We start from the raw sequence: 139,701 nt of genomic DNA on the forward strand, positions 1-139,701 counted from the left end.
AAGCAATGGATACCTTAGCTCGTGAAGCTTGTAGGGATTGGTCTTTGCAATATATTTATAGGTTACTTTCTTCTTCTCTCATTCAGGCGGATACCCCATTCAAGCCTTGTGTCTTTTGCTTTTACCGTTATATTTACAATTTTAGAGTTTTTTCTTCATTTCTTGACATTTTTAGACAGAGAATCCAAAACGTGTCCCCGTAGGATAGCTCAAGTGGTAGGAGCTGAGGGACATATGGGTTGGGTAGGGGGAGATCCAGGGATCGATTCCTGACGAATGCAATTTATCTTTCCGATTTAAAAAAATAAAAAAGAATCGAAAACGTGTTGCCAGATACCACAATGGGGAATATCAGAATTGTTTTTTCATCGTTTTGTCTTTTTCAAACAATACCGAAAAAACTTGTAACTCTTTTATAACTTGCGTTAGCATAGAAAAGAAAAGCATTTTTTTTATAACAGAATGATCTTTATTAATTAAATAAATAAATACAAGAAGGCCATCTTTGTCAAAATATTTTTTATAATTTCGCATTATATTATTTATTTCTTTCATTAGTTAACTTTTAAATATGCAATTAATTGGATGATTGTTTCGAAAAAATTTGAAAGATAAAGACGATGAACTAATTAGTACTATTACACCTAATTTCTTTTTTTAGGTGTATGTCTTAACTTTTTCCCCTAAAAAAAGAAAATCTTAAGTTCTAACATTAAAAATGTTACTACTAATTACTAAATAAATACAGAAGTCTTCTGCAAAATACAAATGGAAATAAATAAATAAAAGTAAATACGATTTAATTTATATACACAAATAAAAGAATTCGTCTTTTAGATAAATAAATAAATAAAAGCTGAAATTTCTAGTAAAAAAAAATCATGTGATGATAAATCAATCAACTTTTCACAATAAGTGCATAATAATTAAATTCAAATAAATAGAAAATACTCAGATAAAAAATGTACTAGTCAAAATTGAGGAACATGAAGCAGCATTCCCAAAGTGGTGGAAGAAGACACAAGTTTGGTACTTTTGATTCACCATTTACCGTTTCCAATGTCTTCATCAGTTCAGACAAATTAAAACAACTACTACCGTTTTGTTTTGTAACAACAACAAAGAGTTTCAGTTTCTCATCACCATTCAACTCAGCTGACTTTTCCCCTTCTCTCTCTATAACCTTCTCAGCTTCCATTGACACCCTTCAAGATTTGTCAACTCCCTAAACATTCATTTTCTTAACTCTTCCTTCCATTTTCCATTTGCTGCCAATTTCCCTGGTTTTTCCATTTTCTCTATTTTTTTCCATTCAAACAGAAGCTTCATACCCTTTGAATCATTGACCTTGGTCTTTTTTTATACCCTTACTACCCCTTGTTTGTTTTTTCTTCTCTGAATTTCTCTTGTGGCTGCTATGGATTGTGGATTGAATCAAGAGAACCAACTGGGTCTCAAGTCCTTTAAATTCTAAAAAGTTTCATTTTTTATTGTTTTTTTCTCTCCTCTATTTGCTCCTTGCTTTAAGGGGTTGTTGTTGGGTGTTAAGGAAACAAGGCAGGCAATGAGTAGCAAGAAAAGGGTGATTTCCTTTGTGAGTAGTATTGAAGATGCTGCTGTGGACTTCTTCAATCATCTCTTGCAGGAGAAGCCTCAGATTTCATTCTTCATTCCACTGATTCTGATTGCTTGGGTTGTTGAGAGATGGGTCTTCCCTTTCTCCACTTGGGTTCCTATTGCACTTGCTGTGTGGACAACAATACAGGTAAATTACCTTACCCTCTTTCCCCTTGCTCTGTTATCTTCTTATCTTCACCATAGTTTATCCCAAAATTGTTCCTCAAATTTTTATTTGGTGAGGATGTTCTTCCCTGATCAATTTAGTTTCAAATTTAAATGCATAAATTATGTATGGATGTTGTTGTTGGAGATAATTTTATATAATGTTCCCATTGCTTATGTAATTTGTTAGTATAAAATGTTACCTGTAGATATCTTTCTTTGTCAGATCTCTAAGTTGGTTGTGATCATGTGATTTTGGAACTCTTAATTACCAATTGAAAGCATGAGTGTTTAATTGAATAAAATAAGACCAGATCAGTGGTATTTGAGCTTGAGCTCCCTATGCTTATATGTGTACAATTTTAATAAATATGTGTACTTTACTTCACATTCTGAGTTAATGGTTTTTGGTAGTTGCGTATGATATAAGCTGTTAGTGTGAGATACTGCTTTTTCTTTTTCAGTATGGGAGATATCAACGCAAGCTACTAGTGGAGGATTTGGATAAGAAATGGAAGCGAATCATACTGAATGTCTCGGTACATTCCTTATCTTTTCTCCCTTTACATTCCTAATGTGCTTTATGATGTTGACTTCAACTTTGTGTTCAAATAATATAGCCCATCACACCATTGGAGCACTGTGAGTGGCTTAATAAGTTGTTGACAGAAATCTGGTCCAACTATTTTAACCAGAAGCTCTCAAACAGGTTATCAGATATAGTTGAGGTGAAATTTCACAGACTTTCGCAGTTACTACATTGATTTTTTGTTTTGTTTTACATTTTCATTCCAATCTGAAATTGGAATTTGGCTTCTATTTATTGTTGGACTGAAATAAATCACTTAGGTTATACTTCTTCGTTGTTTCCACTTCTTTTTTGCAACTTTCAAAATGTTTTTCCAAAAATAGGCATACAAAATTCGTCACTTACATTCATCTATTTCTTAATTATTTTACGTACTTCCAAGGAAATTAATTAATAACCGAGGCAAATGACATAACAAGAAATTAGACGAAATTTTCAATAAAAATGAGAACATTAGTTCTAATTCTTAATTTGTGTCAAGTTTAAGGAATAGAGGGAGTATTTTGATAGATGAACTAATTAAACTTTTCTTTCTTTTGTGTCTCTAGAAACGTTTAAAGCTCCGGAAACCAAGATTTCTAGTAAGTAACTCTTATTTTCTTCCTTGACAGAGTTGATAGTTTCAAATATTTGTTCGATGTGTAATGAACTAGAATCCTTCTGTAGGATAGAGTTGAGCTGCAGGGGTTTTCACTTGGATCATGCCCTCCAAGCTTGGCTTTGCAAGGGATGCGGTGGTCAACTATCGGTGATCAGGTATTAGTTTTCTCCACATTTCAAACATCACTAGTAAATAGATTTTCTAGATTTTTAATTAGGAAGATTCATTCTCCCCTTCATTTGTACTGTTTTTTATGAGCAATACAGGAAACAGATTCCGGTCTAAATCTGCAATTTTTTTTTTGTTGCTTGATGTGATGTTAATACCAATACTACAGCCACTATGAGCTTTGGCACTTCCACTATTTTTATTGCCTTTTTCTCTTCCACTGTCAAGGCTTCTTCTATTGTGTGATCTTTATGTTGCTGACATCAGCAAGTGCACAGGAAAATTATATGCACAGTTTGAAAACTAAATTTCAATTTTATTTAGAAGTAAATTGTTAAAGATCATAATAATAGGAGTCTATGAATCTTCTTTACATCTCACTCAATGCCACCTAGGTAGTACATTTGACTTTCATATTTCTATTACGCCTGCCTCTATCCTTTTAGCATTGACATATTAACAAATATCTGAGGTTTTGATAAAGCACTCTGATGGTATCTTACAGCGAGTCATGCAACTGGGTTTTGATTGGGACACAAATGAAATGAGCATTTTGTTGCTTGCTAAGCTTGCGAAGCCATTGATTGGAACTGCTCGGATTGTGATCAACAGTCTTCATATCAAGGGTGATGTATGTAACACAACTTTTTTTGTTCATTTTTTTAACATAAAAAAGCTTTATAAACTAGAAAGTAGGATATAATATGAGAACAAAGTTGGTTTGGTTTTTGAAGCTTACATATAATTATGACTTTCTTCTTTGAGAAGTATCAAACATGATAACCAGCTCACCACATTTTTTCTTTTAAACAATGTCTCCATTAGATTCTACTGTCATTGGGTCTCGGGCCAGTCCATTGCTTTTCATGCATTATTGCGAAACTGGTTTGGTGTTTTTCTTTATATTAATCTAATCATCTTTCATATTCATTTTTGCAGCTCCTTATTACACCGATTCTAGATGGAAAAGCACTCCTATATTCATTTGTATCAACACCTGAGGTGCGAGTAGGAATTGCCTTTGGAAGCGGTGGGAGCCAGTCACTTCCTGCCACTGAGTGGCCTGGTGTTTCTTCTTGGCTGGTGGGTTCCCACTAAGTTTAATGTTATGTTTGTAGAAAAGTAACCAAATTGCATTTGTTTGTGATGAGCGGCATAGCTATCTTACATTTATGGTACTGTTGGAAAAAGATACATACACTTTTGGCTCAGCTACAACTTTGGAAATCACATTATGCACTGCAGATATCTTGCTTATGCAGCGTTAACTGATTTCAGTCTGATATTAAGATTTATTTCCAGATGCATATAGGTTCGGTATAAGGACAGTTCATATAACTCTATGTAAGAACAGAACATGAACTAGAAAATTCTTTGTATTTTCAGTTAATTTGATTTTTAGGAATTCATAATATAAAGGTAGTTTGACTCTCTATTTTCAGATGAAAAGAAGTCTCTCAGAATTTTGGCTAACTTTCTATTTATTTTTCCTGAGCACTTCCTATTTTTCATATTAATTGAAAGTTTACATATTATGCAGGAAAAACTTTTTGCTGACACCTTGGTTAAAACCATGGTGGAACCTCGCCGTCGTTGTTTCACTTTGCCTGCAGTTGATTTAAGGAAAAAGGCTGTTGGAGGAGTTATATATATTAGAGTGATTTCAGCAAATAAACTTTCTAGGAGTTCCTTCAAAGCACTGAGATATTCAGAAGACAATTTTGATGACAAGGACCTACAGACATTTGTAGAAGTAGAAATTGAGGAATTAACCAGAAGAACAGATGTCAGACTTGGTTCAACCCCTAGATGGGACGCACCGTTTAATATGGTTTTGCATGATAATACAGGAACTCTTCGCTTCAATCTTTATGAGAGTCTTCCTAACAGTGTGAAGTGTGACTATCTAGCAAGCTGTGAAGTCAAGGTAAGGCCGTCAATGCTCTCCTTTGCAACCTTTCTTTTTTGGAAGTACTATGCTAAGATAATGTTATGTCTTTGCTCAGTTGAGGCATGTTGAAGACGATTCGACAATAATGTGGGCAGTTGGACCTGATTCTGGGGTCATAGCAAAGCAAGCTCTGTTTTGTGGAGATGAAATTGAAATGGTTGTCCCATTTGAGGGGGCCAACTCTGGAGAGGTACAGTATTTTATGATTATGTAATAATTAGTCCCTCCTGCTTTTCTTGCTTGTAAATCATGATACACAGTTGACACTTTGGTTATCTTACCGTGGCATTATTTTATCCTCAACGAAGATAACATGGTTGTTCTTCATTCCTTATCTTAACAAGCAACTTGGTTAAAATATGATGAAGCATGAGTCTGAATATTATTGCATAACTTCAATATTTATTCTTGATGTATGTCAAAAGGAACATGCTCATATCCTGAATCATGTTCGTTGATTTCTGAAGCTGAAACATTGGATGATATAATTTGAAATGAGGTTATAGTTTCATATCAATTGTCTCTTTCTGGTTTGATGCTCTTAACTGCACTAGCACTCTTTCATTCTCTGCTTGTTGAGTTTGTTTGGTCAAAATTGTTCTTCGTTCTTTACTAAAAATCTAAAACTACATTTCAATATACCATAATTCTTATAATGGCATAGTTTTCTGTTTTTATCTTCTGACTTGTTTTTAATCTCTAGTCATGACTTGAAAGTTGAAAATGGATGCATGATTTACCTTTCTGAATGAAAAAAAATTAGTGTTGAATCTGACATATTGACCATTTATTCATTCTACCTCTTGTCTTCATTTTATAGTTGAAGGTGAGCGTCGTAGTAAAAGAATGGCAATTTTCTGATGGTTCACATACCATGAACAATCTCCGAGCTAGCTCTCAGCAGTCACTTAATGGATCATCAAATCTTCCATTAAGAACTGGACGGAAACTTTACGTAACTGTTGTGGAAGGCAAGGATCTTGCTGCAAAAGAAAAATCTGGAAAATTTGATCCATACTTTAAATTGCAGTATGGAAAGGTGAGTGACACTGAGTGTGTGTGAGATTCTGACTGTACTAAGGTTGTGAATTGGAAATTATGCTTTATCTAATTCTAATTCTGGTTTAAATAATCTTTTCAGGTTGTCCAGAGGACAAAGACTTCTCATACTCCAAATCCTTCCTGGAATCAAATGTTTGAATTTGATGAGATTGGTGGCGGTGAATACTTAAAAGTTAAAGGCTTTAGTGAAGAAACTTTTGGAGATGAGAACATTGGCAGTGCACAAGTAAATTTGGAAGGGCTGGTTGATGGCTCGGCCAGGGACGTGTGGATCCCTCTTGAAAGAGTGCGTTCTGGAGAATTAAGACTTCAAGTAGAAGCAGTTAGGGTGGATGATCAAGAAGGATCAACGGTGCGTATTTGCAGTAGGAAATAAGTGGTTCTTTCAATCATTTAGCTACAAGATGTAAAATTGGATACGAAAGGCTAAGACACATTGTATTTGCATATCATCACTTACGTTATTCATTGCTGATTTTAACCTCTTGGATATTCATTCTGACGCGCTTCACACCTTTGAAATGGCCAGGGTTCAGGTAATGGTTGGATAGAACTTGTTTTGATTGAAGGAAGGGATCTTGTTGCCGCCGATCTCAGAGGCACGAGTGATCCATATGTGAGGGTACACTATGGAAACATAAAGAAAAAGACAAAGGTTGGAATACTTCATCCTTGAATCAAGTGATCCATATAACCGACGTAACTTTGTTGGAAAGACTTTTGTTATTGTCGTTGTTGTAAGCTAATTTACTTATTTTCTGAAGGGAACTCTCTAGACTTTTCATTATACCCATTTTTGTTCTTCACAATTACATATTTCCTGTACAACGCCATGTTGTCATTGTTTCAATCTTGCAAAAGTCAAGTACTTAATTTTAAGTGTGGCTTTGTCTGGCAGATTATACATAAAACACTTAACCCTCAATGGAACCAGACCCTTGAGTTCCCTGATGATGGAAGTCCCCTGGTACTTTATGTCAAGGACCACAACGCGTTACTACCGACATCAAGTATAGGGGAATGCGTTGTAGAATATCAAAGGTTGCCCCCGAACCAGATGGCTGACAAGTGGATACCTCTCCAGGGGGTGAAAAAGGGTGAGATTCACATCCAAATTACTAGAAAAGTTCCAGAGGTGCAGAAGAGGAAGAGTATAGACTCTGAACCTTCCTTGGGTAAATTACACCAAATTCCTAGCCAGGTGAGATCTTCATAGATGTTTCACAACACCTCTCTTTGTTATATCGTATGAAGTAATGATTATGTTAATTAATTGCAGTGCACATACTTTTTTTATTTGATGTTAATACCATTCTCATTTTCATTTTGTGCTGTTGTTCTAACATGGTGCAAATTGAACTTTATCAGATAAAAGAGATGATGATCAAGTTCAGGTCATTAATAGAGGATGAAAATCTTGAAGGACTTTCTACAACATTGAGTGAGCTAGAAACTCTAGAGGATACACAGGAAGGGTACATTGTCCAGTTGGAGACTGAACAAATGCTTCTTCTCAGCAAAATAAAGGAACTTGGCAAAGAGATCATTAATTCTTCTCCTTCTCAGAGCAGAAGATCTTCTGAAAGCCCTTAGTATTTAATATTTTCCATGCAAATTTTTGCTTGGGAATCATCAGGGACAGATTTTGTACATGTTTGTCAGACTAGCTTGTATTCATATACTGCCATGGATAGCTTGTAAATGGTTATTTGATAACTAATGCCATCCCCACACATCTTAATACCATCCCCATTGAATTCCACGGAAAAAAAAATGCATACCTCACTTTAAAGTGCCGTATGAAAAAAATGGAAAATGCATACTGCACTTTAAAGTGCGGTACACATAGGGATGGTATTAAAATGTGTGGGGATGGTATTAATAACAACAATGCCTTTTTTCTTTCTATTGTGAAGTTGCTTTCTGGGAGGGGGATTGCATAATTAAAGGAAAGATTTGCTGTATTTACACTTGTAGTGGAAATCAGGTTCACTCTGGACTCTCAATGTGGAAAAAAGATAAAGTTAATATTATAGGGTTGAAATGAAGATGAATTGGTTACTGTTATCCTTTCATTATTTTTTATATTTAGAGATTTCTTATCTACTGTTATCTCGCCTTAATGCCAAAGGAATATCAATGCAAGTCCAACTATTAAGTGGGATTCTCATTTGTCAGTCAGGTTGCATACATTATATAATTTTGTTTCAAAAATTCCAATTTAATTTATAGCATGACTAATACTCAAACGGCAACGGTCACAATGGTTAAAAGTGATTGTTTGAATTTTTAAATCAAAATTTAGATCCTTAAATGTTATACTCTTGAGGAGATCTTCGGTGTTGACCACAATAGATCTTTACAACGAATAACAACAACAAAAGTAATTTTGTTTTAAAATCCATTACCTCCCCTCATGAATCAAGGGAACATCAACGCACAAACACCAAATGAAGTAATGGTATAAGGACCGAGTTTCAATTAAACAAAGAGGACTAAGTTTTTAAACTTCTTGTAGGTAAACTAAACTTGCTCTAGGTCGACATGAATGCATGTTTGGTTTGGCATTGGACCAAACGTGATTTCACATATCTCACCACACCAACAAAGAAGCTAGAATTTGCCACGTTAAGTTTAATATGGATTAGAGAAGCATGATTTCGACATGTTGTCAATGTGAATTGCTTTGATAGAGAGTCACTTTCGGGTTGTGGGGCGAAAGAGGATCTTGAATAAATTCCCTCTTTGCCCGCAGCTAGTTTAGATATGGCAAGCGGTTCGACTCAAGTGTCTGTTAAAGAACCAAATGGGTAAAGCACCGGATCCATACAACCATTTACCACCTACGCTCCGCCATCCATTCCATGTTCAGGAGCCTAGGGAAGGGGATACCGATCAAACATTTGACGAAGGGGATTAGCAAAAGAGAGTCTACCGGACGGGTTCCACTAGAATAAAGGATGCTTGTGTCATTTAGCCAAACTCTAAGGGTGTGAGTGCAATTTTCCTGATAAACAAACACTCACTAAAAAGAACTAAAAAATCTCAGTTTCCCCAGGAAAAACAACCTTATCATATCTTGTCTCTGTTCCACTGTGTCTTCCCCTTCAACTCTCCTCTATTCCATTCATCTCTGCAACATTCTCATCATCCAAACAAACACAGCACCCAAAATGCACCACCACTGAACAACAACAACCTCAAAACAATGGCGTTCACCAACACCACTGGTAAACTCTCAGAATTATCTTTCAGTTCATCACCATCATCACTCTCACTCTCACTCAACCTTCCTCGCTTTTTCACTCTCACCCATCTCTTCCTCCCTCATTCCAAACCCTCTTTTCGCACTCTCACCTTCTCTTCTCTCCGAACCAGCCACCACCACAATTCCTCCCCAAAACCCAACCCCACCGCGCCCTGGCTCGCCAAAACCGCCTCACCTCCCAAAAGGGTCTCCGAATCTGCCACCGAAGAAGACCCATCGAACCGTCAACCGGGTATTCGACAAAACCCGGTTGAAAGGATTGTTCTCCGGTTGCGGAACCTGGGGTTGGTTTCTGATGAAGATGAGGAAGCAGCAGCAGCAGGAGGAGAAGAAGAAGGAGAAGATAGGGTCAGTCCATTGCCGGTGACCGGCGAGGAGAAGCTGGGGGAGTTGCTGAGGCGGGAATGGGTTCGTCCTGATGCCGGGTTGCTGGAGGATGATGATGAGGGTGAGGAGGGGGTGTTGCCGTGGCAGAAAGAGGAAGAGGGGTTTGTGGGTAGTGGGGTTGAGGAGGGGTTGAGGAGGAGGATGTTAAGGGCTCCAAGTTTGGCTGAGTTGACACTTGAGGATGAGTTGTTGAGGAGGTTGAGGAGAGAGGGGATGCGTGTGAGGGAGAGGATTAGTATCCCCAAAGCTGGTCTCACAAAAGATGTGATGGATAAGATTCACGAGAAGTGGAGGAAGGAGGAGTTGGTGAGGCTCAAGTTTCATGAGGAGCTTGCGCGGAACATGAAGATTGCTCATGAGATTGTTGAGGTTTCTTTACTTGCCTTGCCTTTGTTTTGCTTCCATTGCATTCCTTCCTTTCACTTGGAAAATGAATGTATGTGTGGCATCAATAAATTGCTCATCAATGTATGTATGTTTGTTTTGTTCTTGTTTTGGTGGATTTTCGGAGTTGCATTCAAAACAAGGAAAGCATACACCCTTCAAATAGTAGCGATCTTGAGTAGTATTAACTTCATGTGTTCTGTTAGTAGTAGTAATAGTCTCTTTTTAATTTAAGATGTATTTTTTTGTTTATGTATTCTGTTATAGTCGTGTCATGTCTCACTTTAAAAATTTGCCATAGCTTTGTGTCTGTGTCCTGTGTCGTGTCATATGTGTGTTCGTGTCGTATTCATCCTTCTTAGATTTGGAATTGGCACGTGTCTTACTTGTCAGTCAAGTCAGTTGTCATTGCTGCTATGTGAGAGTGAAAGAGACCATTGTGCAGAGTGTGTATACAACTTCATGCTTGCTTGTATGTTAAATGTTAGTGGTTGTTATTGTGTTGAAGAACATATCAACTGACCTGTTGTAGTGTGCAGCGTCGAACGGGAGGATTGGTTACATGGAGATCGGGAAGTATTATGATGGTGTATCGTGGTATTAATTATCAAGGGCCTCCCTCCACGAAGGAACTTGATGAAAAAGAAGGTGATGGCTTTTTTATCCCGGATGTCTCATCAGGAAGCTTGCCAAGCACTAAAGACAGTAATGCAATTGCAAACTCATCCCTGGAGAAGAGTGAGCTAGCTGCAAGGAATCAGGAACAGCCTAAGAACATGACGGAAGAGGAAGCAGAGTACAATGCGCTGCTTGATGGTTTGGGTCCTCGTTTTGTTGAATGGTGGGGTACAGGAGTACTTCCTGTCGATGCTGATTTACTTCCCCGTACAGTTCCTGGTTACAAAACACCTTTTAGGCTTCTTCCTGCAGGGATGCGTTCTCGACTAACAAATGCAGAGATGACCAATTTAAGAAAACTTGCAAAATCACTTCCTTGCCATTTTTCCTTGGGTAAAATTTTCATCCACTACAGTATTTTATAAATTTATTTTCATTTTATTTATAGAAATCTTTCTTTGGACTTCATGAAGGGAGAAATAGAAATCACCAAGGTCTGGCATGTGCTATTCTTAAGCTTTGGGAAAAAAGTTTACTTGCAAAGATTGCTATCAAACGTGGTATCCAGAACACAAACAATAAATTAATGGCTGATGAGCTCAAGGTATTTGTAATTTTGCAACGAAATGCTTGTGCAACATGTTTGTATCTAGTTTAACGCATCAATTCTAAAAGTGCTGATTGTTGAAGCTGCAAAGCTGATACAATCAATTAGGGTAGTTGAGTGATTGAGATTATTATGTTAATAGATCAGTTACTAATATGTCTAAGGCCCTGTAATTGATGATCTCATCAAGACAATTCTGTTGTATTCTAAATACTTTTTTTTGGTTATAATTCAATTATCCTCTGAAGATGTTGGCTATACTTATATTGAGTAACACTAAGGTGTCACCGACCAAAACCAGTTGTTTTCAGCTTTTCCAATAATTTTAGCCGCTAGCAAATAATTACAGTTTGGAACAATAAAAAGGAATGATATGCTCAAAGAACTAACATGCTCTTTCCATCTATGCCCAAAATATCACTTTTGTTAAAACAATTATTTTATTTTGAACATATTAATACTCATTCTCTTGTCTGATGCAATGTGGCTGAAGCTATGTTTTTAACATTGTCATTTCTTTTGTTGATAAGGCTTCATGAGCTAAGAATATGGAACAAGGCATTAGTTCTGTTAATTTGAATTTCAGAAAAGTGATTTTTCCCCTGTTATGGTGCAGACATTAACAGGAGGCACCTTGCTGCTAAGGAATAAATATTACATTGTTATATATCGTGGGAAGGACTTTGTTCCAACAGATGTGGCTGCAGTTTTAGCTGAAAGACAGGAATTGACAAAACAGGTACAAGATGTTGAAGAGAAGGTGCGTTGCAGAGCTGTTGATGCAACATCAGGACAAGGTGAAGCAACAACACCGGCAGGCGCTGCAGTTTTAGCTGAAAGACAGGAGTTGACAGAACAGGTACAAGATGTTGAAGAGAAGGTGCATTGCAGAGCTGTTGATGCAACATCAGGACAAGGTGAATCAACAACACCGGCAGGCTCATTAGCAGAGTTTTATGAGGCCAAGGCTCGTTGGGGAAGGGACATATCTACGGAAGAACGTGAGAAGATGAAGGAAGAAGTTGCCAATGCCAAGACTGTGAAGCTTGTCAGGCATACTGAGCATAAGCTATCTCTTGTAAGCATCTACATATTTTATGAAGATATGCTTGAGATAGTTCTTGGTTTATATGAACAGAAAGTCAGACTTGGTTTATAATGCTTTAGTGGAAATCAGTGTTATTATAAAGAGTATTCCTCAGATTAGAAGAAAATATAAATCCAGTCAGCTTTTTTCTCCCCTTATTTTTTATTGCTGTATGTTTGCTAATGCCTACTTACAGTTTTATTGTAAATTTCACTTTAGATTTTAAATTAATCTGAATGAGATAGTAATTAATTTCAACTGCATATGGTTATAACGCTCAATTGTATACTATATATATTTGTCTGCTTGCAGCTGGCTATTACTTATTTGAACAAAATCTACAATGCAGCATAATTAGCTGGGTCCTGGTTAACATAATATGTCTTGTATCTGTTTGTCATGGTCTTCTTAACAACATTTAACTTTCTTTCCATATTTGCGACTCTTATGCATGAATAGGCCCAGGCCAAAAAGCTTAGAGCAGAAAAGCTGTTAGCCAAAATAGAAGCAGCTATGGTTCCAGGTGGTCCTGATTATGACCAGGAAACCATCACAGAGGAAGAGCGTGTCGTGTTCCGTAGGATTGGTTTGAGAATGAAGGCATACTTACCACTTGGTGAGTAAATGCTTAACTGCACAAAAGTTGCCCGATTGTAACTATGCAATACTGACACCTTTTGATGAAAATGTCCAGGTATACGTGGTGTTTTTGATGGTGTCATTGAAAATATGCATTTGCATTGGAAACACAGGGAACTTGTAAAATTGATATCAAAACAAAAGACTCTGGCTTTTGTTGAAGACACAGCAAGGTTACTGGAATATGAGAGTGGTGGAATACTAGTGGCAATAGAAAGAGTTTCTAAAGGATTTGCTCTTATTTATTATCGTGGAAAGAATTATAAACGGCCCATTACTCTCAGGCCTAGAAACCTTCTAACAAAGCAAAAGGCATTGAAGCGTTCCATAGCCATGCAACGCCATGAGGTTCCTGTTTCTAAATGACAATTACTAATCTAGTTATCTCTTACAGCCTTACTCTGTAATTTTACCTTTGATTTTTCTTGAACTGTGCAGGCTCTGAGTCAGCATATTACAGAACTGGAAAAAAATATAGACGAAATGAACAAAGAACTTGTAAGTATTAACTTATCAGTTATCATAATTTATTTAGTTACAATTTTATAAAGAGGAGATGTTACTCCAAAAATTTAGGCAATTAAATGATTTGACTGGTTGTAGTCTCTGAGTAGATTTTTACTTCATTATCACCAATTGAAAGGACTGGGATAACCCTCTTCAAAAGTATCTTGGTTTTGCATAATCTTCAATCAATATTAGCAATTGAAGCCCTTCTGCCTTCTGAGCTTAAACTGAGGTTATGTTATAGGGTCTACTTTAGTTATTCAACTTCAACACATGGGATCGGTCATTTACTGAAATCAGCACATGACTCCAAAATATGTTTTTGTATGATTTTATATATGCACATCATACATCCTATGCCCTAACTCCTGCTTTGTCCCAATGTTGGCATTTACATAAAGTATTTTTGGAATTTTACTCTACTCAAACATATTTGAAAATAGTATCAACACATGACCTACTAACAGGTCAGCACTGTGGTTTGTCTAAGGTCCCCTGTTAGGAAATAACACAGCTGAAGAAGTAAAATAAACCAGGAGCGCAATCAACAACACAAGAATATAACGTGGAAACTCCAAAACCGGAGAAAAAACCACGGCCGTTGTCAAAACCGACAACCAGAAAATAAACACTATGTGAAAATTGTTACAACACATAGACTTCACTCTCAACCACCCCATAACCCCAGTACACCCACACTCTCCAAAGTAAATATTTGAACTACATCTCACAATACTCTAAAACAAGAGCATAAGAGAAAAAGAAAACACAAATATAAACTTAAAGTGTTTTCAGGTGCTACATCTTTGGTGTTTTTGGTGTGTTGAAACAAGGAGCCTGAGATCCCTATATATAGTCTTGAACCCTCCCACGCCTCACTAATCTAAGCGATGTGGGACTTCTCCAAGATGCATAACTTGATCTTTTTTCTCCTTCATTAGCAATGTGGGACTTACATTGCAATCAACCCCAACAGTCCCTACATCAGCTTGTCTAATTTATTCTTTTATCAGGGCGTGTCTCAAGATTTGGAGGTTCAAGACAAGTGGAGCATGGAGGAAGAGGACAAAAAACAACTAGACCCCATCTCAGAACTCACCCAAGTGAGATACCGCTCCCCTCTCCTTATTTTCTTATCTGCTTTACTTTGGGATTGCTATCAATGGTTTTTATAATTTCCTCATACTTATAGAGTGTAGTTCTCATATATAACTTAGGCTGTAAGATTTGAAATCTAATATAGGAAGGTTATATTAACAACCCTTCCTTCTAATTTTATAAATTAAACTTCCTTCTCCATTTCATAGACAGGAAGGGAAACTACTTTTGAACATTTACCATTCACTTGGTGTGAGTACTTTAGAAGGTGAAATGAACATTTTGGGTGAAGTTCCAAAGTCGATATTAAGGGTATCTAAAACTCTTTTTCATCTTTTAAGTTCAAATTCAATGATATAGAGTTCAAAATTAGTTGCTAGAACCACTGAAAGTTTAAGAGAAGAACGATGCTTGTTTGTATTTGCTAACCTATAATAAGGTTCATTTATATCAAAATGGACCGATATGGAGGGGAGTGTAGTTTACCCATGTAGAAGTGACTATTATGGAGTATGAAAATGTATAACATTAATTTACTCATCAGCTGAAAAAGGGAAAGGAGCAAAAAAATCGATAGAAAGAAAATACGAATGGAATAGTTTTTCTTTTCAATAACCATTAACTTTTGCAGTTGTTATTTGCAGAGTGAGGATGAGGATTCTGATGGTTTTGATGATGAGGAAGACTCCGATTGGGATGAAGATGAGGACGCTGAGTTTCCAGAATTCAACATTGATGGGCATCCTTGAAGGCAGGTTGACAGATATGCATTGGAGTTTCTCTATGACATCTGTCATTGCCTTCGGCGAGATAGGTATCTACTTTGCTATTTGCTATTTGGTCACATAGCTGATAAGTTCACAACCACAATCTTCGTAGACTGCATTTTAGGAAATAATTAAATATGGATATAATACTTTAGCTCTGTGATTCTTGCACTGTTATTGCCAAAAGTAGATGAAACTTGAAATAACAGGCTGATTGTAGTAGTGTTTGTTCGATAGGTTTGGGGTATGAATTTGGTCTTGTATGCTATGCACAACTTAATAAACTTTGTTGATAGATGGGGCAATTTTTTCCCTTTAAAAAGGATTAATTGCATTGAATTTAGTAATATTAAGAATAATTCTAAATCCTCTGACTTGTCTCCTAATAATCCCCTCCTAATTACTAAATAAAGAAAGAATTTAATGATTTTTATGTTTTCAGAATATTAAGTACCCTTATTTTTTTCATTTATTATTTTCTTTATGAAGTATTAGATGATTTGTAGGAGGATATAACATTGCTTATTTATAGTTCTCCCTCATGTAGGGCAATGAAGAGACAGGCTGACATCAACATGAATGGTTTTTCCTCAATTTGTACATTCTTAGAGCTGATAATGTGGGAGTGGGAGTTTGATTTATACAAAGTTCTACACGTATGTGCCTGCATATCATTCGCAGTCCTGCAGTGGCTAAAATCCGTCAGTATTTGCCTGTTTGCCTCAGGTTTTTCATTTGAGTGGCACTTAATCTTTCACTGTTCTTTGAGATGGTATCTTTTAGAATGCTAGCTGACTTCTGAGTAGCATGGACAAACACTCATCTGTATACTGTAGTCTGCCTTACATTGTAGTTCACCTGATTACTGTAAATCCTTCATCATATTGTAACAGGAATAACTCCTTTCTTGTATTCACTATTGTGATATTGTTCCTTCCCGTGATTTTAATTTTGTTGCCTTCAATGCTGTGGGGGTAAACAGTAAATGTACCATGTTGATGTGATTATGATATGATAAGAAGCACAATTTTGGTTATAACTTTCAAACTCGATCAGCTGTTATTTTCACCTTGTTCACTTCTCTCTTTTGTAAAAAAGTAGTAAATTGCTATGCCTGTTTATTTTGATTATACATCCTAGAGTTGTATCCCCTTCAAATTCATAACATCATTATTTTGATAAATGTACTGGAGCGAAAGCATTGCATCGTTCTAAGATCAGGGCATATTGCAAGTCTTAATAAAAATATATAACGAAGAAAATCATGATCATCAACAGAAGTTGAATCTGCAATAATCTTCCCGGGCAGGATTGAGCAGGTTCAATCATCACCTTGCAAGTTTGAAAAACCTACAATTGATTCTAAAATCAGAAATAAATTTAGGGAGAAGCTTTTGTGAATAGCTTCTAGTTGTCTACTAATTATGAAGAAAGAGAATGAATTAGGATTTGCAGTTATATTTTCTTAAATTTTTCAAGATCAAACGACTTATATTTAAAGAGACTGATTATACATATGAAATCTGATTTTAAATCTGAACCATCCATCTTGATCCGATGGCTACAGACCTATGGGCAAGACAGCCAGCGAGAGGTCTTGTCTTCGCCTTTCATGGAGAGCTAACTCTCTTTTCTTTCGTTTCCGTATTTCTCTTCTATCACCAGCAGTCATTGCAGTGAATTTAGGAAAATGTCATTGCAAGGGAGCAGAATCCAAAGAGTTGATCCAAACAAGCATAAGCATAAGTATGCAGAAAACAAAAGGTTTTTATGTGAATGTGATCAGCAACATTGAATAGTAGTGCAGAATAGAAGCTTTGTTTTTTCCACAAAAAAAAAAGCAATCAAACACCTGTAAATTGCTGCTTTCAAGCATGAACATTAAGTAAAAATTTGATTGATTCGTTTAACATCATATACCATACAGTTCCGGCAATAAAACACGAATTTATAAAGCTGAGTTAATGGCTTGGTTTGCTTCAAACAAGTATTACAAGATGTTTAATATTTGTTTTTTCTGCTGCTGTGGTTGTCAAGCCAAGATATGAGATCACCAAGCACGTGGAATATAGTTTCATCAGGCTCACCTTCAAGCAGAGTGTGGAAAGCATCCTTATAGAGGCAGAGTTTCTTGTCCTTCACTTTAGCTTTCTCATACAAAGCCTTGCTAGCTGATGGGTCAGTTATTATATCTGCCTCTCCATGCATGATCAACAGTGGCAGAGAAACCTGAAAATTATAATTCTTTAGTGGGTTTCATTCACAGACAAAAAAATTCAACTAGAAACTTATGCAATAGCTGAAGAATATTGTTAAATAGGACATGCCATGGCTCATCATGCAGTTTTCAAAGAAGTTTAAACATAGTGCATGTTTGAATCTGATGGAAACCCAAAACAGAAAATAGAACTGAAGGAATGAAACAGTAATCAGGATTGTTTATTGATGAATTGGAAATCGTTACAGAGAAGGAAAAGCCTTTCCTAAACTGACCAGAGCCAAGCTCCTATAGGAAGCTATTGCTTCCTACTCATTACTACACGCTCAATGATTTCAGAATGCCCTCCCTACCTCTCACTACCTTCCTTATATTATGGAATGGATTACAATCCTACCTCCCCTCTCTCTCGCCAGCTCACCAGCTGTGCTGTTAGTTAGTTACTACTCCCTTTGTCCCTTTTGCCCCTTCTAGAGTATACCTTCCACTCTTTGGGCTTCGACCCCACATGGGCTAATGACTCACTTGGGCCAGCTGCTGGATCATAGTTCCTAATAATGCCGCCGTCTGAACTCACAACCTTGTCCCCAAGGTTGAAGTTTGGGTATAAACTCATGATGGTGAGGGCATCCTCCCAGGTAGCCTCCTCAGCAGTTTTGCCTTGCCATTTAATTAGTAGCTGCTGAATGGTGTCACCCTGCAACTTCACCAGGCGAGTGGCTAAAACAGTGTCGGGTGTGTCCTTGTCATCACACTCGCCCTCCAATTGATCTGGCAAATCTGCTTCTGCAGAGTAGTCCCCAATCGCCTTCTTGAGCAATGACACATGAAACACAGGATGAACTCGCGATCCTTCTGGTAAACGTAACCTGTAAGCCACCGCACCCACACGAGCCACGATAGGATAAGGCCCATAGTATCGGGCTGCCAGCTTTGCATGAACCCGGGTTACTACAGATTGTTGACGATGTGCGCGAAGCTTCACAAAGACCCATTCCCCGACAGTAAATGATTTTTCAACCCGCTTAGTGTCAGCTTGTGACTTCATTCGACCCTGGGCTCGCAAGAGTTGTGCCTTCAACTGGCGCAGAACCTCATCTCGATCAACCAATTCACGTTGCACTGCGTCAACCCTGGTCTCCCCGAGTCCCCAACGTGTGATTGCTGGGGGTTTGCGTCCATAAACAACCTCGAACGGGGTCATATGTGTGGCTGAGTGGTAAGATGTATTGAACCAATACTCAGCCCAATGGATCCAAGTTGCCCACGTTTTAGGTTGATCAGCCGAAAAACAACGCAAATACGTTTCCAAACAGCGATTTACGACTTCCGTTTGTCCATCCGATTCGGGGTGGTACGCGGAACTCATATTCAACTGTGTGCCCTGCAACCGGAAAAGCTCTTTCCAGAAATGACTCATAAATACTGGGTCCCGGTCGCTCACAATGGTTGAGGGAACTCCATGCAAACGTATGACTTCCTTGGCAAACAATTCAGCGATGCTCTTCGCAGTATAGGGGTGCTTCAGCGGAATGAAGTGACAGAATTTGGATAGGCGATCCACGACCACTAGCACTGCCTCGTATCCCCTGGATTTAGGTAGGCCAGTTATGAAATCAATCGAGAGATCTTCCCACACCTGATTTGGGATGGGTAGAGGCTGCAGCAAGCCTGCGGGCGATGAGGCCATGTACTTTTGTCTTTGGCATGTATCACAGCTACGAACAAACTCTTGCACCGTGTTCTTCATGCCTACCCAATAGATGTTGGCCGCGAGCCGCCGATAGGTGCGGAGAAATCCGGAGTGCCCGCCATGTGGGGTGGCATGAAATTCCTTTAACATCTGTGGAATTAGAGAGGAAGTATGTGACAAAACCAGCCTCCCTTTGTACAACAGAATCCCCTGCTGTAGACTGAATTCCGGATGAGTTGATGGGTCATTTTGTAACTCCATGATCACATGCTTAAGTTTTGCATCCTGCTGAACCTCTGTTGCTATCAACTGGTGATCTTCCCAGCGCGGGTACGTGCACACGGTCCTGATCTCACCATATTCCCCAACGCGCGATAGCGCATCTGCTCCCTTATTTAACTTCCCAGGTTTATAAACGATATCAAAGTCATACCCCAATAGCTTCGCGGCCCAATTCTGTTGTTCCCCAGTAATAATCTTTTGATGGAGCAACTCTTTAAGACTCTTCTGATCAGTAGACACAAGAAATTTCCGTCCCAATAAGTAAGGACGCCAATGCTGTATCGCCAAAGCTACTGCCATAAGCTCTTTCTCATAGGCGGACTTAGCGAGGTTCCGTGGTCCTAAGGCCTTGCTATAGTATGCTATGGGTTTCTTGTCTTGCATCAAAATCGCCCCGAGGCCACACCCTGACGCATCACACTCAATTAGGAATTCTTTCTCAAAATCTGGAAGTGCCAAAACAGGGGCCGTTGTGAGCTTCCCTTTTAGAGTTTCAAATGCATTTTGTGCTGCAGCTCCCCACTGAAAAGCATCTTTCTTTGTCAAATCTGTGAGTGGCCTTGCTATTTTCCCATAATCCCGAATAAATTTCCTGTAGTAACCGGTTAATCCAAGAAAACCTCTCACCCCTTTTACATTCTTGGGCACGGGCCAACTCTTGACACTCGCCACCTTGCTAGGATCAACCGCCACTCCCTGTGCTGAAATCAGGTGCCCCAAGTATTCAACTGAGTCTTGCGCAAACTGACATTTCTTCTTGTTTGCTGTCAAGTGTTGCTGTTGGAGGAGTTGTAAGACCTTCTCAAGATGCAATAGGTGCTTTTCCCAATCGCTGCTATACACTAGAATATCATCAAAAAATACAAGCACTCCCTTCCGGAGCATGGGACGAAAAACTGCGTTCATCAAACTCTGAAACGTCGATGGTGCGTTCATGAGACCGAACGGCATTACGAGGAATTCGTAGTGCCCTTCATGGGTACGAAATGCCGTTTTATGCACATCCTCTGCCCTTACGCGAACCTGATGATACCCCGACTTGAGATCAAGCTTTGAGAAAAATTTAGCACCATTCAACTCATCGAGCAGCTCTTCAATTACAGGAATGGGAAACTTGTCAGGGACTGTTACCTTATTGAGTGCGCGGTAATCCACGCACATACGCCATGACTGGTCCTTCTTCTTGACCAAGAGCACTGGACTGGAGTAAGCGCTTGAGCTATGTCGTATGATGCCGGCTGACAACATCTCCTGAACCTGCCTTTCAATTTCATTTTTATGGGTATGGGGATAACGATATGGTCTGACGTTGACTGGTCCCTGCCCTTCCTTTATGTTGATACAATGCTCTTTGCCTCGACTCGGGGGTAGCCCCTCCTGAGCTTCAAACACACTGTCATACTCTTGCAACAACTTCTGCAAGCTTTCCTGTTGCGCTGCCTCTAGATGCTGACCTTTGGGAACCTCATGCCGGTGCTCCAAGAGTCCAAACGCTAGCTTGCTGTCAAGGTCAGACCTTCTCAGGATGCTTTGCAACGCCCCCATGGAACTTCCGCCAGCACTAAGACCCTGTAGCCTTACCCACTGTGTGCCGTGCCAGAAACTCATAGTATGCTTTCCCCAATTAGCAATTGTATCTCCCAACGTCTTGAGCCATTCAATTCCTAGCACAATATCAGGGCCTCCCAGATCAAACAAATGGGGTGTGCACGAGAACTTGTAATCCCCAATCTCCAGGTCAAGCTCCTTACACTTACCTCTGGTGTGAGTCTGGAAACCATCTCCCAACTTGATGGACATCCGTGGAGTGTCTTCCACTTCCCAGCTCATTCGTTGCACAACCTTGTGGTCAACGAAATTATGAGTGGCTCCGCTGTCGACTAACACGAGCACGGGCACCCCTCGCACTTTTCCTTGTAGCCTCATGGTTTGTGGCGGCTCACCATGGTCGACGAGATTGCACAAACTCATTATACTTAGCTCACCATCGACCTCGTCTTCCATCTCGTTCATCTCTACGGCGAGAATGTTCCCATCGCCGGCGTCGTCGTCGCCGTCTTCGACGAGCAGCACTCGGAGTTGGCGATCGGGGCATTTGTGCATTGGGTGGAAAGGGCCTCCACATTTGAAGCACTGACCCTTTTGTTTCCGCTCCAATAATTCATGATAAGTGAGATGGGAGAATCCCCTGTCACGTGGACCGGCCCTCCTAGCTTCTGTTGTTGCCTTGGGGTCTCCTTTTGGGCCACCAAAAACTGGTTTATTAGTAGTCGCGGGCCCATTATCCTTAGCGCCTTTGACCCAGACCCAATCGGTGCTTCCCGGGCGACCCGGCCCCGGGCGATCGCCAGTCCGAAAACCCGCTCCACCAATCCTCGAACTACGGTTATAACCCGACCCGGCTTCACCCCTTACTTCCTTCTCCACCGCCCGGGCGATCAAGAGCAATCTTGAGCGGTTCACTCCGCCCATCGCCACCAAGCTCCTCGCCTTTCCCCGTATCTCTTCTTTCAGACCATGCAAGAAGTATCCCTGGTATTGCTTCTCAGGTAATTTTGGGATTTGGGCCGTCAAATATTCGAACTCGGTAATGTACTCCTCCACCGTACCTTTCTGACGCAACTCAGTCAATTGCTCGTACACGTCACCGTCGCCGTGACCGCCATAACGCTCCAGAAGAGCTTGACGCAACTTCTCCCACGTCAGGGGAGCTTCTGATTCGAGCAAAGAGTTGTAAAAATGGATGGTGGGTCCATCCATGCTGAGCTGAGCGAGGCTCACCTTGACCTCCGGTGAAGTCTCTTGCACACGGAAATACACCTCCGCGCGTGAGATCCAGCCCGCCGGGTCTCTCCCGTCGAAGATCGGCAACTCTACCTTCTTTACTGACTGGCGAAACTCCGCCAACGCATCGCCGTGTAGAGGTTGCGTTCGTGGTCCTCCTTCGTTCGCTTCAGGTTGCTCAGGAACCTCAGCGCTTGAGCTTTCTCCCTTGTCTCGGTTTGCACTTGCATCTTCCCTGTGTGACATTTTTCCTAACGATCGTTCCATCATCGCAATCAACGATGCAGGAAGATCCTTCATCGCCGTCGTAACAGCTACCAGCGACGTTCGCATCTCAGCGAGCTCGCCTTCAAGAGCATCAAGCTTTGCTTCCATCGAGTTTGTCGTGTGTTTGGATTTTCTGGGTGGCATTCACTGGTTCCGGCGAATCAATCCGGCAGGTCGGACCAATTTGATGGAAACCCAAAACAGAAAATAGAACTGAAGGAATGAAACAGTAATCAGGATTGTTTATTGATGAATTGGAAATCGTTACAGAGAAGGAAAAGCCTTTCCTAAACTGACCAGAGCCAAGCTCCTATAGGAAGCTATTGCTTCCTACTCATTACTACACGCTCAATGATTTCAGAATGCCCTCCCTACCTCTCACTACCTTCCTTATATTATGGAATGGATTACAATCCTACCTCCCCTCTCTCTCGCCAGCTCACCAGCTGTGCTGTTAGTTAGTTACTACTCCCTTTGTCCCTTTTGCCCCTTCTAGAGTATACCTTCCACTCTTTGGGCTTCGACCCCACATGGGCTAATGACTCACTTGGGCCAGCTGCTGGATCATAGTTCCTAATAGAATCCACATTGGAAAACCCCAATGAAGTCAAAATCACAGTGGACATAATCAATTTCTCTCAACTTTTACGACTACCCACCATGATTTTGACCTCACCGTGGTTTTTCACCGTATATCCAGACATGCAAATAGTAGAATTTAGGAACAGGAAAGGCACTGTGATCAGAAATTTGGGATATTTACGCTCAAAAACCTAATTCAATTTTTTTTTATCCTACGCAAAAGCACACAACTCTGATATGTCAAGGAATTTACTTACCATTGACAAAATTGTCAATGAAAATGAGGTTGGTTCAAATTCATGGCTACTTTCATGGTTTTAAGAAACTCTATGCATGGCATCAAGTTCCAAATCTCATGATAAGAGTGCTTAGGCAAGAGTTTATGAGAAACTTGGGAAGGAGTACTTTAAAATTCCTATACAAGATTATTACTTAAAAGAGTTATCGCAATTATGCTTTTAAGTTTGAGTTATGACTGCAATCATCACAATATAAATAAAACTGAGACCAATTTGATATTCAGCATTTCATATTTCTTCATATTAAGGAATAAAGGAGATTAAACAGTGTTAAAAGCTAGCTGATAGGGTTTACTTCTTCCAATCGCTGTTCTAGTTTCTGGGTGGCCTTAAGCAATTCCAATGCAGTTCCCAGTCTTGGTTTATCCTTGTAGAGCAACACATTATAGGGTGCCTGTGGAAAATTACTCAGAGAAGTCATTGGTAGAAGACAAACATGGATTATTATGTCTTGCATTTAACTTCAATCTAATTCAAGCATGTGGTAATAATCTAATATGTTTATGTAGATGCATTAGCATCAATACTCACCAATTGTCTCTTTTTCGCATCTCTATATATATTCTCCTTCACCTCGTCTTTTTGTGGAACCAGCTTAGTCTTGGGGAAAACCTTAGCTATACCAATTAGTATCTGCTTCACCAGCCAATGTGGAATCATATCATCTGCAAACTACTCAAGAAAACTGGTTAGCTTAATAGTATAGAGATTAAGCAACATGGATCCTCTACAGCCATATTCTATGAAACTCCCTGCTACAAATTCTTGGTCCTTGATTTTTATATTAGATGGTTCAAATTGATTAGTAAAAATTATAATTGGTCAAAAGTTTCATACACTTATCATTTTGATGCTGCAGAGGCAGTAGAGGGTCCAGATTCGAGATTAAGCAATAAATCAATTTTACTTGTATCTAAAATTGAAGGGATACCTTGCACAAAGGTGCAATAAGAGCAGCACCATCCCATGCAGTTGGTTGTTTGAAGTGAATTTTCAAAGCAATGGCTCCTCCCATAGACTCCCCTAACAAGAAGCTTGGTAAATGTTGGTACTCCCTTTGTTCTGTCATCCAAACCCACTAGGATTAATTGCAAACAATGAAATTGAGAAACCAACTTATGGATTTGTTGAAGTAGAGTATTTAACACATGCAAACATTTGAAAAATAAAACAAACAAAAAAATGGTATCATAAAAAATGAGATCAAGGAAACATAGTTACTTGTGACCTGAACAACAACAACAACAACAAATGTCTTATCCCAGTAAGAGAGGGCACTGTGTGACTTTAAATCAAGGAAAATTTGATCTTACCCTTAATTTTTGAGAAATGCTCGACGACATCATTAACTAGATTTTCAAAGCAAGGAATGTAACCATGAAGACCATCTGAAAGGCCAAATCCAGGGTAATCCATTGAAAATACTCCATATCCAGATGATGCTAACTTCCTTGCAACACCTAATATAAAATGCATGATAAAATGACATCCAATTATCTATCAATTTTCTGCATACATTAATAAAACAAAATCTTATTTATCATAGATATTTTCATGCCTTCAAAGTAAAATGTGCAAGTGTCTGCGTAACCATGACAGTAACAAACAACTGCTTTCAAAGGAGATCTTTCTGGTAGCCAGCTTTTAGTGAATATTTTTAATCCTCTGGAGTTCACTTCATAAACCTGCATAAATATATTTGAAATTATTCACTAAACTAATTCCAAGTCCTTCTGTGATACTACAAACTGGAGAAATTCATAAAGAATGTTAATTAATGGGTAATTACACTAGCCACTCATGAGATCAGTCCTTATTTACATAAGCTTTGCCTAATCTGATTTGAAAAACTTTAATCACCTTTTCATAAACTGATTTGAAAAATTCTATTCCCTTTTTTATTTGACATACACTTATGGAAAGATGAACTACATAAGGGACATGATGTAGATATCATCAAAGCTCAAGATAACCAAACAATTTATACAGGAAATGTTAAAGAGTACTTTACCTCTTTCATCTTCACCCCATCTGCTGGTAACTGTGGCAAAGCACAAAATCAGAAATGAGCTACAATTCTTTCTGTTTTGCCATTTTATTATATGAAATAAAAATTCGTGAACTAAGTAGTCAATGCAAGGACAGTTAACCTTAACTAACAAGCTTAAGACTTTGAATTTCAGTGATCAGTAGAAACCTTAGAGTACTGTATAAGGCATTGATTTCTTTATATTGGAACTCTAAACCCAGGAACATAGATCCTTTTTTGTGATTTTGTTGGTGTAAAATTGAACTTTTAATTAAAGTAAATTAAATTAAACTGAAGTTACAGACACAGATACACAGGGGGTAAAGGAGAGCTAAATTTCATCTTACTAATGATTTTATGAAAGGATTAACTTATTTTTTATTTCAATTATCTTACTGGATCATGAAAAGAGAAAAGTCAGTTATTTATTTTAAAAGTTTTGTTTTTCACTCTGGTTTTATTGTTGTTGAAGTAAGTGTTTTCAGAAAAGAGAGAAAAAAAAATTGAGCAAAAATATAAATAGGCAGTGATCAATGGCAAGCTGAATGTGCTGAGAAAAAGGATCCATTACCCGGAATAGGCAGTGATCAATGGCAAGCTGAATGTGCTTAAAAGCTTCACGAGCACGGCGCCTAGCAGGTGCTTCATCCATGTTGGACATGTAAATATCTTGCAACTCTTCAAAATCTTGCATTTCTCCCTTACTGATTTCAGCCATTTTTCTCCTTACTGTCACTTTTTCTACCTTGCTACAAAATGTGACATTATATATGTATGCATATTAGAGATAGAGACATAATGAAAAATAATGGGATTCAAAATCATGAAACAAAATAGCAAGAGAGTGTGAGTAATGTGCCAAGTTGAGTACTGGAAATGTGTCCCCCTCTCACAGGTTAGCAGCCAGCAGTAGTAGGAGAGGAAGTGTAAGTAATGAGCAGCTTGAGAGAAGTTCCTAAAGAAAAGGAAGTGACAGGTGACCAATGGGTAGAGAGCAATACAACACAAGAGTTTGGTTTCAGAATTAAATTAGGAGTGGCTGGGGAGTCAATAATTTCTCACCTTATACATTTATGATTGCCATCTACTTCGACTTCTCACTTTCCTTATATATTACACTGTAAATGCATCTCTAATTTCCAGCCTATGTTATGTGATATTAATTAATTACCTGCAATAAGTAATCTATTAATATTTCAAAAATATAGAACTTAAAATATAATTTGTAACTTCAATGAAAAAAATTATGCTCTAACAATACAAGTTCAATTAGATTTCAATTTCATCTTTATACATTATTCTTGTGAAAATGAGATTGCTCGGTTCTCCTTGCCTTTAGTGTTGGTGCGTGGTCTTGTTTGGCTTTGCTTGCGCGACAGAGCTGCGTTGACACAGTGGGCGATGTACCTGTAAAAACACTTTGACGCTCAAGTTAGTAAGAGAGTAAAGAAAGATTCTCAGGATCTAAGAAGAACTCAGAGTATTGCATAATGAGCAAAGTTTTGGGTAAATGAACGACTACACCTGTATTTATAGGCTTAGAGTCTATCGTGGTTGTCTCTGCAAGTCGTTTGGAAGCCTTTTAGATGGTCTTCCGGGAGTTATTAAATGGGTCATCATGTGTCGGTTCGCATTAGCTGGCACGAGAAGTTGCTTAATTGAATAATCTATTTCGTCCGTGTGTACGGTGCTCACTTAATTGTGAGACTTTTGGGCCAGCTGAAATGCCACTATGTCTCACGACTTTCTGGGCCGGCCGGAACACACATAATAATTCAAATTAAGAAAGAGAAAACAAAATGAGAAAAATGTACATGTAAATTATATTATTATAAGCAAAGATATCCCAGAGAGTGGGGGTATTAACAAACCATTAATAAAGCAGTCAAGTTGATGACTGAACAATGAGAAGTAGTGATCAGTAGCAAGCATTTGAGAGTGGTATGAAAAATGGGAAGCATTATATACAAATCTTGATGTCTTTCTCTTAGAACCAAATATGGAGTCATAGTATTGATTATGGGATGGGGGCACATGCATAGTTAGACCAAAATCAGCAATAGGAGCAGATTCAGAACTGATGAAATATCATATGCAAATACAAATAAGAAAGAAATTTTTTGGCTCAGGAATGGAGTTACTCATTAAATGAATTCGTTTCTACTTTAGGAAGGTGGGTGTGGTCATGTTCCATGTTTTCAATGTTTTTTTTTGAAATTGTTTTCAATGTTCAAACAAAACAACTAGGATATCTGGACCAGATTGCAGCCCCGGTTTTTGTACCTTTTTAATCAGATTTACATTTTTTTACAGAAATAGCAGGTACATGCATAAATTTTCTTAGGGTTAAATTATTTCATGACCACTTTAAAATGAACTCAGCTTTAGTCCATTGTTGAAGAAACCTTGGGAAAAAACTGGTTTTGGTCATTGCCCTGAGTCTAGTACATTGCTTATGTGTCCGGCAGATGTCAATGTGGCAGTGCCATATCATCTTCTTTGTCATGTGGAAAATGACATGTCAGATGATATGATGGATGACTTAAACCAAATTAAATATCACTAATTTTAATTTTAGAGGGACAAAAACTTTCTTAACTCATAGCATTTTATGCAAATTGTGAAGGTAATTTAACAACCACTAGAGAAGAAAATTTGGCTTTATAAGGGTTATACTCAAATATCATAATCATACACCTTGCGGACAAAGTTACTCGTGGAAATGAGCTTTTAGCCCTCCACATTAGCAAAAAAAAAAAAAAAGTTACTCGTGGAAATGACAATTTATCTTAAATTTTTCACAATAATGGTTGTCACTACCAAACTCCAAATTGCGACTTCTATGGGTACTAGGGTTTAGGATTTAGTTGAATACGTATATGTTGCTTGTTTTGACTCAAATTGGAAATCAACCAAAAGATCATTATTGAGATTCTCACTGCAATTTCCTCTTCTATGTTCATAACCATAGTAAAAATTTGGATCTTTCGGTGTTTGAGTATTAATATTAGTAAAAAAATAGTGATGGTGTGTACAATTGTTTTATTGACAAGTTCTTCAACACCTTTGTTTCTTATCCACCCTTCTTCATCACTAAATGCAGTAGTGATACATCTTACTTTTGGAGTTGAATCAGAAAGGTTTGAACAACTAAATAAATTATATGAAAGATACCTGCAATTTTAAATAGATAAAATATAAATATTTATAAAAACAACAAATATACATTAACAGTTGCGATAAGAAGTTGGCCCCACGATTGGTTCCTGTTGCTGCAAGTGCTTTTTGCTTCTAGCTCTCCATAATGTTTTCTTAAAAAACATTCAGCTGCTCTATCATAGCATATGGCTCCACTGAAACTTGCATTTCTTTGTTAATTTCCATGCAATGTCTCTCACTATTTTATCCTATAAAACATTTCACGATAAGTAGTAGTAGAATCAAAATATTAAGAGACCAAATGAGAAGTTAGCTCGAGGAAATGCTAAAAGAACTGGACAATTCTATTATAAATGTGGACAATTTCATGTACTGGACATAGAAGTTTTGACAACTAGCAACATATTATTATAGCCTTACATCTAAAATTGGAATGTAGATGACAACACTTTTGCAAGCATAAAGTTATAAAGTAGCTCAATGTGGATGACAAGCATCATAGATATTAAGCAATTGACTTAATTGCACTTTTGATCCCTCACTTACATGATGGTAGAGGGTAAACTTGGCTCTATGGTATTCAAGATCCATGCGACCAGCATGGAGTGCGTTTCGTATTGTTCTTGCCCATTCTTCATAATTATCACTTTTCAGTTCGGTGAAATCAACATCCCTGGATTGGTCGAAGGATGCAGATAGTAAGAAGAGACGGAGGCTGATTCTTTTCCATTCATCTCACCACTCATCTTTTCCTCGCCATTCTTCTTTTTGCTATCTTCTCCACCTGACATGGCGGTCGTTTGTTTCTAGAGCCTTTCTCACGTTTAGTGAGTCGAGACTCTGGATACCATGAACAAATATTGCTTGACAGAGGAGTTCTCTGTTGTGTTTTATCCACAATCAAATCACACACTTAAAAAAGAATTGTTTACATAATCTTTTCTTTCCTCATTAATCGCTGGCCTCTTAAAAAACAAAGTAAAGAAGATACACTTTCAATTTGATAATTCCTCAAATTGGAGACTGAAAAATAATTAATTTTTTTGGTCCAGGTTCACCAAATACAACTCATAAAACTGATGGGGAAGTGGAATAGCAAGTTTTCTTGATCGAGTAACTCATGGCGAACCATTCTCAGCAGAACCAAATTGTGAGGCAGAAGACCGCTTTCATATAGCAAGGTTGAGATTGAAGTGGCAGGCTCACCAATTAATGAGATGTTATGAGCCATAACATTGACCTGAACATCAAAGTGGTAACTTGTAAGAGACTGCAACAACAAGCAGATTGAGGAAAAGAGTGGATAAGTTCAAAATAGACAAATTGAGTAGTGTGAGCTGCGAAGCTGGAACAAAATCATGTAAGCTCACATATAAAGTTTGGTGATGTTCAGTTCTTGTGTGTGACTATATATCATAGTTAAAATAAATAAATGTGATAGATCAAGTTTTTTGTATGTGTTTAATATTTTATGGAATAAACTTACTTTCTAAGACTCTTTAATTGAACACTTGAGTTACTTAATGAAATACCAACGAGTTTTGAGTACACTAAGCTTTCTTTCCTAAATTCTTACAAGGCTACAACCAATTATCAAGTGTTCAAAATTAGCTGCCTTAAAATTGAAACATACAGAGAAAGGAAATTGTAGACACCTATATTGGCATAAGCAGCTAAACAAAATCTAGACACCTGAACCAGATTTGCTAAAAAACACCACACCAAATTATGCTTAAAAAAAAACCGAATATGGAACAACTCTGGTACAGAGTAAACCAGACTAAATCTGCAAACTATTCATAAACCACTAACTGACATAGTGAAGACCGGAAGAAATATGCAAATATCAAAGATTTCCCCATTTTGTCTGTATAATTTGTATCAAGAACCATTATTTTTCCCTGATTCCCCCCTTTTTCACAAACAAATGAAGCTTCAGCACAAAACATCCTTTAAATATACCACCATATGGCTCTACATGAATAAGATTCCTAATAATATCACTATTGATACACCAATCAATACCTTTACCTACAACAATACAACATCAAAACAGCATCTATACAACTAAACAGTACCAAACCAGTGTCACCAGTTATGATAATATTAAGTTCATCTTTTTATGAGGACTGAGGTATTATGACAATATTAAGTTCATCCTTTTAAGTTTCTATCAGTGATGAGACTACTACTTAAGTTGTTATATGCTAACTGCTATATATAGAGACATTAGCACATGATTCCACATTAACTAGGCACACTATAAATCAGCAGTTAGACAACAACTACAAACAAAATCAGAACTAAACCATAATCTGATCAGACAAACCAAAGATCCAAATTTCTAAAATAAGACTATATTATATTAATAAAGTGCATAAGAAAGCTAGCAAAATCTAAAGTAACAAAAGTAATGTCACCTTGTTTCTACCAAGGACTAGGAATGAACCACAAACATCGACAAGAGACGCGTAAAGAGGGACAGAGAGGTAAAGCTCCAAAGCTCTTATCCTTCAAAGCGAAGACCCCAAGATCATTCTTCACCAATGGATCAAACACATGATATTTGCTTCTAGCGCAGAAGAAAACCCGATTGCCTCCATGAAGGTTAATTTCCTTAGCAGAGATAACTTGAATTCGAGCGCAATCTATCAACAAAACACGATCACCCAAGTCATCAACCTCTATCCATGTAGGGCGAGGGCCACACATGTTTACAAACATGAAATCCTCTAGTCCGCGAGCATGCTTTACTTCTGGGATTCATAAAATGAGCAACAAACAACATCTCATCCCCATCTCTTGCCAACCTACACTAATAGTAACCTAATTCGTTTCGAATTGACTTTGGTTCCAGTCTTTCAAATGCAGCTGAATTTCTAAGATTGAAAATTGTCAAAGAAGATGACGTATATGAATTCATAGCATATAATTTCCAATCAACAATTACAAACTCGTCAAAAGGAAGTGGATGATATTGTTTTGGAATTAGAGTCCATGGCTTGTCAGTGACCTTGTGAAAAAGCTAACTGCTGCATCCATCGACGTAGTTTCCTTCTATCGGTTATATTGGAAATTAGAGGGAGATAAGGAAGGGTCGCACAAGCCACCACAAGAATTTCTTCTGATGCAGAATCTAAGAACGTGAGTTTAACAGAAACCTCCCTTGAAACATCACCATCACGAAACCTTGGAAACAATGGCAAATGTGGGAGCTCAAACTCTTCACCAGACAATGGATTGGAAAAGAGAGCCAAATTATAAGTCTGGTTTTCGCTATAATAGACTTTTTGGAACACCAACCATCCTTGCACGGAAAAGACCCTATCAAACTCGAAATTAGCCTTCAAAGTTTGCGTTGGGATGGTGTAAAAGGTGTCTTCTTGTGTGATGTCTAAAAGAGTTGCGGGTTTGTTGATGAGAAATTTAGGAGGAAGAGACATGAGGAACGGGAATTGAGGAGCAGGGGGACATGTTCCCTTGGTTGCGACAGCTTCATCAACTGTGTGTCGCCAAGACCGACATGCTCCTCGACACTTGAGGTAATCCACCAAGGTTAGCTTTCGTAGACTCTTCCAACAGTTCCGGTTGGATATCTGACCAACCACCGTTTCTCTGTTTTCGAAGAGATTCTCCAACCAAGGTTAGCTTTCGTAGAATCTCTTCCAAAGTCAAAGTCAAGTGTGCTAATGGCTATATATATATATATATATAGACATTAGCACACATGACTTTGACATTAGTCAGACCAAATCTGTAAACCAACTTTGATCTGAACCATAAGCTGATCAGGTCATCATATGCGGCAAACCAAAGATAATTAAAGCTTCATCAAAACAAAAGTTGCATCTAAACAAGATACCTAAACCAAGCACAAGCACTTAAACAAAATCTAGACACCGGAACTACATATGTGAAAAAGCGCCACCAAATAACACAACAAATCTGGTACAATCCAATAGTGATCATTTGATAATGTCTATATCACTGTATTGCATGAACTAGAGCTTTAGATAGGACATACATACATACATTGGAAGTAAATATCACCCTCGCTTTTCTACCACGGACTAGGCATGAACCACCCACAGTGTAAGGATTCCTGTAAAGAGGGATGGAGAGTAGAAGGTTTTAAGCTCTTATCCTTCAAAGAGAAGACCCCAAGATCAGGTTTGAGTGTGTATGTGTTTAAAATAGAGAACAAAACATAATTGCCTCCACTATGTTTAAAGCAGGAGTCTCTGTGCCACAATGTAATAAAACCAGAATTTAAGAAGACATTTATTGCAGTTGTACACTATACAAAGTAACAAAAGTGAATTTGTTTTGCTCTTGATCTCTTAGTTCCAAAAGATTATTCTTTGGGTGCTCTAGTGCAAATACTTAGTATCTGTTCTGATATTGCATATACATCAGTCCTGAATATCATGGATATTTGGATCTTCTTCGAAGCTTAAGAACTGGAGATTGCTCCTGATATAGAAAGCATCATGACTATTTCCTGAATCAAGCATTCCTATGTTATTTAGTTTCTTGGTTATTGTCCTGCATAGTCCAATAGAAGGTTCAAAGGGCTTATTTTCATAGTGAGCCATAATAAGTTGTTAATTCAATGGGGTTATTTCTTTAATTGAGTGATGAAAAATGATCTTATATATGGCAAACAAACCAAAACACATCTAAACCATAGTCTGATAAGACCAGAAACCAAAGATCCAAAATTTTAAAATAAGATTATATTAAATAAGAGTATCTTAATAGAGTGCAAAAGAAAGCTAACAAAATCTAAAATAACAAAAAAAGAAAAAGAAATGCATTGGAAGTAAATATCACCCTTGTTTTTCTACCAAAGACTAGGGATGAACCACAAACAGTTCTTTGAAGAGGGATGGAGAGATAAAGGTTTCATGCTCTTATCCTTTAGAGAGAAGACCCCAAGATCACATTCGCGCGTGTAGATGTTGAGACTAGAGAAGAAAACACAATTGCCTTGGCTCAACTTTATAGGAAGGCTAATTTCGTTGGCAGAAATAACTTGAATTCCAATCTCATCAATCAACAAAACACGATCACTCAAATCATCAATCTCTATCCATCGAGGGCCACATATATCAAGTTTAAAGATGCGAAATCCTTTGGTCCGAAAGTATAATGTATCCCAAAAGGATGTATCCATAACATGTTCAGTAAGATGAAGAACTAACAACAACTCATCCCCATCTCTTGTCATACACACCTCACTTTTAGTATAATACTGAACCCCATCCTTGACCTCAACGTGACTTTCCTTTGGAATTGCATTTGGATTGAGCATAACCAACCTTTCAGATGTAATGATATTGGAATCTCTGAGATTAAAAACAGTCACAGAATTATCTGATACACGTGACGTCATAGCATATAATTTCCAATCAAGAATTACAAACTGATTAAAATAAGTTGGTCCATATTCATCTGTTAGAATTATAGTCCATGACTTGTCAGCGACCTTGCAAAAAGCTAACTGTTGTTTCCTTCTGTTGTTTGGATGATAAGAAAGGATGCGAGCACAAGCCACCACAAGAAAGTCAGAAGAATCTGGCGTAGACGAGAACACGAGTTTAACAGAAACATCAGTAACAATCTGACCTGAAAAGAGTGGCAAATGTGGGAGTTCAAACTCTTCACCAGAAACTGGATTGGAAAACCAAACCAAATCATAACACTGATTTTTGTGATAATAGAATTTTCGGAACGCCATACACCCTTGAACCAAAAATACTCCATCAATGTAACCATGTTTCCAAGTTCCAGGTGGTGCAATGGTGTAAGAAGTGTCTTCTTGTGTGATGTCTATAAGAGTGGCGGATCCAAGAGATTTAGGAAGCAACATGAGGAATGGAAATTGAGGAGCAGGGGGACATGTTCCCTTGGTTGCGACAGCATCATCAACTATGCGTCGCCATGATCGACATACTCGTCGACACTTGAGGTAATCCACCAATGTTAACTTTCGTAGAATCTCTTCCAACAATTCTTGTTGGATATCTGACCAACCACCGTTTCTCTCTTCTCCTCCCACCATGGAGGATCAAACAAAACCCCCTTATTGCTTTGTGAATGCCTAAAAACCCCTCCTTTTTTTTGAACGTAAACCCCTGCTTTAACCCTAGACGAAGTATATTATCCTAGTTTTTCTTATTTACTCATTGCATATTTTTGATTTGATACAAATCTATGAAAATATTGTTTTGATTTTTTTTTTTAATATCAATTAAGATTATCATGAAATGATGCGACAGCTTAAAATTAAATATTTGTTCTAATCTTTTATATTTTTCAATTTTTTATCCTTTTTCATCATTTTACTGTGATTTATGAGACATTTCAATTAAGAAAAAGCTTGGAAAGCAATAATTATTTATTCACACCTCAAAATGAGGTGGAATGAGGTGGATGAAGAGAGAGATATGAAGAAAAGAAAAAGTAAGAGTGAGAAAGTATAAGATGTGATAAATGATAAGAGGAGAGAGATAGAAATAAAAATAGGTGAAAATGAAGTGTATAAAAAAGAGGTGTGTATATATCATTACCCCTTGGAAAGTGTTTGCAACTATTGTTTCAGGCCTATATCCTCAGTTGGGAGCTTGTACAAAATATTGTCAAAGAGACTATGGGCTATTTTGGGGGAAGTTATTGATGAGAGACAATCACCATTCATCGGGGGACGATTCATGCTGGATAGTGTTGTGATTACTAATGAGATTGTTGAGGAAGTTTTTTTTTTAGATAAGCAGATTGTTGAGGAAGTAAAGCGGAGAAAGAAAGAGTGTATTGTGTTTACAATTTTTTTTTGGAAAGTCATATGACTTGGTAAGTTGAGACTTCCTTTATTACATGATGGGAAGGTTGAAATTCTGCTAGAAATAGATCAACTAGATTAAAGGTGCACTCAGTTGGCCCTGGTGTCCTTATTGGTGAATGGTAGCCCCACATAGGAGTTTATCCTTGAGAGAGGATTGTGCCAAGGTGATCCGATCCGCTAGCTTCCTTTCTTTTTCTAATTGTGGTAGAAAGGCTGAGTGGGCTAATGAGGCAGGCCCAATACATGAATTTATTCTGTGGATACAATGTAGGAGATGAGGAGGTGGAATTAGCGCTGCTACAATTTGTGGACGATACGCTATTCTTTGGTTAGACAACAAATCAGAATATCTGGTATTGAAAAGCATGCTGGGGTATTTTGAGCTCATGCGGGGCTTAACAGTAAATTTTTCTAAAAGCAAGTTGGCTAGGATACAAGTGAATGGAAGAGAAACTTAGGAATTTGCTGCTATGTTAAATTGTAAGGTCATGAAGATTCTATTTGTGTAATTGGGGATTCCCGTGGGTGCCAATCCGAAGAAGGTAGCAACTTAGGAGCCAGTAATCAGGAAATTCAAGAGGAAACTTGGATCATGATAATATTTCCATAATATTTTCTAACCCAGCTCATCATGAAAGATCAAAACACATACATGTGGATTGTTGCTATATCCGAGAATTGGTTCAAAGTGGAAAAATCAAGCTTGTTCTTGTACAAAGCAAACATCAGCTAGCATATTGTTTCACAAGTTGGGAATTTTAGATATATACCATCCAACTTGAGGGGATATTAGCTCATATACACATTCATTTGCTAGTTAGAGGTTCATTAGTTAGTTACTTTACCTTTGTATAAAACACTTGTAACTCTCTTTTTTTTGACAGGAAGAACGAACTAGAGATTTTCCTCCTTAATTAAGATTGGCAAAGAAAGGACACCTAATTACAACAATTGACGAGCTATGTTTACAACATCAACGGTTGAGTTTATTTTGCATGTAAGAAAATGAAAATAACAACTTAATTAACAAAGTCCCAAAATCCCAATATTTACTTTATCTATAGGTTCTGTTGGAGGGTTTTGGGATTAATTTACACAATGTTAGCTTCATGCTTTAATCAACAACTTCACCAAATGGAGTCCGAATTGAATGGTTGCTCCTGCTGATGTTGCTGCTGTGGCATACACTCTAAAACTCTTGAAGAAGAAGCACTGAGATTATTTGAGCTCAGGTCAGTTCCAAGGTGGTGGGAAACTCCTTGAGGCATCATGTATGATGTTGCAAAATGTTCTGCAGCTGCAGCTTCTTTTTGCTGATTATAACTTCTAAATTGCAAGGCCTTGAGAAGCAAAGAATTTACAGAATTAATGTTTGGATTCAGCAACCCAGAAGGCCATGGAAGTGAGGAAACACCAGTTGCAGGTGGCCAGTTCATGGTCAAGTTCATGTTTGTGTTAACATTATTGTTACTCATGAGATCATAGTTGAAAGTTTGTGCTGAATTAATGTTAGTGAGTCCATGACCAGATGAACTTGCAATGTTGTTTAGATTTGGCAGCTCAACATCACCAAATTCATTGACCATTGAGGTTGTGTCACATGGGGATTCTGGTTGGGAAGATGAAGTTTGTTGTAGTTTTTTGGCTGCTGTGGTCTTCTGAAAAACCCTACAAACAACCCATTCGTCCTATAAAAGTAAAGATTACAGAATGTGATTATTCTCACCAATGAAACCAAAGCATGGTGATGAACTTAATTACATATTGACATTCTTGTACAAAATAGTGTAAACTTATTTGTAGACATCTAAATAGTGTAAACATCCAATAAACACCTTAAAGTAGGAAAATTAGAGAAGAGAGAAATAATTAATATATGTAAGAAGATAAGACTAGCGACATGGTTGTCAATCTGAGATTACCTAATCTCGTGGAGAGAAGGTAATCTCGTAACGTAATCTCGTAACGTAGTCTCGTAAGAGATTACCTCGTGCAAAAATGATATTTTTAAACTATAATAATGATTAAGTCACACTAATACTACTAAAAATTATCCAAATTATCTAACAATGAAAATTAAAATCAAGCATAAAATTACCAAATATCCAAATCTAAGGTACATAAGTCATAACAAGTTAACAAAATATCAATGCAAGTTAGGATAAACTTAAACAAATAAGTCAATAGTCATCCAAATTTAAAATCCTACAACACCATCGAATTTAGAACCACTAGAATCATCATCTCCATCATCACCATCAAGTTATTTCTCATATGAGATAGACATAGACCCTCCAACATTAAGATCAAGGACCAAATTCTCACTGTTGTCTAGAACTAGTTCAATGACATCCACAATATCATCATCACTATCAATCTCATTCTCCTCTAGATCTACCTCTTAAGTTATCCATTCATCATCAGATTGAAGTGGAAAGAACGACAAAGTTTAGTGGAAATAACGGCAGAGAGGAGTGAAGACCCTAAAATTTGTGGGTTAAATGACTGAAATAGCCCTGGACATAACAATTTTTGATATTTTTGACAAAACAAGCTAATCTCGTAATCTCTTGTAATATCGCGGTAATCTCGCGATATTACAAGAGATTAAGAGATATCTCGAGATATCAGCTGAGATTTGAAAAAACAGTTATTACCCCCCGTTAGTCTCGTTTTTGGTACGTGATATCGTAATCTCGTAAGAAATTAAGAGATATCTCTAGAGATTGACAACACTGGCTAGCGATAAAAATAAGTGTCGGTTGCATGTCTACATTTTTTGTATGTTCAAGTATCATTATAGAAATTAAATACACAAAAGTGTAACTAAGCTGATTAATCATATTGACATATCTTTATAAATTAAGGATAATTTTTAAGATTCGAAATATGTGTATCACAAAATAGCAACAACATTCATATACATCTTTTTTTCTCCTCATCTCTTCTATTCTGTCACATCACATTTATTATTTTTCTCTTTTCACTTCAAATATATTTTGGTTTCTAAACCAAAAAATAATCTGCCAATCTTTATTAAATTCTTAGGATAATATCTATTAATGAGCTGAGCTAAATATAGCCCGAAAAGATTTTGTGCAAACCTAAGAACCACTTTTAACCCAATTAAGCTTTTGATAACAAATAAATGAATTCAAAATGTGCAACCGAATGTTGTATTCTTCATTGGAATCCATCATATTAGAGTTGGAAACATCTATATTCTTCCACGAGTTTTTTCTTTTCTTTTCATATGATCAAATTTCATGTAATTATATAGGAAAGTTTGAGTCAATTGTGATGCATTTAATTATACTAACCTTTGAAGTTCTGAAGTGATGCTTGTTTTCCAGCCTGTACTCATGCATGACCCAATTGCTTTTCTCACCCCTTGGAGCCCTACCCTTATAGAAAACTAGGGTTTTCTTCATTCCCACCAAAACCCCAGCTCGAAAAATTTCCTTGTCTTTCCCTGTAGTTTTCCAGTACCCTGATTCAGTGGCTCGGTTAGTTCTAAGCCCTGTTGGATATTTCCTGTCTCTCAAGCTGAAGAAATACCATTCCTTCTCCCCCATTGAAGCCTTACCTGTAAATTAATTACCACACAGAAACAACTAATTAATGACCCTTTATTAATTTATCTAATTTCCCTGTTCATAAAAGACTAGGCAACAGTAATACCATTAAATTTGTCAACTACTGTCACTATTCAAAATTTCAATTACACCATAAAAGATTAATAGAGAGTTGAAATGCTATGTGCATTTCCATTTTATTCATTTTTAAACTAGGAAAGCACAGCACTGGGATATTGTATTTAATAGATGCATGGATTTATAAACAACCACCACATTGCAAAACTAGATTTGGTCAAACTATTAAATATATAGTGTGAAGACGAATAAGCAAAATAACAAAAGACTTCGTTGATTTGCTTGGTTGTTAGAACTGAAAAAGCTGTAAATGATCAAATTGCGGACTTCAGAATGAATAAATTAAGTTTTCTGTACATTCCTCATCAGCTAAGGAACTTAAGCTTCTGAAATTTAATAAATAAATAAATAAACTGAAAAATTCTTAGGGCTAAAGGATGTTAGAGAAAGCATGAAATTCGGTGTCCCATTTCCCGTCTCATGATGAAACAAATTGTGTCATATAAATATGACAATTATAAGATTATACATCTCGTAAATTTAATTGGTAGGACATGAAAATTTTGAAGACACTAGAAGATTTCAGCCCCTTAGGAAAAGTATCCCTATGTATTTTTCCTTCAATTTGACAATTAATCAGCTTTAATATATATATTATATTTTTTTGCAGTAATTCCTGAAAGGATCAATGTCAAATAGGTTGTGTCAAGGAACAAAAAGCCTTTGTAAAAATCAATAAAAATCAAACTTGAGAACAAAACAAAGGTAGTTTTATAAGAGAGAAACATGATCATAGGAAGATATATGCTTATATGATAAAAGGTCATGTTGAAATTAAGAAACTCTAAGAATTAACTACCTGGGAGGTCCCAAGGTTCAGACTTGTTGAGATCAACAACTGCCACAGCTTTGGATGTGAAGTTAGTGTCAGAAACTTTACTTGTAAGATAATATGTGATGAGCTCTTCATCTGTAGGATGGAACCTGAATCCAGGAGGTAGATTTTCCTCCATTTCCTATGCAGCCTTCTGAATATGATCCCTTGAAGAAGTTTACCAAAAATTTAAGAGGGTGCACCACAAATATATATATGATGAAGATGAGTGGTGTTCAAAAGTAAGCTCAATAACATCACCAAGATGATCCTCTTAAAGGCCTCTCCACTTTATGAATTTATAGCTCACCCTTCAACAAGAAGCTTCCTTCATATCTTTGTTAAATACATACATCTAACCCTTTGACTAATATGATATATCCTCCATAAGTTAGAATATAATTACATTTTTTTTTAAATTACTAGATTTCCCTAATTGCCACTAGGGTTTTAGAATATTTACCAAATAAACCAAGAGAAGCTGCGACCTTGACTCTGTCAATGAGGTGTGTTATGTGTCATATTCAATATAATTGTATGAAAATTATGATTTTTTGAAATTTATTATGATGACTAAAGTTGTCATTAATTTGTGCACGAGGGGGTTGAGTCTCTGTTACACCATTTCCATTTAGATTTTAGTTTCCATGTTTTGTTTTCTATGATCGATCCTGTCCAACCACCTCCACCCATTTCTACCCACCCAAAAAATTAAACCCTATGCAAGCTAGTCCAATGGGAACATGGAACTAATTAACTATATTCTCTCTGTCTATACCCACACAGTCATCTCTCCCTCTTTCTCTCAAATTGTTGGAAAAGTATACATATGTAAAATAAAATATATCTTGTATATAAATTTGACTAAAGAGATGTTTTCGTAATATATTTAGTGAAACAAGTAAGGTGGCCGTTATATATAGAGATTACATATATAGAGCAAATTCATCACTTACTGTTGTTCATTTTCAATAGCAAATTGTCTTATTAAATACTAAAATAATTAGACACATCCCTCTCATATAAGACTACATATATAGAGAATGAACTTATGGATGAATTTGTTGAGATTCATTGAAATGTAAATTTCATATTGTTGTGTGTTATAATAATTTTGACATCATAATTATTCTCTAGTTATCGATTTTAACTATAACCGTAATTTTTCTAGATTATATTCTTGTATCATGCTTTCAATTTATCTATGGTTTTACAAATTAAATGACAGTCAATGTACTCAAGATTAAAAAAAATATTGCATAGCCAGTATCGAAGAGAAGCATGCTGATTCTGTAAATCTCAAATAATGTTGGTATTACTATTACCTGGGAGAACTTTGCTTTCATTACTGTTCATGTATACACAACACTTTTTTTGATGTGGAGGTGACTAATATTACTAAGTGGTTAAAATGGTTACCAACCCGCAAGACTGTATTAATCTAAGGTAAGCATTTCTGTTTGACGTTTGTTTCCTGTGTTATATGATCTTCCCTTAAAGCATGCTTAATGTCAATCCTAACAGGAACTTTGTGAATCCTACAAATTATAGTACTCATCATAGGGTTTAATTTCTAGAAGCACACCATATATCTTATATGTCTTCTCTCTCCCACTCTTTCTCTAAATAAAGCTAACTACCAACAATAATAGCCTTTTTAATTTGGCGACTGGGTGGGAACTGATCAATGTAGGAATTGGAGAATATTTGGGAGAGTCAAGTTTTTCTTTTTGAGGCAAAGAGAGTGAAGTAGAATCAAACAATTATTTTTTAACTACTCTGAGTGTTGTTAATTGGGTCAGGCCCATCATCGGCCCAATTTAAGATTTAACAAAGATGGCTGCCAGTTCTAATAAATAAAAAAATGAACCGTCTCTTCTTTTCTTTCTTTCAAAGTTCTAATGAATGTTGAACAAAAAAGAAGTTCTAATAAGACATCTGAAGTCTGTTAATGTAGTGTGAACAAAAAAAAGCCTGTTAATGTAGAACTTGGACGAGATGATTCCACCAATAGTGCTTTGGGGGAGTGAACCCTTCATCTTCTTCCTCCTCACTTGCTCACTACCTCACTCTCTCTTCTCCAGTCCTCCGCTTATTGAGCTTCATCTTTGGTAAGCTCCCTTCAACTCTCTTCATTTTCTTTCTTTCCTTGGTTAGATTTCTTCCCTGCATTTCTTCATTTGCGACAAAGCTTTCGCCATTGCAGCGAGACCTCATTGCATCGGGTTTTAGAACCCATTAGTTGTAGAAGAGTGACGTATTTTATTACTCCCATTCAAGGGAGTGCATATCGAGTTTTAGGGCTCGTTTGGTACACCGTATTAGACATGATAGTATAAGCTTATACAATACATTAAGTACTTATTTATTGTTTGGTGGTCACATTGTATTGTATAAGTTTATACATCAATCTTCTCTTATACATCAAAATGATGATTATTTAATCCACCATATATATGATGGATAAGGCATGATAAGAATGCAATGTATAAGCTACTTGAATATATTTAATCAACCGTCACCACAATCACCCTCCACCACCACAACCTCCACCACCACCGTCACCGCCACCACAACCACCTCCACCACTACCACCACCATTGCAGCCACCGCCACAACTGTCGTCACCGCCACCACCACTGCAACCACCGTTGGTCCGTCGCCGCACCATTGTCGCCACCACCACCACCACGACCGTCACCACCACCACACTCTAGTCATCGTTATCGCCATTACTACCCCTACCACCACCACCCTCCACCACCACCGCCACCGCTGTCGCCACCACGACCATTGTTGCCGTCGCCACCACCATGCTCCACTATTACCACCATCGTTGATACCTTTATACCACCACTGTCACCGCTGCCACCAACACCACCCTCCACCACCACTGTCACCACCACCATCCACCACTGCCGCCATTGCCACTACTACCACTACTACCAGCATCGCCGCTACCTTCACCATCCACCACCAATGCCACCATCATCACCTTCCAATACCACCACTACCACACCACCAGTGTCGCCACCAAATTATACAATGCAAGACCAAACGTTATATAGTATTAAAATTTTATCAGACCTTATCATATCAGGTCTAATACAATCAGGTCTTATATTATACAGCGTACCAAACATGCTCTTAGAAAATGAATGTTTTTAGTTTAGTGTCGCGTTCTAAAACCCGATTGTTTGGGCTGCCAATAAGTGTTAAAAGATGGCCAAAAAAAGGCATAGGTCAACCCCATTTCTTCTTAATTTGGGGAGGTTGTAAAAAGGTGGTGGGGTCCACCTCTACAAGTCCTCCTCTCTCCATCATCCTTAATTACTACTACTAAATAAGGGTGGTTAGCCTCTCTCTCTTCAGATAAACATGTTAATTACCGTAAAATTATTGGTGAAAATTAATTCTTTCTTGAAATTTGTGGTGTGAAATTTGCTGGAAAAATTCGCAAAAAAAAAATTATCAGCTGAGGTATTAGTTGGTTATTAGCAATTCACAAAGGTAATTGATAAATTTCTATTAGTGAGGGTAATCAGGTTGTAGAGGCATGATAATTGAGATGTAAACACTAAATTTATAAGAAGAAATGGTCAAATACTAAGAACTAAAAAATTAAAGAACAAAAAGCAAAATAGCTTGGCAAAGCTTAATTTTGTGGGTATTTTCATTCATCATCATCAGATATTACAATTTATTGTTAGGGATAGATATAAATCGATCGATAGAAGGTCATTGAATAAATAGGTGTAACATGTATTTTTATTTTTATTTTGAAAAGAATGTAACATGTAACTAATAAGAAAATATCTATATGTATATTTAGAATTAATAGACGATATGTAGATTACAAATTCTGACAACATACGTGTGGGTGGAATCTTATGGGAATTTTTATTTAGACCCCTTACAGCTATTCAGATTCTGAAAAAGTGCAAAAATACTTAAATATCTTTAATGAAAAAAAATATAAAAAAAACCCACCCCTCCTCACATTCTTTCTCCTCTCTCCTTACCTCTTTCCTCTTACCCTCACCCCCACCACCACACACCACCACCCACAACCACCGCCACCCCTATGGCCGCCGCCACCATTGCCGCTGCCACTGCCACCACCACCACAAGCTCCATTTTATGTCGTTTTTGAAAATTTTCAATTGTAGGGAGTTGTTATTGTCGTTTTTAATTTTTTTCTGCAAATAAACGCACTTTAGAAGTGCGTGCGTTACGCACTTTAAAAGTGCGTCGTTAACGCACGTATAACCTGCGAAGTTAACACACTTTTAAAGGGCGAATTGCTGTAAATTTGTACAGAACTGATGTCAGATGATTTTTAAAAATTATGAGACTCCACAGTAAATCAAGTTAGAATATTTGGAGATTTATGGTGGAATAAAAAATGTTTGAAATTCAAAATAAAATACCAGATGAAGGAATTTGGCTAAATTACAAAAATCTTAGGACCTTCATAAAAGGTGCTAAGTTATGATCGTTTGATTTTTCTCTTCAACTTTGCAGTTGGTTGACTTCGCATCCGAGATAAAAAATTGTCCAATTTTCCAAACCGCTCCGCTCCTGATTCTAAAGCGACTACTACAAGGTGTCGGAATTTGGAGATTCTTACTGCATATTTGAGCTCATAATGGTCATATTACCTTAATCAAGAAGTGTCAGTCCCAAATTTCTTCCATAAATTAAACAGGAAAAAAAAAAGAAATCAGTGCGTTCCGCTCGCACTATGAAAGTGCGACCAAAACGCACGTTGAAAGTGCGTGATGGACGCACCTTCCAAGTGCGTGATGGACGCACTTTCCAAGTGTGTTTTGGTCGCACTTTCACAGTGCGAGCGAAATTTTTTTCATAAAGGGTTTTTTCGGATTTTACGAATTTAACAGGGTCTGAATAGATGTGAGGGGGGTCTGAATAACAATTCCCGAATCTTATGAGCCAAGTTCAAGACAAGGAACAATTAAGAGAATTGCTGCTGAAAGCATTCCCAAGTGACACTACCAACATCATCTTTTTAAAAAAGCCTTTTTATTCCTTAGGTTGGTAACAAATACACTCAAAGCCTCCATTAAACAGAGAAAAATCTTCCCTGTTTAAGGCAGAAAGCAAACCTTGAAATGCATTTTAATTTGGTAGAAGAAACCTTTAAATACATTATTATGCATGCATAATGTTGAAGTACAATGATTATATGATTAAAAATTATACCTGTATTGATTGAACTTTGTTTCTGAAAAATATCATATCATTCTTTCTATAAAGTGAAGTTGATATCTGTCTACCAATGCGTGTGGCCTGGTTTTGGTCTCTTTCTTTTTTTCTTTTCCTGTTTCAGTACAATATTTCACATAGGTACATATATACATGGGAAAATAAAAGCGCACTGTTGTAGACCAGGATTTGGTGTGTTACAAATACACTATAAAACAAGATTTACACGCTTTTGATGAAAAGCATTGTAGACAAAGTTGGGGGAGAAATTAACTTACAGTAAGTTTGGATTAATATCTTTCACTGATCATAATCAATTTTGAAATACAGAAGTCCTTACAAGAGCTTTTCCTCAAAATTAACTTTGCATTTAGAAGTAGAAATTTTTTAACACCAACACTCTACACTTAGTGCGCGGATGGTTAGAAATTAATCTCACGGCTATTAATCATATGAATTAATATCTTGGTTGTTAAAAAAAACACTCATTTTAAAAGAAGGATAAACACTCGTTTTTGTTGTAACCATAAGTATCATTCACGTGAGACAATTTTATTTGAACTGAAAAGGTTAATATTTTGTTAGGATTAAAACTCTTCTCATTAGTGTTTTTTTCTATACGAAGACTCGAGTTTGAGAACTTGAATAAGAAAAATGAAGCATGTATTTATTGAATCCCTACCCAATTATGTGACTCAACTTTGAATCATCAAGAAATAAAGGAGAATTAAACAAATATGTCTGTGACAACTGAAAGCTCATTACTGAACTTTGAAAATTGTTATTATATACATGGGATGATGGGAATATCCCTCTATAATCTTTCTAATTAAAAAGTTACTATAATACTATCCCAAGTCCTCATATATCTGAGTCTAGAAGGGGCCAATATAGATCATATTGTAAGATAGAAGCCACACTTGTCCAATATTACAAACTTTTATGACGGATTTACCCTTGTTGCTTAAGGCTTATCATTTGGGATGTGAAGTGGGTAAATAGTAAAAACAATTTTGGGGATATATTAGAGATTGTGATTTGTGAGTAATTTTTGGAGTATGTTGATAGAGAATGATAGATGTTAAGTTAGTGTGCTATGAAAGTAACCAAGCCTGCTTTTTCTAGGACTTTGCTTTGGTCATTGGTGGAGTTCCTTTGGAACACAATTTGAAGGAGCAAAGCAACCACTAAGGAAAAAAATGCCATGTTCAAAAGAAGAAGCTCTTGTTAGACTCTTCTACAATGCCTCAAGCACTTTCCAGCTTCTCTTTCTCTTCCTCTTCTCCTCTGCCAATTTGCTTCTCAAGCTCTCAAACTTCATCACCAGCTACTCCATATTCCAAAGGTCCTAATTCTGCTGCTCTTAATTTCTCATTTTCTCTTGTTCTTCTCCCCCCTCAAATACAAAAATTTCCTCCACCATCTAACTCACAATTAAGTTAATTTCTTTTTATTTGTTGCAGAGATCAGCAATATGACTATGTGTCCTCTGAATGTGATGAAGAAGAAGAAGAAGAAGAAGAAGAAGAAGAAATTCATGAAAGCTATTCTTATGCTGGTTCTATTGACAGAGAAGATCATTTAGTAGCTGACATAGTTTGTGGTGGAGAAACTCTTTTGTTTCTGCATAAAAACCACCCTCAGGGGAATAATTCTTCTTCTGAAGAATTCATTAGTCCTCGAGATAGTTTGATTGAAGAAGATTCAGAAGAAAACAATTCCACAGAAACTTTATCTATTCATAATTCCCCTCTTGTTTCAGAGTTTGAAAATGAAGTGACAGAAGAAGTTGAAGAAGAAGAAGAATTTCCAGCAGAAGATGCTGATTCTGTTCCAAATTCTGTCCCAATTGAAAGCAGGCCCACTTCTCCCATCACCCTGAACATACACAAAAGTGACATAGTGGACAGTGACAAAAACTGTGACGGTATTTCACATCATAGCTAGAATCTAGTTTGTTACATTATTCACATGCACCACTTATAATTTGGCACTAAACTACTTCACTTCTGCAGAAAATCATGTTCATATTGGAATTATAAGAAACAAGAAGGTGCAAGAAGAAAATCTCACAAGAGATGAGAGATTCTTTGTCATTGGTCCTACACAATTAGAGACTAAGAAGCTGATTGTTGATGAAAAAGATGAGGAAGAAATATATGGTGATTCCTGCACTGTTGGGTCCACATCTAAGAGCTCCTCTGATTGGAGGAGCTCCATTAATTGCAGGGACTCTGGAACTGATGACCCTTTTTCTTCTTCATCAAGAAGAAGCTGCCCCAAGTGGGAATCATACACAGTTTTCCAGAAATATGATGAAGAAATGTCATTCCTAGACAGGATTAGTGCACAGAAACTTCATGAAACTGGTAACTTCAACATATCCTTTTGTGTAATTTTTAGTCCATGATTGCAAGTTTAAGTCCATGTTTTGAAATTTTTTCTAACAAGTGATTTTGAAACCAAAATCAATTCTAGATAGAAATTTAATTGAGTAGCTTCTGCTACTAGAATTGATTCTGTCTTTTGAGAAAAGAAGCACATTCAAGCGAATTTGGATCATCTCCTGCCTTGAAGCCTCAGTAATAGCAAAATGATAACTACATAAAAGTTTTGACAAAATTAATATTTTACAAATCAATCTGAACCATTTAATATAAATCAAGAGCTAAGAATTTGCAGTAGAGAGTTGTAGAGAATATGATTGCACATGATTCATGTTAAATCCGAGCATGATATAAATTAGTGTATGTTGAGGATTGATTTTATTGCATATTGTTAATTATTAACACCTTAATTATTTCAGAGTCTTTAAGATCTATCAAAGTAGCTCCAAGATCAATATCAGGGCGAATTGTGCACAAAATTTCAACTATGAACAAGAAACCAGATGATACCCGTCACAACCCGTACCACGAACTAGAGGCCGCATATGTGGCGCAAATTTGCATAACATGGGAGGCTCTTAATTGGAACTACAAAAATTTCCAATCCAAAAGAGCTTCAAGGCAAGATGGTGATGTAGGTTGTCCTGAAACCATTGCACAGCAGTTCCAACAGTTTCAGGTTTTGCTGCAGAGGTATGTGGAGAATGAACCTTATGAGCATGGTAGGAGACCAGAGATCTACGCTAGAATGAGGCATATGGCTCCCAAATTGCTCTTGGTTCCCGAATATCGAGGTATCATTTGCTTATGTGATAAAATTAATTTGTAGAAATATTTATTTAATTTGCTTGTGAACCAGATTTTTTTTTAATCAACAGTAGTCTAATCCTAATAATAATGTTCCATACTCATTTTTATAGCACTACAATTTCACCTCAAAATCCAAGTTTGATGAGAAATGATGAAGTGATAGGAAATGAGATGAAATAAACAGAAACTTAGTGTAAAATAAATGTAAAAAATTGGGGAAAAAATCCCTGCTCATTTTAAACTTTTTATAAATACAAGTTTTACATCTTTATTTATCCCTTTCTTCTCCTGTTAATATGTCATGTGTCATCCTTACAAAGGAGGTAAATGAAGTGTAACTCCAAACTAAAGCATTTAATACTATTTATTCAAGATGTGTAAAAAAGTAATGCTAACTAATAGGTTCGTTACCACATCTAAAAATTAGATTTTCACGTAAAGGTAGGGTCAAGTATGTCTTTGTTCATTAACTTTTTTTTATTTTGAAAATTTGTTCATTAACTTTACAACCCTCATTGATTGGTGTACACCAGTTTTTTCTTACATTGACACCACCTGTAATTAATGGTTCTAATCGTCGCAAATTGTAGGTGCGGTATAAAATAAAAGTTATATATCAATCATTTTTGTTAACTTTAACATATCTTAATTTCTTAATTAATTAACGTTAATATAATTATTGTATTGCCAAGATTATGATGACTTTTCTTTTTGGTGTGTTAAAGAATCAGATGATGATCACAAGGAGAATTCCTTAAAAATATCGTCAGGTTCATTTCTTGTGATAATGGAAGATGGAATCAGAACATTCATGAATTTCCTCAAGGCTGATAAAGAGAAGCCATGTCAGGTCCTTGCAGCCTACTTTAGGAGAAACCGAAGAGGCTTGATTGATCCAACACTACTCCGGCTTATCAAGAAAGTTAATCAAAAGGTAAGTCATGCATGAAATTTTATATTCCTCGTATTAATAAGTTATTTTCTACTTATTCACATAGATTAAGAAAATTAATTCCTAACAAGTTGAGTTGTTACTAGTAAACAAGTTAGACATTTATATGAGTGTGAACATGTTCAAACTTCATAAAAATCATTTGTTATGAGAGACAGTAATAATTTCCTGAATAAGTGAGGACATCTGAGTAAAATTAAAAAAAAAAAGCAATTACTCCAAACTTATCAAAATTATGTTAATTTTTTTAAAGAATTCATTGGTAAGGTTAGATAATTGATTAATTGAATATATATGTGTGTGTGGAGCATTAAAAGATAATGGCTTTTTTTATAATATATTTAATGTTTTATTGAAATTTTAAAGTGAGATATGTTAGGACATATAAAGCTTCTAAATTGTGATTAGGGATATAATTAAGTAGGATAAATTTTTCTTCAGTGCATTCCACATCACTTTCATATTTTATATTTCTTTCTAACATTTTGTGTCTCCACAACTCTACCTAAAATTTGCAGAAGAAGATCAAAGTTAAAGATCTTCGCCGTTCCCACAAATGCTTGAGGAAGAAAAAGTTGAAGGAGGAAGAAGAGATGGAGATTTTGATGGCACTCATAGACCTAAAAGTGGTGTCCAGGGTTTTGAGAATGAGTGACTTGAGTGAAGAGCAGTTGCACTGGTGTGAAGAGAAGATGAGCAAAGTAAGAGTCATGGATGGGAAACTTCAAAGAGATTCCACTCCACTTTTCTTCCCTGCACATTGACCCACAAAAAAAGATGACTATATTGCTTGATGACTGGATGTTGAATGTGCATGAGTGCATCAAAAAGAATATCCACGACATACTTTTTTGTAAATATACTCCTATATATGGTTAAAGAAAAAGGAGATAGGGGCAAAGTGAAATTAAAGATGTGGGCTGGCATGGAATTTGGAGCCTAAAATCCATGGAAAGGTGGGTAGGATATTGAATGGAAATGCTATTGATGAATATTGAAAGGGAAAGACCAGAATGAAAGCAAGGTACAAGATAGAGACAAGAATAGCTTTAGTTTGCTTTAGCTTTTTAATTAGGGTTTATCTACAAGGGTTTTGAGCTGAATATCAAAAGAAGAATGAGCAAGCACATGCACTTGTAATAAAGTTAGTCTTAACTCTTAAGCACTTGGAAAAAAGTAGATCACACTGATAAAAGAATGGTAGGCTTAGTATTTTTTTATTTTTTACGTACTTTCATTTTTCCAAATAAGACAATAAGGACCTCATTTACTTTTTTGATTGAGAAAAGAAAAATAAAGGAATAAAATCTCAAAGGAGCACCTAGAACTTCTTGCAGGTATGAGTACTATTATCTTGGAAGGCAATTTACATAAAATTATATCCTTTATATAAAAAAATGTTGATGAAAAAAATGTTGTCTTTCAGCTATCTACATTTCTTTCTACATATGCAAATCCTTTCATTTTAGTCTATAGGTTGGCACACTGGTAGGCGTGCAGGACCGGGGTTTGAGTCTCATCCCCTAAGGGTATGAGTTTGACTTCCCCTGCAAACAAAAATATTAAGTTGGTGCACATTCTTACTTGGGAGATTCTTAGCGTTCAAACATGTAATTGGAGTAGGCCTTTCCTAATCTCTACAGAGTTAAAAGAGGAGACAATCCTCGTTTACTAGAGATCCTCGTGTATCATTAGCATTTTGTCCGGTTGGCATGGAGGTCCATGTAATTTTTTTTGGTAATATTGACCAAATTGCTGACCTATGCGATATTGGGGCTCATTGTAAATGAGCTATGAAAAATGTAATTGGTGCATTGTTGTTGTTACAGGAAGGGAAATTGGGGAAAAATTATATATTGCTAGGATGAATATGGTCCCAAGGGATTCACATTTTCAATTTAGATTTCAAATACTACAATTTCCATTTAGACTTCACCTTGTGCATGCCATAGGTTGGAACCAAACCATTGGTGCCTAAAAAATGTTATCGATCAATTATCCTGAAAAAGATTATTTGGGCTTGAAGCGTGAACGATGTATATGCCCACGTATAATGTGTTGATTTTTTTTATTTCATTCGAAGAATTGTGGGCGGCAATTATCGAACATAAACCTTATAGAGACTCTAATACCATGCCATGAACCAATTTTCTCAAAAACTTAAACAATTGGATAAATGACTCTCAATAATCTTACAGTATACTTCTAATACTAGAAATTAAACCCGTGCGTTGCACGGGTTCGTTTTTAATTTGTATTTTTTAATTGTAATATTTAAATTTGCAGAAAGGTAAGAAAGCTATTATTTAGAAGAATATTTAGAATATATATATAATTAAATATAATTGAGTTATGATATTCTCACACTTTCTTTCTCTAATAAGGGAAAAAAGGATCAAACAGGTAGATTTTTTTTTTTTGCTTCATCGGAAGAAAAAATAGGTAGATTTCTATTGAGATTGAAATGAGAGTAATTTTTTTTTATATAAAAGAAATTTAATTACTTAATTAGATTAGTATTGAAATGAACGTGGTAGTCTACTATTTTTTTTTTCTAATATTGATTTAGTCGTTGCAGTGATGTTATCAGTTGTGCTAATTTTTTTTTATCAAGATTGATGTGGTTGTTTACCATTGTTGGTGGCATAGAAGTTCTTTTAAAATCACTTTCACGAACATAAAAATAGATTCTATCTAACTGCAGGATGGACGTCATTTGTTCCCTTTGAATGATTAAGTTGCTATTTTTTTTCCATAATATGACAATATTGAGGAGTGAAAGATTCTTATTTCTTATCAAGAATATAGTGAGTACTACATTTTACACTTATCTTTCTAGTGCAGTATATAAATTTATGTGGCTCACACTTTGTTACTGATTTGTGTCATATAAATTTAGAAATGATGATATATTTGTATGATTTCAATTGAATGAGAAGAATTGTTTAGTAAATTACCATATATGTGAAACTCACAATTTTATTTTCCAATCATCTGCAACGGGGATATATCACTAAGTAATGTGTGTTTCTTGTTGTTGTTGATGATCTTTCTCCTGCAATAAAGAAATAAGAATGAGTAATTTAAAAAAGGAATTTTAAAATTAACTAAAATAATTAAAAATGACATACTTGTTGAAGTAGTTAGAGACAATTGTCATTTTTTTCTCACCAGCAGCTGAAGTCTAAGAAATATGAATAATTTGAGTTTGTGAGTGATTTCACTGGTTTGTTTATATAGAGATATAATAGATGCATGGTTCAATATAATACATTTCATTTTTTATTTATTTAATGTAGATAGTTGAATAGCCTCCTGACATTAACAATTTTATTCAGTTTTTGACACTGGTATTGCCATCATGCCACTATTTTTAATTTAATGTTAGTTTTTCTTCGGAGTTACTATGTTAAGGAATTCTAAGAGTTTGTGAGTTTAAGAAAAATAGACATATATTCGTGCAGAAAATTGGACAGCAAACTAAGACCATTGCATATCAATATTAATTTTGGCGGAAGTATGCTTTATTGTTAATAGTTTTTTTTTTCTTGGACTAAATTGATATTAGTTTAAAATTAACATTAAATTTGATTTTAATTTAAGGTACTGTGCTAAAACCATTTGCAGATATAACTTTGTGGTCTGTTACACTTTTAGCATGGATGTTACTCTTTTGCTTATACATTTGATATTTATTAAGTTTAAAACTGAAATCATTAGTGCACAAGTTTCCACTACCCGTTCATTCACTCACTAAGCTATATCATTAAAACACCAATTTTTTTACTAATGTATGTAGGTTCTTACGTGTATTTGTACTTAATACTTAGCTCAAGTGAGCTTTACTAATATATAATATATATAGAAAGATAGATATTTTTTTTTTGGAAAAACCAAATATATATATATATATATAAATAATTACTTTGGGAAATAAGAGCCCCAAGTACAATATAGCTATATATATATTGATAGAAATTTTTTATTTTAAAAGTATTTTATCTAAATTATTTATTAATAAATATTATTTTGTTTTTTATTTTGATTTTTTAAATTTGTCAAATGCAAAGCTCAAGTCAATTTTAAGTCTATGAATGTTGTTATTTAATATAAGTAGTTGAATAGTTTTTATAATACAATTTTTTTTCAGTTTTTAGTTTATTAAATTTTTTATTTTTTAATGTATTTAATATAAAGGTATGTGAGCTTTTATGGTTTAATACATATATGTATTTGTACTTAATACTTAGCTCAAGTGAGCTTTACTAATATATATAGATTATTTTTTTTTTGGCATAAACCTACTTTTTCAATACTCTATGTGGGTGATTCAATTTCTCACCCCACTAACATTTTTTGGCACCCTTTTAACATTCCAAGATTTAGATCTCGGAATTAAAAAAATTCGGGATTTAAATCTCGAAAGGTAAAAGTGGGGGTTGGAATTTAAGTTGGTGCGGTGGGAAATTTAACACTCCTTTGTCTTTTTTTTTTGGTCAATGACTAATGGTTTTAACACCCCTTTGTCTTTTTTTTTTGGTCAAACACCCCTTTGTCTATGTCGTGTTTTTTCCCTCTTTTTTTATTGGTCCAACCTTCCCTCTAATGAAGTTTTTTCTCTTGGGCCTTATAGCCCGTCACATGTACAAAATATTGTGGTTTTTGTAAAATGTTCTTCCTCCCTTTCAAATTTTGTAGTCCCTTCTCTTTTCCATATCTTTTCCCAAATTGCTCTTTGTAAAATAGGACAGAGAAAAAGACACTGAGAAGAAAAAGACAATTCAGGCCCACCTTCAGTGTTTTTTTTTCAAATAGTTTCTTGTAAAATAACCTGTCTCTTTTTATCCAAAAAAAATTAATTTCTCTGTTAGAAGGAGGAGAAAACGCTGACGAAAAAAAAGACAAAATACATTTCAGTTCAAATTGGGTTAATCCATTTAGGCCCATCTTCTTTTACCAAAACAAACAATTTGTCCCATCTTTTGTATGTGGCTTTGTTTCTTGTCAATTCAAACCCATTGACAAAAAAAAAATCAGACCCTACTATAGAATTTCCAGCCCACAGATTTAGGACATGTGACAGGCGATACATAGTTGTAAGGTATCTATTTCCTATTACTAACTAATGATAATCGAATAATCAAGTGCGATATAGTGGTAGCTAACTTCGTCAATTAGTAATGAGGCTGAGGGTTTAATCATCACTTATGAGAATGAGTTATATTTTGTTATTAATTGTTTACTGCTTAATACGAGCACTAACGACAAGAGAATTAGTCATTATCGTCGGTAATGAATACCTTAAACTCAACATAATAATAATCCCACAAAGAAACAATAGATTTTAATTTGAGAGTCAATAACCTCCTTCTATCCCAAACCCTAAAATAAAAATGACACTCATGTTTGTCCGTGGCTTTAAATCACTTCTGTTTGTGCAAAAAATAATGAGGAATGCCGTACATTATATTTATATGATTAGCAACCAAACCATGTATACTTTATGAAAAATATTCGTCAACCACGCATTTTCACTGACGTTAGCAATTAGTGGTTGATTTAGAACTTTGGAGTTGTGATGAAAACTTTTTCTTAACAAAGGTATTTTATAGCTGATAATTATGATTTGTGAGACTAATTCATTATCTTACAATCAACGCGACTAAGCAGTAGAGGGTTGACCAAAGAATTTTTTACATTTACAAGAGTTGAAATCGAACTCCCATGAATTATTGGATCACATGTCAACCTACTGGGTTTCATGGGGCAAGCAATTTACATACTTATGTTTATTGATAGAATACTCTCTTACATTTATAAGTAACAAAATATACATACACATAACTATTTGAATCACATGTCATAATGGAATATATAAGGTTCATTTTAGACCTTGGACAACATGACACATCATACACGTAACGTCCTGCTTGGACTTGGGAGTTTCAAAATGGAAGTTTAACTGCGTGTTTGAATACTTATTCATCCTAACATAAAAGTCGTTTTGTCCCAATTTTATTTAATAAGGTGAACAATCTAACATGTGTCATTATGTTGCTTAAACTAGAAGGGTGCAGTGCAGTAATTTGAGCAGTACCTGCAAGAAACATGCACCTTAAATCACGCACCTAACACGCCCAATTTCATTTCTCAGCGTATGCAAGTTAGGCATAGTTGTGTACCATCACAGCTGTGTCACATTATACATTTAATTAGAGCAAGTCCAACCCTTGGTTCCTTATCTGGTTTCTTAATACACTATTCTGCACTATTCTTGTGGGCCTGTACTGCCACATCAGACTTAAGAAACTCCTAAGGAACTGAACCAGATTTTGCTCCAACCCATGGTTTCTTAAATTACTATTTGAAGGGTCCCACTCGTGTCCCACCATACAACATAAATTAATAATATTTATTTTCACACAATTTAGATTTAAAATTTAATACTAAATCAATTAAAAAATAATTTAATTAATATTTAAACGAATTTAATTTAAATTTAATTAATATTTAAGCTCAAAAAAATTAAAAAAAAAAACCCAAACGGGCAGATAACCGGGTCCAACCGGTCTGGACCGGTCCCAAACGGTTGGATGACCGGCTAACCCGGTCATCCACTATAAATACTTCCTTATCACTCCCTCCCTCATAACCCTAGCTGTTTCCCCTTTCTTCTTCCTCTTCTCTTCTTTTCTTCTTCCTCTTCTCTTCTTCCTCACCGGCTCCTCACCGCCTCCTCACCACCACCTCACCGCCTCCTCACTGCCACCAAACCCTCCTCACCGCCACCAAACACCCACAACCTCAAACAAAACCCACCTCTCCGCCACCAAACACCCACAACCACAACCAAAACCACCTCACCGCCACTGACCCGCCACCAAACAACCTTCACCGCCACCAAACCCGCCTCACCGCCTCCTCATCGCCACCAAACACCCACCACCGCAACCAAAACTTACCCCAGCCGCCACCAAACCTTCAATCTGGACCCAAATCGCCCCTCAAGCACTGGATCAGAGACATGCAGGCCTTCTTCAAGCGCCACCCTCCGCCACCGCCACAAGATCGCCCCTCAAGCACATGCAGCCTTCTACAAGCTTCTGTATTTTTTTTTTCATTTTTCTTTGTAAAAATTTATTTTTCTGAAGCCTTGTAATTAATTTCTATTTTTATTGTTTGAATAAAATTGTAGGTAGTTCATGCAATCTGTTTCTACTATTTCTTCCCTCTGAAATCTGTTGGAAGTGAATGTGAGAGAAAGTATCATATTTTAATTAAGAAACTGATAAAGCAGAGTTGCTTGCAGAAGCAACTTTGCCCACTTTTCCTTAGCTAAGGAACCGTAAGGAACCCTGCTCCAATGGGTAAGAAACTGGCCCTTGGTTTCTTAGCACCTCCAACCTGGTTAAGAAACCAGCGTTGGAGTTGCTCTTAGTTGCCATATGAAGCCAAATAATGAGTGTGCTTCATTCACATGCTCCATTAGAGCATCTCCAATGGAGGTTGCTTAAATTCAGTTGGCAACTTAAGCAACGTTGCTTATTTTGGAGCACCACTGGAGCAACATGACGTGGCAGTTGGGTTGCTTAAATTTAAGCAACAGTTGCTTATTTAAGCAACGGTTGCTTATTTTCTCTCTCCTTACTTTTTGACTAAAAAATCATATTTTCTCTTTCATTCATGTACTTGTATAGTGTCATTACCTTGAAATAATATAAATATAAGAGGTATAATGGGACCCAACTAAAAGTAAACCAAGCAACCGTGGTTGGAGCGAATTCTGCTTGGGTTGCTTAAATCCTATGTGTCAGTCTGGACCCACCGAAATAGTTTTTAAGCAACCCAACTAGCAACTATGCATTAGAGCAACTCCAACGCAGGTTGCTTAACCTGGTTGGAGAAAATAAGCAACGTTGCTTATTTTTTACTTCCATTGGAGCTTGATGACCTGTCGTTGCTAGTTGCCAAAAGCTAAGCAACGTTGCTTAAATAAGCAACGCTCCTTAACTTGCTGCTAGTTAAAAATAACATTTTCTCTCTCAACCAGCAACAGAATTCTCGTTAAAAGAAGAGGGAAGTAAAAATTATTGAAGAGGCAGAAGCAACAAACACAGAAAACCCAGAAGAGGTCCCAAACAGAATTAAAAATTTCAGAAATTTATTCCAGAATAGAAGGGAGATGAGCACAAATTTAATAAATTTAAAATACAAATGGTTGAAAGTCCCAAACAGGAACAAACAAATTAAAAAAAGTTACAGAAATTTTTTATCTGGGTGAAGGAAGACATGGAGGCACTGCACAGAGGCCATTGAAGTTGTGCATGTCACAGATTTGGCCATTGAAGCTGTGCATGACACTGATTTGGACCACTAAACCTCTGATTTTGCTACCTCTGGGTTGGGAATCTCCGATCCGTGTTCTGATCTGTTCTCCGAACCACAGATCTGGGTGAAGGCAAGGCATGTGAGTCTGAGAATCGGAAAGGGGCGTGAGTATCAGAAACCCTCTGATCTGAGTGAAGAAGAACGCAGTTTGGGGCGTGAGTCTGAGGAAGGGAGAACCTTCGATTGAGACTGAGAGAGAGAAAGGGAAGAACGTGAGTATGAGAAAGCATCTGATCTGAGTGAAGAGGGCGAAGGAAGGTTGAGGTTGAATGAAGACAGTGAATGGAGTTGAGAGGAACAGAGGAGCGTGTGAATGAGTAGTGATGATGGAGTGAAACGGCTGAGTGATTAGTGGATATTCAGGTTTTAGTTTTAATTGGGGATAAAAGAATGGACATTAACGATAATGGATTTTTTTGTGAAGGGCTGAATGGATCAATGGATTTTGGCCCAAATTAAGAAAAAAAATCAAATAAATCAGTTGATTTGTTATACTTTTATATTTCAAATTGAAATATATAGTTTTTTCGTTATTTTGTTTTTGAAACCGTTGTTATATTAGAAAAAAGAAATTGAATTTGTTATTGAGCATAGTTTAGAAATATGTTAATTCAAAAATTAGATAATATAATTTAAATACAATATTGTTATAAATGTTTAAATTTAAATCATGCTTGGTGGAACTAAAAAATATAGATATATGATGTAACACCCCGATTTCGGTGGCGTCACTTTAGTAACCAAAAGAAACTTAATGCGGAAAACGTGAATATATTTTTTTTTTTTGATAATAGAACCAAAGATTGAAAGAAATAAACTCCCAACGAAAGATAACAGAACTAATATATATTATAAATACAGTCCCCGCTGTAAGTAGCTAACCACGTCACGAGTATCCTCCAGTGACGGAAAGTAGTAGAAAGTAGTGCTCGTAGGCAAAAGGTACAATCCAAAAGAAAGGTCAAGTGTCTGCAACACTGTCCCTCAAAATAAGAATAGGTCAGCCCAAACGGCCTAAAACAAGACCCCCTAGTCCAACCAACTCTCTGTGATTTCCGTAGAGAAATCACACAAAAAGCTATCGACGGAAAACTACCCTGTCCCCAAAGAAAACAAATGATGTTCAGAGCTAAGACTCTACTCCTACACTAATCCCATCTCAAGGAGCTCACACCAGCACTAAAACCTACATGCTAGTATGATCGTCGTCCGAATTCAAAATCCAGAACGACCTAGTCCATGTACACCATCCGTCCTCCTCTCGCTACCGCGATGCGCTCCTGTTCCAGTATCTCAACCCTAGTTCCCCCCGAAGGGTGAACCATCGTGAATCAGCCCGCCAAAGACATCTGACAAAAGGCGTAGTCCGCCAAAGCACACACAGAAGACGCGAGGGTCAACTCCAAAGAATTATGTAATTAATAGCATCGATAGATACAGATAATAGAATAGCCACTTAGGCTTATAGCTAGGGATAACATCCTAGGGTTGCATATTCCATAATGAATATAAAAGACAGTAATAACAAATAGCATGCATCAAATAGGATTATCAATTATCAATCACACTCAGCAACTAAGTCAGTATGCATGTTGCATGAAATGATATGACGGTTAACCCAGTTAACCAAATGCATTCCGGAAACGGATGGACATCAACGGATCAATCCTAGCACCAGCAACGGTGGGACCATTTCCGCCCGCGTGCCTCTTACACCACACAAAGGTAGCCAGATCTGCTACTAAGAGTCACCTAACAACGCTCTTACGCGGAAATCCGGGTCTTATGACCATTTTGGAATCCACCGAGGTCCGGTATCACGCCGTGTATTAACCTCCTATGTATGCATGAGTGCAATGTGATTAGCCAAACAACGTCTCCGACCTCACTCGACACGTCGCCACGTGTTCTAGCTAACTTAATGTCTCTATAAAGAATACCCTAAGGTAAAAGTCGATTCTGCGACAAAATACAATAATCATAAAATGAGTGCAAACACTCACGATAACTCTTCGAGTCATCAATGCTCTCACGAAGTCTCACGCTTCAGTGGAGTCTCACACATTCACAAAGTCTCACGCTTCAGTGAAGTTTTATGCTTTCACGGGGTCTCACGCCCCAGTGAATTTACACACTTGCACGAAGTCTCACGCTTCAGTGAAGTTCCATGCTATTCACGAGGTCTCACGCCTCAGTGAAGATCCATGCTTTCCACAAGGTCTCACGCCTCAGTGGAGTATCCCGCATTCACAAGGTCTCACGCCTCAGTGAAGCTTCATGTTGTTCACGAGGTCTCACGCCTCAGTGAAGATCCATGCTTTCCACAAGGTCTCACGCCTCAGTGGAGTATCACGCATTCACAAGGTCTCACGCCTCAGTGAAGCTTCTCGGCACATCCCTTGGATGGCTAAACAAACTGCTCAAAGAGCGAAGGAGTATCAACATACTCAGAACTTACAGTTTCCCTAAAACTTGGACTCGACGACAATTCTCATTTTCCAAAACTGATATTCAATCCTAAGCTTGCATCCGAGATTGTTATCATTATTTAAAGGTTTAGAGGTTGTTTAATATCTTATGAATTTTCCTTGTAAAAAATAGTTTCCTTTTAGTCTTATCGTATTTCCTATAAGTTTTCAAAGATCCCATAATCCTAATGTAATTCCCCGAGAATGTCTCGATCCTCTATAACCATAACAAGGCCCGAACTCCGTTCGTCCTGTCAAACTTTCTCAAACTCTCAAAATAAAATCGGCATGACTTGCCCGTATTTCTCACTCCTCAGTACCACAGATATATGTGAAATAATATAGTTAAATAAGCGCAATCCAATAAGCATAAACAGCATATTCCAACACATCCTAGATTAATCATTTAGCACATAACATGCGAATCATTTAGCACACAATATCAAGGCATCATGAAATCAACAAGCTCGGCCGAAGCCTCAGAAATCATTTCAGACATTTAGCAATTAAGTGCATAACACATAAATCAAGTCGAATTCGTCGACACCTAAAACATTATCTAGTAATTCAGAGAGTAGCCCTCACCTGTAGATTCTCCAGCTTGCTCCTCAATCTTTCCTTCACAATCTCCCTCCTCGAATCCACAGAGTTCCTTGTTCTTCGGGAAATTCCTCAAAAGAACCTTTAGAGTAAAACCACAGAATTCTATCAAAATCTATCGGAAACTAAGCTATCAATACTCACTAAGGTTACACAAAGTAGCCTATACTCCGATGTACGATAATCTAGCGCGAAAGGACAAGTTTTTGAAAAAGAAATTTTCCTCCTCCCCCCTTAGGGTGCTCGGCCACTTTAGGTAATTAGGTGGTTCGATTTTTCTTCGATCAAACTTGGTTCCTAGGTTATTATTAGTCGTAACTAAGGGTATTCTAAACTCGGAAAAATTATCGGATCGAAAACTGTCGCAGGGGTATTTTGGTCAATATTTTTAGCTCAGAATTTCAAAACTGAAATCTCAAAATGCAAATTGGATGGGGACGTCACCAACGACGTTTATGACAACTAATCCTACTAGCACTAAGCTAAGGCGATAGCTTTCAGCCCAAATGTTGAGACTTTGCTTAAAAATGGGTATTTTAAGCAGAAATTGATTCCGGCGGAATTCCGGCGACATTACAAAAAAACTAATCCGACAGAAGTGCTCTTGGGCACGTAGGGAAGATGTTTAGACAGAGAAATCAAGCTATTTGGACAATTTTCCAAAAACCTCAAAACTTTGAGCTAAGAAAAGTATAGAGAAAAGCTATGGAAAAGACGATCAGAGGTAAGGATTAGCGACTATACCTCGACACCTTGAAGTAGCAACTGTCGGATCAACGATCAAGCAAGAAATCAAGAAAATCTTCTTCTCCTCCTCTCCTCTTGGCCGCGGGTTGTGTGTGTGTGTTTGTGAGGTTTTGTCTCAAGCTTCAACATATATATATATATAGGGAATGAAATGGAAGATATTTAGCAAGGATCGGATAAGTATGAATAGATATTTATCAAGATTGGATAAGTATGAATAGATATTTATCAAGATTGGATAAGTATGAATAGATATTTTGAGAAGATATTTTGTAAACCGGTACAGATTTGTTTAGATATCGGAGGATTTAGCTCATAGAGTTAAGATAAAAATATGAGAGTGATTTCCGATTCTTCCTACTGATTCCAAGGTATTCTAGACACGATATTCTCCCCGCTGAATCTTCTAATTCTTCAAAGAAATATCGGTATGATTTTTGGTTTTCGAGGCTTGTTTTTAATGCTATATATAGAGGTTGGCAAAACGCGGGAAAATGAAAGTTTCGCGAATCTGATTTTTCCGGCTTCATTCTCCATGAATTCTAAGATATGTTTTGGCGAAAGAATTCCAAAACTAAAATGAGGTCTCCTTGTATTTTTGGCAACTAATGCATAGTCGGTGTAAAACTATTTTACCCGATAAGTTGCCTTTTGCATCGGATGTCGGAATAGAAAACTTCCTTCTGAAGAAAGATTGAAATCATCAAGAGAAATGGGTGTACGCGTGTAGAATCTTCATTTGAAGCTCCGAATAGAAAAAGTCTTCATCGTCGGTTGATTTTAGGGTTTTGAAATACCAGGGTTTCGGTTTCGGCAAACTTCCGATGATTGGAATCGGACGTTCGTAGATCCTAGGGTTTCGCCTCGAAACGATTGTCGTATAATGAATAAGAGAAGTTCTAACATTTCTCTGAAGATTTTTTGGAATTAATTTCCATCGTGACTTTAAGTGAAAACTAGCTATATACTAGGGTTTCTGCCCTAGGTTTAAGCGTATATCGATCGTGCTATACCTTTTATCGATTTTGATACAATCTTTAGACTTTGCCTGAACTTTCTCCTTCATATGTTTATTCCATTCGATAAACTCTTGTTCAGGTTTTTCCTTCACGATACGTCAAGCCTAATCATAAATGGAAATCTCTTCCACTTATTCTAAGCTTAAAAACTTGGGTCTTACATATGAGGTATATAGTAGGACCCAACTAAAAGTAAAATAAGCAACCTTGCATTGGAGCAAAATTTGCATGGGTTGCTTATGAGTTGCTTAAATCCTATGTGGCAGTTGGACCCCACCTGAATGGAGTTTAAGCAACCCAAGTAGCAACCTTGCATTGGAGATGCTCTTAAGGCGCTTCACTAACTCACTCTAGCTTGTATTGAGGAGATAGGAACCCATGAAGCTAAGGAATGAAAACACCATCAAGAAAATCCAAAACATTAACGCAATATATTTATGGGTCACATCTCTTTTAAAATCATTTTCGTTGAATTAACACATTTAACTCATTATAACAAATGTGAGACTCTAATTCACACTTAAATTCTAAACATTCACTCCTTAAGTGTGAGTCACCACCTCATTATTATGATCCATCTCCACATAAGCTATTCACGTACACTCGCACTGTTGTTTATTTCACCACGTCAACATAACACACTGTCTAAGTTCTAACCATACTGCCAAGAAGACTTTCAATACAAGGAGTTGTCACCACGTGGCCGCACCAACCATCTATTATGATACCACTTGTCGGGGAGATAGAGGAGCTTATGGGCCTAGGAAACAAGACCCCAAGAGAACTTCATACCACATCTTTACCCAAAACCTTAAAATGTGTGGGTATATGGGTCACATCTCTTATAAATAAAGTCTTCACCTCACTAATTCTTAATCAATGTGGTATTCCAACTCACACTTAAATCTTAACAGATGACTCATTCAAAGGCATCATCTCAAGAGCTGGTTCGTGTTCCTCAACAACAGCTTCGAATGAAGGGAGTAACATAAGTCCAGCTCCACTGAGCATTGTTGGGATGTAAACCATGTAGGAGTACCCACCGTATGTAGCAGCAATTTGAGAAGAAGTGAAACCAAAGACTATGAGGTAGGCATTGATCGTCGTAGTTGTCTCTATTTTCCCAAACTTCTCACCGGCTTAATGTATGCAGAGTAAGATCCAAATGATTAAACAATAAGAAACAAAGTTGAAATTTATGGCCACTTTGATAGTCAATTCATCACTCATGATCTCAGTTGGTGGTGGTGCTAACTATTCACCTTCAATCGATCGTGGTGTTAACCAAGAGAGGTTGGAGGTGATTAGTTAGCATCTCTCTCTCTCTCTCTCTCTCTCTCTCTCTCGTGTATGTGTTTGACGGCGGCTTGTGATTTGTGAGGAGAAGAGTAGGGAGGGGAGACTTAGGGCTTTTGTGAGGGTGGATGTTAGTTGTGACCAAATCATGTGAGAGTGAGACATGGGTGCTTGACCTCTATTTATTTATTTTCCAAAGTCCAACTGTGGATTCAGAAAATGAATAATTTTTTGAAATATAATATATGAACATAGAAAAAGCAAGATACATGCTCTTTGTACTATAAGACTGAGCTAGAATTCATTCATTTTAACATAGCTCACCATGGTTTGTGAAAGTTTCCTTCTAACTTAGAGAAAATGGGCATTATGTTGGCTTCAATATGTTCCTCTTTTCTCTATCAGTTTATGGGAGGAACTTTCTGCTCAATTTGTCCATCATTTCATCACTAGAAAGAGATTTCCCAAAACGTGTATTACATTGGGGATTTGAAGCAATGGAAGCATGAATCCTTATGATATTTCTTACGATATTTTACGACGAAGCTACTTTGGTTCAAAATTTAGAGGGGGTATAACAAGATGAAGTTTTAATAAATTCAACCTTAAACCAAAACCGAGTATGGGTGACCAACGTGACGTTAGGAAAGGGAAGATCAAGGTTAACTTTGTTTTTACTTGAAGATAGACGACTTGCCCGGGTGAACCCTATCATAGAAAACATTTTAAGTTCGGTCTCCTATGAGTTGGCATTTCGAACTAAGGCATCATTTTAGTGTATTTTTATCTCTTAAAACATCGCATACTAAAATTGCAACATCGCATACTAAAATTGCATTTTATCAAGCTTTTACGTCAGAAATCATCACAAACTAGACATGCAAATCAAGCTAGAAAATGCAAAAGATAAAATACAAGCTACTTGTGATTTGTGAATATGAGAATAAAGAAAGAAGAAACTTTTTCTTAAACATAAAGTTTTTGTATTTTGCAAGAAATTTTTGAATGTGGTGATGCCTAATTTGTTATTCGAGGAAACACAATGGTTCGTTATGAAAACCATTGAATATACCCACTTGCGAAGTGACATTTCATTTTCCGAGAAATATTTTTCAAATTTCTCATATATTTATTAACATTGATGAGTAGTTGTTTTTTGAATTAAAAAACAAGAATAAACGTTGACGTTTCGACCTGTGAACTAACTGAATGAGGAGGAGCACATGTCTAACATCGAAATGTGAATTGACTGAATGAGGAGGAACACGTGTCTAGCATCGAACGCTTTTACCCAAACTTCACCTTTTAGGCTCACTGCCTTAGGCACTTGTATTCCGACAATAAAGTGATGATCTATGTAAGAGCATCTCCAATGGAGTCTTTATTTTGGGACCTTAAAATAAGATCCGGATCTTATTAGATCTCACCATTGGAGATATCCTACATGGCATGAGATCTTAGCAAAAGCTAAGATCCGTGCCTTAGCTCAGGTACTCTCAAATGTGAGATCTTAAATAAAATAATATTTTTTTCTCTCTCCTTCAATACCATAACCAAAGTAAAAATTAGGGAGGGAAATAAATAATATAAATATATTAGGTACTGTGGGTCCAGTGAAAAAGTAAAATAAGATCTCAACCATTAGAGTGAAATGTGCATGAAGACCTTATGAGTGTCTTAAATCCTATGTGGCAATTTGGGCCCACAAAAATTGAGTTAAGTCCCAAAATAAGTTCCTACCATTGGAGATGCTCTAAGGACGTGTAGGTCGATAAGCTACCGATCATATTCCTATCAGACGAATCACCATTAAAACTAACAGAATGTAGCGAACAATAAATATGGATCAAACAATGATGCGTGTTAGAGCTATTCGCACCCCAAATCATGGTACATATTATGAAAGCTACAATTAGGAATTTATAAAATGAATGATTATGCATTCACTTAATGTACAATCAATGCTTTGATTTATAAAATAGGAACTTAGCAAAAGCAAGAGGCATGGTCATCATTCTTAGTTCTCTAGGGTGAGCTAGGTCTCATTTTGAGATATCATGTAATTAACGTTCACTATGAGCAATAATCAACAAAGATTGCAGAAACAAAGAAATTAATAATTATAAAAGGATTATTATCATAAATTTAATATCTATAATGGTATTCCCATGTTTTAAAAAGGCACCGTTTGAGGCCACCCTAATTTTATTGTCCTTCATGATGCATAACATATTAACATATTTGAAACTAAAACAAACTAACTAGGTTTAGGAGAGAAAAAACATGCTTATTTTGTTGAGGTGCATGTTATCAACCGTACAACAAGAGGACAATACAGAGGTGCATGAATGAAAGAAGAAGGCCAAAAAGAGAAAAACACAACCCACCCTTTCCCAATCCATGTGGATTTGATTTTAGATTAGTTCAAATCATATCATATCTCTTTCTCTTTGTCTGCTTTCGCCATTAAGACTTCAACTCTCTCTCACCACCCCCACATCCATCAGAATCCAATGTCCTAATCATCAATCAAGTGGTTCAAAACTGAGGTCTTATGCTATAATCTCTGTACCTTATTGTATCATAGTGCTCTCACCTTTTTTCTTTTGTTTGGTCCTCACTTTCTCCCTATGAATACCCAGGAAACTCTCTTTCTTCCTCTCTCCATCCCTTTGTTCCTCTGATAACATCCAAAGCTTTTGTGTTTCATTTTCTTCCTCTTCTCCTCTCAGAGGAGCCTCTGAGGCAGCTCAGGTAATCTCTCTCTCTCTCTCTCTCTTTTGAAAGGTTATGTTTCTACATAGAGATTTGAAAACTCAGCTGAAGGTGTTTGATGAATTTATTTATTTGTGTGTAAAGCCTCAATTTTTCTTTGTTTTTTTGGGATCTCTCCATGTATTGAACAAGTTTTGAAAAAGGGTCTTTGTATTTTTGGATTTAAGTCTCAAAATTCTAAATTTTTTGTGGGTTTCTTCAAGTGCTGAAGGAAACTTTTTGAACAAATGGGGTTCTCTTTTTGTTTGTGTTGATCCATGATTTCATTAGATTTGGTTCAATTTTGTTCAGATTCCTCATCAACAAAGAATTGTACCTAATAAAATCATATTTTCCTTTGTCTATTTGTTGTTACAGGTGTTCCTTGTCAAGATCTCTGGTTTTCAGGTGTGAAAAAAGGAAACAACATGAATCACTGTGGGTACCAGCAGAAGAACATCTTGACAAGCTGCGAGGAGATGAGGATGGAACCTGTTGTTTGTCCTAAACCTCGTCGGTTGAGTCTGTTGAACAATTCATCCATTGATAACCAAATCAGACCCATCATGAGACCACCCATGATCAAGTATGTTTCAGCTTTCCCCTGTTTTTATTCATAAGAAAATCTGATTTTTCAATCAAATTATTCTGTAAAAATTCTGACTATATATTTTTCTCTCGAAAAATCAGCTCCCATCCAGAGATCGAAGAAGATTCAGGTGTCAGGGCTGAGCTTCTGGATATCATTCTCCCTAAGGTGATTTTCTACCTCAATCTTCATGTTTGCTATAACAAAATGATAATTTTTTAATTTATTTTCAATCTGTATGTGTTTTTCCACAGTATTTCCTTTGAGATTCCTAATAGATGTAGTTAATATCAAGTTTTGGTGATGATATTAAGGATTGAAAATTGAGATCCATAAGATTTGTATGATCATGCTTGGATGATGTTGTTTGTTGAAAATCATATGATTTCTAAACAAGAACTTGTTTCAATTTGATTTTGCAGGTTAATTGCTACCCTGAAAGATCTGGGGGCATGGTGGTGGCATCATCACCACCATTTTTTTGTGGATCTCCACCAAGCAGGGCTTCAAACCCTGTGATACAAGATGAGCAATTTGGGAATGGTTATAATGGAAGTTTTAGTCCATTTTCCATGGCACCGCCTTCGCCGTCTTCCTCGGCTAGAGGCTGTGTTCCAGTGAAGTATAGCCACACACCAGCGGCGGTGAGGATCGAAGGTTTTGATTGCCTCAGCAGGGATAGGCGCAACTGCAGCATTTCTGCTGTTGCATAATTTGTTAAACACAAAGAAAAGGAAGGAGGAAGAAGAGGAAGGAAAGTCAGAGAGGATTGAAAATCACCAAAGTTCTAAGAGCAGAGGAGATTTTGGGTACACAGAAACTAATCTTAATTCACTCTTGTTACTGTATTATATGTATATAAATTGTCTATGGAAGAACAACTTGTTAAGGTGTCATGTATAATTGAGATTGTGAGATTTTTTTTTCTTTTTTGAAGAATAATAAGACGACACAAGTCAGGGGAAGGAAAAAGACAAGAAGAAGTCTTCTTCTTTCTCTCTTGCTAGGTTTATATGTCATGGAGAGTCTGTAACTGGTCATGTATTTGAAACTCAGATCCTCCTCCTGTAATTGTAATTTGGAGGAAGATGAGGATTAATCTTTGAGATCTCTTGTAAAAAATATATTTTTTGTGGGTGCCCCTATTTTTAGGTGTTACCTATTGATTGATGATATCAGAGATATTGTTTATACTTCATAGATATTTTTGGTGTGATGAGGTTTGAATGTCTAGGGTTAGACCTGATGCTATCTGAATTCACTTTGAATTTAATATTGGTAGTTTTACCTTGAATTTTATAAGCTAATTCCTCAGCTCAAATTTGTGGCTGTAAAATCATGTGTGTGCAGCCCTACTGCTTGAATATGTGATCGCAAAGTCACCCTTATTGCTTGAATCTGTGACCGCAAAGTAACATGAGCACAACCTCACTGTTGTGCTGAAACTGCCCAAATTTGAAATTCCTCCTTTAGTGGGATTTTTTTATATGGTCAAAAGCAAAGGCTGAATATTATTTGTGTCCCTAACAATGTGTGGTTTTGCGTGTAAAGAAATAATAAAATAATTAATTCTACTTTTGTGGAGAATCTTAGGAAGCTTCATAGTGAATGCTGTGGTCAGATTTGGGAGCTTTTGTCTGTAGTATTTTAATGATTGTCTCTTTGATTCATTGGATAGATACTTGATAGAAGATTATTAGAATTTTCTTACTACTATTTTGTTTAATTGAAAAAAGTGGCTGTGTGATGGTATGAAAGGGTGAGTGGAAGGTGCAAGTAGTGAGTGAGGTTGAGCTATGTTTGGGATGTGGATAGGTAGAGTGACAAGTTAGAGAAAGAGAACGTGGTTTGTGACAAACACAAATGCGGAAACGTGTGTTTGTTGCTTTGTTTTGATGGAAAGTGGTGGAGGCGGTGGTGGCATGCAGGGTGGTCTTATGTGTTTGTTTGTTTGGAAATGGTTGATGGATACGTGTATATCTAAGAGCATCTTCATCCCTGATATTCTTAAATTTTAGATTATAGAGGTGAGTTCTTAAATTAAGAATTAATAATTAGGTTATTTAGCATTAGAGAGTGTTAATGTGAAGTTCTTTATTCTTAAAACCAAAAGTTAAGATGCTAGGGATGAAGATGCGCTAATATCTCTTTGCGTTAATGTAAACGTAAACGTGATTTCATATAAAAAAAAAGAAGTAAGAAGTAATTATTTATTCTATTGAGTTTAACATTGATTGGAGAAGTAAGATTTTGAGACGTCGTGTTCAGCATGGCCGGATAATCGTCGACTTCAACGGAAATTCAAACCCAACATACTATAAAGAGGGCCCAGCTCAGCTGAATTGAGAAGTTGCGTGGGGCTTTCTCCTTCACTAATAGGCACGTTGGTTGGTGCTACTACTATTAGTGGCTTGTAAATTATAGTGAGCACTTGCTTGCTTACACGGCCAAGGGAAGAAAATTTGTAGGAAAAGGACACGACCATATGAACAAATTTGCATTTGAATAATCGAGTTGAATAATCTACTTTGGTAGGGACATGCCATTGCCATCTTATCGGAATGAGTCAATGAATGATACAATCTAGGGCTTGTTTGATTGCACAAACAAGCACCACATTTCCAAACTAATTTCTTATTAATTTTTGGTGAATTTTTTTATCATCATAAAATATTCTAAAAATAATTTATCTTCTCTTTTCACTTAGCTTATTTTTACTTTATTTTTCTCATGTATAAAAAAGGCTTATTTTTACTTCTCTCTTTTTAAAAGAAAAATTCGATCAAATACAATTTATGAAATGTTCTTTGCAAAATAAGTAAATTATTTTCATTGAAGAAAAAGATAATAAGGAGTTTTTTAGAAAGAAAAAAAAGTATAAGTAAATGTTCTTTGCAAAATAAGTAAATGTTCTTTGCAAAATAAGTAAGTTTTTTTCCTATAAAGTAACTTATTTTCTTATGAGAATTATTGTTTTTTTTTTATAAACGTGGTGTGCTCTTATTTATGTTATCTCACCAGCCACATCCACTACATCCACCGTTGTTGCCACTTGATGATACCGACCTTAACCATTCGTGTTATTTGACCCCTCTACCATCGTGAATTTACAAACTTGCAAATAATTTTTAAACAAAAGTAAATTTTAAGTTATAAAAAAATAAACCGATGAAAAACAACTTTTTTTTAGAGTTCTTACTTTGAGCTTTAACTTAAAAATAGTTTTTAAAACGGAAACAACTATTTTCCTTGCATAACTTCTTCATGAATACGGAAATGATATGTGGACATATATTTTGGTTGACCACCTACCAACACAAATTTGCAGTGGTTATAACGGAGGCTAAGAGGTTAAAAACCATAGTATATAGTTATTGGATGTCTTGTAAAACTGGTATATGTTTATATATAATATCATTACTCTCATGGATACACCATTTTTAATGATAGGTGTCAAAATTTTCCAGACAATATCTCAGCTTCAATTTCTTCAGGTTCGTTGAATAATGAATATCCAACATGAACCTAGGGAATGCCTATGCATGAACTGACACTTTCTAATTGTCATCTCGGTGAGATGGATTCTTGTGCAGGTTTGATGGAGAAACATATGATGTTCGAATCGGTGCAAGGTTTTGATTAAATTAGGGCCCGCTCGGTCTGGTTGTGACTTTACAATTTCAGGTTCTCAAAATGTAAATTTAGAAGGAAAAAAGAAAAACGTGTGCGGTAAAAATGAAACTAATTTTTTTTTACTTAATTTCAAACAATTTACATTTTACCCTATTACTTATCTCTTTCTTTCCCCTTTTGGCTCTAACAACAAATAATAGCTGAGGGGGAACATGACATTTATTTTTTTTAATTTTCTAACATATTTCTATCTTCCAAAATATGGTAACTTCAATCATAAAAGTATGGTGTGGCGGTTAGTTCACTTCGTCCCTTATGATTAGTTCGGAGTTTCGATCATCACTCACAAGAATGTAGCGCATATTGTGACCAACCATGTACTGTTTAGTGCGATTACCCACAATGAGAGGATTAATCATTGTTGTCGGCAATGCATACCTTGAATTTACCAAAAAGAATAGGGTTAAACCTGAAAACCGTCTTTGAACTTTGACCGAGATTTGATTTTCGTTCTAAAGACGCCCTTAAACTACCTTTTTTGTTTGGAAATCATCCTTGTCGTCGATGGAGCTCCGGCCGCCATGCCCAGTTGGCAGTTTTGAGCCTATGTGGACATGCCACATCATTTAATGAATGACCTGTAATTTTTTTTAAAATAAAATAAAAACTAACATAATTAAATTTCAATTAAGCCCCCAAATTTTTCCTAATTTAATTTCTAACCTTAAAATTAACACTAACACTGTGCATTAGTCTCTTGTTTCCAACTAAGACTATTTTCTCATTAGCTTTTCCACTCACCCCGAGCTAGACATTGACTGTGCTTCCTCCTTCGGTGGCAAGGCTTGTTGGAAGCCTGCGGCATCCTTGAACGTTCGTTGTTCATATTTGGGAGTTCTAATTTCGCAGAATAAATTGGTGGTCACTCCCCAAGCTAATAATATTTGATTTTTTTCAGATTAGCCATCCCCTTCTTGTCTCAGCTGGTTGCGAGAAGTAGTTGGCATGAATTTATAGATTCAAACTCAAAGTTTCTGTTGAAAGATGGAATTTGTGAACATTTCAAAATTGTCAACTACATATCCACAAAATTGTTACATGACTAAAAATATGTGTTAAAACAATCAAAAAATTATATTTACATAAATGAATGTGTACAATATACACATATGAAACTATGAACAGTTCCCGAATGAAATTATGACTACTGCGTGCTATTTTACTACCGTTTTGGAGCCGTAACCTGGCCAATTGTGGAGCTGGTTTAGACACCTGAAATGCAATTTTTTGAAGAAAGTTGAAACTTATATGAGCCAAGTTTCTAACAAGAAAGTGATTTAGGATACACCTATGGCTCACCATCACAAGTAGTACTTACTTCTCTATGTTTTCTTATGGATATAGTGCCTCCCTTGAAAATTGAATGTTCAGAAGAACCATGATTATCTGTTCCTGCAATGACCATTATCAGAAATGTCACTAATCTTCAACCAAAATCTGCATCTGCAAATCATAGTCTCACCTTCAAGGTGCTTATTACTTCCATTTTATGGTTTTTGGTTTCTCCTAATTAAGAGTACTTTCAAATGAATATCTTTGATTGGAAAAGAAGACCCATACCTCAATCAGAGTTGGCATTGGGATAAACATTTTTCAGATCCTTAAGTAACTGTAGCCGCTCAATCTCCTCATCCTTTGTTAAAATAGTGTCTTTAAGAGAAGCCACCTACATGGTCATGCAGGGAACTCAAACAAATCAATATACAATTGTCCTTTCTAGCATGAAATTGAGAATCAAAAAGTTCAAAGACAAAATGTTCTAATCAGATTTCAAACAATCTGAAATCACAGATGTTATTAGTCTTAGTAAAAAGAAAGAGAGGTTGATACTAGATAAAGTGGAAGACATTTGATGAATTTATAAGCTGATGAAAATTTGAAACATAACCAACTTAATCAAGTTAAGCACCTGCTCCATTAATTCTCTGACGTCTCTTCCCTCTTTGGTACTTTTCGCGGCTCCTAACTCTACTCCAGAAACCCTCTCAGCAAACTTCAAAGTACTCATGGATTCAGAATAAGACTTTATGTCTGAATTAATTTGGACTAACATGAGTGTCTTTGCTTTACCACCTGTGTAGTAAAATCAAAGAAATGCTCCAAGTTCAAATGAAATCCAGACTCTAGTAAAAAATTAAGTGCATGTTTGGAAATCTTTCTATAATTAATTCTACAGCAAGAATTAGTGCATATTTGGGTTATGGTGAAGCCAAAATCACCGTGGACAGCCATGAAAGCTAAGGGAAGATGCTTCTATCCATTGTGATTTTGGCTCATTTTGGTTTTCCACCGTCTATCCAGACATGCACTTAGTTCTTGAAACAAGCTTTATGAATAGCTTCTAGGCTTCAGAATTTATTTTGATGAAATAAGCTCATCTAGACATATAATATAAGGAGATAGAAGTCAAATCCAAAATTCATGAAGCAAGTCAATTATTTATCTTCCTTCTTTGGATATTAGCAAATCATGGTAGGGTAAAATTAAGAAATGATAAACCATGATTTTACCAAGAGAAGTTTGCAAAAGTTGAGTAAGCTTGCTATTCCTGTATGGTACATGAGCACTCTTTTGAGCAAGTGCAAAAATGACATCTCCAAGAGCAGATAGTGATTTGTTAATATGCTGTGCTTCCTTAAGCCTATCACCAGTTGCTTCAGAGCGATCTACTCTTTCACTTCCTGCCAAATCTACCAAATGAAGGTTTCCTTGAAGAGAAGAACCAGACTTCTTGTCCAACCCACGAACATGAATTGAAACCACACTGCGCAATGCAACAAATTTGTTGAGCTTCATCATACTAGAAAACTTTCAATGTGGAATGTTTAAGGGGAAAAGAAAGACCTGTGAGAACGACTACTTCTTTCATTCATAGCAGTGGCACCCTTGGCTCTATTTTTATGACCAATGTCCATTAGCCTTATGACATCTGCTGTTGATTTCACAGGCTGCATGCTAGCATCAGGTACTGCTAACCCATTTGGTTGAGAGTGGTTCAATATCCCAAGTGTGTGCAAGTTAAGGAAATCAGAGGTCATAAACATGACAACATGTAAAAAAATTGTGATGAACCAACTATCCAGAAGTTTGAAGTTAAGATATTGAGTGAAGATACAGAATAATTTTGTATTATATTTCTTGCACTCCTCATCACAGAATAGCCCACTGGGCTGGGATCGAAGCATTGACGGTAAGGGTTCACTGTTCACCTACCTTGAAATTCAAGTTTCCTTTGTGTAGAATAATGGGGACAAGAACAAAAGTGAGCTTGAGCGCAACAGTAAAAATTTGTTGCCATTTGACTTAGGTCACAAGTTCAAGTCCTGGAAATAGCCTACTGTGTAAAAAATAGGGTACGGTTGCATGCAATAAACCAAATGGTTGGATCCTTCTCTAGACCCCGCCATAGCAAGAGCTGTGATGCACCGTGCTGCCCCCTAATGGGGATAAGGTAAATAAAGATCAAAATCTAGATCACTTGATCCTAGAGTTTTTTATACATGTCATAAACCAAGTTAAACCTAGTAAACTGATGGGTAGTTGGAGTTAGTTAGTCAGTTAAGGGTTAGCCTATAGAGTTAGTTAGTTAAGGGTTAGCCTATAAATAAGGGAGTGTGAAGAGGGTTTAGGTATCTTTGGGATCATTTTGGAATTGGGATTTAGGAGAGTGATGAGTCTCTCGAATACTCATCTGTTTCTTGTACATTTTTCTGTTGAATAATATCAGGGTTTCATCATAAACACATGAATAGTGAAAACACATTGAGTGGTTTCAATGAAGAAAAGAAGGAATTCCAGGCAAAGAATTAATGTTCCATAGCAATTGGAAAAGGATATTTTTTTGGAGAAGCATCAGTTGATAACAAATCTCGCACTTGTTCATTATATATCTCAATTATTTGTACCCCAATGTCATAGACTATGGTGCTTTTTCTACTAGAGGATATGCTGAAGAGGTCATTCAGAGCTCGATAGTTAACACCAACACTCTCACTTGTTGCACCATTTGGACCACTCTGAGAGAGAAAATTGACATTATTATGAGTTTCCTTGACTACCATCATGTATGGGATAAAAATCAGCATGCACATGGGGTTATATATTACCATTGTGTAGGTTTTCCCTGAACCTGTTTGGCCATAAGCAAAGATACATACATTAAACCCATCAAGCACTGCTCTTATAAAGGCTTGTATGTCAGCATACACCTCAGCTGCATCATTCAGAGCACTCAATCAATTAGAGTATCAACAAATACAAATAACATGAACATACACATATGTTTTAATGGTGCAAGAAGTTCATGCTTTCACTGCCATTAATAATAATAAAAAGGTGAGTATATAGAAGTATAACCTTGTGTTGAGGCTGGAGTAAAGACCTTGTTAAATTTGAATGTTCTAAGAGCTTCTTTCCCTTGTTTGGAGGGGTTTGCCACAACCAAATCAGTTTCACCCATGTGTTCCACAATAGACTGTTTTTCCTTTTGTCCCGGAAGAAATGGCCTGATTCGACAGAATACTCTGATATTTCCTGTTCCAGAAAAAAGTGTTATGTAAATTCACACCACACCAACATCAATCACCTATTGGAAAAACACATATAAGGCCACCTTTTAATTCTTGAACTTCATGAAACAATTTTCGATTTTCTGTAAGAACTGATTGATAACTCTCAGCTGCTTCTGCTAGTGATTTAAGATTTCCACCTAAAAATGTTACAATACAATGATGAGAGATTATCCTGTAAAAAAATTATAAATCCAAAAAAAAAGTGGGAGCACAAAAGTGATCTAACAAGGCCTACCTAATCGATTACATTCCTCTGCATATATCCTCTGTTGTTTCATAACATCTTGCTTAATGGACTCCCAAGACAATTTCAATTTCTGGATATTTGCAAATTTAGTAGAAAATTGTAATATTTGACATCATAATAATAAGATTGACATTGACATACATATAAGTTTACCTGTATGGAGCCGAATTGAAAATTCACAGATTTCTGTATTTTGTTCTCTTTCATGTTCCACTTCTGATATTTTAACAAAGAAGAGGTCTCATGCTCTTTAATCTTATTTCTTAATTTTTCTAATTGATGCTCATATTCTTGAGATTTTTGTTTCAGTTCTCCTTTCGCATCGTTGGCTTGTGCTTGCAACTTTGAACATTGTGCTTCATATGTTTTTTTCATTGTTTCTAGTTCTTGCTTCAATGTAGTAACTTCCAGCTTTTTGTCCTCTAGCTCTTCTGTCGCAGAAGAGGCCTCATGCTCTTTAACCTTATTTCTTAAATTTTCCAATTGATGCTCATATTCTTGTGATTTCTGTTGTAGTTCTCCTTTAACATTGTTAACCTGTGCTTCCAACTGTGAACATTGTACTTGGTATGCTTTTTTCATTGTTTCTAGCTCTTGCTTCAATGTAGTTACTTGCATATTCTTGTCCTCTAGCTCTTTAATCAATCTAATAACTTCTTTCTCATCTGCCTTGTTGTCTAGTTCTTGCTTCAATGTTTTAATTTCCATAGTCTTTTCCTCTAGCTCCTTAATCATTTTAGTAACTTCTTTCTCATCCTCCTTGTTATCCTTTTGGGTTTCCTTCTTAGTTTGTAGTGTGTCATGTATCTTCTGTTCTTCAATTTTAGTCTTCTCAATCTGCATTGAAGGGTGGAAGCACCAAAAACTCATAATCTGTTCTTAGAGCTCAAAAATTTGCATGCAAAGTATGAAAACTTTAACTGCAGAAGCTAGCTTGTATCAAGAATGTGTTAAAAAGTTCCCTATGATAAATAGAAAATTTGAACCAATGTGCATAGTAAAGGGGATTTAAGATGGACTGATGTTCACTTCTATCATGATGAGTAGATAGTACTATTTGTGATACCTCACTCTCTTCCCTTGTTCCAGAAGCAAGAGCCTCAAGTACTCTGATCCTTGATTGATATTTATCTTCACGCGCCTTATAAAGGTTTTTTTGCTGTAAAAAAGGTAACAAAATGAATAATGTACAAAACCAACTGAGAAAAACAAGGTAGCTAGCTTTCTATAATTGATTTTGAAGCTAGAATCATTAATGAGAAGAAGCTTCTGTAAGTAGCTTCGTGATTTCAGAATTGATTCTTGATGAAATAGAAGTTAATCCAAACATTCTGGTAATCAACATACAGTTCGTAAATGTTCATTTTGAGTTGATATGCGCCGTTCAATCTCCTGGACAACTTTCCTCAACAAGCAAGCCACACGCTGAGATGCAAAATGATAGTGTCAGGAATTACACTCAAAACCTTGTACACAAAAACATGTGCAAAACATTTGCATGGACTTATACATGTGATTTCATGAAAGCATTTATGATTTATGAACATATCATGTAACACCAAAGCCTTCAAGGCTATGATCATACATGGGGTATTTCGCCATTTCTTCTCTCAACACTTTCTTCCAGGATACCATTCACAACACTCAGAAGAGATTGAGTTGGAGCATTCTGCATCAATAAATGCTGAAACAAATCAGTGATGCAAAGAACTAGAAAAAAAATTAAATTATGTAAACCTGATAGGGATGAAAAGACTATGAAAATGAGAGTTTACATCCAAACTGGTTGATTTCATCAATTCTGTGATTTTTGAAGCTGGAAGATCTGCATAACTTCCTTGTTTTAGTTGAAACACCTCATTGAACTTTTGACCTGCTTGGTTAATTGATGCACCTAGTGGCTCTGCATAATACACAAAATGAATACCGGAGAGACAAAACACCATCTAAATGGTTTAGTGAATCCCAAAATATGATATATATTTCAACTTCCACAAAATGAATGTCCTTAACAAATAAACAAACATTTGCAACACCATAATTTGGATACATAAACAAGTTAATGATTCTATTTTAGACAAATAAAACCTCCTTGTGCACTTATAAATTAGTTATGTTCTCCCTCAACTCCGGGGCTCCCAAACTCAGACAAGAATCCAAGCTTATAGCCTAGGATGTTAGAGTTTGGGACCTAAGCTTGGACTCTTGTCTATGAGTTTGAGACTCCCATAGTTTAGGGAGAACAAGTTCTATTTGTTTTATTAGTATGAATTTTGTTTTCAATCTCCTCAAATGCAAAGTGTTTCTCTTCAAACTTTCATTTCCCTAGAAGAGTCCCTAACATATTCTTTTACTAGAGGTACATGGAGAGTGATATCCATAAAATTCCTTGCAAATATAACCATTCCAGAGTATTTTGGAAACTGCAAGTTTATGAATGTCCCATTATCTCCACATGTATCAAAATACATAGAGAGGAAAAGGAAAATGATGGTGAGTAAAAATTCATCATACCTGCCGCAATTGGACTAGGCAAAACACGTTGAAACTTTGATTCAGACAAAACCTTCCTCTGAGTTGAGCTAATTCCACTGGAATCTACACCTGAACTACCTAGATCTCTAGGTGCAGTATGGTTGTTAAATGGAGTATTCATCACCTGTAATTCTCAGAGGGACGCAACTTCAAATGTCCATGGAGATATGTTTCACAGAAATTTCATTGTTCGATAAATCACCCAAAAACTCTTGAACGTTGAAAGCTTATATCCAGTCCATCCTAACAAAAGCACAAGTAAGAATCATGGAATTGACAATAGGAATCAAATTATGCTAGTACATGAAAACCACCTACAAGCCATTAGGCTTACTTTTCCATCCATTAACTAAAGTCATGCATTTCTGATTATACCTTGGCAATAATATAAACACTTAGCAACATAATATAAGTAGTACAATATCTATGCAATTGCAACATATATATGAGCAAATGCAAATCTCTTCCCGTCATTATAAAAAGTGTTATAAAGAAGAATAGAAAAAATCCCAATTAAGAATAAGGGAAAGGTAAAAAATTCATCATGCATGGTATATAGAGCAAGCTTGGAAAAGCTCAGAAATTTGGAATTAAAGGAAGAAACTTTCACATGACATTTTTATGTTTGTTTCATGATCATATAATAAAGACAAAGTAGGGTCACCGCAAACCCAAACATGGGTTCAAAACACTATTAGCTTAAATTGTAATCATCGTTTCAAATTTAATCAAGCGCCTTGTTCTCACTTGAAGAATATAAAAATTACCAGAAAAACAACATGGATGATGTGAGAAGTGCCAAAACATGAACATTGAAATAATTGTTGTTGATGTTGCAGGGAGAGTCGACTAAACTAACAAAAAAACATAAACAAGATATCTTTTTGCACAAATATAGTTAATTGCTTAATGATCTAGAGAATTTTTGTTTGGAATTTGTGAAGGGGTGGGTGCGAGAAGATAGGAGAGTAACACTCTCTGCGTCACAATCATTCAAGTGGAAGAAAAACAATGGACAAATCTCCTACCAAAAATGGTTGGGTGGGTGCTAGCAACAACTTTTTGAACAAGTGTCACCTATTAAAGAGAAAAAAAATAGTAATACCTCCGGTCATATTTATATTTATAAGAATTAAATGAGGTGTTTTTGACACTATTTACCTTAATAATTTTGAACTAGTAAAATGTGTAATTCATTGATTATATTCTCTTTAATCTCATTCATCAATACTTCCTCCGTTTCTATTTATCTGTCCAGGAAGAGAAGGTTCACATAAATTAAGGAAAGCAATTAATTATACTGAGTTTTATAAAAGTATTATTTGTTTTCCTATATCACCCTTTAAAATGTATTTTATCTTTCTTCATTAATTGTTTCTGTAAGTGTATTTCTTGGAAAAACATCGATTAATGCTCTCTTAAAACTTTAAGTGGACAGATATATATAAACAAATTTTTTTCTTCAAAATAGACAGTTAATAAGGAACGGAGGGAGTACTAATTACGCTTTCATATGCCTATACCAAGGGTAATTTGTGAAGTTTAACATTAATTTAGAACAGATTTATTGCGTTTAACTACTTTAACTTTTTTTCTTGAACTGTGTGTGTGAGGTAGTTTTTTTCTCTTAAACTTAAACTATGTGAGCTAGTTTTTTGGCACACAAATTCTATAGGACTTTACATATTTTTTAAGAATAATCGTAGTTTTCTTTTTATAATTTATTTCTATTTATAAACATCCAATAATACACATAATATTAGTTCAAACAAATAATACACATAATATTTATACTGATATATCAATCAATTTCTTTAAAGATAATTATAAAATAGAATGAAATAAATATGTTTCAGAAAAAATAATAACTTGTTTCAGTTAGCAAAATTTATACTCAAATACCAAAAGCCCCAAATCCAAGAAAATCAAAATGAATAAATAAATCGAGAAAATATATTATAAGAGAGAATAATTTTACCGATTTTGAAAATCAATGGTAATGTTAAAAGATTATCGTCTTTCAAAAATATTGTTAAACGATTATCTAGAGTATTTTTATATAGGGTTAATCCTCTAATTGGTCCCTGTGGTTGTGTGGCCGTCTGAAATTAGTCCCTCCCGTAAAATCTAAGTCCTCGGGTTTGGAAAGTGTGTGGAAATTAGTCCCTCCGGCGAGGACCTGCTACACACACTTTTTCAAATGCGAGGACTTAGATTTTACGGGAGGGACTAATTTCAGACGGCCACACAACCACAGGGACCAATTAGAGGATTATCCCTTTTATATAATACATATGTATCATCATTAATATCAATATCAATCATCAATCAATATAATATATATTAGAAAAGAAGAACTTCTATCAGGCTGATTTAGTGACGTGTCATTCTCACGTTAATTCTTAGTGACGTGTCATTCTCATAAAAAAAATCCACGTGTCATTCTCGGGTTAATTCTCATAAAAATACATTTTTAAATTTTAGATTTAATTAGGATTTAGGTTGTTTATTTCTTGATTTTATCTTAATTTATTTTTGATTTATTTTTAGGGTATTAATTAAGTTTTATTGAATTTTCGGATTTTTAATTAATTCAGGATTTTATAAGTTTTTATTGTGATTTGCTACATTTTGATAATTTTTATCTATATTTATTTAGTACCTTTTTAAATTTTAGATTTGATTAGGATTTAGGTTTTTTATTTCATGATTTTATCTTAATTTATCTCATTATTTATTTTTAGAGTATTAATTAATGTATTTTTATTGAATTTTCGAATTTTTAATTAATTCAGGATTTTATGAGTCTTTAGTGTGATTTGCTAGATTTTTGTAGTTTTTATCTATCTTTATTTATCACATTTTTAAATTTTAGATTTGATTAAGATTTAGGTTGTTTATTTCTTGATTTTATCTTAATTTAACTTATTATTTATTTAATGTTAAATTCAGGAAATATTTTATTTCATTTTAGAGTATAAATTAATTAGGATTTAGGTTGTTTATTTTTATCTTAAATTAATTAATACTCTAAAAAAAATCTCACATGTCATTCTCATGTTAATTCTCATAAATAAAAAATTCAAATGTCATTCCATTTGATAGATTCTTTTTTGTTGTGTTATTTTATCTTAAAACCGAATTTTAAAAGATTTGCCATAATTATCTAAGATTTACCTAGATTACTCTTTACTAAATTTATTTCCAAAACAAATCTTGAAACCGTTTTTATTATCTCTTTAAATTAGAAAAAGTCTCAAGCCTAATTAATACGCTTAGAAAATAACACCGAGGAACTACGTTTTGCGAACGGTGGAGGAGTGCAATTGAGAAGGAAGTGGTTGGTGGCGGTGAGGGAACATACCTGGTGGCTGAGATTCGGCAGAGAGAAGAATGGATTTATTTGGTGTTTTTGGGATTATTTGGATTGATTTTAGTGGATTTGGTGCTTTTTTAACATAAACGTTATGTTATTTAATTTTTTATTTAAAATAAAAATAAAAATATTTTACTAGAGGTCAAAAGGGGAGTTGTACAGTTACACAAGTATATCTCCATTGGTAGGTTTAAATTTTAATTATCTACTTTAAAAATACGTACAATTTAACATGTAAAGAAAGATTAAATTACACAAAATAATCTACTCTTGGTTAATTACGTAAGAGTGTAGAATAAACCTCCAATCAAAAGGCAACCTAATGAAAAGCAGGAAAAGTTTAAACTATCTACTTTAACTTTAAAAAGACCAGTATCAAAATATATCTAGCGTGTGATAGAAGTCTCAACATTACATTTAAGAACTAAGATCACTCGTGTGATGCTTTTAACATTAATCTATAACTCCCCTTCCCATATTAGACCTAAAAAAGGGCCTAAAATCAATATCGCCCCCCCAGGTATTGCGAGCAAAATCATGAACATAAATGAAGAGATCGGGGAAGCACTTCGTGAAGTACGCATCCATCTTAGTATGAAACGATGCATCTGCACCATAATTGTCAAATATCTTCAACAACTCATCATTAGTATGTTGAGTTATGTTTCGGATATATCTGATTAGATCTTTAAGAGCATTAAACCTATAGACTACTCCCAGAGGTCCTTTCTTGTGAAGTCTTTTACATTCCCACTCCACGTCATTGGACTCTTTAAGGCTATTCCAATGATCAGTATCGAATTTGACGGCCCAGCCACGGTGGTCAATTCCACACAATCCTCTCAAGTTCTCTAGATTTCTGTCGTATTCTTCAGTTGAGCTCAGTTTTTTTGAAACTAGTGTGTAAAAGTTTATTCTCATGTCTTACATCCGGCCTACACAACAAACACACAAATAAGCGTACAGTGACAAATAACAAATAATAATTTCAACATCAATCAATGAAAAAACAATGAGAATGAATACCTTTCTTCCGGATCACACTGTAATAGTTTATTGACTAAGTGTTGAGCTTCACTGGAGTGGGAGATTCTTATTTTAGCTTTGTTACTAAGAACCGTCTGCCTTGTCATTTGGTTATACGTCTGCCTTGTCATTTGGTTAATTATCCTTTGACATTTGTCAGGTGACTCGATCTCCCCGAAGGGATGATATCCTTTTTTTGATGCACAAAAATAGATGAGAAGCCCTAACCCAAACATATCATGTTTGGTAGTTTTTCCTTGTTGCCTTTGGATTTCGGGCCCTTTCCATCCTTTAGCGTCACTCTGACCTTGGAATAGAAATATAAATACAAAATAGGAAAAAGATTTGTTTTAATACTCCTCATACTCATAAATATAAATGATCTTAAAAAAACTGAATTCAAAAAAAGAAAAGAAATTTACTCATTAAAAGTTTGGCTCGCAGATCATGAAAAATTAAAATATGATTTGGATCCAAATTTGGACGAAACTCTGATTTCTGCAAGTAAACCACCGCATCAACTATATCCCTGTTTTTTAAAACAAGAAATTGAATAAATAAAATAAACAATTCTATATTCTGATTAAATGATAGGTTAATTTATTAATTTATTACCTTATTATATTGAGTAATTTGGGAGTGGGGTAACCATAATATTTTTTCTCCCCTACTACATGCCAAGTGTCTTCCCACACATCATGTTTTTGGAAGTCTTTAATGAACTCTAGTTTCCTCTCAAAATGTACATTTTCTAGATGATCCGGTCGTAGCGGGGTATCAAAGGAAAATAGTTCCATAAGACTACAAGTCGACTTTTCTAAGATAAGCTCCAATTTCCCATCATTTTCTACATAATCATGTAGACGCACTATAGTCTGACAATGATCGTTGGCTTTGTAACAATTTATCTCTTCAATAGCTTTGCGCTTATCTTGTGGGCACTTAATTGCCACTTCTCTGCCTTTCCAATTTCCATTGTAAATGTTGACTTGATGAGAGGCAATCAAGGGACCTCTAGTAGGGTTGTTGTCCATTTCCATGTCCATGTCCATCTCCTCAAGCGCTATGAATGAAAAGGAAGAAAGAAACATGTGAATGAGAAAGATGTAGCAAAATAGGGTGCAATGGTGTCATGCATGGTATGCATAATGCATCATTATGTGTCAAAAAACTTGAGTTCGCGTTCCTTTTGAGTTATGGGATTTACTTAAGAATGACATAAAAACTTGAGCAAGTGTAACTTGAGCAAGTGTTTATTTTGAGTTATGAGATTCACTATTTTTATTATTAGAAATAAATTGGTTTACTTAAGAAAAAGAGTGCAAGCATGGTATGCATAATGATAAGTCAAAAACTTGAGCACGTGTTCGTTTTCATTGTTTTTATTATAAGAAAAAGGATGGTGCACCGACGGGGTAAAGTTTTTTTACACCACCAACCAATCAGATTTCAAGGATGTGCCACGTTAATTAATAAAATTAAATAAAAGAGAGATTTTCACACATACTTGAAATCTGATTGGTTGATGGTGTAAAAAAACTTTACACCGTCGGTGCATAGAAATTATCATTTATTATTAGAAATAAATAAATAAGTTTACTTAAAGAAAAAAAAAGTTATTGAATTAAGCGTAAGAAAACATGTAAGTATGTTGGAAATGTTTAATTACGAAGGATAATATTAATTTTAAATCAAGCAAGTAGATGATGAAGGACATTTTGACCTCTAAACTTTGGTCCCCAGATTACCCCCGTCACGTAGACAGACGGGGTCCTGGCCACAGGATTAATCAGACGTAGGTATTCCCTATCCACTGATTAATCAAGGGGTCAGTAATAATCTGGGTGATGACTCGATGATTGACGGTAGACACTAGGCCTCTCACGACAAACCACCGAGACATCTCCTATGCCTAGGCTAACACGGGCTCGGGTCTAGAGCCCAAATAATATGTATCAAAATGAGCTAAATAGAATGTATCTGAAAAAAAAATACGGCAATGAGCAACAAAATTACTATCATGGAATATTCAATATCAAAACTCATAAATTCATTATCTAAATCATAGTGTCGCAAAATGCATCTATACTTATATTAAAACACTAACTTTTCAAGGACCCGCTTTCCAAGGAATATATTACAATATTTTATTCCCCCCACAATGCACCACAAAGTGACACGTGTCCCCCTTTATTATTTTAATATTTTTTATTCAAACCTTCACTTCATTTCTCTCTCCCACTATCCATTCTTTATTATTTTATTCAGTTTTATTCATTCATCCATTTCTCTCTCCCACTATCTCCAATATTTTATTCTCTTCATCCTTCCTATCCTCTCTCTCCCACTATCTCATTAATGCTTTTTCTCTTTCTCCTCCCCCAACCTCATCAAATTTTTCCCTGACTGTTTGTATCCCTTTTTTTTCAATTTGGTCTTCCCTCATTGTCCAATAAACAATGTTCATTCCCACTAGCAACCCAATCCGTCTTCTGTCTTCCTCTATGAATTTAAATTTTGAGCATTTATTAATTCTGTTACTAATTAACCTTCCACCTTTCAATACTCTTAATTCAAATTCTGCTCTCTTTTCTAGGGGAGCCTCCTAATAACACAAATTTTCATTCCCAATTATGGTGCCTCCAGACCTTTCATTGAAATCATGTTATCTCCCTCATCATCCTCTCCCCTTCCATCCTCATCACAGATTTACCTCCCATAACCTATCTTTCACTCACTTGGCTTCTCCACCACTTCGAGTCCCTCCACTGCCGCCGTCATCATCCGTCTGCTTCCCCTCCCCCTCTCTGTCGCGTTTGCAGTCCCCCACTCCTGGTGAAACTTCCTCTCTCAATCCCTAAATTGCATTCACGTTCCTACCTCTCTCTGAAGCTTCCCCGTGCCTCTTTGCCCAAGGAATCAATTCAACCTTTAAAAACTGGTGCAGCAACGATCCCTCTCCCCGTATGTGCTATCCTCTCTCTTCTCTTTCTGCTTCACTTTTTCTTCTACCTATTCAATTGTTTTGTGAATCCCTTTTCCTTTGGATTTTTTATCGACATTTTTTTTCAAATTGTTGCAAATCCCTCTTTGCTCTTTTTCCAAGGAAAGAAAGAAGTGATTAGAAATCAACATGAATATGAAGCTTCTGTGAGCAAGGTGAATTCTGTGATTCTAAAGACTACTTTAATCATAATTTTCCTTCATCGCCAATTTGTTTGTCTTTCCCAATTTTGCTTCAAATCACAGATGATATTGTTTTTGCAGCAGTACTTTTATTTCATTTTTGTTTTTGTTTTCTCTCAGGGAATTTGCTTTAGCATAGCTGAGAGAAGTTGTGGAACATATTTGTTTCCTCAAATCCTGTGTTAGAAGCATCTTGATTTTTTTATTTTGTTTTTTCTATAATTTATTGGCTGGTCCTGTTGAAACATGTGTTAACAAGGTCTTCTTTGGTGTTGACAGGTCATGGAGTGCAGCTACTGCTCAGTTTTTTTAAGTTGGATTCATTGATTGCAATATTATATGTCTCCTTTGAGATTCTTGATTTTTTTTAGTTGCAGTGTACATTTGTCCCTTTGCTTTTTGGTCTGGGAGTAACAACTTCTGTACTTTTTTTTAGTTTGTGATATTTAAGAAAGTTTTATGACTGGTTATTCTTTTCCCTTCAATGCTCCCTATTTTTTTCCCACATTCTTTATGACTGATTATTGTTTTGACTGATTAGTTTCAAATTAGTTGTAAGTTCATATTGTTTCTTTTAAGTATTATCTCTTATGGTAACTCATTTCCTTCATGAATTGTCAGGTTGAGCTTTTCTCAAGTCTTTTCCATGAATTTTTTTTGGATTTGTTTATCTCATTAGGTTAATTTTCGTTGGTGGTCTACCAAATCATTTTTTGGCTTTTTGTTTTGTGGTCAAAGTAGATGAGTAATTTAATTTCCAACCTCCATGTTGGAGAGGTTAAAATTCAATTGGTTGGTTTATGTTTCATATCGGTTTAAAGGGATGATAACGCTCTTGATTATACCCTCCAGGTATAATGGGGAAAATGCTCACTGCTCTGAACATTTTTAGCTTAATTGCTGCAAAAGGGTTACCCTGTTCAGTTTTCAAGGTTGTTAGATATGAGAAAGATAAAGAAAACACTTAGTGGACTGATTAGTAGTCTCAGTTATGCAAATAAGCTGCAATAAATTCCTGTTAGTTGACTCTTGATTATTTTCTTGAAATGATTAGTATGTAAACAATGTGTAGAAAATTAATTTGTTTTCTTCTAATCCTCTTTGATTTGAATGGTTTGCAGGTTTATAATGTAATCCATATTGCAGAAGAAAAATTGATTGGCATTGCTCAATGGGTCTTTTAGCAGCAAAATAGTTGAACGAGAGGAGAGTTTGAACATTGTCGGATACCTCAAATTTTGAACACTGTCACATTGTCATTTGTTTCAATTGGCAATGCTTAAGTAGATCCTCCAATGGGATTTTGAGGGGTTTATTGTTATTTCTTCAAATTTTGAACACTGTCACACTGTCACATTGTCATTTGTTTCCTATTTGCTACTGAATGTGACATTTTTTTGGTGTTGATGCAGGACTTTTGATAACAAGATTGTTTTTAATTTATGGGTTCTGTTATTGGCCTTAATCCAGAAGGTCTTCTTATTGGTGAGTCAGTTTGTCTTCTTCATGCTTCACATTAAGATTTAAATAAATCATAACTCTTAACATTTAAATTCACCTTCTCTCAATTTTTCTTACATATTTTGAAAGTAAAGGGTTCTCTGATTCTCTCACACTATGAAGAACCAAGGAAAAAGCAATGTTCGAGAATATGAAAGTTAAATTAAGAGTTATGTAATTTTTTATTTTATTTGTAATTAATAGCTCTTTAATTGGTTCCTTGATTTGACATTTTTATGCTAAATTTGCACCTAATCAATTAATTTCAAATTGTTGCAAATCCCCCTTTGCTCTTTGGTTTGGAAATTGGAACAGGAAACTATATTCATGGGGGAAGATTAAAAACCGTCATCCAATAAGATTGGCTATTTGAGAAGACTTTCATTGTTAAGCTACACAGTGATGACTCATCATCCAAACCTGCATGCTTGGACAGGTAAAAATTCAATTGGTTGATTTATGTTTCATATTGGTTTAATGGGATAATAACGCTCTTGACTATACCTTCCAGGTATTATGGGGAAAATGCTCACTGCTCTGAACCCTGTTCTGCTTAGAGAAATTCTCTAAATGGTAATCTACAATGTAATCTTCCCTGATTTCTTCCATAAAATTTGAAGTTTTGTTCTATTTTTTCTGATTGTGAATTGTTTTGGGTCTTTGAAGGTGTCTCATTCAAGAAGCTCAAAGCTTAAGATTATTTTTTAAAAATCATTGAAAACAGTTGAAATTGTGTGTTTCATTATAATGTGAAAGTTGCTGGGTTAAAATGGTTGAAATGATGTGTTTGGCGACATAAATCTTTTGTATTTAGTACTTTTTTTATTGGTTGGGAGTTTGTCCTTAAATCATGTAATCTCAAGTACTATCATATATAGTTTTAATTTGTTATTTTAAGTACTAAATAAAGAATATGGATCTCTGCTTTCTACTCATTATTTGTTCTTATTCGTTCTTCCTATGAATTAGTTATTGTACAGGTTGTTGGAAACCTTTTAGTGGAGGCATTGGAAACCTTTCTAACTATATTTGGGCTGAATCGTGTATTCAGATTTTTGCCTCAATTGCTTAATTTTCCGTATTTGGTTCTTGAATGATGGTTCGGTGTGGAGGACCAACAAGTTTTTGTGATTTGTTATTCCGGAGCAATGCTTGCAATACACCTAAAATTTGTGTTTTTGAAGTGGCTCTAAATAGTGCTTTACTTGAAATTTGTTAGCGCATTTTGCAACTTTTCCTCCCCAACTAACACTCTGAGTATTTTCTTCTTCAGGAAATAGGGAGTCTTGCTATTCAACTCAGCCTATTGATGGAATTGGTACATTAAATGTTTCTGTAATTGAAACCTTTATGAAGGAGGTGAAATTGGGACAATATTGGCTTTCATATTCTGTAGTTCCTATAAGGGAACCACAAAGCAGGGGTATTATTTCTTGCCTTCTTCAAAATCTTTGTGATTCTTCTTCCCTTCATCAACTAATTGAATTCCATGATTGTTTTTTCCAGTCTTTGTGAGTATAACTTCACCCATTGGTGTTTTCTCTCATTAGATCTTCCTTGAATGATTTATGAAGCACTTTCTCCCTGTTTTTATTATGCCAATTTTAAGTGTTATTTATGTGTCAGGTAAAAATACTACTTCAATGAGTAGTCCAAACTTTTGATGATCATCAGATCTGAGACTGAGGATCGCTTTGGAGGATATAAGATGTGTGCTAATTGTTATCATGATACTGATCCTATTATTTCTATTACTTTGAAAACAATGTCTTTTGGTTTAAGTTAATGAGTACTTTCTCTCTCTCTCTCTCTCTCTCTCTCTCTATCTCAGCGAAGCCAAAATGGCCAAAATGGAGAAGTCTCTTTTCTATGATACATAGCCAAAATGTAGCTCTTAGTTTCTTTCTATTCTGCCTTTGTTGGAAAGCAAATTTAAGAAGTAAATATCTAGATTGAAGTTATTGAAATGCAATAATTCTTCTTAAATGCCTTTGTCTAAATGTATAATATTTCATTCTCAGCCTTTCCTATGTTTAATTGTTCTCTGATTAACTCTTCTCATTTTCTCTCAGCAGGTTTTGGAATTCTTTGCTGCATCATTTTCTTTGTCGTGTGGCATTCTACTGAGTTGGTCCTGTTATTTGCTATCTGAATTGTTGATTTTCACAGTGGGGGGCTATGTTTTTAAATTACTATGTTTTTTAATTACTTCATATTAGTTTTCCTTTGTTTTAGTCTCTTTGGGGCTGTAGCGTATGACAAATTATTGGCTTGATTTCCTCATGTAATTATGGTTCTATATTTAGAACCATTTGTATCACAGATTTCCTACATAGATATCTACTAATTAATGAGATTGTGATGAAGAGAAGGTTGGAAAGATTGTTAACACTCCTACTAGGTGTGTTATTTTAACAAGAAAAAATAAATTTTCATTCAGTTTAAGTGTATTGTTCATAATTTTATGAGTAAATATATGTAAAAGTTGTGTGAAATTTTGCGGGTTATTCATTGTGATTTTGTTTTATTTATAGCCGTTAAAATATATCAATTTTGTTTTGTTTATTGTACTGGTAAAATGAGTAAGTAAACTCTTTTTTTTTCCTGCTTCGGAAAATTATTTTTTTAAATAATTTAAGTGCACGGTTAATAATTTTAAAATAAGTTTAGGAGAAATTATATTTGTCTATATATTTTGGTTTCACTTTGTAAGACTTTAACCTAATAGATATGTAGTTATATCTTTCAGGTAAAAATTATTTATGCATCCCATGTGCAAAATTGTTTTGATCATTTTACAAAATTATTTTTTCAAATAATTTAAGTGCACTGTTAATACTATAAGTGTCCGAATTTATGTTTTTTTTGAATATTTACATTTTTTTTAAAGTGAATATTTACATCTTATTATGATAGCTTTTTCATTTTTAGTATCTTAAATTGTTTTTAATCAAAATATTTATTGATGTAGTACACTTCGCCGTGCAGCGCACGGGTAAAAACACTAGTGTTTACTACAGAACTGGGGCTTTGTAAACCTATCTTGCATATGCATATTTACTACAGATTTAACCCAGCAAAATGCCATTCTACACGTATTTCAAGACACTTACATTTTCCTATTTGTATAGAGAGGAAGTAAAGCCAAACAGACCTATGTTAGCGAAGAGCTCAGCTATTTGGGTTATTAAACATGTGGCTAAATGAAAAGTGAGAATTGCTGTTTGTCATCATAATTGTAACATTAATTACTTGAAGGGCACAATATATTCACAAGAAGACCATTCGGTTTAGCATATCCTAAAGACCTTTATATTTGTAATAAATCAAGAATAAAAATGGGTACACAGGATACCAGGAAAACAACATATTTACGCTTTGAGTATGCTGCCAGATGACTTATGATAACATCTCCACTCAAAATAGTGGATCTCTGAAATTTCATTAGCTCAGTAAAATTCCATTTTCATAATTAATGAAGAATAAATCTATTTATTAGTTTTTTTAGTACCCGAAAATGGACCTTTAATATCAGCATCACTAAGAGAAAGACGCACCTGTGCTTCTCAGAGATGCGGCGGCGTGACGGTGAGAGAGTGAAATAGGGTGAGATGTCGCGCCGGTCAACGTCGGCCGGAGATGGTACACTGTGGAGATGCAAAGATGTTATGCCAGTATTTGAAGATGAAAATAAAAGCATAAGAGGAAAGAATTAATAGAAGAAGATGAAATATGGTTCTTTATGGCTTGGATGACCACGAGATAGAAGGAGCTCATACCTTCTTGTGTCTACTCCAGAAAGTTCAAGCTGCAAAAGAAAGAAGGGAGGCTGCTTGCTGGCTGCGCAGGTCTTCAATCTTGGGTGTTTTGTGTCTGCACCCTAGTATTAGTGTATTAGGGTTTAATTTGGGCTGGGCTTTTTTTTGTCTAGTCATTACTAAATGAACTAATATAGACTTTCTTGCACGTAATATATAATAAAACTTTCACTTCTTGTTTTTATTCGTAATAAATGAATCAAAGTTAACATCTAGTGAAATAATGAATAAAAAAAGTATTTTTTTTTCAAATTTATAAATATCACATTTGTTATAAATATTGTTTAATATACCATGTAAACAATTTAAAAAATATTATTTAATGATCACCGGTTGGACCCCGATTCAACCACGGTCCAACCAATAAACCTTAAACCGGTGCCTCAACCAGTTCAATGACCGGTCCGGTTCTGCAAACATTGATTATAAGTATTAAGAGTAGTTTCTTTGAATAATAAGTATTAGTTAATTAATTTAGCTCTACTCTAGAATGTTCTCTCTAGTATGCATGATTGGGCCAATCATTTGGGCCTCAGTGCACTGTCCTTTCCTATATGTATTAGCCGTTGGGCAATAGCTGGATATCAAGGAATACTAGTGCTTTTTTCCGTGCGCTGTACGACGAAATTTACTATTATATTTGACACATCAATAAATATTTTAATTATAAATAATATAAGATACTAAAAATGATAGAACAATTATAATAAAGATGAAAATATTAAAAAAACATAAATTATGCACATGAGACGTATAAAAGATTTTTTCCTTGAAGATGTAAATACATATATTTCAATCTATTAGATTCAGGACTCACAAAGTGAAACCAAAATACATAGATATATAATTGAAAAAGAACATAGGAGACAACAAAACGGTAAAGAAAGTCAGAGAGCAGGAGAAAGAAATTAACACAACATATTAATTTATCATTACTAAATATCAAACAAAAAGCCCCTATAAAATGAACACCACACAACATCTTCTACACATCAAACACATTATTTCCCTTAATTTACATAACCTTCACTTGCAACAATTCCTCTAAAAGCAACTGAAATTATTCACTTTACACCCTTCAACAACAACAACCTGCAGTTGTCAACAAAAAAAGACTTGAAGTTCTCTCTAGTTAATATTATTCTTTTTGAAAAATTTTAATTTCTTCTATGATTGATCAAATTTGAAAAATGCTAAAATTGTCCAGTTACAGTCAGAATTTTCCATCACAAGACATTACAATGTGTGATAGAAAAGCTGGCATGTCGTTCAGCATAAACCATATACAACCTTTAGGGTAAAAAGAATAAAAGCTGGCATGTTGTTTAACCTAAACCATATATTTCAATTATGCATAAAACCTTTATTTTATATATTTTTATTATTAAAACAAATTAAAGATTAGAGAAAATAGAAATGTTATTATATAAATTGATACTACTAAAAAATAATTTAAGGACTTCAATAAAAAGTATTTAAGACTAATATTGGATAAAATTACATTAAAATGCATCAATGGTGTCTTTTACATCGAATAACCACACACGCTAGAAGCTCCTTCAAGGCCAAGGAATCCGTTCATATCCCCAAAATGGATTGTGCAATGATATTTGACAATGCATCTTCTTATGAGATCCCAACTTGTATTGTCAAAGCTATAATCGAAAGTGCTTCAATTTTATCCATAACCAATATGCTTAGCCACTAAAAATTAAACTAAACTTGCCATACTTCATATCACATGGCGATTCCATTATACCTTGCCCTGTTAATATTGCAAATGTCATTGCATTGATAAAGCAAAACAACACTCATTCAGAAACATATAAGAAATGACTAAGAAAAACTTAAAATCGAAGATAGTTTTATACAGACAATAAAGACATAGTCCCCATGTAATGTGTTTCAATTGAGTTCCTAGTAATCTACGTTAAGCATTAACTCCTTAGCTGTTAGCCTGCATTGAAAGTTGTTCAATTCCCACTGAAGTGAAATCTCCCATATTCTAGAACTCATTTCCATAGTCATGGTAGCTAGAGTAGAAAGAAAATCTACTTCGTTAAATTGTAGCACAAAAATTCTAATAATACATTTGGCTGTTCAAGGTTTCAAGCAATACCAAAAATCAAAATCCCTATTGAATTAATAACACCTTAGATAAAATCATAATGTGTAAGAGCATCTCTTTAAAGCAGACAAAAGAGAAGAATACACAGCACTTGCAAGACATGGCACATCAGTTTTGAAAATTTTATACATCAGCAAATCTTTAGAATGTTAGATTTGAAGAACTCTATTTAACAATCATGCATGTGTAGCCATATCCATAGCTTCTTATGTGATAAATAAAAATAAGGTTCAATCATGGTGCAATTGAACATAATCATTTGAATGACTAATCATACCTGAAATAAAGTTCAATCATGGTACACCTCTACAACATGTATAGCAGCATTAAACAATAGTCCATTTATCTAGAGTAAAAAACCAGTTCACCAATCTGTGAGAATTTTTTAATTATCTAGTTAGTGGCGACGACTGAGTTTAGTGAAAAGAAAAGAGAAACATAAAGCTAAAAGTAGTATGGACTAAATCCCAAATTTGGTATAATCAATTTCTGTTGTTTCTAAACGTGCACTTTTCTTTGAGTATATGTTCATGCAAGTATTTGGAAAAATTAGTGCTCAAGTGGCAGTAAGTGTATTTGGTTGCCATTTCATGCAACCTTGGTGAATTGCTTCCACTATATCAATTCAAGAAACAATCTAAAGAGTTTTAAAAGACTTAAAGGAAATCAAAAGACTAAATAAAGATCTTTTTAAAACAGCTATTGCAAAACTCATTTAAAACATACAAACAGATAAAAACACACAAACATTTTCTTGTTGATAATAAATTTAAGAGACCCCAACCAAATGATTATAAAGAAGACACGTAAAAAATGAGTTTTGCATTAAACCCATTGGAATTGAAAAACAGTAGGTGGAGATTTTATTGATGGGGTCCAACTAACCAAAACAAACATGAGGTTTGAGGATGCCAAAGATTTTGCTTCCAATTAAAAGACTTGCCAGTAGTGGATTTGGAGTTTTTCATGAAATTCAAGCTTCAAGAATCTTACAACAAAAAAAAAAGTTAACCTTATATATAAAAAAAACATCATATAAAGGAGAGACATGCATACCAAGTTCTCAATATAACACCGAGTAACAATAGTCAGTTACCAAGACAGTTAGAGTAGTTAGGAGTTAACAATAGTTTGTTAGAGTTTGTTATGCAGTTAGGGTCAGTTACAGGTTAGTTAGAAGTAGCATTAAGCTATTAGGATTAGTATTTAAGCTGAAAGCTGAGTCTGATGTAATTCACCAATTCATTTTTCACTTTTACTCAATAACAAAATCATCATTCTCTCAGTTCTCAATATGGTATCAGAGCTCTCTTAGAGAGAGCAGAGCTCTCTTAGAGAGAGCTCTGTTGTGCACTCTGATTTCTCTTTTCCCTTTTCTGGTTCACGAGTCTTCTTCTTCCTTGAGAGTTTCTTGATCGATTCTTGAAGTTTCTTCAGTCTCGTAACCAGATCTAGCTATGGCAGCCATGGCAGTACCTTACCTCTACACAGTCGAAGATGTCTTGGTCACCTCTTGCCCGCTCTACGTTCATCCCAACGAGAATCCTTCAATGGTGCTTGTTTCGCCTCCATTGTCAGAAAGCAATTATCACAGTTGGTCCAGATCGATGAAGATGAGTTTGCTAACAAAGAACAAACTCGGCTTGGTGGATGGCTCTCTTCCTGAACCCGCGGAAGATCATCCGATTCATCCTTTCTGGCAACGCTGCAACACCATGGTGTTGGGATGGCTGATTCGTTCTATGAACACCGAAATCGCGCAATCGATCCTGTGGCGTGAAAAAGCGATCGATGTTTGGAAGGAATTGAAGGAGAGATTTTCTCAAGCGGATCTCTTCCGCATTTCAGAGCTTCAAGAGGAAATCTATAGCTTGAAGCAAGGGGATCTCTCAGTAACAAAGTATTTCACTGCAATGAAGATCCTAATCGATGAATTGGAGGTACTCAAGCCTCTACCTTCTTGCACATGTGAAGCTTTGATCAAGATCAAAGAGGAACGCAATTCAGATCATGTGATTCGTTTCCTTCGAGGTCTTAGTGAGCAATTTTCAGGCGTTAGGTCACAGATTATGCTTATGGATCCACTTCCTAGCATCAATCGAGTTTTCCAATTGGCGGCTCAGCAAGAACGCCAATTCGCAGTGGAGCACATTCCAAAGGTTCTCATGGCGAATGCGAACGGAGCTTCAGATTCTCAGAAGCATCATCACAGTGGAGGTAAATCCCAAAATTATCATCCTGGAAGCACTTCTGGTGCTAGCAGCAGTCGCAATTCACATGGCGATTCCAGTGCAAACTCAGGAGGCTATCACAATCAAGGTCGAAGAGTTTGTTCCTATTGTGGCAAAATTGGTCACACTGTGGATGTGTGCTACAAGAAGCATGGCTATCCGCAGAGTTACAAGTCCAAGAATGCAAGTTCTCAGGGGCACCAGAAGCATGTCAACATGACTATGGGTGCTGATTCAGGAGCAAGCACAGAAGATGATGATGCTGGTTCAACTCATGGAGATCACACTAGGTTCAGCCTTACTGAAGCACAGTACAATAGTCTGCTTTCTCTCTTGCCAGCGCCTGAGCAAGAGCATCAACGTACAGCAAAAGTCAACTTTGCTCCAACAACCAAGACCTCTGTTGTTGCACAGCATAATGCTGTGAATATTCCTACCAAGAATGGTAAACTCAAACCTCTCCAATGGATAATTGATACCGGAGCCACAGATCATATCTCTTGCACTTTGTCTGTCTTTGTTTCATATAGACGTATCAAACCTGTTCTTGTGAAATTGCCTAATGGTTCTTCACTCATTGCACATTTTTCTGGCACTGTTGTGTTTACTGACAGTTTCTATCTGGTTGATGTCCTTTATCTTCCAGAGTTCCAATTTAATTTGATATCTGTGACTAAGTTAGTGAACACACTTGCCTGCAAACTGATTTTTCAGCCACAATTTTGCTTGATACAGGATACCAAAGCCTTGAAGATGATTGGTGCAGCTAAGGAGGTTGAAGGCTTATACTATCTTGCAACTCCAACACTGGTTACACCTCAATTGTCTTCATCAACTTGCTTCTCAACCTGTCTTTCTACTGTTGCAGTACAATCCACCAATTTGTGGCACTTTCGCCTAGGCCACCCTTCCCTTGATAGGCTTAGGCTTTTAGGTAAAGATTTCCCATATATTGCTTGTAATAAAGATTTGATCTGTGATACTTGTCATGTTGCAAAACAGAGAAAATTGTCTTTCTCTGATAGTGATAGTACATCTAATAAAGCCTTTGATTTGATTCATATTGATATATGGGGTCCTTGTTCAGTTTCTTCTATGCATGGTCATCGGTTTTTCTTAACCATTGTTGATGACTATACAAAGTTTACTTGGCTGTTTTTGCTTCAAAACAAATCAGAAGTCAAGGATCTCATTCCTGCTTTTTGTTCCATGGTTAAAACTCAATTTAATGGCATAATCAAGGTCATTAGGTCAGATAATGGACCTGAGTTCTTTTTAACCAAATTTTATTCATCACAAGGTATTGTTCATCAACGTGTTTGTGTGGAAACTCCACAACAAAACTCGGTTGTGGAGAGAAAGCATCAACACCTGTTGAATGTTACTAGATCCTTGCTTTTCCAAGCTAGTTTGCCTAAAGTTTTTTGGTCTCATGCTGTAGCTCATGCTACTTTTCTCATTAACAGGTTACCTACCCCTCTTTTAGGTAACAAAACACCATATGAGCTTTTACACAATAAACTCCCTGACTTTAGCTTTCTTAAAACCTTTGGCTCTTTGTGCTATGCCTCTACTCTTAACAGAAACATAACAAAGCTAGACCCTAGGGCTCGAAAGTGTGTATTCATTGGATATAGGCATGGTACTAAGGGGTTTTTACTGTTTGATATTAAATCTAGAGAAGTGTTGCTTTCCCGGCATGTTCTCTTTCATGAAACTGAGTTCCCTTTCAAAACTATGGAGCACAATCTTGATCCTTGTGCCAGTGTGTCTTTACCTAGTTTCATGGGGTCTGAAGCCCTTGACTACACACCTTTACCTCAGGGACAAACACCTGATCCACAACCACAAGTTCCTGAAGTGTTGCCAGTACCTCAAACTGCCACACGACATTCCACTAGGTCCCGTCGTGTACCTTCTCACTTCCATGATTATCAGCTGGCATTGCCTTCCTCTATAGCTGCACTCAATTCCTCTTCCAAGGTTTCTTCCACAGGTATCAAGCATCCCTTATCCTCTGTTCTTTCATATACCAATTTGTCTCCCAAACATTATGCTTTCACCACTAATGTTTCTTCCACAGTAGAGCCTAAAACCTATACACAAGCTGCTCAGTGTAAGGAATGGCGTGATGCCATGGATAAGGAATTAGAGGCTTTGTCTCGCAATAACACTTGGCTTATTGTTGATTTACCACCCACGAAGAAACCAATTGGCTGCAAGTGGGTGTATCGTGTTAAGCACAAGCAGGATGGTTCTATTGATCGTTATAAAGCGCGACTTGTAGCAAAAGGCTACACTCAAGTTGAAGGACTTGATTATTTGGACACTTTTTCTCCAGTTGCAAAAATGACAACCCTTCGATTATTGCTGGCTCTTGCTGCATCTCAGGGTTGGTTTCTGCATCAGCTTGATGTGGACAACGCTTTCCTCCATGGTACCCTTGATGAGGAGATCTATATGCGTTTGCCTCCTGGTGTTTCTTCACCTCGGCCCAACCAGGTCTGCCTCTTGCAAAAATCACTTTATGGATTGAAACAGGCTAGTAGACAATGGTACAACACATTGGTGGCTGCTCTTAAGTCTTTGGGCTATGAACAGTGTCCTCATGATCATACATTGTTACTCAAGCGCACATCAACATCCATCACTGCTTTACTATTATATGTTGATGATGTTCTCCTCACAGGCAACAGTTTTGAGGAAATTCAAGCAGTCAAGTCATTCCTGCATAGTCAGTTTCGTATAAAGGATCTTGGTGATCTCAAATTTTTCCTTGGCCTAGAGGTTGCACGCTCTGCTAAAGGAATTTGTCTCACTCAACGCAAGTATGCGCTTGAACTGCTCACGGACGCTGGTTTGCTTGGCTGCAAGCCAGTCAGAACACCAATGGATTCCACTCTTCATCTTTCTCAGACTGGTGGCACACTCCTTGATGATCCCACTAGCTATCGTCGCTTAGTTGGAAGATTGCTTTATCTCACTACGACGCGCCCCGACTTGAATTATGCTGTTCAGCAACTGAGTCAGTATTTAGCTTCTCCAACGGATCTGCATCAGCAAGCTGCAACTCGTGTGCTTCGCTATGTCAAAGGTGCACCGGGGCAGGGTCTTTTCTTTTCTGCTACTGCTTCGTTGAAACTTCAGGCTTATAGTGATTCTGACTGGGCTGGTTGCCCGGATACTCGTCGCTCTATTACTGGTTATTCCATTTTCCTTGGCTCGTCTCTGATTTCCTGGCGCACGAAGAAGCAAACGACTGTCTCTCGCTCTTCATCTGAAGCAGAGTATCGAGCTCTCGCTGCCACTGTGTGTGAAGTACAGTGGCTTTCCTACTTGTTCCAGTTTCTGCACCTCCGTGTTCCCCTCCCAGTTCCTCTGTTTTGTGACAATCAATCCGCTATACATATTGCACAGAACCCCACTTTTCATGAGAGGACAAAGCACATAGAACTGGATTGTCATGTCGTGCGTACGAAGCTCCAAGCTGGATTGATTCATCTCTTGCCGGTTTCTACTCGCGACCAATTAGCTGACATATTTACCAAGCCACTTCCCCCATCTTTATTTCCTACTTTTGTACTCAAGCTGGGCTTGTATAATCTCCATGCTCCAGCTTGTGGGGGGGTAACACCGAGTAACAATAGTCAGTTACCAAGACAGTTAGAGTAGTTAGGAGTTAACAATAGTTTGTTAGAGTTTGTTATGCAGTTAGGGTCAGTTACAGGTTAGTTAGAAGTAGCATTAAGCTATTAGGATTAGTATTTAAGCTGAAAGCTGAGTCTGATGTAATTCACCAATTCATTTTTCACTTTTACTCAATAACAAAATCATCATTCTCTCAGTTCTCAATACAATAAAAACACAAACAAAATTTAATCAAAGAAAATTTGATAGAAGTGAGAGTGGAAAAGGAAACGACGACATCAACCTGCAGACAGGACCAAAAACTAAAATGAAAGAATCCCTCATCTGAAAAAATGATCAACAAATTTGATCTGAAAAAATAAAATTAGAAATAGAGATCAAGACCAAAACCAATCTTTTAGTTTCTCTCAGGTATTAACACTGAAACTTGATTGCAGCCTTATGGTAACATGAATTTTTTTAAATAATACTGCTGGCTTACATAATATGGATGCAACCAATAACTATGATAAAGGAATGTAAGACTGGAGCACCTGAATCTTTTCAGCTATTTGAATTCCCGCAATCAGGTTCAAGCACAATCTCCAGCCAAGAATAACCTGAAATTACATATCAACTAATTCAAGGAAGAAATTAAAAAAAAAAATTCCTGAGAATTTTTGGGACAAATGTTGTGTTTGGAGTTCAGATTAGAGTTGTGCCTGCCTAGTCAATTTTTCAGTGAGAAAGAATATACTGGGAGACACTGCAAGGCACAAACTCCTCCTTTTCCTCCTTTATGAAATGAAGCACATTGAGAGATATGAGAAGAGGGAAACAGGTATTGAAGTGCAGACATGAAAGAGATATCTGAATTTATATAGGTTAGATTGAATTTCAAATTTTAAATAAGGGGAAGACAAAGTCTTGGAAATTGATAGAGCAATGCAACCTTGGAAGCAGAAAAGAAAAATCACGTTTTAACCGAGCAGAATTAATGAGGCCGTGAGTGGGAATTGCAAGAACCATAAATGAGATGCCAAACATTAATGGGCTGATAAAAGTTAATTGAATGGAGAGAAAATGAGGAGCTGCAGAAATTCGGATTGGAAGAGAAAAAGAGAAGATGAAGGGGAAGGAAAAATTAAGAGTAAGAGAGAGAGAGAGAGAGAAACATTCCAAATATTGGGAATTTGGAATTGGGTTTAAATGAGAGAGAGAGAAGCAAGTCGTGAAGCAAGTTACATGTGATAACTGATAATAGTAGATAGAAATTTGTGTTAATAACTACTCTTAATTTAAAGGATACCTGGAGAGAGAAGCAGTGAAGTTATTGGAAACCCAAAAGATATGATTTTTTTTTGGTTACAAGAGGAAAATTAACGACTAAGAAAAGCTAACTAATAGCATCCAAATAAATTGAAGCTGAAACAAAGGATGGAGGCCTCTTCCAGACTTGACCCAACGATCCAAGTCTAGCTGCTTCCCTCGCCAAAGTATCTGTTGTATTGTTCTTCTCCCTCGCGACATGAGTCAAAGTAATGCTATGGAAATTGCTCATTAAGTTGCGGACCCTGTCAAGTGCATCACGGTCCCAGTAATTGCTCGTATCGGTCCTGGATTGTAACACCGCCACCAAGTTCGCACAATCAGAAGAACAAATAACATTCATTTGGGCCAGCTCCAGTGTGTGCTTCAGACCAAATTCCACTGCCATAATCTCTGCTAAAAACGCAGTACCATGTCCATAGCTCGACGAGGCTGCAGAAATCCACTCCCCCGTGCCATTCCTGATCACCACCGCGCATCCCATCCGGGCAACAAGCGGATTCCAGCTTCCATCCACATAAATGTGAGCAACTTGTGGTGCACCGTTGCTCACAGTATTCCCCATATAAGGAGCTTGCTGTTGTGAACTGGGAAATAGAGTGCAGCGCCATAAAGCCTCATCTTGAAGAACACAACGAAGAATGTGGTTCAAAGTTGGCGAGTGAGCCTCAAAGATCCGTTGATTTCTCCATTTCCATGACCACCACAAGACAGCGATACCCAGGTTGCAATGCCGATGACCAAGTAACTCATAAAACCACTCAGAGAAATTCGTTTGGACAGCTAGAGGAGGAAGCACATATTGAAAATGGCGCCATAAACCCCTGGATTCCAGACACCACCGCAGCAGATGGTCCAAATCTTCATGATCAGCAGCACATCGAGGACATGCAGCTGTGGTTGCCAGATGACAGTGAAATCGCTTTTCATTCGTAGGAAGGGCCCCGCGAGCAACTAGCCAGAGAAAGTAGCGAATGCGCTCAGGAACTTCTGCTTTCCAGACTCTTCTCCAAATAGCAAAGTCCCCAAATGTAGGAGCCGCCATGCTGTGATATGCTGAAGCCGGAGTATAACGCCCCTCCGGAGTGTGTACCCAGCGCAAGGTATCAGGCCGTGCTCTGGTTTGTGGGACAGCGATGGACTTAATCTCCCCTGCAACCTCCGGGGGCAGCATAGTGAGCAAAGGGTCCAGGTTCCACACACCATTTCGCCAAAGATCCTTCACGGTTAGATGAGTATCGGAGATGTGAACAAACAGTAGCCTATCACAGAGTCTACCCGTGCCAAGCCAATCGGTGTACCAAACTGAAGAGTCACCTTGTCCTAGTTGTGGCTGAAATCCGTTGCCAATATGCTCCAGTGCACGAATTATACTTCTCCAAACGTAAGAGTCACCGGCCTTGTACTTCCCCTGGAGAATCAAGTTATTGTTATGTAAGTACTTTTGAGATATTGCTTGGACCCAAGGCTTGTCTCTGTCATGAAGCAAATTCTCTACCAACGTCCCAAGCATTGCAACATTATTCAATCTTGTATCTCGAAGGCCCAATCCCCCATGCTCCTTTGGTTGGCTGACATCGCTCCAAGATACCAAATTCCAACCCCGGTTGCTTGTCCCCTTCGCCCATAGACAGCTACGAATCTTCTTGTTCACAAAATCACACACCGATTGGGGAAGCCAAAGAGATTGCATGGTGTAGACTGGAATGGAGGTGAGCACAGATTTGGCAAGACAAAGCTTTCCGGCCTTGTTCAACATGTTGGTCTTCCAAGAGGCTAGCCTTGCATTCACTCTATCCATTAAAGGGTGAAAAACATCCTTGGTAACTCTCCCCTGCAAAAGAGGAATCCCAAGATACTTCCCCAGGTTACTCGCCCTTTGAATACCCAAGATAGAAGATAACTCCTGTTGGACTGGCACAACAACTGTTTTTGAGCATAGCATTCGGGATTTGTCCAAATTAACCCGCATTCCTGAGGCCTCACAAAAGTCCTTTAGGGTGTCGGCTACCACACGCATTTGGACCTTGGTTGCCTGACAGAAGAGCAACACATCATCAGCAAAAAATAAATGAGAAATGCCAATACCTTCCTTGGTGATTCGGATCGGGCGCCAAGCTCCCTCATCTACTCTCTTCTGGATCAAGAGAGCCAAGCGTTCCATGCATAACACAAAGAGATACGGAGATAAAGGGTCCCCTTGGCGAAGGCCTCTCTGAGGGGTGAAGGATTCCATCCTAGACCCATTCCATAAAATTGAGATTGACGCCGATTGAACTCCCCACATAATCAAATCCACAACGGTGGGTGGAAAGCCAAAGTCATATAACGTTGCCCGTAAAAAATCCCAGCTAACACGATCATAAGCTTTCTCCAAGTCAATCTTCAAAGCTACTAAACCCCCTTTCCGCTTATAAGTATGGATAGTGTGCATGACCTCCTGGGCTAGAATTATGTTGTCCTTGGTTCCTCGTCCCGGAATAAAGCTTCCTTGAAGAGGTCCAATCAGATCATGTAGGAGAGGCCTGAATCTATTCACTAACACTTTGGTGATCACTTTGTACGCCACATTGCACAAACTGATTGGGCGAAGCTCCTTAAAATGAAGCGGGTTATCAACCTTGGGAATGAGTACGAGTAGCGTCTCTAGGAGCGAAGACTCCCCCCTCCCATGAGCAAACGCATCAGCCACCATGGAATGAAGGTCCGGGCCAAGAATATTCCAATACTTCTTATAAAAGAAAGCTTGGAACCCATCCGCTCCTGGTGCCTTGAATGAGTGCATCGCCATCACAGCACCCCGAACCTCTTCCATGGCCACAGGTTCAGCAAGCTCCACTCTATCCTCTAGAGAGATAACTGGTGGCTTGATGTCCATGACATGGTTCCTGCGCACCTGAGAATCAATAGAAAATAAATTAGTGAAAAATTCCTGGGCTCCTGCTTTCAAGGCATTTGGCTCCGTGCACCAAGAGTCTGCAATAAACATCCCATGGATTTTATTCCGCTTCCGCCGAATAACTGTTTGAGTATGGAAAAACTTGGTGTTACGATCACCAAGTTTAACCCATCTCTCACGGGACTTTTGGTACCAATTTATCTCCTCTTGCATTAAGATGTGTTCATATTCCTCCTTCAAGTCCTTTTCCAAGCGAAGAAGGGATTCGGATTCCCTCACTTCAAGCTCACGTTGTAGGCCTTGGAGGCGTCGCTCCACACGCTTCTTCCTTCGAGTGATATTGCCAAACACGTTATTATTAAAGGCTAGAGATGCCGTTCTCACGTTGGCAAGCTTCCCTACCAACGAAGGTGGGGGCTCCTTCCAGGTGTCACGAACCAAGTTCTCATAAGAGGGATGTGTTGCCCAGGCTGCATGGAACCGGAAAGGACGGGATGCACGGTTCTCTGTCACAGGGTTGCACCTCACAAGAATTGGACAATGGTCGGAATAAACACGAGCTAAGTGCTCGACATAAGCTTCAGGGAAATTGTGGCGCCAAGATATGTCACCAATAGCTCTATCCAAGCGCTTAGCAATCTTGCTATACCCATTAAGTCTCCTCTCCCAAGTGTATTTTTTCCCTATGGCACCAAGATCAATGAATTCACAAACCTCCATCATATCTATCATACGATCCGCACGTGTCTGGCAAAACTCTCCACCAACAACTTCTGACGGCGAGGTGATCTCATTGAAATCCCCTAGGGAAAGCCAAGGTCTGAGAATATGTTGCCGGAGAGACATGAGGTGCTGCCAGAGCGTTGCCCTTAGAGTCGGATTCGGACTAGCATACACCGCCGAGCAAATCCATGAGCTATTAGCAACTGAAATTGAAACTGTAACCACTTGAGCATGCACATCCACAATCTGAACTGTGAAGTTGCGATCCACAGGAGCCAGGACCCAGATCCCACCCCGATGCCCTACTGCTTCGGAGCAAGCACATAAATCATATGCTCTTTGCCAAAATTGTGCAGCCGACGCAAAGGAACAATGGGTTTCAACAAGTACGATTAAGGATGGATGAAAGGACTTAATCAAATCCCGAACTCGTCGCTGACCACGAGCTCCGGCTCCCCCCCTAATATTCCAGGCCAACACACTAAAGGGCGTGCTATCCATAAACACTAGTGAGAAGAAGGTACCACTTGAACAGGGTTCACGGCCTGCCCAAGTGCGTCGCAGCATCATTCTGAGCTCCTGGATCATAGGGTACCGCGGTCCCATCATAGAAAACCATGGCATCTTCCGGCCGATCCTCCTCATCCTCTAACAGAGCGTAACGATTATGCTCCTGGTGTTGTAGGTAGTTTGTGTCCCATCGCCAAAGATATGATTAAAGATTGAATGGAAAAATTTAATAGTTAATCAAAAAAATATAAAGTGAGAGAATTTAAATTTTTATTAACGTATAAAAAGCAACAGGAAAAAATTACTGCTCAGTTTGAAAAAAAATAAAGAATAATTACTGCTCTAAACAAAATATGTTGATTATGAACCAAATATTGTTATGATTTGCTCATATTATTAGAAAACTTAAAAAAAAACAACATATCATTTCAAATTATATAATATTAATAATGATTTTGTTTATAATACATAATAAAAAGATTTTTTTTTTGAACGTGATAAAAAGATATTGAAAATATATGAAAATAACTTTTTATAATTCAATGGGGATTACCGTAAAAACTAAAAATAGAGAAAAACGAAAAGATGAGAATGGGATGAATTAAATTGGAATGTTGATGGGAGAAGGGACGGTTAATCCAATCAATGGAGGCTTAATAATTTGAAAATTTTCACATTATAATGAAGAATGGTCTAGGTACATTAACGTGAAACAATAATATGAGAAAAGGGAGGAAAAAGAGGGAGAAAAGTAATGGAATTATGGTTAATTGCACATAGAAATTTGACCACCATTAAATTCTCAGTATAATTATATGATGAGACCGAGATAATGGGGGAGAGAAAATAGTATGGAGATAGTGGGAGAAGAGGGAGAATGAAGGATGGATGAATAAATCTGAATATAATAATCCGAATGAGACACGTGGCGAGTTGTGGTGCAAAGTGAAGGGAATAAAATATTGCAAAATATTCCGGAGCTGAGGTTTTTGATAATGACATGCTTGGAATGTTACTGCTTTAATATATATATAGATTTTATCTTCTCTTATCCTTATCTCTTCCTTCTTTGACTTTTTAACTTGAGTAGTGTAAATTGGGAGTTTATTTACCAATCTAGTGTAACTTTTAATAGTTTTAAAACCTAAATATATATTAAATGGATGCATGTTAGAAAAAAAAACATCCATGCATGCAATTGGGGCCATTATATTTATGTTTTTAGTATTGAAAATAAAAAGAAGTCGCCAATGGTGTTGGCGTTGTTGCTTAAAACAAAAAATTTGTTTATAAAAGATTAAAATCGTCACTCATGATGGCAATACTCTTTTTTTTAATGTATATATAATACACTTAAAAAATATATATATATATATATATATATTTTTTTTTTCATTTGAGTTAAATCGCCAAACAGCCGTGGCGACATATATATATTTTTCTAGTATTGCCGTTGAGATTGACGTTAACCAAATATTATATATATATATTCTTTAAGTGTCGCCGTTAGTGTTGGCGATTTTGAAAAGTTTTAGTGTCGCCATTTGTTCTTTTATTTTTTATTTTAAACCATTAATGCTTATAGGATTGGCTTCCTTCTTTTTTTTTTTCACCTTGACGTAGTTAATAGTTTTAAAACCTAAATATATATTAAATGGATGCATGTTAGAAAAAAAAACATCCATGCATGCAATTGGGGCCATTATATTTATGTTTTTAGTATTGAAAATAAAAAGAAGTCCCCAATGGTGTTGGCGTTGTTGCTTAAAACAAAAAATTTGTTTATAAAAGATTAAAATCGTCACTCATGATGGCGATACTCTTTTTTTTAATGTATATATAATATTAACGCCAACCGCATTGACGATACCACAAAAAATTGAATATCGCCAGTCCCATTGGCGATTTCTCCAAAAGCTGAGAAGAAGAAAAAAATATATCGCCGATGCTAGTGACGATTTACGCTAGTCTCGTAAATATTTTAAAAGTTGCACTAGATTGGTAAATAAACTCCAAATTTATACTACCCAGGTAAAAAAGTCTTTTAGTCTCCTTCTTTCCCTTCTCTCTAGCTGCGATTACTTGCAAAAATGAACTAGAGATGATAAATGAGGAGATTCTTCACAAGGTTTCAGAACAGCTGAGGCAGGTTATGGTTGTATCTTCTGAGAAGCCTCCTGGAATGGATTGGAGCAAGAGGCCTGGAGATTTAGAAATTTGTTGTAACCCTGAAGAATTTGGAGATCATTCTGACTTGGAATGTGTTAGAAAACTGGGTGTGATAATCCTGGATAAAGTCAAGAATCGTGAGCGTCCACTTTCCGAACAAATTATTTCGACCCTGTAATTGCCTGGGTTCACGAAATCTTTGTTGGGATAATGCTTGACAATCAATCTGTTTCTTGGCACAAGAGAACAGATAAAGAAAGTAGAGAGATGTTGTGTTGTTCGAATATCTGTTTCAGAATACTGTTTCTGGTTTTCTGTGTTTTTTCCTTAGGCTGCAAGCAACCTTATATAGAAGGTTGTGTTTGCACGAATGGTCACAATTGTTCCGAAAAGTCACAATTCTTCAAACAATTTCAAACTAGGGTCACAACTGTCCAGCCAGGGGCTCCGCCCCTTGGACCCCGGTTCGTATTCGCGGTCAATTATGCGTTGGCTCACCGAGCGTGCACTCCGCACTAACCTGACTCGATTCCGAGCCTAACGCGTAATTGCATCAGCCTATAGTAGATCACATTTCTACTAAAATACATTGATGATTCTAAAATCACCAACAGAATGTAGTCGTTTCGTTGTTGTTCATGGAGCAGGTTGCTTTTTATTTTCCTCTTCAAGTTATATAATTTATTTGATTAGTAGAGGAATTATCTTTGCATACATTACCTCAATGGATGGAGTTGACAGAAGACTTAACAAGTTTTTGTACTTAAATCTCTTCACAATTTGACAACCTTGCTGCATCTTATACATTGTGCTTAGTTCTTAATGATAAGCAACTAGCTCATTTTAGAATCTGTGTTACTCTCAGGTTCTTTTGGGCATTTCCAAGCTAGCAAATCTGGTGTCCACAAGGGACAACTGAATAAACCTCTTGTCAAGGGTGGCTTTGTTGCTACCCGAATATCTGTAAGTAATCATTGGCAACTTTATAAGACTGCTCTACAGTTGTAATTGTGGAGTTGTAAAGACAAAAGTGATATTTTGACTGTTATATCAGTGAAACTAGCATGTGGGGACCAAACTTCTTCTCCAAACTCAAATTGATGCTAATGAAGCTTAGTCTTGAATTTCATGATGAAACTGAACTTCAGCTCAGCTTATGTGCTGATGTTAAATGTTTTTCTTTAGGAGGGGGGATTTTTTTCGCTTATTTTGTAATTATAATGCTTTTTGAAATGCTTCACAAGTCCAAAGTGTAGAATTGCACTGTGCTTTTTTCGTCTATTTTGTGTTTGACTGTGATTTTTTATGATACTTAAATCATCAAGAGCACCTTTTCTTTTTGTCTACGAAATTGCTTTTGTTCAAGTTGCTTATTTACACGGTTAGTGCATAGAAATTAATCTCATATTATATAGATAAATAGATAATTAATGAAGTTAAGTAGACTTTGATAGACTTTGATGGGGGACTAAGTAATAGCAATTAAGTTCAAAATATAAGTACACTTAATAGTGTTAAATCATCCTGTCAGTTTTTTTATTTATTTCCACCTGTCAAGGTTTCATTCTTCAGTTTCAATCTTATTTTAACAGAATTATTTGTGTTAAATAAGCTTCATTTTTCTTGAAATAACACCACCGTTGAAGTTTTTTCAATAGTTAAACCAAGTTAATGGGGGACCATTAAATGAGTAATAGCATTCAAGAAAAAAAAAGATAATGGTGTTAATAATTTCCAATCACTTATTTTCTATCCGTGTGGGATTGTTCAAATTCAACATTATTAATAGTGTAAAAATGAAAATTTGTTTAGTTGATTTCTATCTTCCCTTGGAACAAAATTATGAGCCCACTTGAAAAAATTAAAGGATTTAAGATACTCACGGTGATCAATAATATAATACAGAACTGCCAAAAAATAGTGTACATAGTTTATGAAGTGGTTTATAAATCTGAGATGCCAAATGCTGGTTTTCTAACAATGACTTTGCTCTCATGGATTACTCTCTGCAATAACTGGTTGAGATGAAGAGCCAAAAAAAGGTCCATAGCTGCAACAAAAGATGGAGCAAATTAGGATAACTACTTGGTCATAGATTAAAGTAAATCACAAAGTGACATAAAAAGTAGAATATATCACTTTGTAAATAGAGAGCTTGTCTCTTTTAGAAACCCTTCAACCACAGCCCACATGGTTTGAACCACTTGCAAATTGTAAATATTTCCTTAGGTAACTTATCTATAATTTAAATTCAGGAACACCTACTCTTAACTTTTACAACAGTTTGGAAATGTTTAATATCAGCTATAGCAACATCAAAGAGACCATGTATCGGCCTTTTCCACATTTCTCAGCTCACAAAGAGGGAATGAGAAGTTTGGCACCAAATGGGATAACCTTAACTCCTCCCATAAATTGACATCACTTTTTATCCTAAATTTCCTAGTGAAATCTTTAATTAGCTGACTTTCTTTCAAATAAATTACTTAAAGAGCATCATCGCTAAGAGTCTTGGTCAAATGTGTTATCAAATCAAGGTAGCAGTGTATCGTGGTCAATGCAACATTAAGTAGTTTATGAAGCAACATATTATCTTACCTGATAAGGATTATACCCTTCTTGCATCATGGGCATTTGTCTACCTTGAGGTCTATTAAAGGAAACACCTAGAGGATAACTTGTATTTAATGACCCTTGCATTGCATATTAGGATAACTACTATGACTCTTGTGTTAGCAAATCCATCTTTCTGATGCATCATTCCACGCAAATTAAAACTATATCAGTGAAGAGTATAAGCAAGCACAATGAATATCACCCACGTAAGAAAAAAGAGGGGAGAATAATAAAATATCTAGCCCCAGAATCACAAATTGCACAGAGGAAAATCAATTACCACAGTAGACTCAAGTCAATGGTGCAAAGCTAACTAACGCAGAGCTATAGGAATTAGGAAGTGATAAAAACAAATTCAGCTAAATGGCCATTTAATAGGCAGCAAATACTAAATGTGCAGAATACCCCACACCTATTGTGTCATATTTCACAACCTTCATGTTCATCTTCTTCTAAGATAAAATATAAAATACATAAACAAAGAAACCCAATTATATAACTGGATTCTTTCAAAACACATGAAAATAAACTTCTAATACAGTTTAAATAGAGGGGGAAAATAAACCAAAGACAACAAAACTGTGTAGCCCTCAAAACTGTGTAGCCCTCTTAAACATTTATAATCCACTCTTGTCTCTAGTCGTTCAATTCATACGTTTATTTGAGCACATTATGCTTTCACTATCAATCAAAACACAATTACCTTAAACACCAATTCATGAGAGGTAGAATCTTTCGAAGGGAAAGGGGAATTCTGAAAATAAAATATTAGCAAATATGGATTTCCTGGACAAAAGGGGAAGAATTAATCCCAAAAATGACCTTTTATGCTATCAATCTATTTGTTCTCATCAATGGTAATACCAAGTGTTACAAAATTGGATGACACTTGCTCAGTTTCTCTAGAAAAATTCGAGGAGAAGCAGCGATTCAGCACCGTAATTCCCTCATCTGGCCTATATTTGCAAATAGGAGTGAAAGGAAAGCTGGGGAAAAATTAGGAAATAAAGTAATTAGAAAGAAAATAAGACTCTTGAGGACTCTTTTGCTGGGGAAATATCTCGGATTTTATCAAATAAAGAAGTCATAAAGCAAAGGTTGCAAGAAATATTGAAGATCTTACTGATTTTTCAGGGTCAATACCTGGCAGGTTGAAATCCTTTTCAAACGATTCTCGATAAAATTTGTATACAAACGACCTTGGAAGCCCAATATTAGGATCAACCTTGCAAATGTGTTCTTTTATGTGAAATCTACATGAGAAAACCTCACAACACTCTCCAAATTAGAGATGCACATGACTGCAAAATCATATGCAAGAATGTGTTTAAAAGAAAGTGGAAACGGGCACAAAAAGAGAAGAAACACTTGCAGAATTGTAAAGTGGCAAAGGGATGCAATTTCAGACACAATAGCTGCAAAGGAACATAGTGAAGAACAACAAACACAGTGCAGGAAGAAAGACAAAATATGTACTGCAAATAAAAACAAAGGAAGATAAGTTTTACTCACTTTGATTTAGGTTGGGGATTTCTGAAAATTCCCTGAGAAACACAAACAGAAAATGAACAAATAACTATGAGAAACTCCCCAAATTCATACAAAGGAAATTGTTTATGCAGGTAAAGGAAAATTCAATGAACAAAAGAAGCAGAAAGAGTTACATGAAAAAGGAAAGGCCTGCTTCATCTCCTCTACCGTGTTGGTGGTACCTGCAAGCGAATCAAGGAGAGAGCAAGAGGCAACTTCAACACAATGCATATGAAAGACATGCTCCTCCATGCCCAACTCCTCGCCGATTTAATTAAGCTGAAATTTCAACAGCCAAAGGTCAGAGTTTTGGAGTCACATAATAAGGAAACAAAAAAAAAAACAGTGGTTGGAAATTCACACCGCAGATTGATGGAACAGGGATAGCAAGTCAAGCGACCATGAATTGCGAACGAAACATGGCAAGCGCAGGCGAATTATGAAGGGCAACATTTTATCACAGCCTGAAACTCTGAAAGTGGGACAATCCAACAAAAGGGGGAGATGTCTACATAGATCTAACCTGGCTAGAAGAAGGGGTGGAATCGAAACTGAAGCCTTGATTGCAGAACCAAAACGTAAGCATCAGAAATCAGAAGAGGTGGTAGAAAGAAAACGGAAATCCTAATTATAGAGGGAATCCGCGAGAGGTTGCGATCAGTAAAGGTTTGGCCAAGACTAAAAGAAGACAACCGTACAGATAAAAGCAATGGACGGCTGAGATTGATTTCCAATTTAATTATTTCAAGATTGACTGAAATATCCATGATAAAATTCTAGTTCATGTGCATTAATATCTTAAATTACTGATTTGCCTTCAAAGCTGCAGAAACTTTGCTTTTATATATATTATAGATTATAGATAGATAGATTATAGATATAGATAGATAGATAGATAGATAGATAGATAGATTATAGATTATAGATAGATAGATAGATAGATTATAGATTATAGATAGATAGATAGATTATAGATTATAGATAGATTATAGATAGATGTGCCTGTTTGGAAGAACTTATTTGAGCTTATGTGTGACAACATAAGTGCTTAAGTTCGTGTTTGAGAGAGCTTATGTAAATAGTATAAAATATTCAAAGGAGTTTATGCTTATATATGGTGCCCACTAGGGTGGGCACTTTGCATTTTGGTCCACCGGTGGACCAGACTTAAACACCGTTGGATTTAAGAATCTTGGAATATTCTTTATTTAGATGGCTAGGATTTGATGGAGGATCAAAGGGCAAAAAAGTAAAAAGACACTTTTTCTGATTGTTTTGCTCCTAGGTATTGCGTGACTAGTTCAGAGAAAGTGCATTGAGGGTGTGCCTTTGCTGGCCTTCAATAATACCTGTTATCCAAGAGAATCAGAACGGTTAACCTGCTTCATCATCTTCTTAGAATAAACCCAAAACAGCGACCCTACAAACAGAGCCAAAACGAAAGCCCCTGCAGTGACAACCCCAACAACCGCCCCCAAACCTTGCTTGCAGAGCCCATTGTGGCAAGAGGATTTGCTCTCCTTTCATACCTCATTCGATGAATTTTTGGACATATCCGGAGAAGGAGGCGGCGATTTCACTGAATTCGCCGTCGTATTCATCAAACTAACTGCCGGCGGCGGCGGCGGTGCTGTTGAGGAACCTGTTCCACCGAATGACGAGCTGAAGCTCCGCCACTCCACCCGGTGAGTCTCCATGCTATCCTGCGTTGAAGCGCAGAACCCCACGTACATGAAATCGTTCAGGTACTGACCCATGTCAATATTCATCGATAAAATGGGTCTTTCGGTTTCAGATTGGATCACGAGACCCAAACATTCAACCCCTGAATGGATCCATCGAACTCAATCCACGCGTTCACCGTGTCGCCACTCTTCAGATCTGGGTTAGATTGACATAACCAATTTTCAGCACTAGTCTTGAAAGAAGGAGTAGCAGCAACACTGTTATAAAACGGAAATTAAATAGAGATCGATTGATCTAGATCCAGAATTAGGAGCAAACTACATTTGTTTCAGATTTGTATGTGTGGGTGTGGGTTTGGACAAAAATCTGAAGAATTAATATAATATATGGGTGAGCTAACATGCATTTCCATGGATCCATTTGTTTTCCATATTATATAGAAATTAACACAAACAAAATTAAGAGTTAAAAAAGATAATAAAACAGTGAAAACTCATGTATCTTAACTACAATATGGACAATGAAATGTGAAAACTCGAAAGTAAAATTATCAAATAAGATACGTGATATTAAAGTGTTATAAAATCTCTCAATGTTTTATTCCTTACGTTTCAAGCTCTATTAAAACTTTAGATTATTTTCCAAATGTATATATTGTCTATCAAATATTATTGTCGATTCTCGTAACGATTTCTATTGCTAGAAGAAGTTTTTCAAAATTAAAATTGGTTAAATCAACAATATTGTTATAAGTTAGATTGAATAATTAACTATCTTATTTTGTTGAAGCGAAATGTTAGAAATATTTTATTATAAAACTCTAATAAATGATTTGCACCTCTGAAAACCTAGAAGATCAATATAAAAATTAATAATTTATATGATACATTAAACCTCTTCAAAATTCTTGCCAAAATAAAATAACTTTAATAGTTTCGCCTTAAGCCTCAAATTGTCTATACACGGCCCTGGCTCTCCTACGACTACTATTGAACCGCATGAGGCATAAAACTCTGGGATATTTAAATTGGGCTAAAAACAATTCACAAGTGAAATAGAAACCACATCTTTTATGAAAAACCTTAAAATATTATGTGCATAAGTCATGTCACTTATAAACTGTAAACTGTTTAATGCTCATCTAATCATATACGTATGAATAAGAAAGGAAAAAGTTACACCCTCTACAATTTTATTGGGATTTTTGAATTTTCAGGTGCTAGTATTAGTTAACAAATAAAACAAAGTGAATCAAGATACAAATATTTTACTATTTTCAATACTTTAAAAAAATTATCATCATATCATTGTAATTTGTAACTTACTCTAGCTGGTGTTTTACTCACCCACCTACTAGCCAAAATATACTACCCTTGTGCCTTAAGGATTGCTAGAATCAGTGTTTTAAAACTCGGCTTGGTCATCGACTCGGTGGGGGTACTGAGTCAATGGGTCACTGGTCGGACCAGTGAGTCACCGGTTCGAATGCTTGACTCGGTGTATATTAAAAAGTAAAGAAAAGTACAATACAATATAAAGTTAAAATATATATAATGAATCACGTTTAGAAACCAATAAATTAGAGGTGGTGTATTGGTAAGAGTATTGCACTTCTTCCTTCAGATCTTGTCTTCGAGTCCTCCCCACCACCTTTTTCATGATAATTTCAATTTTTTAGAATTAAATGGATTGCTGGATAACTAAATCAAGATGAATTGGGCCTAGATGCTGTCAACAAAATTTAAAAAATCGAAGGCCCAATATAATAGATAATATTGGACAATCAAACTTATAAAAAAAATATTGGACAATCAAAGACCCATTGTCACGTTCAAAAAAAGACCCATTGACAACAACAAAAAAAAACTGGTGACTCGCCGGTCTGATAAAAAACCGGCCGAGTCACCGAGTTAACCACTGAACCGGCCGGTCAAATCGGTTCAAGCTGGGTGGAATGCACAACCGATCTGATGTGTGGCTCGAACCGGTCAGGTCACCGAGTCCCGGTCCAACCAGTCGGACCGGCTGGTCCGAGCCGAGTCTTAAAACACTGGATAGAATAATTTTTTTCAAAAAGAAATATATGTAACTATTGAGGGTGATGACTCATCGACGAAAGTGGATTTGTCTAAATTACACTTCTTTGTGAGTACGTTATTGCTTCCACACTTTCTTTCATTGTTAAGATAAAGATGGCAATACTAACTTATGTTCGTGAAGATCCCACTAGAGCGTCTTCTACTTCTAATAGGCCATGAACTAGACCAGAATCATTCTCAACGAGGAGAAGGACTGACCTTTTCTCTCATTCCTATCTCATATTGGGGAGAAGTGTACGCAAAATCCAATCCAATTTATCGTAATCGATTGGTTAACATGTTGGTTAACCGTATTCTGAAACACGGAAAAAAAATCATTGGCTTATCAAATTATCTATCGAGCTATGAAAAAGATTCAACAAAAGACAGAAACAAATCCACTATCTGTTTTACGTCAAGCAATACGTGGAGTAACTCCCGATATAGCAGTAAAAGCAAGACGCGTAGGCAAGCCAGTCTGTCCTTTCCGCTAATTGCTTCACGAACTGCCTTAGGAAGAGTCATAGCCAGGCAATGATTCCATCTGGTCTAGTGATTTAGATTCCCAGGCTATCAGCCTACTCATTTGGCACGGGCCTACTACTTCTATTGACTTGGATTCCTTTTCTATTGCTTCTCTCGCCTTCTTTACTCAACTAGAATAGATAGAGGTTGGAAGGGAGCGACTTCAGTCTATTGATTCTCCCCTAATTGGTTGGACCGTAGGTGCGATGATTTACTTCACGGGCGAGGTCTCTGGTTCAAGTCCAGGATGGCCCAGCTGCGCAAAGGAAAAGAATAGAAGACCGACTTGACTAAATTAAGTTTTCAAAAAAAAGCATAAGAACTCAACGGGACCCACTCGAATTCTTAAAAGGGCCGATAGTAGTACACTGTGTGGGACGGAATAAGGGCCCTTCTCACCTCCTACGAGTCGTCCGGCGGAAAAGACTTTATGAATGGAGTAAAAAAGAAATCTGGAAGTAATTCGGATAATTCAATAAATATTCTTATTTCAATTCAGAATTCTTAATTACCTCGACTAAATCCTACCAATTCCGATCCTGAAGTTTCTGCTCTTGAAAAAAAAAATACGGGACGTATCGCCCAAATAATTGGTCCGGTACTAGATGTAACTTTTCCTCATTACATAAGAAGTAAAAAAGAGCAAATGTCGCCATAATAAACTAATGCCTATCAAATAATCAAGTCAAATAGTGCTTCCACGAGACAAGTCAAGTCAATTGGCTCTTTCACATTCATTCGTTCCTGTTCCACCATATACTCAAAACTAGTAAGATTGATAATTTATTTAATCTGCAGGGTTACTCAATGGGCCAGGATGTGCTTAGTTAGTTTGTTGTAAAAAAAACAGTAAACGTAACATATGTATGAACCTTAACAAAAAACATATATACATGAAACTGATCAATATTTAAAAAAAATGGTAGATGAATTTAATTAAGATGTGTTTGGTGTAAAAAAATGAAGATCTAATTTGAACTGAGTTTTTCATAATGTTTAATAAATTAATATAACAAAGCTAATTAAATAAAGTAAAAGTTTAATAGATATGCACGGGTTTGTGTAAAATATTATACAGTATTATTCAATTAATGTATGCCATGTTGAAGAGAGATTTACATTCACTTTTAATTTTAATTAAAAATAAAACATTTTCTAATTTGATGCATGTGTAAACAAAGTTTATACTGTCAGTGCATAATTATTTTGACTATGTTGGGATTAATGGAACATAATGGTGCGAAACGAAATAAAATACAATGAAATGGAATGAAGTGGAACAGAGTGGAATAAATATCACATTCCATTATTTGAGTATTTTATTATCATACGGAATAAAATTTCCATTTTATTATATAACTATTTCTATTCCTATATTACTATTACCATCTATTTAAATAGAAATATTAAAAAGATGTGGTAAATCTGCAGTATAACTATAACCACATGAACCATCACTTGCAGATCGCCTAAAGACTCCTTAAACTTTTTAGGCTTAACAAACGCACCCACCTAACACAGAAAAACCTATGTATAACTAAAAAGACAATAGCAGGATGAAATCCTCTACCCAATAGCTTGACTTCTAAAGATTGGCACAAACAGACCACCTAGTTCGTAAAATAAGAAAAACGGCTAAAATTGTGAATTGATAATTTTTTAAAAGGTGGAATTTTAGTTCCATTTCATACCTCCCAAATTGGAGGGGAGCAAAATGACGGAATTCAATAAAATTGGATGGTATCTATCTCACCGAGAAATGCTTCTTAGTACGAATGATTCAGTACAAAAAACATAAGAATAGTCTTTAAATTTAATTTTGTCTTTAAATATGTATTTACCTTTTAAATAGATTAAAGTGTTGAATTTACTAATTGTGACTTTCGTCTCGTACCAAATAGAACTCTCGTATCAAATAGAACTGCTCCTATCTCACCCCTTTCTGTCTCATCTCACCCTTAATTAATATACCCAAACAACATAACTTACAAATTTTTTATCCTAATTCATAATCTCACCCCTACCACCAATCCTATTGCTTATCCAATTGAAAAGGTGGAGCACACTCCAAAAAGCACATATTTTATGATGCTTGGTCAATTAATTTTTATAATATTAAAATGTCTTACAATTGTGAACTTCTCACAACTCATGGAGCAAAGAAAATAAGGATTGGGATCTTTGATAGGAGAATCTAGTTGTGACACGAGTGATCTGTTTGTCATTTGTGACGTAACTAAGGTGGAGAAAGTACATTTAACTTTAGAAAACAATCATAAATTCGGGGTCAAACTCAACATGCAAGTTGTTGATGGTGCATTGCTAACCCATCAATTGGAATTTTCCTCAAGAGCATTGCTAATATCCACTAAGACGTTGGTATGAGTAGTTTCAATTTAATTATTGACACTCTAAGATATCTTGATTCCCCTGTTCTAAGGCACCCTGAAGTTCAAACTAAGGTGAATAATTTTTCTTTAGCCTTAAATTTCATAATAATTGGTGTGGAGTATACTCACAATTCGAGAGTCTTGATTGAACTACATGCTAGCCAGTTGGTTGTCAGAGCTAGATTTACACTTCTAGTAATTGTTGCAGAAATAATAAATCATGAAAGTTCTACTTCCTCTAACATTCATTTCCGGACCACATAAGAAATACGGGATCCTTGTGATCACCATCATTGAGCTTCATAAGCAAGCACTGTATAGAGTAACCGTTCTAGTAGAAAGGCCAATGGAAGGTTTATGTGCTATGTCCAAGTAGATGCACTAGGGGAGGTAGTTTTCGCAAAATCATGCTGTTCATTGTTTATCTTATACCTCACTTGAATTGTTTTAGCGGAATGCACTTTTAAAGTTCTGGCAACTTGAACTATTTCTTCACGATACAAGAAGTGATGACGCTTGGTGTGTAAGAAATGTCTCATGTGATGCATTAAGTTAATTGATTTAATAATTAAATAAATGTATGTATTGTTTTATATTTGAAAAAATGACATGACTCTTAACTTGAGAGGGTGTGACCTATTGCATGAAAGGAAGTGACTCTTGATGGGAGCATTATACTGACGATGAAGGACTTAAAACATTGTCTCTATCTTTGCCCATAAAAGTATGTTTGTATAATTGCCATCACGAGTGAAAGAGCATAGAAGGAACGAGAAGAAGATAGAAGAGTTTCTCCATTGCTGAAGAACATAGACTGAAAGACATTCTACAAGAATATCAAATTGGATCAATCATACTCATGAATATAGGTTAGTACTCCATAACCATTGTAATTATGTGAAGACTATGAATTCTTAAGATCCATCTTCTACATGCTTTAATATGATTAAGTTTACATGGTGATCGTATAAATGAATTCAGATGGAAAATGTGAAAAGAAAGACAAGCAACACAGCTGCCGATGGAGAAACTTTTAATTTTTTCATGATAAATTAGAATAACTTGTGATGTACTTTGAACTTGCGGTGATTAATTTGTTTGAGATTGAGATTTTATGTTGGCTTAATATATTGATATGCTACTTTATTATGATGGTTGTGTTATATATGTTCTGATTTTCTTGATGCTATATACATTAGCTTTATCTTCTTGGTTGTGATTTTTAATACTTGGTGATGACTAACATTACTCGCCAATAGTTTGGATGACTCTAAATCGGCTCTCTTGTGCAGGCCAAACACTTACCCTAATTTGGAGATACTAGCATGATAACTCCATGTTAAAGGTAGCGTTTGACTTGTTCGAGAGCAACTATGGTCTCGTAAATTTTGAGAAAAGTGGTTAATGTCATCATCATTTATGCATTAATTGTTAATATTAACATCAAACAGATGCAAATATTTGAGAATTTGTGTCGGCCAACATTCCAAGCGTGTTGTGCCAGCTAAGGTAATCCTAATATATAACGTTGGCGATGTGACTGACGCTACAAGTTAACTCCGAGTCTTTTAATGTCAATCCCGACATCGACGCTAAACTGACGCTAAATCGGTTACAACGTCGGTCTTTGCCTAGTTAGCGTCGGATTTGATCTACATTAATTAAGAAACGCTCTTCTTGTAGTGAATAAGTAATGACTAATGAGTATATAATTATAAAAATTATGAAACCTAATACAATAGTAATAACAAAATGGTACCATTATATTATTTAAATATGTTCATTTGAATAAGACCTAATATGAGAAAAATTAGTATATTATTCAATTTGCCTAACTTATTTGCACTATTGGGGGAGTGAGATATTAATTTGGTATTGGTCAAATGAACAACCCTACAATGCAAACATCTCTCCTGTCTCCCCGAATAATTAGCTTCCTTTATTCACTTATCATCAGTCATAGCCTGATAGTCTGTCTAAGCTCCCGGAGAGATGGCGAAGTTAGTGCCACCACTTTGGAAACACATTGAGATGAATTTTCAAACTAGTCAACAGAGAATATATAATGGTTAATCCTCTCCCAGTAGACTATTCGGTAGTGTTGGTAACATGGAACTAGGTAGAACAGGTTGGAACATAACTAATGCGATGGAGGTTAAGATCAAAGAATTGTTGAAGCACCCGGGTTTTTATGGAACCATTGGAGACAGAAATTTAAAACCAGGGGAGCCAAGATAAAAGAGATGGAGGTTAAGATAAAAAAATATGATATGCCTATAATGATTTCTACAGCTCACACACATGTATTTAAAAGCTGGGGGGGTTCGGGTAACTGAGACCTGTGACCAGGTTGGTTTGCCCAAGGTAACATATATGATGAAACTAATGAAGAATAATAAGCTGCACAACCCAGGTGAAGTGAAGGGGCATATATTCAACAAAACTCCTTTGGTTGGGAGCTAAAACCTTTTTTCTTTTCTTTTCCTGCTTTGATGTGGGATAGGATGCTCAAAGAGAAGTTTTAAGACACATTGAAGAGGTTAAAGGCTCAGTTTTGTCACATTATGGGTCTTTGCTCCCAACATTTCAGATAGAAGAGGAATCACATCATAAAATTCGCTATAAAAAACACATTTGACCTTAAATAAGTTCACAGCTTATTATATATGTACATGCATCTTATTACAATCTCAACCGTTTATTTGTGAATTAATGGCTACAAAACATCTCCCTCTAAAATAAACCTCACTTGAAACCAAAGCCAGAAGAGATGCACAAGGGAAAAGGAGTCAGAGACAATAAAATTCATAAAATATCAAACCAATAATGCACATAAAATTGTGATTCTAAAAAAAAATCTAAGCGGCAAAATGGTTATGGACAGGTACGCAAGTTCATTGTAATCAAATATAACATTTGCAACTGTCACAAACCACTCCTTGATATTTAACATCATTTCTATGAAACAAAATGCAGCAGGATTTGAGACGCTTCATGCCTGCCAAAAGAACATAGAACTCTGTCAAAACCTCCTCAAGTGTATGTTATAATTGGGTATATCAAAAAGCAGATTTTTGCTATACTGTAAAACAGATAATGGAACAGTAACTCAGGACATCTAGAAGTAATAAAATATTTCTTTTTAAAAATTGCCCCATATATGGACCAAGATTTCTAAGTTAAACTCAAAGACACATTATGAAGTGCAACGACAGTGCAACACTATAGAACCAAACAAGATGCATCAAGCTTAAATTCTTAGGAGATGCATGTCACATAACAGCAGAAAAGCTGCATATGCCATGTACTATTGCCTGAACACATTGACTTTAAGTTTCAAAGAACTACTTATTCATAGAGCACGGAATTATACCACTCCCCATCACACAATATCCTGAGGTTAAAACCAAGACACAGTAGCAACAACCATTTCAGTATGCAATTGTTTACAAACTAAAGTTTGAAATGTTGAATGCAAAGAAACAGCTCTGCATCAAGTAACTCCAATTTGAAGGCTAAAATTGATTTTATAAGAAATTATTATTTAGCTAGTGCCTAGTGGCATGAACTAGTTATTCCAAAAGTTTAAGTTGTAAGGTAAAGATGCATGAATAATTTTATATTAGCCTTTCTAAATCACTCCCTCACACAAGAGCCATTTGGACTTGAAGCAGGGGTAATAAGTCCATCTGCCTTGGGCTGAAACTGAAATTCAATTTTTAAAAAGCATGATGATGACAAGGATCAAACTCAAACACTAGTCATTGAGGCTTTGATATCATATTATGAACAGTCCTTAAAGCTTAAGCTAGTGAAGATACAAATGTTTTTATTATATACACATCCCTAACAGCTAGAGCCTAGTAGCTACTATTTCTGAAAGTACTGAAGCCAATGTCACCAAATAATAATAATATCAGAAGATAAAGAAATAGTGAAAACTGAAAACATCGAAGTATAATACTTATGGGCTTCTATTCTTGTTTGAGAAATGATGCTAACTAATGTTTTCAACAAAGTCAAAATGTTTTCCAACAAATAAAAATGTTACAAATCATCCGGCAATCTTTATTGACAGAAGATTCTCCATGAATAGGGCATAAAGCTATAATAAGTATGATGAACACACTAGGTAAGATAAATACCATTGCTTGAGATGTAATGCATCATCAAATAATTGACATTAGGGCAACATGAACTTCCAAATCAAAAACCAATGAATTTTGAAATAAATACATTTACGAGTACTGATCAGGGGCATGAGCAGTATAGTGTAATTGAATTGTGGCCATGTAAGTTTTGAATTCGACAAGAGTCACAAGACGCCATCCCATGCCAATGGCATTACGGGTTTTGTGTAGAATGGCAGCCACGCAGTTCGCGGAAATGGCAGAAATAGCTTATAAGCAGAGGAAAACAAAAGAGAGGGAGATGGGCCCAATCCACCCAACTCATTCAGTGTTTTTAACCCCACTCGAACCTTAAGAAAAAATCCCACTCTGCTTCAGTCGTAACACCCAATTGGGACTCGCATTCCTCACAAGGCTTTCCTCTCTCATCTCCAGCAGCAGCAACCTCCCATATCCAGTGATCACCTCTGGTGACCAGATCTGATGACCTCCATTTTCCAGCCACCTTCCTTCTTTGGGGAACAGACAAATTTTGTTTTTCTGTTTCTCAACTCTCTTTGTTCTCTGTTTTCCCTTTTCTATTCTCACCTTCCCTTTATTTTATGTCTTCTTTCCTCTTCTATCTGAATATTTTCCTTTTCCTTTCCTTGCATGGTTATATTTGATTCGGCTTTTTCCTCTCTGTACTCTTATTTCCCCTTGTTTGATTCTGTTGTCACTTCTTTTTTCAGTTATTCTGTTTTAATTTTTGTTTCCTCTTATTCTTCCTTCTTGCCTTCTTATACTCATTTTTTTCATCTCTTTCCTCTTGTTTCATGCAGTGATTGCCCTCTAGTCCTCACAACTGATGGCAGGTGAATTTATTTGTACATCTATTATACTCAAAAGGTTGAGAACTTGAGATATGTTACTAGTTTTATTATATTCTGCAGTTTTTTAGTACATTTCTTATAAATATTACATTTTCATAATAGGCACCATACTTACACCATAAGCCGCAACTCGATCAATCATGTTCGTGGGGTGGATTTTTGGCTCAGCCATAAACCACCATCTTCCACTGATAACTGTTAGAATATGAAAAGATGTCTTATAACATCTAGATCATATCTTATAGTAACTTAAAACGTCATAATCATATTTTAGAGTAATTAAGGTAATTCAGATTATTCTTTAGTAATTTATTATTTATATTGATATATTTCTTAATTTATTTAGGATAACTAGTCTTAATTAGTTTCCTCATGTAACTTACCCATATCTATAAATATGAGTAGAAATAACACTGGACATCAGAAACAAAGTAATGCTCTTCGACCTTGAATGCCACTTGACTTTATGGAAAACCATCATGATTGGTAATATACTGCTGTACTATAGACTATAGTTGTCCCAATCAAAACTATTATAGACAATGAAATCATAAAGTAGTGTATTGTCCCAATCAAAATTATTTTAGACAACGAAATCATACAAAATAGAACACAATCAAGTACTGTATTGCTGTACTATATGTCTCGTGATCAAAGTTTTTCTACACAATGGAAAATACGGTCAACTAATGGGATTACAAATAGGGATTGCCTTCTTTACTTACATAGAGCAGCCTGTTTACAAGATGGATTTGAAACCTATCACTGCATTACCTCCTACAAGGTTTAACAAACACGTAATTAAGCTGGTTTTAATATTTCATTTGGAAAAAAAAAACATGAAAATTGTATTTCTTTTCCAAAGTTCTCTTGGCCAAAGTATATGTTAACTCCCAAGTATCAGTTGCTTGTCCCTGATTTTTATCCCCCTAAAACACACCCCCTCCTTTTAGAAAAGCCAAATCCGATTAGTCAGAAATGTATATTAAATTTCAATAGCTAAGCATAATTTATTATCACAATCTAGGTTGTCAATCTTGCCGGTATCTTGAGTACCCATCCCAGCAATGTCGCAAATCTAGTCACAAATTTTCCCATCCCATCCAGATAGCCGTCACGGCCGGGATCGCGGCTGAAATTGTGCCCGTTCCCGCGCGACCCCGGCATGACAGTGATTCACTTGACCCATGCCCCTGTTTTCGTAAAATACCCTCTTTGCGACCCATTCCCCAAACAGTCGACCCATTAAATCACACTTGACCCATTCCCTCTCCTCTTCCCTCTCATCGTCGATGCTCTCTGAAGCACCAAAACCGGCCGGCAACCATCACGAGCCTCTGGCGACCTTCTGGTAGGGTAGGTTTTGTGTTCTCATTTCCTTTGTTCTGTTTTATTTCCTCTCCTCTCCTCTGTTTTATTTTGACCTTGCTCTTGACTTTAGTATTTAAGTAATTATGTACCATGTATGTTCGTTTTTGGTTGTATGACTTTTTGTTCAAGACCTACGACTTTAATTGCTAGTTTCCTACTATGGAATTATGCATATGTTATGAAATTCAAGTAATATTCATCATTGATTTATTATGTACATACATATGGAATAAATTATACAAAATATAGACAAAAATTCACTATCCCAGCCATCCCGCTTTCCGAGATCCTGCTATCCCAGTTTTGGAGCTGGCCTCGACGAGCCGGGAACTGGGACTGACAACATAGATCACAATTTAAAATTGAATCATTATCCTAAATTGTTCCAATTTGAACTTATTAGCTCAATTTCTATTCGTTATTATATTTTTCATTCAATTTCTAATTCTTATCTTACAATTTATATTCGATTTCTAATTCTAATTCTACTTTTTCCTATTCCAATCTTTAGTCTTTTTTAATTAAAAATCAAAATAATTGCCCTCTACATGTACACATAAAATGTTATTTATTTTTTATTTAAAATTCAAAATATGATATAAGATTTTAATTTGTTACCGGTCCATTACTCAAGCTGAAATACTAGTTTTATAAAATATACCAGCTCATGATATGCACATTAGTAGATCACCTTGCTCGCAGCAAATCTTTCACAACGAACCACAGGAGTATATATTCTACTATTATATACAATGAATGGAAAGTTCTAAACATAGTACTTCATGCTTGCTGCAATAGTGCCTAAGTCCTCAGATTTAAACACCTCATGAGATAAAAAAGATTTTATGTGGCAATGAGTTTCATGTTTATCTTCGGATGACAAAGGAGTCTAACATAAATCATTTTCTATTTAACTCATATCCTGGGCTTTCCAAATTGGATATAATAAAAACCAAATTCACATCCTTTGATTGGACATGCTAAATGGATAGGTGATCAAATTGATCCATTAATAATGTGATTGCATCCACCAAAACAGATCAAGCATCATCAAACCCTTCCATACCCATGGCCCCCAATTTATGCTCCGGTCAAGTATTACCAAAAATAAACTGAAGGCATCTTAAAGTAGTACTGAGTAGCCACAAACACAATCCATATTTTCTAGTGAAATTGGAAGTTTAGAAACATCACGCTTTCATTGATTGAGGCACCTTCAATCAATGATAAAAAAAAAAATTCCTTTACAATTAGTTCCCAAATAGTCATTGGCTACAAACTAAAAGGAAATGCCACCTATGTCTAACTCTAACTTGTTACCTAATGCCTAACATGCAACAAATTTCAAAGTCTATATCCGTACAAAGTACCCTCACAAGACAAGTCATTCACCCCAGGACAATCAAACTAAGCTTGTCAATAGCGCCCGATTGCGCTATCGCAGCGGAGCAGCCCCTGGCAGCTACAGCAAGTCCCATAGCGGAGCAGTTTAATGTTGCGTCCATCACGACTGAAGTCGCGATCCTTTTCGTAGATTTCGCAATGCCTTTGCGGCACTAGAACGATGAAACATGGAAAACTCAAACTTAACCTCACAATTTGAAGATTATGGCAAACTTTTAGGGGTAATAATGGGTTTTCTGTCAAAATAAATGAAGGATAATATGGGACTTCCGTTACTGTTGATAAAAACACTGTCTTATCCTTCGCAATTCTGTCCTTCCTGATAAGGTCGTCTAGCTTCTTACCCATTCTGCACCCATCAAGCGACGGCCATCCAGCCACCGCACGAAGACTGATCACGATCCAGCGACCCTCCGGTGACTATCTGCAGCCCCCCAGGAGTCTCTTTTCTTCCCATTCAGCTGTGTTCTTTCTCCCCTGTTTTTCTTTCTTTTGTTGATTATCTTATCTCTTTTATGGCCTCGCTCTTCTTTGTTGTTTTAATGGTTCTATTTTGACTTTATTCGCTCCTTTTTTATCGCTCACTGGTCAGGGTTGTATGATATCTGTGTGTCCAGTGACTTTTTATTATTAATTATGAATATCATAAGTCGAGTATATTTTATCATTTATTAATGTATATTGTATACATTATATAAAAATTTAGTGTAGCGGGCTAGCGGCCATCATGCTATGCGCTATATCGCTATAGCAATTTTGGGGTCAGCCGCTATCCACATTCAACAACACTGAATTAAATGAAGCAAATTAGTTTCATAAGAATAATCCAGAGCCAAATTCAGCATGAACTCACTCTTGAACAACGCTACTTCATATTTATTCATGTTACTAACTGCATTTGAAATATAAAATCCTATGATGCAATACCAAACTACAATGTGGAAGCTACAACATAGCCATACAACATAACCAGAATTCAACAATCAAGAGAAAGAAACTTACATAAGAAACATGAGTGGCTCTCAGTTGAGATCTTCTTGTCTGGTCTCCGACTCAAAATTTTGATTCCCCCTATTTTCATTATTCGATTGCCCACTATTATTTCCACTATTGTTATTGCTGTTGTTGTTAGCATTCCCAACATTGCTTGTCTCCGCAGCCGAAGAACCAGATTGCCTAAAAGGCCACGGCAAAGACACCCTAAACCCCCTCCTCTGTGAACTATCACCGCTGCTGCGGCCACCACCACCGCCAGAAGTCTCCGTCGACACACGGCGGCCTGCCCTCTGCTCGTAGTCAGGATCATCAGTGGGCAACTCGTGCCGGCAAACCGGGCAAGAGTTGTGCATTTCCAACCAAGGCAAGATGCAATCCGCATGATAAATATGCTTGCAATGCATCTGCTTCGCGGTGTCGCCGAGGCCGAAGATATCCTTACACACAGCGCACTGCGCCGAATCCGACGCCAGAAGCTCCTCCGTGACCGAAACATCCGGGAACCCCTCCACGGCGATTCGGATCATTCTCCGCGAGTTGCTGGATGAGCTCCTCGAGGCCCGGACCGAAGAAGTAATCGCCATGGTTCACGTTGCTGGGGATCCGGAACGCGCCGGTAGGGTCGCCGGAGTTCTCGATCACGAACTGGACGTTGGCGCCTCCGGCTGCCAGGGTTTGGACGTAGTTCTGGAGGAACGCGAAGGGATTGAACGCGTCGTTGGTGTCACCGCCAAAAGGCGGGGAAGAGCGGGTGCCGAATAAGGCGGAGAGATCATCGAACGGTTGAGTAGCGGCGGGGAAGGCGAGGGGGAAAGCGGTGGATGCGGCGACGGGGGAGGCGGTGGTGAAGGAGAAGAAGGGATGGATAGGGTTAGGGTTAGGGTTGGGGATTGGGGTTTCGAGTTCCTCGAGGAAGCCACCGTTGCAATTGGGGCAGATGAGGTCGCCGGAGGAAGGGGAAATAGGGACGGTGCGGTCGCACTGGTGGCAGAAATAACGGCGAGGCTCGCCGGAGGTAACGGCGCGGTCACCGGCGCCGGCAGAAGACATGTCAACGTTAAAAGAAGATGATTAAGAGAGAGAGAGAGAGGATTATTAGAAAAGAAGAGAATGAAATGAAGAGAAGGAAGGGAAGCAACAGAGGGAGAGAGAGGGAGAGAGAAAAGAGAGTGGTGGCAAAATTGTAATATTATAAATATAGAAACTAAAAAATCAAAGAGATATATATGTTAATTTCATGCAATTTTTTTTTTTCTATCACGTAATTTATCATATTTGATTATTTTTCTCTTATCTTTTTTCCGGGACATAATTTGATTTTAAAAGTGAAAGTAATTACATAATATTTTCTCTAATCTAATACTATACAGCAAAAGTTATCATAAATAAAAGCTTTTCAAATTACATCATTACTTAAAAAAAGATAAGATCATCTAAAAATTTCAAATTAAAAATGTGTTTTTTAACATGGAAGGGCAAACCCCGAAAGTGATAAAAAACGCTAGCCGACAAGAACACTGAGAGAGGCTAATGTCTCATCCACGTCCTGGCACAAAAGATGGCGACATTTGGCTAGAGGAGAATGCAACACCTGGGTCCCAAACTCAAAAACATGAGCAGACTTTGCTAAACCATCTGCCAGAAAATTGACTTCCTTCGGAGCATATTGGAAACAAACCTCCTTCCAAGTGGGATTGTGCGGCGAATAGCCCCAACTAAATTAAAAAAATGTTAAGCGAAATTTGAATTTTTTTTTATATTCTTCCCATTTTAAATAGATTTTTCATAATTTCTATAATTTATTTTTTAAAATGAACAAACTTTATAAAATAATATCAATTTAATTTTAATTGTTTAACAATTTTCTGATGTGGACTGGTTTCTCCCTATTTCATGAGAGGGTTGTTCTCATGTTTTTCTGATATAGTTCAATAAGATGATTTGCTTTCAAAAGAAAACAATTTTATGATATTTTTTCGTCCTGATATTGTGTTAACCATGTTTGAATTTATTCTTATAATAAAATATAAAAAATTCAACCAAATTTAAAATATTGATACTCTTCTCATTTTAAATATTTTCATATTTTATTTAATTTCCTTTTTCAATTCAACCAACCTTTCATTACCTTCGTATTTAAATTTTTACCAACGAAACCTGAGTGTCTGTTGGTTCAGGAAACAAAATTGAGTGAGCAGCGGTAGCGTACATTTGTCTCATGGGTTTAAGGAGGGATGTTGGACATTGGTGATGGGGATTTTCAGCAGATTGTGTAGGATAGTAACATGACAGACATGTCGTTGCTTAATGGGGAATTTAGCTGGGGTTTTTTTGGCGGCATGGATGGATTATGGAGGATTGTTGTGAAGTGTCTAATGAGGTAAAAATTTGTTAATGCTTAGATTGCTGTCTGCTGCATCTTTTATTTGTTGTTGTTGTCGTTTACTAATGCTGGTTGCTGTTTTTTTAATTTGTTGCTGCCGGTGATGTCTCCTTGTTGTGTTTGGGTCTTGCTCATTGCGTTGTTTAGGGATGGTTTAGCATTTTTTGGAGGGACGATTTTGGGATTTGCTTCTGGCATATGTGGTGATTTTGTAACAGGGGTGCTTAATTGGCTATTTTAAGGGTGTGGTACTCTTTTTACTTGCTAGGTTTTTTCCCACTAGGTTTTTCTTAGCAAAGTTTTAATGAGGCTCGCCTTTAAGGTTTCGTTTTATAGTTGTTTTGTGGGGGAGTTATTTTGGGTGTCTGATAGTTATTTGGGGGTATAGTTTTATGTACTTTGAAAGAGCCTTGTTTGTTTCAGGCTTGACTCTTTACTATTAATAATACTACTTTCATTTTCGAAGTCCCTGAATGATAGCTCAAGTGGTGAGAGTTAGGTGACATGTGGGTTAGGGTGAGGGAGGTCCATGAATCAATCTTTGAAAGGTGGCCTATCAAAAAAAAATCTTTGAAAGGTGCAATTTATCTTTACAATGTATAATTATTTTTTTGTTACCAACGAAAACACTACCTCAAGATGTTTAGGCAGATATTTTAAGAGGGTTGGTTTTTGAGTGCTTGAGAGAGGATAAAAAATCTCAAACTTTTTATAATAGTAATTTTAAAATACACAATACTTGGAATCACTCATTGAGATCAATATTGATTTATTTGTCTACAAATGATAGCTCAAGTGGTAAGAGTTTGTGCATATATGGGTTAGAGAGGAAAGGTCCAGAGATTAACCCTAGAGAGCTGCAGTTTGTGAATATTGATTTATCTTAGAAGCTGCAATAGAAAATTGACAAAAATTGAAAAACGTAATAATCATATCAATATTTAATAATATAATAGATGAATTATTAAGATTTTTGTTTGAAATCAATGAATTATAATTAAGATTAAGAGATAAAAATATATAATGAAATGAAATGAAATACATAAGATTGTTTTTTTTTTTCAAACATAAGGTTGTTTTTTTTGAAAGTAGAAACATAAGATTGTTGCTAATTAGGAAAGTAGTAAGAATAAAATAATAGCAATAATAAAATTCTATCAAACATTACAAAGAAATATCATATATATATATATATATATATATATATATATATCTTTTAACAAATGTTATAAGGAGAAAAGTCTTAATAGCTTCTAAGTGACTCCTCTAGCAAGTAAAGAGCCACATAAATGATTTTATATTATATTATAACATGTTTCCCTCACGCAAGAGCCCTTTAGACTTGAAGCGTGGACAATGCACAAACCTACCTGTGCTTTTTAATTCAACTTTTTATTATAAGCATTTGGGGCGGCAATGATCGAACTCTGAACCGCTTGTTCATAGAGGCTCTGATATCATGTCAAACAATCAATTATCCTAAAAGCTTAAACTATTATGTAAGGGTCACATGAATTGTTTTATAATATATTCTATCCTCCTTCTCCTCATACCTATAAAAAATTTAAAAATTCCAAATTGAATCAATTTAATTAAAAAATACTAACCGAATTCACTATGTTATCTAATAAAGTAGAGTCCTCATTCTGATGAGTGAGACACTCTAATTCAAAACTCACTCCCACAATGAGCTAGGTCAGTTTTCAAATATCTCAATAAAAAACTCTATTTTCAAATATCTCAATAAAATACATTTTATCTCAATAAAAAACTCTTTAATTCACTCACCCAAAATCAATTTAATTAATCTCAATAAAAAATTATGTTTTCAAATATCTCAATAAAAAATTCTTTAATTTCAATAAAAAAACTCTTAATTCACTCAATCAATTTAATTAATCTCAATAACATAACTCTGTTTTCGAATAACTCAATATACAACTCGTTAATTAACTAACCCCAAATCAATTCAATGTGTTTCATTCAATCCTTCCAAATTAACTCAATTTTCAATTTTCATTAACCTTCCACTCCCATGTATCTTGCTACCACTCAAGCTCTCCCCAATCTCGCATCAACTTGTTGATGTATCTTGTATCAATCATTTTTTCCTCCGCTTAGATCCCTCATTCAATTCCCTGTAAATGTTTATTAATTTCTTACAATCAATTTATAAAATATACTAAAATAAAAATATTTGTTAACAAAATTTTAATTTTTTTTATGCTCTTCTCATTTATCATATTTTATTTAATTTCTTTTTAAATTTTAACCAACCTTTCATTACCTTACATTTAATATTTTTACAAATTTATATTTCCATTATTTTACATTGTTTAGTTTCTTCATTACAAGAAAAGTCTGATTTACTGAGGGTACAAAAAAATGTTCGTAATGGGCTTCATTACCGACACTTAGCCATTACAAAGGAATTTTGTGAAAAAAAGAAATTAAACGTTTAAAAGTCCTCAGAAATAAGTGTGCCCTTACCGACGGTCCAAGACATCGGTAATCTGAAGCGTAAGTATTGCGTGACGTTAATGATTTGTTTTATTTTTTTAAATGACATTATGAATTTGTTTGGGCGGGATAGTTGGCCGCCAAAAATACCGAGGCCATTACTGTCGGTATCCTATAGATACCCATTGAAATGTCGTTGGTAAATACTGACAGTATAGGCCGTCGGTAAACTATATTTAGGATCGCCGACTCTTTTCTGTTACCGAATCCTTCTCAGTGTTATTCATGTAAGTTTATTATGTTTTTTTATTTAATTTTTTTAATAATTATATATTTTGTATTATGTTGTTCATTAATTTTGCATTCTTACTTTGACCATTAAGTTTAGCCGAAGATACACCTTGATCCACAACTCACTCCTTTGAAGCGGCGCAGGAGGAATGGGGGATCTCAAGTGAGGTCATATAAAGCTCTTCCTGTTACGCCGACGCCCTACCATCCCATCTCTTCGAAGGCTAAGGCGCGCTCCAAGCAATTCTATCGCGCTAAGGAGGGAGAATCACGTCACGTTGTCCCAGTGGAGGTAGTCCCTGCCCAGGCACAAGGAAGTCGATCCTAAGGGACTGGAGTCGCAGGCTGTAAAGTGCTTAGCCAGTGCGATGGCCTCTGCAGTTGAACTGCAAGTGGAGGCTCATCCACCGGACCCCATGATTGTTGCAGGTACACTCGTGGATGCGTAAAGTCCAAGAGTGGAGCTCCCCTTCCTTTCTCTATCGTTATCCATGATAGAGTTCAAGGATGCAATTATTTTGGCATGGAATGTTAGGGGAGAAACGAGTGCTACTTCTAAGAGGCATCTCCGCGAGGTGGTTCGTTCAAAACAACCTTCATTGGTGTTTATGTTCGAAACTCATGTAGCGTTTCAGAAAGTTTGTGCTTTTTGGAATAGCTTTGGATATTATATGATTCATATAGTTGAGGCTCAAGGGCACTCGGGTGGAATCTAGTGTTTGTGTGTGAGTCCCTTTGTCGGATGGTTCTCAGTGGTTGATAGTCACAACCAAGCCGTGATAGTTCAGGCTTCCCGGGGTGGCTCAACCTGGATGTGCACGAGGGTTTATGCTAGCCTAGTCCAGCACTTCAGGCTTCAGTGTTGGGAGCATTTACAAGGGTTGCGTCGATCTGTTACTATTCCTTGGATTATGATTGGTGACTTCAACGACTCTATGTGGCCAACTAATCAACGTGGTGGAGTGTTGTGTATGGTCAGGTCTGAATCTTTCAGGAATATGGTGGACTCGTGTAACCAACCTGCTGGGCATTCATCCGAAGGGGAATAAATACACGTGGGTGAGGAAACGAGGTGGAATGCTTGTGATGTTTAAAAAGCTAGATTGGTGTTTTATGGACCCCCCCCTTGGAGGCTTGCTTTTCCTGAGGCAAATGCTGAGGTTTTACCACTGACGAACGCACTGTCGCGGGTGCGTGCCAAAGTATTCTGCTTTGAATGCAGTACAAGGTGTTGAACACCAGGATCGATCTCACAAGGACTCGGTGAAGTATTAATTGATAATAGAGTAAAACAAAGCAATTAAAAAGGGGGTTTGATTGATTTGATTGTAAAGTAACAAATAAAACTTAAAAGAGATTTAATCAGATAAAAGAAAGTGTTAGTCATCGGATTATAAGATTCAAGTGCAACAAACCTTCATTGGTTACAAAAGATTAATTCTTCCTTATTGTTTCCCTAATTCGTGAGAGTTGATTAACTAAGTGAAAATCAATTCACAGTTTCCTAAACTAAGCGATTAAGAAACAGTTACGAACTAACATGAACTAAGCGAACATGCATCAACTCTTATTTCTAAAACTACGGAATTAAGCAAACCCTAGATCAGAAATAGAGATGAAGAGAATTAATAAAGAAGAAATTTGCATTAAGAACAGAACCTCAAGTTTGCAAACACAAGAATATTAAAAATCCTAAGACCAACTATGGAGTTTAGCAACTCATACTAGAAAAGATGGAGAGAGATATCAGGAGAAGGTGGAGGAGGTGATGTGGTGTAATGGTGAGGTGGTGAGGTCTAACAAAAGCCTAAACTCACTTATTTATACTAATAAATAAACTTGTTCATCAAGTAACAATCTTTGTTATCTAAATCTTTTCTAAATCTTCACAAAATCGGGCCCACATAAAGGAGTAAGTTTCTGAACAATCAGGCATTCGCGGGTCCCACAAGAAGTCTGAATCTTCAATTGAGGTAAACATGAGAGTTGTATCTCTTTAAGTCAGCTTCGCGGGCCTTCAATCGGATCCTAATTCGGAGTTCTGTAGCCCAAGAATTGATCATTTTAGTGCAGACTGTTACAGACTCGCAGGATTAGCGACAACAACTTTGAAAGGAAATTCTGACCAAGTTAGAGGCTGATTCTAGAATTGTTCTGAACATGAAAGTTGTAGGGCTTCGAGTTATCTTTCCAATGACATATTATTTGCCCAATTTGGATATTTGTAGCTCCAGATTCAACCTGTTCTAGCAAAACAGTCACAGAAACTAAACGTGTAGAATTAAGCACTTTTCCATGAATAATTCAAATAAACACTAATGGTCAAAACATGGCTAAGTTATAACAATTAAGCACAAAAATGTATATAATGAAGCTTAGAAAGACACACGTAAAGTGCATCAATTATGCGCTTATCAACCACGTCTTTCTTCGGATCACCATCCTATCCTTGTGCAGTGTGGGCCCGCTCCCCCTAAAGGCTCGCGCCCTTTCCGCTTTGAGGTAGCTTGGCTGACGCATCCTGCCTATGAAGGGGTGGTTCAAGAATCATGGGACAGGGGTGGTAGTGTGGCGGGGAGGTTGGAAGTGGTGAAGGATAGGTCACAGGCTTTTAACAAGGAAACCTTCATAAGTATTTTCTTCCGGAAATCTTTTTTGGAGGCTCGGATCAAAGGTATTCAGCTTAATCTTGAGCTGGTTGATTCTGCGTACCTTTCTCATTTAAATAACTCTCTTATGTGGGAGTTGCATACAATTCTTTTACAGGAGGATGTGCTTTGGTTCTAGAAATCTCGGGAAAATCTATTTGGGGATCGTAATACTAAGTACTTTCATACTCAAACTATCATCAGACGGAGGAGAGGGAGGATTCATGGTTTATCCCTAACTTTAGGGGAGTTTTGTGACTATAGGCTCTTCTTTTTTATAAGGCTTTGTTTTTCTCTCGGGTTCAGGTGTCTCCGTGTGTTTTGGAATCCGCTCGCCCGCCTTCTTTTTCTCATGACTGCTGCCAGGAGCTTTCTAAAACAATGACTAAAGATGAGGTTTGGAGTGCCTTGATGTCGATGCAGCCGTTCAAAGCGCCTGGCCCAGGTGGTTTCCAAGTAGTGTTTTTAAGAACATGTGGCACGTGCTTGGGGACGATGTTTGGCGGCTGGTCCAGGATGCTTTTGCCTCTTGTTCTTTTGACCCGAGTTTATCGGAGACTTTGTTAGCTCTCATTCTTAAGGTGGATGTGCCTACCTCCTTTAAGGATCTGAGACCTATTAGGTTGTGTAATGTGATGTACAAGCTTGTTACTAAGGTGTTGGTGGCTTGACTTCGGCCTTTCCTTGATAAGGTGATCGGTCCTTTGCAGAGTAGTTTTATTCCTGGGAGGGGTACATCGGATAATGCTATTGTGCTTCAGGAGATGGTTCATTATATGGCTAGAAAAGGAGAAAGGAACAAGCACCTCATCTTCAAACTTGATTTAGAGAAGGCTTATGATAGGTTGAGTTGGTCGTTCCTTCGGGACACTTTGGTTTTCTTTGGTTTTCCTCAAAGAGTTGTGGATCTTATTATGTTTTGTGTGTCCTCGTCCACCTTCTCGTTGCTTTGGAATGGATTCTGGTTGCTGACCTTCTCTCCCGCGAAAGGCCTTCGTCAAGGGGATCCCTTGTCCCCTATCTCTTTGTGTTGTGCATGGAGCGATTGGGTCTCTTCTTTTAGAATCAAGTGCAGTCTTATAGGTGGCTTCTTGTTTCCATCTCTCGGGGTGGGCCTAGCTTGTCACATTTGTTTTTTGCTGATGATATGTTGCTCTTCTTCAAAGCTTAACTTTCTCAGGTAAGGGTGGTGCAAGAGGTGTTGGAGGAGTTTTGTCGGATCTCGGGTTTAAGTGTCAATTTGGCTAAGTCCAGGATCTTTGCTTCTGCTTTGGTGTCCAATAGTAAGAAGGCGAGAATTACTGCTTGAACCACTATTTAGTTCACAGATAGGATTGAGAAGTATCTCGGATTTCCAATCTTCTCGGGTAGGCAGAAAAGGCTGTTATTTTAGTATGTTGTGGATAGAGTGGCGCGGAAATTGTCCTCTTGGAAGAGCAACCTCTTGAGTAAAGCTGGTAAAGTTACTTTGGTTAAGGCAGTTTTATGTTCTATGCCAATTCATACGATGTGGATATATTGGCTCCCCCAATTGATTTGTCATCAACTGGATGGCGTGGCTCGTAATTTTATTTGGAACAAGGGTGAGAGGAGAGGGATGCATCTTGTTTCTTGGGATACAGTGACTCTTCCTATGAATTTGGGTGGCTTAGGGATTCATAGAGCCTGTGACATGAATATTTTGATGCTGGGTAAGGAGGTGTGGAATTTGCTTCACAACCAGGACAAGCTATGAGTTAAGCTGCTGTGTTATAAGTATTTGAAAGGCCATGATTTGCTTGCACCACCTCTTGCGGTTTTCTCTCCAAATTGGCATGCATTGTGTAAGGCGAAGACAGTCTTGAGGGAGGGTTTTTCTTGGCGAGTAGGTGCTGGGGACTTGTCCTTTTGGTACCATGATTGCTCCGGGTTAGGTCTCTTGTGCAATGCAGTTCCTTTTATCCATGTGTCGGATACAGATTTAAGTGTGAGAGAGGTCTTCTCCAAGGGTACTTTCAATTTTAACATGTTTACCATGCTCCCTATGCCCCTTCGTGACCAGCAAGGGAAACGCCCCTGCGGATTGGTTAGCTAAGCAAGGGGTTGCCCAATCTCCCTCCCTACTGGTTCTGTTTTCGTATCCTCCCCATGGACTTGTTCCTTTTCTGGCGGATGATTACCGGGGTGTTCCTCACTTGAGGCTCTAGTTTTTTGGCTTTTCTTTTTCTTTTAACATCATCTACCAAAAAAATTGATCTTTACAATTAAGCATTTATTTTAAATAGTCTTTGAGAGATGTACCAACAACAATTATGGGTTAAAGAGCGTTCTGCAATCACTCACGTAAATATTGGTAGTTTTTGACGTAATATCATTATTATTACTTTAATTGTAACATATATTGTATTTTAATTGTGCAGAAATTTTAAGCTGTCATTTGTCGTTACATGAAATGAGCGGGCAACAACAATCCGCAATTGCGAGTCTTAAAGCTATGTTTGCATCTTTGAAGACACAAATGGACACTTAATAGAAAGAAGAGAACGATGATGTTTGATCTGAGCGGATTGAAAGATGTTTGATAAATTTGTTTTTGTGATTTTAATTAAAAAAACAGTAAAAATAGATTTATAGATATAACAAAGAAAAAAATGTATTCAAAATGCATTCACCTAATCCTCTAATTGCTTTCAGCTTAAACACTTTTGTAATGATTCATTTTATTTATGATGTTGAGAGCTATCCACCTAACTATCCCTAGCTTAGGTGAATCTATCAGTTGGAATTCCTGGGCGTAATCCCTTATCATCTTGAAAGCCCAAAAGGAACAATACAACTCAAATTCTCTCTAAAAGACATTCCCAATGGCCAATACATCCTAAGACAATGTATCTTATGCTTGCGAATCTCCATTGCCTCTCCGAAAACTCTTGTTAAACTCAGAATCCCACCTGCCACATGGAATTCCACTATTGTTCATACCCAAAATAGTCTCAACCTAAGACAACTAATTCATTGAGTGGTTTCTCCCCGCAATTATCTTTCAATTTCATGCTAGTCCATAGAAATCTAACACAAATAATTGATACTTGACGTGCACAAAGCAAAAATTTAACACACGAAGTGACCTAAGACATTAATGGATACACCAATTCATATCAATCTCTCGATCTATCTGTGAAACTCTTTTGATTATCAATTGATTGGTTAGAGCCATGAGTTGTAAAGTGAAACAAGAAAATAGAAAGCAACATATACAAGGGAAAGAGAAAAAAGAGCTGAAATCAAAGATGAGAAAATGTAACCATGGACATGGAAGCTCTCCCAAGCTTTCCATCACTTCAGGGAGGTTGTCACTGTCCTCCCATGACAACCATCAATATCTTGAAGCCCCAATCCATCAAACCTAGCCAAGGGATCCTCCTTGAGTGATGCTCAGATCCCTCTCTCTGTTTTGGGAAGAAAATGAGGGAAGATCCTTAAAAAATCTGATTTTTTGTGTGGCTTAAATAAGTGTTTGAGGCGGACGAACGATGCTCAATGTCCCTAAGTGGCCACTTAGAGCCCCTCTTTCTTCAATGTGAAGGCTTCTTCATTGCCTTTGGGCATTCTGCGCTCTGCTTACTTCAAAACAAGGTTTTCTCAGCACATTTGAATGCTTAGCACCCCAGGTTGGTGCTCAGCCCTCAACCTCTCTAAAAATGAAAATTTTCACTTTGAACTTGGAAGTTGGTTCCTTCATGAATTTCTTCCCTATATCAAAATTCCAAGTTAAACACACAAAATATATAATATTTACACTATTTTAAGCTAAAACTAAGTATCTACAAAATTAAATACTTTGAGGGATAAAATGATGAATAAAGTAAGCATATAAGTTAAAGAAGTGCCTAGATATATATCTAAATATATGTAAAAATGACACTTATCATCAGTCTGACTCACTTTTTGGTGAGCTAGAAAAAGTTTAACCCGACTCGACCAACCGCATGTTTTTAAGAAAAAATAAAAAATGGGAAAATTAGAAAAGCAATATTGAAACTGTTATAAAATATCACTTATAACAAATTTATATAGTGCATCTACTGAATCCAACTCTCCATGATGATAATGATATTGCACGATTCACTTTTTTGCAAATATCTAAATTCAAATACAAACTTCTTTGTTTTTATTTTTTGAAATGAGGGGCTTAGCCCCAAATACAAACTTCAAACCTTACTTAGTTTGTCCAAATATTCAAATCCAACATAATTTCATAATAATACAAACACAATGTGCTTTGCTAAATTCACCGATCGAAGATCATAAAAATATTGCAACATTCACTTTATGCCGGGGGGCGGAGGTAGAAGTTTAACTCTAGGGGACCAATGAGTCAGGGTCAAAGAAAATTGAAACCAAGCTTAGTAGTAATTAGCTGAATTTTTTATCATATATTTATAGAATAAATAAGATTGGTGACAATGTAATCATATTTTTTTTTTATCACAATTTATCAGAATTGTTGGAAATATTAATGAGAATTGCAGCCCCATTGTACATAAAATGATCGACTGTGTATGAGTTCACTTTCTTATATAAACATGTCTTAGTGCTCAAAAAACAATAGAATATCAAAGTTTCCATTTAAAAAGGCCAAACTATCCCTTGGCCTTAATCCTCGCATGAATCTCCACATCTAAAAGCCTGACCATCCCAGGGAATCCAGATACCTCCCACAAAGCCTTCTGCTTCAACCACAACAGAGTGATCAAAACCTATCCTCCAGATAATACTGGAAGCTCTTGAACAACTAATCAGAACCACCTTGCTATAATATTTGCAAGTAACTCTGCTGGACCATAACTTGTCTTTAATAAACCATAATGCTATTTTTGCATACCACGATTTGTGCACCAGGGTAACAAATCGGCTTCTACTATGTCTATGCGGTGTATCTCCACTACATTTATAGTAATCAAACATGAAATAAGAGGATTATGACATTATGGGGCTTAAAAATTAGCAAGCAGTTACATGGTTAAAATTGAAGCTATGTTGCCCCCTCTCTCATTAAAGAAGCTTATAAGTTCCACCTTGTCATCATGCCCTTTGGCCTCTGGTTCAGTTAGCTTTGGTGTCATAAATCTTAGCATTCAAGTTGTAGCTTCTGCATCAGGTGTTCTTATACACTCTTTCAAGAAAATTTGTTTTTCTTCTCTGCTTGAAATAAAATAAAATGTTGAGTTAGTGTCACAAATGATGTCCAATATTGGGATTTAGTAATCTTATCCATTCTTTTCCCTGTAACTTGAAGTGTAAATCTCACAATGTCCATTTGTTATTTACTAGAGAAC

The 139,701-nt window shown here is 36.4% G+C and overlaps 9 protein-coding genes, 2 long non-coding RNA genes and 1 pseudogene across 33 annotated transcripts; 5 read left to right on the forward strand and 7 right to left on the reverse strand.

The window, feature by feature from the left end:
- The first annotated feature begins 1,104 nt into the window (after positions 1 to 1,104).
- LOC130738873 (synaptotagmin-5) lies at positions 1,105 to 8,220 on the forward strand. Of its 3 annotated transcripts, XM_057591053.1 has the most exons (14): positions 1,105 to 1,765; positions 2,247 to 2,321; positions 2,403 to 2,510; positions 2,920 to 2,952; positions 3,038 to 3,127; positions 3,646 to 3,771; positions 4,080 to 4,223; positions 4,681 to 5,067; positions 5,147 to 5,281; positions 5,912 to 6,130; positions 6,233 to 6,505; positions 6,683 to 6,808; positions 7,052 to 7,354; positions 7,522 to 8,220. In XM_057591053.1, the coding sequence occupies exons 1-14, from the start codon at positions 1,565 to 1,567 to the stop codon at positions 7,744 to 7,746; spliced, it is 2,445 nt and encodes an 814-aa protein (XP_057447036.1). In that variant the 5' UTR covers positions 1,105 to 1,564; the 3' UTR covers positions 7,747 to 8,220. The 3 variants fall into 3 exon arrangements, with proteins under 3 accessions (XP_057447036.1, XP_057447037.1, XP_057447038.1); XM_057591054.1 differs by lacking the exon at positions 2,403 to 2,510; XM_057591055.1 differs by lacking the exons at positions 1,105 to 1,765; positions 2,247 to 2,321; positions 2,403 to 2,510 and having other exon boundaries at positions 2,921 to 2,952; positions 3,043 to 3,127.
- Positions 8,221 to 9,197: 977 nt separating this feature from the next.
- Positions 9,198 to 16,583, forward strand: LOC130738874 (CRM-domain containing factor CFM3, chloroplastic/mitochondrial). Of its 3 annotated transcripts, none has more exons than XM_057591057.1 (10): positions 9,198 to 10,177; positions 10,732 to 11,203; positions 11,284 to 11,414; positions 12,034 to 12,495; positions 12,964 to 13,120; positions 13,199 to 13,491; positions 13,582 to 13,641; positions 14,664 to 14,753; positions 15,393 to 15,562; positions 16,048 to 16,583. In XM_057591057.1, the coding sequence occupies exons 1-9, from the start codon at positions 9,362 to 9,364 to the stop codon at positions 15,495 to 15,497; spliced, it is 2,586 nt and encodes an 861-aa protein (XP_057447040.1). In that variant the 5' UTR covers positions 9,198 to 9,361; the 3' UTR covers positions 15,498 to 15,562; positions 16,048 to 16,583. The 3 variants fall into 3 exon arrangements, with proteins under 3 accessions (XP_057447040.1, XP_057447041.1, XP_057447039.1); XM_057591056.1 differs by having other exon boundaries at positions 9,199 to 10,177; positions 16,063 to 16,583; XM_057591058.1 differs by lacking the exon at positions 14,664 to 14,753 and having other exon boundaries at positions 16,063 to 16,583.
- A 752-nt stretch (positions 16,584 to 17,335) lies between these two features.
- Positions 17,336 to 26,699, reverse strand: LOC130738875 (caffeoylshikimate esterase-like). Of its 2 annotated transcripts, XM_057591059.1 has the most exons (9): positions 26,541 to 26,699; positions 26,241 to 26,418; positions 25,652 to 25,681; positions 25,199 to 25,325; positions 24,954 to 25,100; positions 24,572 to 24,702; positions 24,172 to 24,312; positions 23,936 to 24,034; positions 17,337 to 17,744 (listed from the first exon to the last, which is right to left on the reverse strand). In XM_057591059.1, exons 2-9 carry the CDS (start codon positions 26,385 to 26,387, stop codon positions 17,517 to 17,519), a joined length of 1,050 nt encoding a protein of 349 aa, XP_057447042.1. In that variant the 5' UTR covers positions 26,388 to 26,418; positions 26,541 to 26,699; the 3' UTR covers positions 17,337 to 17,516. The 2 variants fall into 2 exon arrangements, with proteins under 2 accessions (XP_057447043.1, XP_057447042.1); XM_057591060.1 differs by lacking the exon at positions 26,541 to 26,699 and having other exon boundaries at positions 17,336 to 17,744; positions 26,241 to 26,523.
- A 6,972-nt stretch (positions 26,700 to 33,671) lies between these two features.
- LOC130736849 (uncharacterized) lies at positions 33,672 to 34,892 on the reverse strand. Its single transcript, XM_057588626.1, has one exon. The coding sequence runs from the start codon at positions 34,890 to 34,892 to the stop codon at positions 33,672 to 33,674; it is 1,221 nt and encodes a 406-aa protein (XP_057444609.1).
- Positions 34,893 to 36,592: 1,700 nt separating this feature from the next.
- LOC130738877 (NAC domain-containing protein 100) lies at positions 36,593 to 40,525 on the reverse strand. Its single transcript, XM_057591062.1, has 3 exons — positions 40,185 to 40,525; positions 38,993 to 39,258; positions 36,593 to 37,360 (listed from the first exon to the last, which is right to left on the reverse strand). Exons 1-3 carry the CDS (start codon positions 40,336 to 40,338, stop codon positions 36,800 to 36,802), a joined length of 981 nt encoding a protein of 326 aa, XP_057447045.1. The 5' UTR covers positions 40,339 to 40,525; the 3' UTR covers positions 36,593 to 36,799.
- A 5,834-nt stretch (positions 40,526 to 46,359) lies between these two features.
- LOC130738876 (uncharacterized) lies at positions 46,360 to 50,853 on the forward strand. The gene is made up of 6 exons (XM_057591061.1): positions 46,360 to 46,770; positions 46,889 to 47,352; positions 47,441 to 47,794; positions 48,232 to 48,606; positions 49,348 to 49,556; positions 50,093 to 50,853. The coding sequence occupies exons 1-6, from the start codon at positions 46,625 to 46,627 to the stop codon at positions 50,336 to 50,338; spliced, it is 1,794 nt and encodes a 597-aa protein (XP_057447044.1). The 5' UTR covers positions 46,360 to 46,624; the 3' UTR covers positions 50,339 to 50,853.
- Positions 50,854 to 66,715: 15,862 nt separating this feature from the next.
- Positions 66,716 to 68,637, forward strand: LOC130738879 (uncharacterized). Its single transcript, XM_057591063.1, has 4 exons — positions 66,716 to 66,846; positions 67,225 to 67,432; positions 67,537 to 67,603; positions 67,858 to 68,637. Exons 2-4 carry the CDS (start codon positions 67,275 to 67,277, stop codon positions 68,146 to 68,148), a joined length of 516 nt encoding a protein of 171 aa, XP_057447046.1. The 5' UTR covers positions 66,716 to 66,846; positions 67,225 to 67,274; the 3' UTR covers positions 68,149 to 68,637.
- Positions 68,638 to 71,220: 2,583 nt separating this feature from the next.
- Positions 71,221 to 80,200, reverse strand: LOC130738880 (kinesin-like protein KIN-14P). Its single transcript, XM_057591064.1, has 19 exons — positions 79,249 to 80,200; positions 78,461 to 78,724; positions 77,722 to 77,849; positions 77,532 to 77,615; positions 77,294 to 77,371; positions 77,013 to 77,105; positions 76,100 to 76,783; positions 75,935 to 76,016; positions 75,741 to 75,836; positions 75,485 to 75,661; positions 75,235 to 75,341; positions 74,965 to 75,144; positions 73,973 to 74,136; positions 73,639 to 73,892; positions 73,038 to 73,201; positions 72,689 to 72,794; positions 72,447 to 72,520; positions 71,870 to 72,340; positions 71,221 to 71,706 (listed from the first exon to the last, which is right to left on the reverse strand). The coding sequence occupies exons 2-16, from the start codon at positions 78,600 to 78,602 to the stop codon at positions 72,690 to 72,692; spliced, it is 2,538 nt and encodes an 845-aa protein (XP_057447047.1). The 5' UTR covers positions 78,603 to 78,724; positions 79,249 to 80,200; the 3' UTR covers positions 71,221 to 71,706; positions 71,870 to 72,340; positions 72,447 to 72,520; position 72,689.
- Positions 80,201 to 82,159: 1,959 nt separating this feature from the next.
- Positions 82,160 to 91,486, reverse strand: LOC130738881 (serine/threonine-protein kinase/endoribonuclease IRE1-like). Its single transcript, XM_057591065.1, has 6 exons — positions 91,349 to 91,486; positions 91,127 to 91,216; positions 83,499 to 83,946; positions 83,306 to 83,412; positions 82,884 to 83,190; positions 82,160 to 82,792 (listed from the first exon to the last, which is right to left on the reverse strand). Exons 3-6 carry the CDS (start codon positions 83,933 to 83,935, stop codon positions 82,729 to 82,731), a joined length of 915 nt encoding a protein of 304 aa, XP_057447048.1. The 5' UTR covers positions 83,936 to 83,946; positions 91,127 to 91,216; positions 91,349 to 91,486; the 3' UTR covers positions 82,160 to 82,728.
- Positions 85,288 to 90,014, forward strand: LOC130738882 (uncharacterized). Of its 17 annotated transcripts, none has more exons than XR_009019637.1 (8): positions 85,288 to 85,847; positions 85,990 to 86,042; positions 86,190 to 86,250; positions 86,349 to 87,554; positions 87,885 to 88,005; positions 88,081 to 88,142; positions 88,843 to 88,992; positions 89,645 to 90,014. It is a non-coding gene; the product is annotated as an uncharacterized LOC130738882 (long non-coding RNA). The 17 variants fall into 17 exon arrangements; XR_009019639.1 differs by having other exon boundaries at positions 85,995 to 86,042; XR_009019636.1 differs by having other exon boundaries at positions 85,288 to 86,042.
- A 17,369-nt stretch (positions 91,487 to 108,855) lies between the features above and the next one.
- On the reverse strand, positions 108,856 to 111,801 carry LOC130738883 (uncharacterized). Of its 2 annotated transcripts, none has more exons than XR_009019644.1 (6): positions 111,513 to 111,801; positions 111,284 to 111,428; positions 111,132 to 111,163; positions 110,763 to 110,872; positions 109,602 to 110,605; positions 108,856 to 109,053 (listed from the first exon to the last, which is right to left on the reverse strand). It is a non-coding gene; the product is annotated as an uncharacterized LOC130738883 (long non-coding RNA). The 2 variants fall into 2 exon arrangements; XR_009019643.1 differs by having other exon boundaries at positions 110,763 to 110,920.
- An 8,667-nt stretch (positions 111,802 to 120,468) lies between these two features.
- LOC130738884 (E3 ubiquitin-protein ligase RING1-like) lies at positions 120,469 to 127,752 on the reverse strand (annotated as a pseudogene).
- Between the last annotated feature and the right edge of the window lie 11,949 nt (positions 127,753 to 139,701).

This window comes from Lotus japonicus, chromosome 2 (genome assembly GCF_012489685.1).
Source record: "Lotus japonicus ecotype B-129 chromosome 2, LjGifu_v1.2".
NCBI lineage: Eukaryota > Viridiplantae > Streptophyta > Magnoliopsida > Fabales > Fabaceae > Lotus > Lotus japonicus.

What these genes read in the sequence shown, in the direction of transcription:
- LOC130738873 (XM_057591053.1), top strand. Translation starts at nt 1,565, where the DNA reads ATGAGTAGCAAGAAAAGGGTGATTTCCTTTGTGAGTAGTATTGAAGAT. An exon ending in GGTCAACTATCGGTGATCAG is followed by an intron (nt 3,128 to 3,645) that starts GTATTAGTTTTC and finishes GGTATCTTACAG; the next exon opens with CGAGTCATGCAACTGGGTTT. An exon ending in TTAAATTGCAGTATGGAAAG is followed by an intron (nt 6,131 to 6,232) that starts GTGAGTGACACT and finishes TAATCTTTTCAG; the next exon opens with GTTGTCCAGAGGACAAAGAC.
- LOC130738874 (XM_057591057.1), top strand. Translation starts at nt 9,362, where the DNA reads ATGGCGTTCACCAACACCACTGGTAAACTCTCAGAATTATCTTTCAGT. An exon ending in TAATGGCTGATGAGCTCAAG is followed by an intron (nt 11,415 to 12,033) that starts GTATTTGTAATT and finishes GTTATGGTGCAG; the next exon opens with ACATTAACAGGAGGCACCTT. An exon ending in TAGCCATGCAACGCCATGAG is followed by an intron (nt 13,492 to 13,581) that starts GTTCCTGTTTCT and finishes TGAACTGTGCAG; the next exon opens with GCTCTGAGTCAGCATATTAC.
- LOC130738875 (XM_057591060.1), bottom strand. Translation starts at nt 26,387, where the DNA reads ATGGCTGAAATCAGTAAGGGAGAAATGCAAGATTTTGAAGAGTTGCAA. An exon ending in GCATTTCTCAAAAATTAAGG is followed by an intron (nt 24,703 to 24,953) that starts GTAAGATCAAAT and finishes TTTGGATGACAG; the next exon opens with AACAAAGGGAGTACCAACAT. An exon ending in TAGAACAGCGATTGGAAGAA is followed by an intron (nt 17,745 to 23,935) that starts GTAAACCCTATC and finishes TATAATTTTCAG; the next exon opens with GTTTCTCTGCCACTGTTGAT.
- LOC130736849 (XM_057588626.1), bottom strand. Translation starts at nt 34,892, where the DNA reads ATGGTGGGAGGAGAAGAGAGAAACGGTGGTTGGTCAGATATCCAACAA.
- LOC130738877 (XM_057591062.1), bottom strand. Translation starts at nt 40,338, where the DNA reads ATGGAGGAAAATCTACCTCCTGGATTCAGGTTCCATCCTACAGATGAA. An exon ending in TGAACCTTGGGACCTCCCAG is followed by an intron (nt 39,259 to 40,184) that starts GTAGTTAATTCT and finishes ATTAATTTACAG; the next exon opens with GTAAGGCTTCAATGGGGGAG. An exon ending in ATCACTTCAGAACTTCAAAG is followed by an intron (nt 37,361 to 38,992) that starts GTTAGTATAATT and finishes TTACTTTTATAG; the next exon opens with GACGAATGGGTTGTTTGTAG.
- LOC130738876 (XM_057591061.1), top strand. Translation starts at nt 46,625, where the DNA reads ATGCCATGTTCAAAAGAAGAAGCTCTTGTTAGACTCTTCTACAATGCC. An exon ending in AGCTACTCCATATTCCAAAG is followed by an intron (nt 46,771 to 46,888) that starts GTCCTAATTCTG and finishes TATTTGTTGCAG; the next exon opens with AGATCAGCAATATGACTATG. An exon ending in CAGTGACAAAAACTGTGACG is followed by an intron (nt 47,353 to 47,440) that starts GTATTTCACATC and finishes TCACTTCTGCAG; the next exon opens with AAAATCATGTTCATATTGGA.
- LOC130738879 (XM_057591063.1), top strand. Translation starts at nt 67,275, where the DNA reads ATGAATCACTGTGGGTACCAGCAGAAGAACATCTTGACAAGCTGCGAG. An exon ending in ATGAGACCACCCATGATCAA is followed by an intron (nt 67,433 to 67,536) that starts GTATGTTTCAGC and finishes TCGAAAAATCAG; the next exon opens with CTCCCATCCAGAGATCGAAG. An exon ending in TGGATATCATTCTCCCTAAG is followed by an intron (nt 67,604 to 67,857) that starts GTGATTTTCTAC and finishes TTGATTTTGCAG; the next exon opens with GTTAATTGCTACCCTGAAAG.
- LOC130738880 (XM_057591064.1), bottom strand. Translation starts at nt 78,602, where the DNA reads ATGAATACTCCATTTAACAACCATACTGCACCTAGAGATCTAGGTAGT. An exon ending in GCCTAGTCCAATTGCGGCAG is followed by an intron (nt 77,850 to 78,460) that starts GTATGATGAATT and finishes TGTATTATGCAG; the next exon opens with AGCCACTAGGTGCATCAATT. An exon ending in AAAATGAACATTTACGAACT is followed by an intron (nt 77,106 to 77,293) that starts GTATGTTGATTA and finishes CCTTTTTTACAG; the next exon opens with CAAAAAAACCTTTATAAGGC.
- LOC130738881 (XM_057591065.1), bottom strand. Translation starts at nt 83,935, where the DNA reads ATGGACATGGACATGGAAATGGACAACAACCCTACTAGAGGTCCCTTG. An exon ending in GCGAGCCAAACTTTTAATGA is followed by an intron (nt 83,191 to 83,305) that starts GTAAATTTCTTT and finishes TTCTATTCCAAG; the next exon opens with GTCAGAGTGACGCTAAAGGA. An exon ending in CAGTGTGATCCGGAAGAAAG is followed by an intron (nt 82,793 to 82,883) that starts GTATTCATTCTC and finishes TTTGTTGTGTAG; the next exon opens with GCCGGATGTAAGACATGAGA.